Genomic DNA, 121,896 nt, shown 5'->3' on the forward strand with positions numbered 1-121,896 from the left:
ATGTTATAAACTTATCAATGCCCCTCGCGATGTTATAAACTTATCCATGGCCCCTGGCGATGTTATGAACTTACCCACGTCCCTCATGATGTTATAAACTTACCCACGCCCTTCGTGATGTTATAAACTTATCCACACCACTCGAAGTGTTATAAACTTATCCACGCCCCTCGCAAGGTTATAAACTTATCCACGTCCCTCGCGATGTTATAAACTTATCCACAGCCTTCATGATGTTATAAACTTATCCACGTCCCTCATGATGTTATAAACTTATCCACGCCCCTCGCGATGTTATAAACTTACCCAAGCCCTTCGTGATATAATAAACTTATCCACAACACTCGCAATGTTATAAACTTTTCCACCTCCCTCGCGATGTTATAAACTTATCCACGTCCTCGCGATGTTATAAACTTACCCACGTCCCTCGCGATGTTATAAACTTATCCACGTCCTCGTGATGTTATAAACTTACCCACATCCTCGTGATGTAATAAACATATCCACGCCCCTCGCGATGTTATAAACTTATCCACGTCCCTCGCGATGTTATAAACTTATCCACGCTCCTCGTGATGTTATAAACTTAGCCACGTCCCTCACGATGTTATAAACTTATCCACGCCCCTCGCGATGTTATAAACTTATCCACACCCCTCGCGATGTTATAAACTTATCCACGCCCCTCGCGATGTTATAAACTTATCCATGCCCCTCACGATGTTATAAGCATCCACGCCCCTCGCGATGTTATAAACTTACCCACGCCCCTCACTTACCCATGCCAATGGTGATGTTATAAACTTAGCCACGTCCACGCGATGTTACAAACTTACCCACGCCCCTCGCGATGTTATAAACTTACCCACGCCCTTCGTGATGTTATAAACTTATCCACGTCAATCGCAATGTTATAAACTTATCCACAGCCCTCATGATGTTATAAACTTATCCACGTCCCTCGTGATGTTATAAACTTATCCACGCCCCTCGCGATGTTATAAACTTATCCACGCCCTTCGTGATATTATAAACTTATCCACACCACTCGAAATGTTATAAACTTATCCACGTGCCTCGCAACGTTATAAACTTATCCACGCCCCTTGCAATGTTATAAACTTATCCATGTCCCTCGCGATGTTATAAACTTATCCACAGCCCTCATGATGTTATAAACTTATCCACGTCCCTCACAATGTTAAAAACTTACTAACGCCCCTCGTGATGTTCTAAACTTACCCACGCCCCTCGTGATGTTATAAACTTACCCACGCCCCTCGTGATGTTATGCACTTATCAACGCCCCTCGTGATGTTATAAACTTATCCACGCCCCTCGCGATGTTATAAACTTACCCATGTCCCTCGCGATGTTATAAACTTATCCACGCTCCTCGTGATGTTATAAACTTACCCACGCCCCTCACTTACCCATGCCAATGGCGATGTTATAAACTTAGCCACGTCCACGCGATGTTACAAACTTACCCACGCCCCTCGCGATGTTATAAACTTACCCACGCCCTTCGTGATGTTATAAACTTATCCACGCCTCTTGCAATGTTATAAACTTACCCATGTCCCTCGCGACGTTATAAACTTATCCACGCCCCTCGCAATGTTATAAACTTATCCACGTCCCTCGCGATGTTATAAACTTATCCACAGCCCTCATGATGTTATAAACTTATCCACGTCCCTCGTGATGTTATAAACTTATCCACGCCCCTCGCGATGTTATAAACTTACCCAAGCCCTTCGTGATATAATAAACTTATCCACAACACTCGCAATGTTATAAACTTATCCACCTGCCTCGCGACGTTATAAACTTATCCACGCCCCTCGCAATGTTATAAACTTATCCACGTCCCTCGCAATGTTATAAACTTATCCACAGCCCTCATGATGTTATAAACTTATCCACATCCCTCATGATGTTATAAACATACCCACGTCCCTCGCGATGTTATAAACTTACACACGCCCCCACTTAACCACGCCCCTCGAGATGTCATAAACTTAGCCACGTCCTCGCGATGTTATAAACTTACCCACGCCCCTTGCGATGTTATAAATATCCATGCCCCTCGCGATATTATAAACTTTCCATGCCCCTCACGATGTTATAAACTTATCCACGCCCCTCGCGATATTATAAACTTTTCCACATCCCTCGTGATGTTATAAACTTACCATGCCCCTCACGATGTTATAAACATCCACGCCCCTCGCGATGTTATAAACTTATCCACGCCCCTCGCGATGTTATAAACTTACCCACGCCCCTCACTTACCCACGCCAATGGCGATGTTATAAACTTAGCCACATCCTCGCGATGTTACAAACTTACCCACGCCCCTCGCTATGTTATAAACTTACCCACGCCCTTCGTGATATTAAAACTTATCCACCCCCCCTCGCAATGTTATAAACTTATCCACGCCCCTCGTGATGTTATAAACTTATCCACGTCCCTCGCGATGTTATAAACTTATCCACAGCCCTCATGATGTTATAAACTTATCCACGCCCCTCGTGATGTTATAAACTTACCCACGTCCCTCACTTACCCACGCCAATGACGATGTTATAAACTTACCCACACCTCTCACGATGTTATAAACTTATCCACGGCCCTCGTGATGTTATAAACATACCCACTTTCCTTGCGATGTTATAAATTTACCAACACCCCTCGTGATGTTATAAACTTACCCACATCCCTCGCGATGTTATAAACTTATCAACGCCCCTCGCGATATTATACACTTATCCACGCCCCTCGCGATGGTATAAACTTACCCACGTCCCTCGCGATGTTATAAGCTTATCCACGTCCTCGTAATGTTATAAACTTACCAACGCCCCTCGCGATGTTATAAACTTATCCACGCCCCTCGCGATGTTATAAACTTATCCACGCCCCTCGTGATGTTATAAACTTACCCACGTCCCTCGCGATGTTATAAACTTACCCATGTCCCTCGCGATGTTATAAACTTCTCCACAGCCCTCATGATGTTATAAACTTATCCACGTCCCTCGTGATGTTATAAACTTACCCACGTCCCTCACGATGTTATAAACTTACCCACGCCCCTCGTGATGTTATAAACTTACCCACGCCCCTCGTGATGTTATAAACTTATCCACACCCCTCGCGATGTTATAAACTTACCCACATCCCTCACGATGTTATAAACTTATCCACGGCCCTCGTGATGTTATAAACTTACCCACGTCCCTCGCGATGTTATAAACTTATCCACGCCCCTCGTGATGTTATAAACTTACCCACATCCCTCGCGATGTTATAAACTTATCAACGCCCCTCGCAATGTTATACACTTATCCATGCCCCTCGCGATGTTATAAACTTATCCACACCCCTGGCGATGTTATGAACTTACCCACGCCCCTTGCGATGTTATAAAGTTATCCATGTCCTTCGTGATGTTATAAACTTACCCACGTCCCTCGTGATGTTATAAACTTATCCTCGTCCCTCGCGATGTTATAAACTTATCCACGTCCTCTTGATGTTATAAACTTACCCACGCCTCTCGCAATGTTATAAACTTATCCATGTCCCTCACGATGTTATAAACTTACCCACGCCCCTCGTGATGTTCTAAACTTACCCACGCCCCTCGTCATGATATAAACTTATCCACGGCCCTCTTGATGTTATAAACTTATCCACGTCCCTCACGATGTTATAAACTTACCCACGTCCCTCACGATGTTATAAACTTACCCACGCTCCCCGCGATGTTATAAACTTATCCACACCCCTCGCGATGTTTCAAACTTATCCACGTCCCTCACGATGTTATAAACTTACCCACGTCCTCGCGATGTTATAAACTTATCCACGCCCCTCATGATGTTATAAACTTATCCACGTCCCTCGCGATGTTATAAGCTTATCCACGCCCCTCGTGATGTTATAAACTTACCCACGCCCCTCGCGATGTTATAAACTTACCCACGCCCCTCGCGATGTTATAAACTTATCCACGTTCCTCATGATGTTATAAACTTACCATGCCCCTCTTATCCACGTCCTCGAGATGTAACGAACTAATCCTCGTCCCTCGCGATGTAATAAACTGTTTACACCCCTCACAATGTTATAAGCTTATTCACGTCCCACGCAATGTTATAAACTTACCCACGCCCCTCGCGATATTATAAACTTGTCCAAGTCCCTCACGATCTTATAAAATTATCCACGCACCTCACAATGTTATAAACTTATCCACGTCCTTCGCGATGTTATAAACTTATCCACGCCCCTCGCGATGTTATGAACTTACCCACGTCCCTCGTGATGTTATAAACTTACCCACGTCCCACGTCCCTCGCGATATTATAAACTTATCCACGTCCCATGTGATGATATACATCTATCCACGCCACTCGCGTTGTTATAAACTTATCCACGCCCCTCGCGATGTTATGAACTTACCCACGTCCCTCATGATGTTATAAACTTACCCAATCCACGTCCCTCACGATGTTATAAACTTACCCACGTCCTCATGATTTTATAAACTTATCCACACCACTCGCAATAATATAAACTTACCCACGCCCCTCGCGGTTATAATCTTATCCACGTCCTTGTGATGTTATAAACTTATCCTCGTCCCTCGCGATGTTATAAACTTATCCACGCCCCTCGCGATGTTATAAACTTATCCACGTCCCTCGCGATGTTATAAACTTATCCACGCCCCTCGCGATGTTATAAACTTATCCACGCCCCTCGCGATGTTATAAACTTATCCACGCCCCTCGCGATGTTATAAACTTACCCACGTCCCTCGCGATGTTATAAACTTATCCACGTCCTCATGATGTTATAATCTTACCCATGCCCTTCGCGATGTTATAACTTACCCACGTCCCTCGTGATATTATAAACTTTCCCACGTCCCACGTCCCTCGCGATATTATAAACTTATCCACGCCCCACGCGATGATATAAACTTATCCACGCCCCTCGCGATGTTATAAACTTATCCACGTCCCTCGCGATGTTATAAACTTATCCACGCCCCTCGCGATGTTATAAACTTACCCACGCCCCTCGCGATGTTATAAACTTTTCCATGCCCCTCACGATGTTATAAACTTACCCACGCCCCTCGCCATATTATAAACTTTTCCACATCCCTCGTGATGTTATAAACTTACCATGCCCCTCGCGATGTTATAAACTTACCCACGCCCCTGACTTACCCACGCCTATGGCGATGTTATAAACTTAGCCACGTCCTCACGATGTTACAAACTTACCCACGCCCCTCGCGATGTTATAAGCTTAACCACGCCCTTCGTGATGTTATAAACTTATCCACACCACTCGAAATCTTATAAACTTATCCACGCCCCTCGCAAGGTTATAAACTTATCCACGTCCCTCGTGATGTTATAAACTTATCCACATCCCTCGCGATGTTATAAACTTATCCACGTCCCTCGTGATGTTATAAACTTACCCACGTCCCTCGCGATGTTATAAACTTATCCACATCCCTCGTGATGTTATAAACTTACCCAAGCCCCTCGCGATGTTATAAACTTACCCACGCCCTTCGTGATATTATAAACTTATCCACAACACTCACAATGTTATAAACTTATCCACCTGCCTCGCGACATTATAAACTTATCCACGCCCCTCGCAATGTTATAAACTTGTCCACGTCCCTCGCGATGTTATAAACTTATCCACAGCCCTCATGATGTTATAAACTTATCCACATCCCTCGTGATGTTATAAACTTACCCATGTCCCTCACGATGTTATACACTTACCCACGCCCCTAGTGCTGTTATAAACTTACTCACGTCCCTCACAATGTTATAAACTTACCCACGCTCCCCGCGATGTTATAAACTTACCCACGTCCCTCACGATGTAATAAACTTACCGACGTCCCTCGCGATGTTATAAACTTATCCACGCCCCTCGCGATGTTATAAACTTACCCACGCCCCTCGCGATGTTATAAACTTACCCACGCCCCTCGCGATGTTATAAACTTATCCACGCCCCTCGCGATGTTATAAACTTATCCACGTCCTTCACGATCTTATAAACTTATCCACACCCCTTGTGATGTTATAAACTTATCCACGGCCCTCGTGATGTTATAAACATACCCACGTCCCTCGCGATGTTATAAACTTATCCACGTCCCTCGTGATGTTATAAACTTACCCACATCCCTCGTGATGTTATAAACTTATCAACGCCCCTCGCGATATTATACACTTATCCATGGCCCCTGGCGATGTTATAAACTTACCCACGTCCCTCGCAATGTTATAATCTTATCCACGTCCTCATAATGTTATGAACTTACCCACGCCCCTTGCGATGTTATAAAGTTATCCACGTCCTTCGCAATGTTATACACTTACCCACGTCCCTCGTGATGTTATAAACTTATCCACGTCCCTGGCGATGTTATAAACTTATCCATGTCCCTCGCGATGTTATAAACTTCTCCACAGCCCTCATGATGTTATAAACTTATCCACGTCCCTCGTGATGTTATAAACTTACCCACGTCCCTAGTGCTGTTATAAACTTATTCACGGCCCTCTTGATGTTATAAACTTACCCACGTCCCTCACAATGTTATAAACTTACCCACGCTCCCCGCAATGTTATAAACTTACCCACGTCCCTCGCAATGTTATAAACTTATCCACGTCCCTCGCGATGTTATAAACTTATCCACGCCCCTCGCGATGTTATAAACTTACCCACGCCCCTCGCGATGTTATAAACTTACCCACGCCCCTCGCGATGTTATAAACTTATCCACGCCCCTCGCGATGTTATAAACTTATCCACGCCCCTCGCGATGTTATAAACTTATCCACACCCCTCGCGATGTTATAAATTTATCCACGGCCCTCCTGATGTTATAAACATACCCACTTTCCTCGCGATGTTATAAACTTACCAATACCCCTCGTGATGTTATAAACTTACCCACATCCCTCGCGATGTTATAAACTTATCAACGCCCCTCGCGATGTTATACACTTATCCATGCCCCTCGCGATGTTATAAACTTATCCACGTCCTCGTAATGTTATAAACTTACCCACGCCCCTCGCGATGTTATAAACTTATCCACGTCCCTCGCGATGTTATAAACTTACCCACGCCCCTCGTGATGTTATAAACTTATCCACGTCCCTCGCGATGTTATAAACTTACCCACACCCCTCGTGATGTTATAAACTTACCCACATCCCTCGTGATGTTATAAACTTATCCACGTCCCTCGCGATGTTATAATGTTATCCACGTCCTTCGCGATGTTATAAACTTACCCACGACCCTCGTGATGTTATAAACTTATCCTCGTCCCTCGCGATGTTATAAACTTATCCACGCCCCTCGCGATGTTATGAACTTACCCACGTCCCTCGTGATATTATAAACTTACCCACGTCCCACGTCCCTCGCGATATTATAAACTTATCCACGTCCTCGTGATGTTATAAACTTACCCACATCCCTCGCGATGTTATAAACTTATCAACGCCCCTCGCGATGTTATAAACTTATCCACGCCCCTCGCGATGTTATAAACTTATCCACATCCCTCACGATGTTATAAACTTACCCACGTCCTCATGATGTTATAAACTTATCCACACCACTCGCAATGTTATAAACTTACCCACGCCCCTCGCGATGTTATAAACTTATCCACGTCCTCGCGATGTTATAAACTTATCCACGTCCCTCGCGATGTTATAAACTTATCCACGCCCCTCGCGATGTTATAAACTTATCCACGTCCCTCGCGATGTTATAAACTTATCCACGCCCCTCGCGATGTTATAAACTTATCCACGCCCCTCGCGATGTTATAAACTTATCCACGCCCCTCGCGATGTTATAAACTTACCCACGTCCCTCGCGATGTTATAAACTTATCCACGTCCCTCGTGATGTTATAAACTTACCCACGCCCCTCGCGATGTTATAAACTTATCCACGTCCCTCGCGATGTTATAAACTTACCCACGCCCCTCGCGATGTTATAAACTTACCCACGCCCCTCGCGATGTTATAAACTTACCCACGTCCCTCGCGATGTTATAAACTTATCCACGCCCCTCGCGATGTTACAAACTTATCCACGTCCTCGCGATGTTATAAACTTATCCACGTCCCTCGCAATGTTATAAACTTATCCATGCCCCTCATGATGTTATAAACTTACCCACGCCCCTTGTGATGTTATAAACTTTTTCATGCCCCTCACGATGTTATAAACTTACTCACGCCCTCGCGATATTATAAACTTTTCCACATCCCTCGTGATGTTATAAACTTACCATGCCCCTCACGATGTTATAAACTTATCCACGCCCCTCGTGATGTTATAAACTTATCCACGCCCCTCGCGATGTTATAAACTTATCCACGTCCTCGCGATGTTATAAACTTACCCACGCCCCTCGCGATGTTATAAACTTACCCACGCCCTTCGTGATATTATAAACTTATCCACACCACTCGAAATGTTATAAACTTATCCACGCCCCTCGCAAGGTTATAAACTTATCCACGTCCCTCGTGATGTTATAAACTTATCCACAGCCCTCACGATGTTATAAACTTATCCACGTCCCTCGTGAAGTTATAAACTTACCCACGTCCCTCACGATGTTATAAACTTAGCAACGTGCTCGCGATGTTATAAACTTAACTACGCCCCTCGCGATGTTATAAACTTACCCACGCCCTTCGTGATATTAAAACTTATCCACCCCCCTCGCAATGTTATAAACTTATCCACGCCCCTCGCGATGTTATAAACTTATCCACGCCCCTCGCGATGTTATAAACTTATCCACGTCCCTCGCGATGTTATAAACTTATCCACAGCCCTCATGATGTTATAAACTTATCCACGTCCCTCGTGAAGTTATAAACTTACCCACGTCCCTCACGATGTTATAAACTTTCCCACGCCCCTCGCGATGTTATAAACTTATCCACGCCCCTCGCGATGTTATAAACTTACCCACGCCCCTCGCGATGTTATAAACTTACCCACGTCCCTCGCGATGTTATAAACTTACCCACGTCCCTCGCGATGTTATAAACTTATCCACGCCCCTCGCGATGTTATAAACTTACCCACGCCCCTCGCGATGTTATAAACTTACCCACGCCCCTCGCGATATTATAAACTTATCCACGCCCCTCGCGATGTTATAAACTTATCCACGCCCCTCACGATGTTATAAACTTATCCACACCCCTCGCGATGTTATAAACTTATCCACGGCCCTCGTGATGTTATAAACATACCCACGTCCCTCGCGATGTTATAAACTTACCCACGCCCCTCGTGATATTATACACTTATCCACGCCCCTCGCGATGTTATAAACTTATCCACGCCCCTCGCGATGTTATAAACTTATCCACGCCCCTCGCGATGTTATAAACTTACCCACGTCCCTCGCGATGTTATAAACTTATCCACGTCCTCGCGATGTTATAAACTTACCCACGCCCCTCGCGATGTTATAAAGTTATCCACATCCTGCGCAATATAAACTTACCCACGTCCCTCGCGATGTTATAAACTTATCCACGTCCCTCGCGATGTTATAAACTTACCCACGTCCCTCGCGATGTTATAAACTTATCCACGCCCCTCGCGATGTTATAAACTTATCCACGTCCCTCGTGATGTTATAAACTTACCCACGTCCCTCGCGATGTTATAAACTTATCCACGCCCCTCGCGATGTTATAAACTTACCCACGTCCCTCGCGATGTTATAAACTTACCCACGCTCCCCGCGATGTTATAAACTTACCCACGTCCCTCGCGATGTTATAAACTTACCCACGTCCCTCGCAATGTTATAAACTTATCAATGCCCCTCGCGATGTTATAAACTTATCCACGCCCCTCGCGATGTTATAAACTTACCCATGCCCCTCGCGATGTTATAAACTTATCCACGCCCCTCGCGATGTTATAAACTTATCCACGTCCCTCACGATGTTATAAACTTATCCACACCCCTCGCGATGTTATAAACTTATCCATTCCCCTCAAGATGTTATAAACTTATCCACGTCCCTCGTGATGTTATAAACTTACCCACGCCCCTCGTGATGTTATAAACTTACCCACATCCCTCGTGATGTTATAAACTTATCCTCGTCCCTTGCGATGTTATAATGTTATCCACGTCCCTCGCGATGTTATAAACTTATCCACGTCCTCGTAATGTTATAAACTTATCCACGCCCCTCGCGATGTTATAAACTTATCCACGTCCCTCGCGATGTTATAAACTTACCCACGCCCCTCGTGATGTTATAAACTTACCCACGTCCCTCGCGATGTTATAAACTTATCCACGCCCCTCGCGATCTTATGAACTTACCCACGTCCCTCGTGATATTATAAACTTACCCACGTCCCACGTCCCTCGCGATATTATAAACTTATCCACGCCCCACGCGATAATATACACCTATCCACACCCCTCGCGATGTTATAAACTTATCCACGCCCTTCGCGATGTTATAAACTTATCCACGCCCCTCGCGATGTTATAAACTTATCCACGTCCCTCGCGATGTTATAAACTTACCCACGTCCTCATGATGTTATAAACTTATCCACACCCCTCGCGATGTTATAAACTTACCCACGCCCCTCGCGATGTTATAAACTTATCCACGTCCTCGTGATGTTATAAACTTATCCACGTCCCTCGCGATGTTATAAACTTATCCACGCCCCTCGCGATGTTATAAACTTATCCACGTCCCTCGCGATGTTATAAACTTATCCACGCCCCTCGCGATGTTATAAACTTATCCACGCCCCTCGCGATGTTATAAACTTATCCACGCCCCTCGCGATGTTATAAACTTACCCACGTCCCTCGCGATGTTATAAACTTATCCACGTCCTCGTGATGTTATAAACTTACACACGCTCCTCGCGATGTTATAAACTTATCCACGTCCTTCGCAATCTTATAATCTTACCCATGCCCTTCGCGATGTTATAAACTTACCCACGCCCTCGTGATGTTATAAACTTACCCACGTCCCACGTCCCTCGCGATGTTATAAACTTATCCACACCCCTCGCGATGTTATAAACTTATCCACGTCCCTCGCGATGTTATAAACTTACCCACGTCCCTCGCGATGTTATAAACTTATCCACGCCCCTCGCGATGTTATAAACTTACCCACGCCCCTCGCGATATTATAAACTTTTCCACGCCCCTCACGATGTTATAAACTTACCCACGCCCCTCGCGATGTTATAAACTTATCCACGCCCCTCGCGATGTTATAAACTTACCCACGCCCCTCGCGATGTTATAAACTTACCCACGCCCCTCACTTACCCACGCCAATGGCGATGTTATAAACTTAGCCACATCCTCGCGATGTTATAAACTTACCCACGCCCCTCGCGATGTTATAAACTTACCCACGCCCTTCGTGATATTATAAACTTATCCACACCACTCGAAATCTTATAAATTTATCCACAGCCCTCATGATGTTATAAACTTATCCACGTCCCTCGTGATGTTATAAACATACCCACGTCCCTCGCGATGTTATAAACTTACCCACGCCCCTCGCGATGTTATAAACTTATCCACGTCCCTCGCGATGTTATAAACTTACCATGCTCCCCGCGATGTTATAAAGGTACCTACGTCCCACACGATGTAATAAACATACCGACGTCCCTCGCGATGTTATAAACTTATCCACGCCCCTCGCGATGTTATAAACTTATCCACGCCCCTCGCGATATTATAAACTTACCCACGCCCCTCGCGATGTTATAAACTTATCCACGCCCCTCGCGATGTTATAAACTTATCCACGTCCTTCACGATCTTATAAATTTATCCACACCCCTTGTGATGTTATAAACTTATCCACGGACCTCATTATGTTATAAACATACCCACTTTCCTCGCGATGTTATAAACTTATCCACACCCCTCGCGATGTTATAAACTTACCCACATCCCTCGTGATGTTATAAACATATCCACGCCCCTCGCGATGTTATAAACTTATCCACGCCCCTCGCGATGTTATAAACTTATCCACGTCCCTCGCGATGTTATAAACTTATCCACGTCCCTCGTGATGTTATAAACTTACCCACATCCCTCGCGATGTTATAAACTTATCCACGCCCCTCGTGATATTATACACTTACCCACGCCCCTCGCGATGTTATAAACTTATCCACGCCCCTCGTGATGTTATAAACTTACCCACGTCCCTCACGATGTTATAAACTTATCAACGCCCCTCGTGATATTATACACTTATCCACGCCCCTCGCGATGTTATAAACTTACCCACGTCCCTCGCGATGTTATAAACTTATCCACGTCCCTCGCGATGTTATGAACTTACCCACGTCCCTCGTGATATTATAAACTTACCCACGTCCCACGTCCCTCGCGATGTTATAAACTTACCCACGCCCCTCGCGATGTTATAAACTTATCCACGCCCCTCGCGATGTTATAAACTTATCCACACCCCTCGCGATGTTATAAACTTATCCACGTCCCTCACGATGTTATAAACTTACCCACGTCCTCGTGATGTTATAAACTTATCCACACCCCTCGCGATGTTATAAACTTACCCACGCCCCTCGCGATGTTATAAACTTATCCACGTCCCTCGCGATGTTATAAACTTATCCACGCCCCTCGCGATGTTATAAACTTATCCACGTCCCTCGCGATGTTATAAACTTATCCACGCCCCTCGCGATGTTATAAACTTATCCACGCCCCTCGCGATGTTATAAACTTATCCACGCCCCTCGCGATGTTATAAACTTACCCACGTCCCTCGCGATGTTATAAACTTATCCACGTCCTCGTGATGTTATAAACTTACACACGCCCCTCGCGATGTTATAAACTTATCCACGTCCTTCGCGATCTTATAATCTTACCCATGCCCTTCGCGATGTTATAAACTTACCCACGTCCGCACGATGTTATAAACTTACCCACGTCACTCACGATGTTATAAACATTTCCATGCCCCTCACGATGTTATAAACTTACCCACGCCCCTTGTGATATTATAAACTTACCATGCCCCTCGCGATGTTATAAACTTACCCACACCCCTGACTTACCCACGCCTATGGCGATGTTATAAACTTAGCCACGTCCTCACGATGTTACAAACTTACCCACGCCCCTCGCGATGTTATAAGCTTAACCACGCCCTTCGTGATGTTATAAACTTATCCACACCACTCGAAATGTTATAAACTTATCCACGCCCCTCGCAATGTTATAAACTTATCCACGTCCCTCGCGATGTTATAAACTTATCCACACCCCTCGCGATGTTATAAACTTACCCACGCCTCTCGTGATGTTATAAACTTATCCACGTCCTCGCGATGTTATAAACTTACCCACACCCCTCGCGATGTTATAAACTTACCCACGCCCTTCGTGATATTATAAACTTATCCACACCACTCGCGATGTTATAAACTTATCCACGCCCCTCGCGATGTTATAAACTTATCCACGCCCCTCGCAATGTTATAAACTTATCCACGTCCCTCGCGATGTTATAAACTTATCCACACCCCTCGCGATGTTATAAACTTATCCATGTCCCTCGTGATGTTATAAACTTATCCACGTCCCTCGCGATGTTATAAACTTATCCACGCCCTTCGCGATGTTATAATCTTACCCACGCCCCTCGCGATGTTATAAACCTACCCATGACCCTCGTGATATTGTAAACTTATCCACGTCCTCGTCATGTTATAAACTTATCCTCGTCCTCGTGATGTTATAAACTTATCCACACACCTCGCGATGTTATAAACTTACCCATTCCCCTCACGATGTTATAAACTTATCCACGTCCTTGTGATGTTATAAACTTATCCACGCCCCTCGCGATATTATAAACTTATCCACGCCCCTGACAATTTTATAAACTTACCCACGCCACTCGCGATGTTATACACTTATCCACGTCCCTCGTGATATTATAAACTTATCCACGCCCCTGGCGATTTTATAAACTTACCCACGCCACTCGTGATGTTATAAACTTATCCACGCCCCTCGTTATGTTATAAACTTACCCACGTCCCACGTCCCTCATGATATTATAAACTTATCCACGCCCCACGTGATGATATACACCTATCCACGCCCCTCACGATGTTATGAACTTTTCCAAGCCCCTTGCGATGTTATAAACTTATCCACGCCCCTCGCGATGTTATAAACATATCCACGTCCCTCGAGATGTTATAAACTTACCCATGCCCCTCGCGATGTTACAAACTTATCCACACCCCTCGTGATGTTATAAACTGATCCACGTCCCTCGTAATGTTATAAACTTACCCACGTCCCTCACGATGTTATAAACTTATCCACGTCCTCGCGATGTTATAAACTTATCCACGTCCCTCTTGATGTTATAAACTTATCATGCCCCTCTTACTCACGTCTCGTGATGTTATAAACTTACCCATGCCCCTCGCGATGTTACAAACTTATCCACGCCCCTCTTGATGTTATAAACTTATCCACGCCCTTCGTGATGTTATAAACTTACCCATGCCCTTCGTGATGTTATAAACTTACCCATGCCCCTCGCGATGTTACAAACTTATCCACACCCCTCGTGATGTTATAAACTTACCCACGCCCTTCGTGATGTTATAAACTTACCCATGAACCTCGCGATGTTATAGACTTATCCACGCCCCTCACAATGTTATAACCTTATCCACGTCCCTCATGATATTATAAACTTTCCCACGTCCCATGTCCCTCGCGATATTATAAACTTATCACGCCCCACGCGATTTTATACACCCATCCACGCCCCTCGTGATGTTATAAACTTATCCACGTCCCTCGCGATGTTATAAACTTACTCACGCCCCTCTTGATGTTATAAACTTATCCACGCCCTTCGTGATGTTATAAACTTACCCACGCCCTTCGTGATGTTATAAACTTACCCATGCCCCTCGCGATGTTACAAACTTATCCACACCCCTCATGATGTTATAAACTTACCCACGCCCTTCGTGATGTTATAAACTTATCCACGTCCTTCGCGATGTTATAAACTTACGCACGTCCCTCGCGATGTTATAAACTTACCCACATCCCTCACGATGTAATAAACTTACTCACGCCCCTCTTGATGTTATAAACTTATCCACGCCCTCCGTGATGTTATAAACTTACCCATGCCCCTCGCGATGTTACAAACTTATCCACGTCCCTCGTGATGTTATAAACTTCTATGAGCTCACCTCTGATTCTTCTGCTCTCCAAGGAATGGAGATCGAACGTAGATTTAAGCTTCTTGAGTGCTGTTGGCCCTGCATTCAGACAGAGAAGTGAAGAGCGCACCATCGCACTGCTGGCTTCTGTCATGTTGACGGTGGAATGGGCTTGGGATTTCTGGAGCTGAGTCCCCCAGGATGTCCAGTCCCTGATGGTTCAATTAATACAGTTGAGATTCTGTTCAAAGCTGATCCCCTGCATAATAATGGTGGATCTTCATGTTGGTAATGCCATTGAATGTCAAGATGAGACGGTTAGATTCTCTCTTTTGCTGGAAATAGTCATTGTCTAGCACATTTGTGACAGAAGTGATAGTGATCACCTATTATCACTACCTGAGTGTTTCCTAGGTCCTGTTGCAGATGAACAAGAGGAGTTTCATTCTGAGGAAACGCAAAAGACATTGAATATTGTGGACTTTGAGCTAACATCTCCACTTCAGCCTTATGATGGAAGGAAAATCAACAATAGAAGGGACAAAGATGGCTGGGCCCTGAGGAACTCTTGCAGTGAATCTTAGGCCTGCAAAGTTGTGATCAAGACCACAGACATAATGGGTTTCCTGGAGATTTCAATGCACTGTGCGCCTCGCTTTTCTCTTGTGACTGCCACATAGGAATCATTCGTCACCGTGGGAGGTGCAGTCAGCTCAAAGGTGTGTTTCCAACAGTATCCTGTCACTGCACACGGCCTGATGTTATAAAGTTGACCCACAAGTGTGAGATCTGACCAAGCGTGTCTGGTTCAACATACAAAGGATTCACTTTTACCCAGAAATAATGGCGAACACAATTCATTCCCAGCAAAATCAATTATGGATCACACTACACTAATTCAAATAAGCAACATACAGTACAATCCAGTCCCTATAACTGTTAACAAAATTAAAGAGAAAATCCGTTTTAAGGAGAAAGGGTTGTTTTAGAAGAAGGTCCATCTTCTGAGTACTATAATATAGGTGGAGGTTCTTATATCATTGTTGAAAGATTATTTCAACAATAACAATAAAAGTTTAACTACCTAAATAATGATCTAGCTCACTGCTGTCAAAATCCTGCACTATTAGTCTTCATTATGCTCCACCGGCAAAGTAATAATACATATGTAAATGACAAAGATTGCAGTCAATAGGATAATAGATTCATGTTTAAAGATGAGCTGATGGTAGAGTACGTAGAGTAATTTATTTTGATTTACTGCTGGAGATGTCTGTAGATGGCAAAAATGGGCTCGGATTGAATAAATGAAAGAATATATTCTAATCACCAGGTTGTCAAAAAGTGAGTCATGATTTCACTATTTGAAAAGACAGTGCTTTCTGCATGAACAGACCTTCCCATCCAGGCATAATAACTATTAGTTTGAGCACCTGGCTACAGTCTCCAACTGTTTTTTCCATGTTCTCTGAAGATCACCAGATGATTTGGTAATTGAAGGGTTATGCCATTATGATGGAAGTGTGGCTTCCTCTGTGCTCTAAATGCAGAAAAGATCCCTAAAGCTAATTTGAATTATTCTTTGGGCCCCTGGCTCTTTATCTATGACCAATGATTAATGTGAGGTGCATGACTCTGCATTTAGAGGAGGTCAATGTCAGGTTCACTGAGAGGCCAAATATTGTCTTGTACCATTGAATTGCAGGCTAACCAGCCATTTTTTCCATCATTCCTGTATTGGTTCTGTGAAAGAATTGTTCAACTATCCTTGCTGTCTTACAGCACCTTGCAAAATATTGACCTTCTCACAGCAACCATTAGGCAGGAGGTACAGAATCCTGGAAGTTTCAGAACACCATCAGTTTCAAGTACAGCTAGTTCCCTTCAGCTGTTCAGTTCTTGAAACAGCCTGTACAGCCCTAATCATCACCCAGTATAGGAACACTATGACCATTTCACACTACAATGGACTGCTTATTTTCTTCTAATTGTGGTTTTTAAAGTAAAATGTTAGGTCTAATTTATATTTACTTGTGGATGCTGCTCATCTGGTGCTATGTACCATGATGCTGATGCAAGTGAGCTTTACATTGCACTTGTGCATATGACAATGGACTTGCCTTTGAGTTTGAGCGTCAGTCATCTATGAAACAGGCTGGTTTCTGTCTGCTTAGTAGTACAAGACTTAGCTTTGTAGACTACATTAGATCAGCTTTGAATAAAATGAGGATCACACAACTGCAGATGCACAAATTCTCACCACTGGAAGGAAGAAACCTTTGGGAAAGGGTCCAACTTTTGGAGAGGTAACAATGTTCAGTTCCTGCTTCTAAAGAAGACAGAACTAGGGGAAAAAGTTAAGAATCGAACATGCAGCCAGGGCCCAAGTACGAAACTGTTATATCCCAGTTGTACTGCATATGAGAAAGATTTCCACTTAAGCATCTTTCATAACGCCTCATATTGCTTCAGGGCTAATAATGTAATTTTGGAGTGCAGACCTTGTTTGTAGTATAATGTAGTCCCAGTGCATTGTTTCATCTAGACTATAATCAATCAGAACTGGATGGCTTTGACCACTGGTGCCTTCAATGACTACTTAAAGTCCTCTGGTACAATGTGCTCACATTAGTGGCCATAACAAATTGCAGACTGCAAATTTCCTTTTATGGATCTTCTCCAAAGCAATCCCATCCTTCATATCACTTCTTTCTTCTACCAAATACAGCAAGCTATGATTCTGATACCCAAGAATCTGGCCACACAGTGTCATAACTCAGGTACTAAGTGTCTAACCAAATCTTTAATTTGGCAGATAGGAAGCAGGTTCACATTTCCAACGAGAGTATTGCCCACACATTGGATAAGGCAATAAGAGTGTATTAAACTACTGGAGGCATAGGTAAGGTAGATAGTCAGAGACTTTTCCCCTAGGGAAGAAATGTCCTATACTAGAGGGCATAGGTTTAAGTCAAAGAGAAAATGTTTAAGGGAATGTGGCAGGTGTATTGTTGAAAAGACGGTAGAAGGAGATACAAGAGCAACATTTAAGAGGCACTTAGACAGACACTTGAATGGGCAGGGAGTGCAGGAATACTGATCAGGTGCAGGCAGATGAGAGTAAATTGTCATCACAATGGACTGAAGGACCTTTTCCTGTGCTGGGATGGGCTGCTCTGTGTCCTACAGACAATTATGAGTAAAGGTTAGCAACTTGCACTGGTGGCAATCGTTTATAACAGCACACAACCTCAGACACCTTGAACTGAGCTGACACCTCACTACCAACAGGAAGGACCATACATCCCTGAGCCTGGAGGCTAGAAGGAGCAATTATATTCCTCTCCTCCCCAAGCCCATACTGAAATAGCAGGGAATACTGTAGCATCCCACATCTGAACCTCCCCCCCCCATCCTTTCCAGCCATCTGTCTTCACTGACCCAGCTGTCCCTCTCTTCCACGTTGACCCAAAGCCCAATCACCACACCAGCCGATTTCCCCTGCACACCAACCAACCACAACTAATCACCTAGCACGACCGTCCCCTCTGATGACCGATCCTGGATGACATTGAGGTGTGAGCGGTGGCTGGGCTGCCTGTCCTGCTTCCCAAGAGCTGATCTTCAGGCATCATTTCTCACCCAGTTCAAAATTACTCTGAAATGCCTCGAGCCATACCATTTAGGGATGAGACCAAAGACCAGGGGCCTATATTTCTAAGCCTTGGTCCTTCAACTGCATTCGACATCTCCTCCACCCCATATCCTGTGAGTTGTGATGCCCTTCTTCATATAAAATTCTTTCTTCAATTTGAATGGCTGTGCTTGTAGTACATCTTCCAAATTCTCCCAGAAAGAAGACAAGAAGGATGATGAGAACCTTCCAGAACTCCAATTAGCAGCAGTATGTCAACCCCTCAGCCACATGTTTGAGCCACTGACATCTGAATATAACAGTGAGGGTGCATTGGCCAAGAAGAGGAAGGATCCTGAGAAGAGAAGCAACTAGAAAACTGAGAGATAAAAGCAGAGTCTGACATATCCTTAAATTGTCAAGAATAAAAGAAAATCAGAGCAGGGATTAGCAAAGAGACAAGGAGGGCATATTAACGGGAGAGGCTAAAAGATGGTTTTTTTGGGGGGATTATCCACAAAGTTTACAATGGAATTCACAATGAACAAGGAAAGGGAGGTGGGAAAATTGAAGCTTAGAAGATACAAGGAGACCATATCGGCAATTGGACAAAGCAGTGGGGGGGGGTGTGAAATTGATAAAAGATCAGTATGAACTGTCACACATTGGAAGCAAAGTAATTCCTGCAAGAGTGTTTATACCAGGGTAGATGATGCTTCTCTGGATTACCACAGATGAATCAAAAACTTTTATTATCCAGCATCCAGGCAGATATGTTTTACCTTGAGCACAAAGTGTCACCCACCTATCCAAAGTGCCTGGTGCTACATACTGTAACATTAGCACTGTAAGCTTCATACTATATCCAAATATCTTTCAGTGCCATCACTATAATGAACCTTCATTTTATATCCGGTGTCACTGAAGGGTGACCTCTAGCTCATCTCTGCAACGTGGGCAGCCCAACCAATGATCGATTCTGACATCTGGCGACCATAACGTCATCAACTTGAGTGAAGAATCCAGTAGTGTCACAGTCAGGAAAATGTGTCACTTAAAACATAACTTAGATCTTTTAAAGAGCATATGGTCAAGGTTAGAACATACGTAAAAGCTTAAGATAGAAGCTGAAATATTGTAGATCTTTTTTTACAAAAACACAATCTGTTTTAAAATTCATTACATCATGAAATCCATAAAGAGTATCTTTTAGTACCAGAATGTTTTGCTATGTGCAAATACTATTTGGTCACCATTAAAAACTCAATTATACCTCTTGCAAAATATATAACGTTTAAGATCTTAAGAGGATAAGAAAATGGGAGCAGGAGTTGGCTACTCAGCCTCTCGAACCATTCAGTATAACCAAAGTTGAGACACAAGAAATGTAGATACTGAAAAAAAACACACAATCTGCTGGAGGAACTCAGTGGGTCAGGCAGCTCCTGTGAAGGGAATTGGACAGATGTTGTTTTGGCTTGAGACTCTTTGTCTGGACTGAAAGAGCAGAGGGGAGAGAACCAGTATCCAGAGATAAGTTAGCAGGGTTAAGGCAGGACCTGGCAAGTGAGTGATGGATCCAGATAAGAGGGGAATGATTGGCAGATGGAGTCAGTTGGGAGAACTGGGAGGTGGAGGCAGCAAAGGACTGCAGATGGTAGAATCTGAGAGGCGGAGAAGGTGAAGAGTGGAATCAAATAAAGGAGGTGGTGACGGGCAGAAGGGTGCAGTTTGGGGAGGGGACCCAGCGGTAGGAGGACATGTGTAGTGAGCAGATCGAGAAGATGGGGAAGGGAAAGAATCAGAATGAGAATTGGGTTTATTATCACCGGCATGTGACGTGAAATTTGCTAAATTAACAGTAGCAGTTCAATGCAATTCATAATATAGAAGAACAATTAAATTAATTAATCAATCAATTACAGTATATGTATATTGAATAGATTAAAAATCACGTAAAAACAAATTATATATATTTTAAAAATGAGGTAGTATTCACGGGTTCAATGTCAATTTAGGAAATGGACTGCAGAGGGGAAGAAACTGTTCCTGAATCACTGAGTGTGTGCCTTCAGGCTTCTGTACCTCCTGCCTGATGGTAACAGTGAGAAAAGGGCATGCCCTGGGTGCTGGAGGTATTTAATAATTGACGCTGCCTTTCTGAGACACCACTCCCTAAAAATGTCCTGGGTACTTTGTAGGCTAGTACCCAAGATGGAGCTGACTAAACTTACAACTCTCTGCAGCTTCTTATGGTCCTGTGCAGTAGAACCCTCCCCCACATACCAGACAGTGATGCAGCCTGTCAGAATGCTCTCCATGGTACATCTATCGACGTTTTGAATGTTTTTGTTGACATACCAAATCTCTTCAAACTCCTAATGAAGTATAGTCACTGTCTTGACTTCTTTATAGCTGCATCGATATATTGGGACCAGGTTAGATCCTCTGAGATCTTGACACCCAGGAACTTGAAAATGCTCACTCTCTCCACTTCTGATCCCTCTGTGAGGATTGGTATGTGTTCCTTCGTCTTGCCCTTCCTGAAGTCCACAATCAGCTCTTTTGTTTCATTAACGTTGAGTGTCAGGTTGTTGCTGTGACGCCATTCCACTAATTGGTGTACTGTATCTCACTCCTGTACGCCCTCTCGTCACCACAGAGATTCTACCAACAATGGTTGTATCATCCGCAAATTTATAGATGGTATTTTAGCTATGCCTAACCACACAGTCATGGGTAAAGAGAGAGTAGAGCAGTGGGCTAAGCACACACCCCTGAGGTGTACCAGTGTTTATCGTCAGAGAGGAGGAGATATTATCACCAAACCGCAAAGATTGTGGTCTTCCGGTTAGGAAGTCGAGGATCCAATTGCAGAGGCCCAGGTTCTATAACTTACCAATCAGGATTGTGGGAATAATGGTGCTAAATGCTAAGCTATAGTTGATGAACAGCATCCTGACGTAGGTGTTGGTGTTGTCCAGGTGGTCTAAGGCCGTGTGACGAGCCAGTGAGATTGCACCTACAGTTGACCTGTTGTGGCAATAGGCAAAATGCATTGGGTCCAGGTCCTTGCTGAGGCAGGAGTTCAGTCTGGTCATGACTAACCTCTCAAAGCATTTCATCTCTGTCGATGTGAGTGCTACTGGGCGATAGTCATTAAGGCAGCTCACATTGTCCTTCTTAGGCACTGGTATAATTGTTGCCTTTTTGAAGCACTGACCAGTGAGAGGTTGAGAATATCCTTGAATACTCCTGCCAGTTGGTTGACACAAGTTTTCAGAGCCTTAACACGGTCGGGGCCTTCCGCCTTGTGAGGGTTCACCCTCTTTAAAGACAGCCTAACGTCGCCCTCTGAGACAGAGATCACAGGGTCATCAGGTGCAGCTGCAGTTATATTCTCCCTTTCAAAACGGGCATAGAAGGCATTGAGTTCATCTGACAGTGAAGCATCGCTGCCATTCATGCTATTGGGTTTTGCTTTGTAGGAAATAATGTCTTGCAAACCCTGCCGGGGTTGCTGTACATCCAATGTCACCTCCAACCTCATTCAAAATTGTCTCTTCACCCTTGAAGTAGCCCCCTGCAAGTCATACCTGGTTTTCTGGTAGAGACCTAGGTCACCAGACTTGAATGCCACAGATCTAGCCTTCAGGAGATGCCATAACTCCTGGTTCATCCACGGCTTTTGGTTTGGGAGTGCACAGCAAGCCTTTGTGGGCACACACTCATCCACACAGGTTTTAATGAAGTCAGTGACAACCGCAGCATTCTCATCCAGATTCAAAGATGAATCGCTGAATACGGTTCAGACCACCAATTCAAAGCAGTCCTGTAAATGCCCCTGTGCTTCCCCTGTCCATATCGTTTTGGTCCTCACTACTGGTGCTGCAGTCTTCAGTGTCTGCCTATATCCAGGGAATAGAAGTACAGCCAAGTGATCAGACTTCCTAAAATGAGGGCGTGGAATAGCACGGTAGGCATTCTTGATAGTGGTGTAACAATGGTCCAGTGTGTTGTTTCCTCTAGTATTGCAAGTGATCTGTTGATAGTGGTTGCTTCATGATTTTTTTCAGACTGGCCTGATGGGATGCAGGCGGTGGAGGGGGGGGGGTGTGGGATCTGGGTAAATCAGAAGGAGGAAGAAAGCGACAGAGAAGGAGCAGTTGATTTGAAATTGGACGATTCAATGTTCATGCTGGTGGGATGTGGACTACCTAGTTCCTCTAGTCTGTGTTTGGTCTCTCCCTGGCTGTGGAGGAGGCTGACGACAGACAAATCAGTGTGGGAACGGAAACTGAGCTGACATGGCAGACAGAATGCAGGTGGTCAGCGAATTGTTGCCCTGTCTACGCCCGGTCTCACTAATGTAGATGAGGCTTCATCATGAGCACCACATACAATAGATAAGGCTGGAGAAATTGCATGTGAATCTCTGCCTCTTCTGGAAGTGTTGCTTAGATTCATGGACGGAGGAGAGGGAGGGACAGAGTTACACCTTCTACAGTTACAGAGAAAGATGTCTGGGGATGCAAATAGACAGGCAAGGAGTGTTGACCAGACCAAGGAATCAATAGAGAGTGGTCCCTGCAAAGAGTAGAAAGGAGTGGGAGGTGAAGTTGCAACTAATGGAGGAATCGTGTTGTAGCTGGCAGGAGTGCTGAAGAGTGATATGCTGGTGAAATGGTAGGTGACAACTAAGGGAGCTCTGTAAGACCATGAGATATAAGAGTTAGGTCATCTGGTCCACTGTCTCACTCTGCAATTCCATCACCCCTCTCAATCACGTTCTCCTGCCTTCTCCCCACCCTTACTAATCAGAACCTGTCAACCTCCTCTTTAAATATACCCAGTGATATGACCGCCAGAGCTGTCTGTGGTAATGAATTCCACAGACTTACCAACGTCTGGCTAAAGAAACTCCTCCTCGCCTCTGTTCCAAATGGATATCCTTGTATACTGAGGCTGCGCTCATTGGTCCTAGACTCCCCCACTACAGGAAACATCCCCTCCACATTCACTCTGTCAAGGCCTTTCAATATTCAATAGGTTTCAATGAGATCCCCCGTCATTCCTCTAAACTCCAGCGAGTACAGGCCCAAAGTCATCAAACACTCCTCATATGTTAACCCTATCATTCCCAGAATCATTCTCATGAATCTCTTCTGACCCTCTCCAATGCGAACACATCCTTTCTTAGATAAGGAACCAAAACAACTCACAATATTCCAAGTTTGGTCTGAACAATACCTTAAAAAGCCTCAGTGTTATATCCTTGCTTTTATATTCTCGTCCTCTCAAAATAAATACTAACATTGCATTTGCCTTCTTTACCACTAACTCAACCTGGAAGTTAACCTTTGGAGAATCCCTGCATGAGCAGTCCCAAGTCTCTTGGCACCACCAGTTTCTGAATTTTCTCCCCATTTAGAAAATAGTCAACATCATTACTCTTTATTCTTTGTGCCAAGTTGCATAGCCATGCACTGCCCTACACTGTATTGTATCTGCCACTTCTTTGACCATTCTCCCAACCTGTCTAACTCCTTTTGTAGACTCCCTCCCTCCTCAGTACTACCTGCCCCCACTAACTATCTTAGCATCATTTGCATACTTTGCCACAAATCCATCAATTCCATCACCCAAATTATTGACATATAATGTGAAAAGGAGTGCTCCCAACACCAACCCCTGCATAGCACCTCTAGTCACCGACAGCCAACTAGAAAGGGCCCACTTTATTCCCACTCTTTGCATCCTGCCAATCAGCCAGTCTTCTATCCATAATACTATGGGCTCTTTTCTTGTTTAGCAGCCTCAGTGCGTCAAATGCCTTCAGAAAATCCAGGTAAACAACATTCACTGAAACAACAGGAATTCTGCAGATGCTGGAAATTCAAGCAACATACATCAAAGTTGCTGGTGAACGCAGCAGGCCAGGCAGCATCTCTAGGAAGAGGTGCAGTCGACGTTTCAGGACGAGACCCTTCGTCAGGACTAACTGAAGGAAGAGATAGTAAGAGATTTGAAAGTGGGAGGGGGAGGGATTCACTGACTTTACTTTGTCTATCCTGCCTGTTATTTCCCCAAAGAATACTAAAAGATTTGTCAGACAAGATTTCCCTTAGGCAAACTGAAGCACCTTCAATTACTCCAAAAGACTGAGGTTTGGTAAAATACTGAAAGGCTTTTATTCGCTGTACAATACGACCTCCACAGTGAGTGTCTGCCCCCGGACTGAGGGGGAGGGGCAAGGTGAACACCTTTATACAGGACTCTGTGGGAGGAGCCACAGGGGCAGTCAGAGGAGCCACAGGGGCAGTCAGCAGAGGTGTGTGTCCAGACAGGTAACCGAGTTACAACATATATACATGGTTTACCACAGAAACCATGCTGAATTTGACCTGTTTTGTCATGTACCTCTACGTTTACCAACAATTTATCTTTAATATTTGACTCTAGCATCTTACCAACCACCAAAGTCAAACTAACTGTCCTATGATTTCATGCCTTTTGCCTTCCTCCCTTCTTAAAGAGCAGAGAGACATTAGGAATTTTACAATCGTCAGGAAACATTCAGGACCTAGCAATTTTCGGAAGACGGCTGTATTCATAAGAGCATCATCAGTTACCTGCAGTCCCTAAATCACCAGCAGCCCAGAGTTCAGCTTCTCTCTCCAACTGCATCAGAAAATGCTTGCCACAGACAGAGTTCACCAGGCTGCTTCCAGCGATAGTGGCTTCCTTGTATGAGGAGAAATTAAGTAGAAATCTCCAGTTTAAAAGGACATGATCTCGCTGAAACTTTAAAGGGCTTGACAGGAGGGATCATTATTTCTCTCATTCGCGGAATCTAGAGCCCAGGTTCACAGATTCAGGGAATGGGATCGGACAACTGGGACTAGGATGAGAAGAAATTACTCTGAGGACTGTGAGTCTTTGGAATTCCACCCCACTGCGTTTTAGATAACTGAACACGAAGACGGTGAAGAAAATAGTGCAAAGGTATAATATCTGGCATGATCTTAATGACGGTGAGCCATTTCAAATGGGACCTACTCCCACTCCTTATGTTTTGAAGACTTCACATTTGACCCCTCACTTTTAGACCTGGGGCCCATTATTTTGAAATGGGTAAATGGAGGTGTGACTTAATTACTTTGCTTTGTTGAATATTTTAGATCATTCACTATAATTGAATTATTTTAATGTACATTTATCAGAGGCTCTCAAAATCATTCCAAGGCCTTTGACAAAAGAGCTGTTAATGGAATTAGAATGCACTGGGGTGGTGGGACCCAGAGGAATGGTATAGTAGGCTTGTTTGAAGCACAGAGCACCAACACCTCGGGAGGAACCTCCGAGGGCGATGAATGGATTCAGACAGGAAATGGACACAGACTGCGAACCAGATTCATCAGGGAACTGGATTCAGGCAGTGAAATGGATTCAAGCTGTAAACTGGATTCAGGCAGTGAAGAGAGTTCAGGATAATTGAGCCCGCACTTGAGAAGGTATAAAGCAGTTCATCCCATACAGGAGCAGACACTCACTGGCTACAACATCTGGATTTCTGAGCTTTAGTACAGATATGCAGACTGAACGTTGTCAGGGTCGCTGCGTACTGGCAACAACAAGTTCTAAGGGTTTTACAATCATTATATCATAAAATTGTAATTGATCAAGATGTTCAATTCCAATCTATGCTTTCTGTGTATTATAATGTCACTATTTAATAGCATTCTGAAAGTTAGTCATTTAGCATATTGCACATGGAGATAGATATATTTACTAGTGCCAAGAGGGTCAAGAGAAATGGGGAGAAGATGGGAACATGAAAGATGTTATTAAACTGGAAAGAACTCAGAAAAAAATTACAAGGATGTTGCTAATACTCAAAGGATTTGTTCATAGGGAGAGATTGAACTTTCTTCTTGGAACACTGGAGAATGAGAGATGATCTTAAAGAGGTATATACAATCATGAGGGGCAAAAATAGGGTGAATACACTCAGTCTTTTCACCAGTGTTGGGTTATCAATAGCTAGATGGCTATTTTAAGCTAAGAGGGGAAACATTAGTTAGGAACTTGAGAGGAGATAACTTTTTTACACAAATGGTGGTACATATATGGAATGAACTGCCAGAGGAAATGCTTGAAGCACATACAATAACAACTTTTAAATGACAGTTGGACAAGTACATGGATAGGAGAGGTTAGAAGGTTGTGAGCCAAATATTGGCAAATGGGACTAGCCTAGATGGGAATCTTGGTCAACATAAACCAGATGGGTAGAAGGGCCTGTATCTCTACTGTACAATTCTATGACTCCATGACTAGAGTAAGCAGATAACTACCCATAACAGTGGAACAGGGCTGATAGGCCGACTGGGTCACTCCTGCTCCCCTGAACCAGTTCCTCGATGTTTCTAAGCTTCACATAATTACACTGCAAAATGGCATTTTGTTACCACTGCTCTATGCACACATTTTTCCTGGGAGACCGCCACTGCAATTTAAAGGCAAATTTAGAACACATTCCTAAGCTAACATTGCTACCAGTGCAGTAGTTATCTTGTTCTTAATATTGGCTGTAGGAATCGCTAGTCTGAAACAGCAAATAGTTGTGCACACAGCCCAGTCCATCGTGCAAACCAACCTTCCGTTCACTGACCCTGTCTACACTTCCTACTGCCATGGGAAAGCAGCCAGCATCACCAAAGACTCCAGCTGCCTCCAACGTTCTTTCCTCTCCTCTTTCCCCTCTCCCATCAAGCAGAAGGTACAAAAGTCTGAAAACATGCCACACCAGAGGATAGCTTCTATCCTTATAAGACATTTGAGAGGACCTCTCATGTATTGAAGATGAACACTTGATCTCCCAAACTCCACTTGGCCATTGCACTTTATTTGTCTTCCTCCGTTGCACTTTCTTTACAACTACAGCACTAGATTCTCCATTCTGTTTTCTTTTTACTGCCTCACCGTACTCATTTATGGCATGATCTTTCTGGATGGAACATAAGCAAAACATTTTCACTGTATCTTGGTACAAGTAACAAAAATAAACTAACTCCAGTTCCAATTCCACACTTGTGGATTTGTGGACCTAATAGAAATCTATGTGGCTTATGTTTTCTCTGTTGTGGCTGAAGTCTGATTTAAAAACAAAAACTCAAGGAATAAAGAAAACAATTCCAGAGAGAAGCAGAGATAGAAGCAGATAATAACTAAAATAAAAAGAATAAAAAAGCTTAAAAGATCTACTTTGAGCTGCAGTGCTATGGTGTGCTGAGACAGCTCGGTCTGCTCAGACACATCCTCTGGTTTGGGGTCTCCGTGAGGGCTTCATGACTGGAACCCATTGTCTGGATTCCTCATCGTTCCAAACCTACCTGGCCACTGATGCAATGATAAACTTGCCAATTGAAACTTACCCAGAGTCAAACAGAATAGCCAGTGTTGTTCCTTTGTTTAAAAAAGGCAATAAGGACGAAGATTCAATATTCAATTTCATTTATCATGTGTACGTTGAAACATACAGTGAAATGCGTCATTTATGTTAACAACCAACATACCCAAGGATGTGCCGGGGGCAATCCGCAAGTGTCAACACACATTCCAGCACCAACATGGCGTGCCCACAATGCTCGGCAGAACAACAACTAAACAAGCCCCATTCCTCCTTCTACAGTGCTCTAACCCAAAAAATAATCTATTGTCTTCAGTCTTCAGCCTCAGATTCTGACGTGGACGCACAGACTCTGGTCCTTCAACTTCCCCAGTGGACTCACAGAGATTTGCAAACACAGGGTTATAGACAACAGGTCTTGACTTCCAATTTGACCCTTAGGCCTCAATCTTCAGAATCAACCCAGGAACTGCTAATTATCAAACTCCATATTCACCGATTCACGAACCTCATCAGACCTCATTCCTCCTGCCCGCATGGAACTCTCACTCCGGAATCTGCTGACACATCACTGACCCTTCATCGATGCTGGTCAGTCAGCCCCGCATCCTGCTGGACATCCCGTCCCAGTATGCAGATGTACCACGTCTACATCTTTGTCCTTAGAATGTGGGGCAGATACGTAAGACTCTGGATTGTCCTCTAATTCCTCTAATTCTCCCTAAAACCCTAACCTGGCCCCTAACTCCTCTCTCTGTCCACAGAACCATCCCCATGAACCAAAACAAACACTAAAATATACAAACAAAATTAAAACAGAATCATGACCTCAACAAAGGTCGCAGATCGGCACCATCTTGAGCAGACCAAGAAGTGGGCTAGTGAGCCTTACATGAGTGCAGAGAAATTATTGAAGAAGGCTCTTGGGCATAGGATTTACAGACATTTGGAAAACCATGGACTTCTAGGGATAATCAGCACGGGTTTGTGCAGATGAAGGTTCTGTCTCACAAATTTTTTGAGGAGGTGGTGAAGATGATTGATAAGGGTAGGACAATGGATGTTGTTTCAGTTGGGATCCTCAGCTCGTCATGGTGAAGAGGTTTGTAAGTTCCCGAGATCCTGAGACTGATACCAGCTAGAGTTTAACTCCTGGTAGGGTCACTCAAGGCAGTAATGTCAAGGGGGAGGTCCCACACAAAAAACGATCCAACTCGGACCTCAATGGCGATGCTGACGTAGTACATCAGTATTGAAGGGGGAAGATGGCTGCAGCAGTGAAGTGTCCCCAGTCATCTTGAATTCCGTGCCACTGGGCCCTGACCCCAATCTGTCAAGGATTGGGGCCTCCAGTGGGGCAGGAGCCTCCCCATATTAAACAAGTCATGCACATGCATTCTCCATTAAGGGAATCCACGCTAACATCCCAGATCAGACAATCCCTTTGAAGAATGTCTTACACAACTCGAGTGACCTAGCACTACTACATGGACTTTAGTAAAGCATTTGACATGATCCTTCATGGTAGGCTGATCCAGAAGATTAAGTTACGTAGGATCCATGGTGAGTTGGTAGACTGGACCCAGAAATGGCTTAGTCATAGAAGACAGAGGAGAGTGTAGAGGAGTGCTTATCTCACTGTCGGTCTTTGACCAGTGGGGTTCCATAAATCTCAGTATTGTGATCTCTGTTGTTTGTAATATACATTAATGATGCAGATGAAAATGTAGGTGGTCTGAATAGTGAGTTAGAACCTGGAATGAAAATTGATAGAACTGTGGATAGCAAAGAAGATGATGAGAGGATACAGCAACATATAGATCAGCTGGGGATTTGGTCTGGGATGTTGCAGATGAAATTTAATCTGGACAATGCGAGGTGATGTATTTTAGGAAATCAAACGGCAGAGAAATGTACACAGTTTAAATGGGAAGACCCTTAGCAGCACTGTTGTATAAAGGGGTTTGGGGGTGTATGTCCACAGCTCCCTGGTAGTTGCAATGCAAGTAGATAGAGTGGTGAAGAAGGCATATGGCATACTTGCCTCCAATGGCCAGAACTTTGAGTATAAAAGTTGACAAATATACTACAGCTATACTAAACTCCAGTTAAACCACATTTGGAGCATTGTGTGAAGTTCTGGTCACCACAAAGTAGGAAGAACATGGAGGCTTTGGAGAAGGCACAGAAGAGGTTCAACAGGATTTGCCTGATTAGTGTCCATTAGTTATAAAGGAAGATTGCACAAATTGAGATTGTTTTCTTTAGAGCATTGGAGGCTGAGGGAAAACACGATAGAAGTTTATGAAGTTATGAGTATGTACAGGAGATAGGGCTGATATGTCAGTGTCATTTTCCCAGAGCAGAAATGTCAAATTCCTGATGGCATACATAGGTTTAAGGTGAGAGATAAAGTTTAAAGTAGATTTGCAAGGCAAGTTTTGTTTTACACGGAGAGTGGCAAATCCCTGGAAGAAGTAGGGGAGGTGGTAGAAGCAGACATGATAACAATGATTAAAGTTCAAAGTCAAAGTAAATTTGATTATCAGAGTACATATATGTCATCACATACAACCCTGGGATTCTTTTTTCTGTGGGCATGCTTAGCAAATCTATAGAACAATGCCTGTAAATAGGATCAATGGACAAGAAACCATGCAAATTCAGATATAAGTAAATAGCAATAAATAATGAGCATGAGGATAAAAGTGCCCTTAAGGTGAGACCATCAGTTGTGGGAACACCAGAAGTAGAAGGAGTGTTGCTATCCCCTTTTGTTCAAGAGCCTGATGATTGAGGGGTAGTAACTGTTCTTGAACCTGGTGGTGTGAGTCCTGAGGCTCTTATACCTTCTACCCAATGGCAGCAGCGAGAAAAGAGCATGGCCTGGGTGGTGAGGATCTTTGATGATGGATGCTGCTTTTCACCGGCAACGTTTCATGTAGATGTGTTCAGTGGTTGGGAGGGCTTTACCCATGATATACTGGGCCGAATCCACTACCTTTTGTAGGATTTTCTGCTCAAAGGCATTGGTGTTCCCATACCAAGCTGTAATGCAGCCAGTCAACACATCTTCCACCACACACCTATTCAAGTTTGCCAAGGTTTTTGATGACATGCCAAACTTCCGCAGACTCCTAAGGAAGTAGAGCCTCTGTCATGCTTTCTTCGCATTTCTATTTATATGGAGGGTCCAGGACAGTTCCTCTGAGATAGTGACACCCAGGAATTTAAAACTAATCAACCCCTCCACTGCTGATCCTCTGACAATTACTGGCTCATGGACCTCTGGTTTCCCTCTCTCCAAGTCTACAATCAGTTCCTTAGTCTTGCTGACATTGAATGAGAAGTTGTTGTTATTACACCACTCAACCAAATTTACATTCTCCCTTCTGTATGCTGATTCGTCACCACCTTTGATACAGCCCACAACAGTGGTGTCATCTGCAAATTTGTATCTGGTGTTGGAGCTGTACTTAGCCACACAGTCAAAGGTGTAAAGCAAGTCGAGCAGGGGGCTAAACACACAGCCTTGTGGAGCACCTGTGCTAATGGAGATTGTGGAGGAGATGCTTTTGCCTATCTGAACTGACTGGGAACTACGAGTGAGGAAATCCAGAATCCAATTGTACAAGGGTTGTTGAGACCCAGGTCGTGAAGTTTAACATAGAACATAGAATAGTACAGCACAGCACAGGCCCCTCGGCCCACATTGTTGTGCCGACCCTCAAACCCTGCCTCCCATATAACCCCACACCTTAAATTCCTCCATATACCTGACTAGTTTTGAGGGGATGATGGTATTGAATGCTGAGCTGTAATCAACAAACAGCATCCTGCTGTATGCATCTTTGTTATCCAAATGTTCTAAAGTTGTGTGAAGAGCCAATAAGATGACATCTGCTGGGGACCTGTTGATCCAGTGGGCAAACTGGAGCAGATTCAAGTGGCCACTCAGACAGGAGGTGACATGTTTCATCACCAACTTATAATAACCATCTAACCTCCTAACTGGACCATGGGAGGAAACCAGAGCACCCAGAGGATCCCACATGGTCATGGGAAGTACATACAAACCCCTTACAGACAATGCTGGGATTGAACTTTGAACTCTAATTTCCTGAGCTGTAATAGCGTCACAGTAACCACCACACCACCTGTGTTCTGTGTTCTAAAATTTGAAGAAGACCACTAGGTTTCTGGCAACCTCCCACGTTTCCAGGTGATCAAATCTAAAAACACACAATCCGATCAGTAAAACAGATGTGATTGAAGCAGTAATGTGCCATCCTTTTTGGTTAAGACTGAACAAACACTCTCTGATCAAAGTGTTTAAATAAATCAGTGAATAGAAGTGATTAAGTAAGCCCACTATCTTGGCAAAGCAACTACTTCCAATTTAAAATTCTTTCATTTAGCTCATTTCATTTTTGAACCAACTACATTTCAGTTTCTCTCCCTGTGTGCCATCTGCTCTTTAAACCCTCAGGCCAGTACTGATGCTGTGACACTAACTGGATGTCAGGCGATTGTACCGAGAGAAAAATCAAGGTCTTGCATCTCGTTAACATGCTCCGTGTCCACTGCCAACACAACCTGCATCTGAACACTTGGGTCCAATGATTTATTCACTACAACCTTGAGTTACAATCTGATGTCCTGGAGTGAGAGTTATGACTGTTGCAGTGATGACACAGAAAGCTGTAAGGCTCTGGCTGGTTTGCCGGTTGGATTGATTCTCAGAGACCCTGCCTAGCAACCAAAGTGAAGCATATGCAATAATAGAGAAACAAAATATCGAGGATGCTGGAGATCTTGATTGAAAATCGAGGATGCTGGAGATCTTGATTAAAAATCGAAGATGCTGGAACCATTCAGCAAATCAGGCAGTAACTGTGGAGGAAGAAATAGTCTGAATGTTTCAGGTTGGGACTTTACAGCAAATGTCATAATGATGATTTCAAGTTATTCCTTCATCACAAAAACATATGAAATAAAAGTGGGACAAGACATTTGGTTCCACCAGTCTGCCTTGCTGTGTGATTGACTGGTTCTTTGCATCAGTTCCACTTTTCTGCCTGGTCCCTGTGTCCTTTGCCACACCTTTGCTCAACTAATATTTCTATTTCCACCTTGAATACATCCTTCACAGCTCTCTGGCCCATCGTTTGTTGAGCTTTGCACTGTCTCTGCCATATGTGGCTGAGCTGATCTCCCAGCCCAAGGTAGAGGTAACTCACCTGGATGGAGTCCTCTGTATCTACAAGAGCTCCTCTGCTGGAGACAACCTGATTGTTCTCATACAGCCAACTCCTTCTGCCAGTGCCCAACCTCAGAGAGAAACAATAAAACAGAGTCCAGAATGCTAACCATTACACTATAGAACCCCTGCTGAGAAAAAATAAAGCAAACCCTCTGTAGGAACAAGCACCAGCAACATTGGATCTTGATTGAAGTAACCCACCATACCAGAATCAATCTCCAAGCTCCATCAGTAACTTTGTCTGTAAGTTGAAGTGGGATTTTTTGCATGTTGAGGATAAAGCTGCTAATGTAACTCAGAAAGTTCACCGTGATCTGGGGAAATTGGGCAATGGAGGTTCTGGCCAAATTCCTGCCTTCCCTCACTAGGAACTAGCTTCTGAAAAAAATGAAGAAAATCCCAGCAAGATCATAGTCATTCCCACTTTCCAGTTGCAGGCAGCCAAACAACTATTCTCCCAGTGACCACCCATTTCAATTCCACTTTGCATTCCCATGTCAATATGTTTGTCTATGGTCTCCGGTACTGCCATGATGAGGCCAAACTCAGGTTGTAGGACCAGCACCTCATTTCCATCTGAGTAGTCTCCAACCTGATGGCACAAATATTGATTTTGTTGACTTCGAGTGATAACTCTCCCATTTATCCCTCTCCCCCCCTCACTTCTCTCTTTTTCCATTCCCCATTCCAGTTACCCTTTCACCTCATTTCTTTTCCTGCTCTACTCTAGACCTGCCCATCAGCTCCCTCTGCTTTTGCCACCCCCTCTCTTTATTCCATGGTCCACTGACCTCTCCAAATAAGTTATTTCTTCAGTCCTTTACCTCTTCTGCCTACCACATCCCGGCTTCCAACTTCATTCCCCTCTCCCACCCACCCAGGAAGGTAAGGAGAAGATAAAGGGTAAGAGGGAAGACAATATGGGGAATGGAGATAGGGAAAAAGAATGGTGGTGAGGGTTCCACTATCTTCAACAGGATCCTACCACTATGCAAATAATTACCTCTCCCCACCCTGTTTCCTGCAGGGATTGCTCTCTCCATGATTCAGGTCTACTAGTCCCTCTCCAGTAATGTCCTTCCTGGCACTTATCCCTGCAAAGCAGCAGAAATACTCCACCCGCCCATTCACCTCCTCCGTCACCACCATTCAGGGCCCCAGACAGTCCTTCCAGTGCAGCACCCCTTCACCTGTGAGTCTGTCGGGGTCATCTGCTGTCACCAGTGCTCCCAGTGCTACTTCCTTTACACCAGCGAGACCCGATGTAGATTGGGGAACTGCTTTGTCTTTCACCTTTGCTCCATCCACAACAGACAGGAGTTCTGGTGGCCAGCGATTTTAATTCCACTTTCTATTCCATCAGCCCAGGGCTGCCTCTACTGCCACAATGATGCAACTCTCTGGTTGGAGGAACCACACCTATTCCATCTGGGTAGCCTCCAACCTGATGGCAGAAACATCAATCCCTCTAACTTCCAGTAATTTCTCCCCCTAGATGAAGTGGTTGAGGCAGGTACGATAACTTTTAAATGATAGTTGGGCAGATACATGGATAGGAAAGTTCAGAAGGTTACGGACCAAACATTATCAAATGGAACTATCTTGGTTGGCAAGGACCATTTGGGCGGAAGGACCTGTTTCTGTACTGTCTATGACTCCACGACTGCCTCCTCATTGGGATCAGTGAACAAGTGACTGATGAACAAATTTAATAGACAATAGTCAAATTGTCCCTTTGTCAGGGAAAATGCACAGGAGTGATGAGGGAGGAAAATCTGCCAAACATGAAAGAACTGCAGAGATCTGGCCAGGATTCACAGGACTAAAATCAGATAAATAGAGCTCGTTCATCAAGGAAAGCAAAACTCATCTGATCCAGGTCGTCACAAATATGGTAAAGCAATTCCAACAGTAGGCTATTGTATCAAAACAATGGAACAAATAACTAAAATGTTTGTGGAGGATATTAAAGAGCTTTACTTCTTTGAGTTAGTTCCATTAAAAGTATACACTTGGCTTGTGGTCCTTTTCATTATGCAAAGGCTTTTAACAAGATACTGTAAAAAGATTTTAAAAGGAAACTGATATCGAGGAGATTCAAAGGAAAGAAAGAGGCTTGTTGGAAAACTGGCAATGGGAAAAAAAATTAAATCAGTTGAGCAGCTTCAGTATGTCAAAGTGACCATGGTTCATTTTCCACCCCAGCTTCCCCCTGAGAGGCATATCATGTTTGTCGGAAGATCAGTAGGCAAGTCTTTCTACCTTAAGACTGCACTTCTTACTAATTTTCAGGGAGAAGCGGTTTGGTATTGCCTCTTTGCTTCACTCAAGGGATATAAATCGTGAAATCTGAACGCAACGGATGGCAGGATGAAAAGGAGTGAGACACTGTGGAGGAGGAAGACTCACTTTCCCACTGCACACAGCTTGCCTCTGCCGGCCTACTCATACAAAGTAATTGTTGTTGCCGAAACAAAACAGTTTTACACTTATTTCAACAGATCAGTTTAAAACATAAAAGCAAACACTCTCAAAATCCACTGAAATAATTTTCTACCCAAAGTCCTGAAGGAATGTCACAAAGCATTGCTTTTAGGTAATTAATGATTATTAACAAAATAATTCTAATGGAGATAACTTTTGGTGGTGAATTTAATGGTCAATTAATATACAAATGCAGCAATTTTTCGATAATCATAGTGAATTTAAGCACTAGCTGGCATTTTTGTAAACCTGATGCCAGAAGGTTGCAAATATGGCAACTTGAAATTAATACAAGGGTATCTCTCCCTCACGATGAGTTGAGATCATTTACAAGGCTGTGTATCATTCAGACAGCTTATTTGTCAGCAACAGCTGGCCTGTAAAGCAGAGTGTATGTGCAGCTTGTGGATGTGCAGCCAAGCAGCTTGATTATTTATGCAAAGGAATGAAAAGTATAAGTTATTGCCTTTGTGAATCATTTCCATAGTAATTGGGTACAATATCCCTGCTCTATCCTTGAACAGTATATTCAAAAGAATCCACATTTCACCAAACAAAAATTTCATCTCAGCTAATATACCTTCTCAGTAACAACTGTAAATGAGCTTAATATTATCACATGTACCAAAGTACAGTGGAAAACTTGTCTTGCATACCATTCACACAGAGCGATACATTACCACAGCGCATTGAGGTAGTAGAACAAGACCATAAGACACAGGAGCAGAATTAGGCCACTCAACCCATTAAGTCTGCTCTGCCATTCGATCATGGCTGATTTATTTTCCCTCTCAACCCCATTCTCTTGTCTTCTCCCTGTAATCTTGGACACCCTTGCCAACCGAGACCCTATCAGCCTCTGTTTTAAATATATGTAACAGGGTGACCGTCGACTCTTATTCAGTATCGTCAAAAGTGTACTTAGGCATCCATCTGGATAATGCCGGAATAGTTGTCTGTGCCTTTAAGTGAAGATGGTGATGTCATTACGCACACGCGGGATAGTGGGGAGACCATTTTGTTTTCTGCTGAAGACGCTGGTGGGGCGTTGGAAACGGGTTCCTCCCAGAGATACAGGGTATGGTGAGGAAAGGTGAGCATTAATTGACGATATCCATGTGAATTCATTTATGCTTGTTGGTGAATTGAGAATATCGGTAATTTGACATGTTTTACATGTGGATGCTTTAGATTTTCACGAGTGAAAATCATCGACATTGGATCGCGTGGCTTGTGCAAATTTCCTTACCAGCCAAGTAGGTCAGTCTTTCTGTAATTTAACTACCAGGCAATATCTTGTAAAATTTGTGCCAAAGTGTACCTTTTGTCTAACTTTATTGTATCAGGACTGATTGTGCATGTAACCGTGTAACGTCAATGTTTAGTCTCTGTTCGGAAGTTCAGCACATGTGTACATCTTAGATGAGATGTATTCACTTACATTTTTCGCTGCTATGTATAAGATACAGGGTTGGGGGGATTCTAAAGTTGTTTGTATTGTGTTCCTTCAGGATTGCCACTACCGTATTAGTTCTGTATTAGTTTGGTGCGGTTTGCTTTATGTATTTTTATACTGCATACCCAATCTGCTGCTACACAAGGGTGTGGATCGAAAGCCAAACTGAGATTGTAACAGCAAGAACTGGTTGTAAATTCGTTCATTTTGCTTTGCGACCCTCTTCTGGCATTTAAACATCTAAAACAGATAAAGGAATTAAAACCCAAAAAAAGTCTTTGTTGTCCTGAGTGTGTACTTTTCCCCAGGCTACATATACCCAAATACTTAGCCTGCACAGTCACCTGTGGTAATGAATTCCATAGATTCGCCACCTTTAGTACAATGTAAAAAAGTAACAGACTGCAGGAGAAAAGTGTTACAGTTCAGAGAAAGTGAAGTGCAGATAGATAATAAGGTGCAATGTCATAACGAAGTAAATTATGGGTTAACACTCCATCTTATAATACTGGTGGACCATTCAATAGCTCTGTAACAGCAGGATAGAAGCTCTTTGAGCCTGTTTGTTTGTGATTTGAGGCTTCTATGTTTTCTCCCTGATGGGAGGAGGAAGAAAAGAGAATGTCTGGGAGGGTGGGCTCTTTGATTATGATGGCCGCTCTCTCAAGGTAGTGAACAGTGTAGACAGAGTCCATGAATTACCCCCCATGTCTTTTCCAAGTTCAAGATGATCTTCCAAGCATTCAGTACAGAGGAGATAAGGTGCATGTTTATCATGACCCTAAAGTGCATTGACAGCATGTTGGTGGAATGAAAATCAGCGACTGAAGCCAATACATTGAGGAGCAGTGTCCACTCCTTATACAGAGACCTTACATCTGCAAACAAGCTGGAATTAATTTATTTCCATCACAGGTACTGAGGTACAGTAAAAACCTTGTATTGCATACTGTTCCTACAGATCAACTGTGGTAGTACAAAACAGAACAGTAGCAGAATGCAGAATAAAGGGTAAAAGCTACAGTGAAAGTGTAGTGCAGGTAGGCAATAAGGTGCAGGTTCTTAAAAAGGTAGATGCTGAGGTTAAGAGTTAATCTTATTGTACTAGGGAATCATTCAATATCTTAAAATGGTGGGATGGAAGTTGTCTTGAGACAGGTGCTTCAGACTTCTGTATCTTCTCCAGTGGGAGGAGGGAGAAGAGAGAAAGTCCAGGGTCAGTGGTTCTTTAATTATGCTGGCTGCTTTCTGAAGCCAACACACAAAAAGTGCTGGAGGAACTTAATAGGTCAGGCAGGATCTATGGAAACAGTCGAAGTTTCCAGTGAGACCCTTCACCAGGACTAGAGAGTAAGGGGGAAGATGCCTGAATAAGAAGATGAGGGAGGGGAGGAAGACAAGCTAGAAGGTGTTAGGTGAAGGACAAGTTTCCCAGATGGTATGTTGCCTCCCAGGTTCCGGGGTCAGAGACATCTTGGGTCGAGTTCACAGCATTCTAAAGGGGAAGGGTGAGCAGCCAGAGGTGATGATCCACCTCAGTACCAATGACACTGGCAGGGAGGGTGACAAAGTCATGCAAAGCGAGCTCAGGCAGTTAGGTCCTAAGTTCAAGGACAGGACTTCCAAGGTGGTGATCGCAGGATTGCTACATGTGCCACATGCTACTGAGGCTAGAAATAGGAAGATAATGCTATTTAACACATGGTCAAGAAGATGGTGCAGGAGGGAGGGCTGCATATGTTTGGATCATTTTGAATCTCTTATAGGGAGGGTAGGATCGGTAAAAATGGGACAGTTTGCACCTGAACTGGAAGGTTACCAATATCCTTGTGGGAAGGTTTGCCAGCGCTGCTTGGGGATGTTTACACCAGACTTGTAGGAGGGTGGAAACAGGAGTGCCAGGACTGCTGGTGGAGTAGTTGTGGAGGAAGTAGATGTTAAGTCTACATAGATAGACAGGTTGATCATGATTGGACTAATGTTCTGAGCTGCATGTACTCCAATGCTGAGAGTATTATAGGCAAGACAGATGAGCTTAGGACCTGGATCAGCACATGAAATAATAATATTGAAGCCATTAGTAAGACTTGGTGGTTGCAAGAGAGGCAGGACTGGCAGCTCAAAGTTCAGGTGTTTCATGGTTAGAGCATGATCGATCGGGAGTGGTTCTTTAAGGTTGCTATAGCCGGGAGTGGTAGTGATGATAAGCTCCAACCATCCATTAGATGTTCCCAATGGTGTGTGTCTCAAATAGCTTCTGACAACCAAGTCCAGCTCCTGGCCTTCACATGTGGCTTAGCTACTAAGCCCAATGGAACATTTTCTACTGACAGGAGAAGCAGCAAAGGCGGTCTACTGGTGCCTTAAAACCAGTCATTTCAGGAAGATGAGGCCTTCCAGCCGTGGTTGGCAGTTCTAGGAGAAGAAAAACTGCTCTCAAACCTCTGCAGTCTCATGACTATTCCCACTCATGGGGAAGGCTTCGGGGGGAAACCCCACGGAAAATCCAGAGCTAGAGTCCCTAAGGCAGCCTACATTGAGCTCAACGCTGACTGGCAACTCCTCCAGTGCCGCTGGTGCCAAACTGTATTGGTCTCTGCCATTCCTTTGGATTCATCAGCTGCATGAGGAGGGAGAGCGTGCTGCATGAGAAGCAGCTTGCTCTCCAGATCGTACCGACCCGACTTGCGTATCACCTAGACAGCTGGGACGTAACACCCATTGTCGACCCTGACCAATGGAGGGCCTCAAGAATGGCAGGTACTAAAGGGGGAAGGTGGCTTACTCATCAGGTAAAATGTCACAGCAGTGTTCAGTCAGGACTGGCCGGGAGGGCTTATCTACTGAGGCTACAACTACTTGGCTGTAACTGAGTAATAAAAAAAGGGATAACCACATTAATGGGATTATATTATCAACCTCCCAATAGTCGGTGGGATTCAGTGGAGCAAATTTATAGAGAAATAGCAGAAATACATTTGCAAGAAAGATAAGATTGTGAAAATAGGTGACATTAGGAACACATACTAACTGGAACTCCCATACTGTAAAAGGGCTGGGTGGGATAGAATTTGCCAAGTGTGTTCAGAAACATTTCCATAATCAATATATAAAGGTCCCAACTAGACAGTGTGTGATATTGGATCTCCTATTAGGGAACCAGACTGGGCAGTTGTCAGACGTGTGTGTAGGGGAACACTTTGGATCTAATGATCATATTTCCATTAGATTCAAGATAATTATGAAGAAGGAAAGAACTAGTCCTCGCATTGAGATTCTGAATTAGAGAAAGGCTGATTTTGATGGCATCAGAAAGGATCTGGCAGCTGGGGGTTGGGATGGGCTATTATAAGGCAAAGCGATTCTTGGTAAGGGGGAGGTGTTCAAAAGTGAAATATTGAGCGTTTAGAGTTTGTCTGTTCCTGTCGGAATAAAAGGCAAGGCTAACAGGTTGTGGGAATAATGCAACACAAACACAAAATGCTGGAAGAACTCAGCAGGCCAGGCAGCATCTATGGAAAAGCATAAAGAGTCCTGATGAAGGGTCTCAGCCCAAAAAAGTTGACTGTTCACTCTTTTCCACATTTGCTGCCTGGCCTCCTGAGTTCCTCCAGCATTTTGTGTATTTTGCTTGGATTTCCAGCATCTGCAGATTTTCTTGTGTTAGGGAATGATGGTTTTCCATGGATATTGAGGCTCTGGTAAGGAAGGAGATGCATAACATGTAAAGAAAACAAGGAACAATGAGACAGTTGAGGAGCATAAGAAATGTAAGAGAACACCTACAAGGGAAGTCAAAAGGGCTAAAAGAAAGCATGAGGGTTGCTCAGGCAGACAAGGTGAAGGAGAATCCTAGGGACTTCTACACATAAAACAAGAAGATAGCAAGGGACAAAATCGGTCCTCTTAAAGAACATTGTAGTCATATTTTCATGAAGTTAAAAGAGATGAGGGAGATCTCAAATAGATGGACACAGACTTTGTAGAACTGAGGCAAAACAGTACTGAGGTTATGGACCATATCCAGATTAAAGGAGAGGAGGTGCTTTTTGTCTTGATGCAAATTAGGGTGGATAAGTCCCCAGGACTCAACAAGTTGCCCTTTGGACCTTGTCAGAGGCAAGTGCAGAAATTGCAGGGGTCCTGGCTGAGGTATTTAAGATGTTCTTCGCCACAGGTGGGGTGCCAGAGGATTGGCGGATAGCTAATGTTGTTCCATTGTTCAAGAAAGACGAGAAGAATAAGCCAGGAAATTATAGTCCGGTGAGCCTGGCATCAGTAGTGGGTAAGTTATTGGAAAGTATTCCAAGAAAGTATTCAAGAATTTGGACAGGCTTTGATTAGGAATGGTCAACATGGTTTTGTGTATGGTAAGTAACGTCTAGCTAATCTTTATAAAGTTTTTTGAGGAGATTACCAGGAAAGCTGATGAAGGCAAGGTCATGGATATTGTCTACATGGACCTTAGCAAAGTCTTTGACAAAGTCCCAAATGGGAAGCTGGTCCAGAAGGTTCAGTCACTTGGCACTCAGGAATAAGCAGTAGATTGGATTCAACATGGGCTTTGCGGGAGATGCCAGAAAATGGTGGTAGGCGGTTGCCTCTCAGACTGGAGGTCTGTGACCAGTGGCATACTACAGGGATCGGTGCTGGGTCCATTGTTGCTTGTTATCAATGTCATTGATCTGGATGATAATGTGGCAAACTGGATCAGCAAATTTCTTGATGACACCAAGACTGGGGATGTAATGGACAGTGAAGACGACTATCAAAATTTGCAGCAGGATCAAGACAAGTTGGAAAAATGGGCTGAAGAATGGCAGATGGAATTTAATGCAGACAGGTGTGACATGCTGAACTTTGGAAGGACAAACCAGGGTAGTTCTTACACAGTGGACAACACGGCACTGAGGAGTGTGGTAAAACAAAGGGATCTGTGATAGAGATCCATCATTCATTTGAAAGTACCATCACAGGTAGGTAAGGTTGTAAAGAGAGCTTTTGGCACATTGGCCTGCATTGCTTACTATAAGACCATAAGACATAAGGGCAGATTTAGGCCATTCAGCCCATCGAGTCTGTTCTGCTATTCAATTATGGCTAATATATTTCCTCTCTCAACCTCATTCTCCTGTCTTATGCCTGTAGCCCTTGACACCCTGACTAATGAAGAATATCTCTACCTATACTTTAAATATACTCAATGATTTGGCCTCCACAGCAGTCTGGTACATGGCAATGAATTCCACAGATTCACCACTCTCGGGCTAAAGGAATTCCTCCTGATCTCTGTTCCAAAGGGATGTCCTTCTATTCTGAGGCTGTGCCCACTGGGCTCTTCCACTATAGGAAACATTTTCTCCATATCCACATCATATAAGCCTTTCAATATTTGACAGGTTTCAATGAGATACCCCCTCATTCTCCTAAACTCCAGTGAGTACAGGGTCAGAGCCATCAAACACTCCTCATACATTAACCCTTTCATTCCCAGAATCATTCTCGTGACCCTCCTCTGTGCTCTCTCCAATCCCAGCACATCCTTTCTTAGATAAGGGCCCAAGACTGTTCTCAAAACTCCAAATGCAGTCAAGGACGTAAAGCCACAGCATTACACTCTTGCTCTTATATTCTAGTCCTCTCAAAACGAATGCTAACATTGCATTTTCCTTGCTCACCACTGACTCAACCTGCAAGTTAATCTTTAGGGAATCCTGCACAAATCCCTTTGCACTTCTGCTTTTTGAAATTTCTCCCTGTTTAGAAATTAGCCTGGCCTGTGCTCCTTCTACCAAAGTGCATGACCATATACTTCCCTACACTATATTCCATCTGCTACTTCTTAGCTCATTCTCCCAATCCATCAAAGTCCTTCTGCAGATTTTCTGCTTCCTCAACACTACCTACCCATCTACCTATCTTGGTGTCATCCGCAAACTTGGCCACAACGTCATAAATTCCATCATCCAAATTATTAACATATTTTATGAAAAGAGGTAGTCTCAATACCGAACCCTGTGGAACACCACTTATCAACCGCGGCCAACCAGAAAAGTTTCCACTATTCCCACTCTTTGCCTTCTGCCAGTCAACTAATCTTCTATACACGTTGTAATACCATGGCTATTCTTTCCTGTAATACCATGGCTACTAACTTTCCTGTCATACCTTGTTAAGCTGCCTCATGTGTGTCACCTTGTCAAAGGCCTGAAAATTCAAGTTAACAACATCTGCTGACTCTCTTTTGTCTATTTTGACTGTTATTTCCTCAAAGAATTCCAACAGACTTTTCAGACAAGTTTTTCACTTCTGGAAACCATGCTGATTTTGACTTAGTTTACCATGTGCCTCCAGGTACCTTGAAGCCTCATCCTTAATAATGGAGTCCAACATCTTCACGACCACTGAAGTCAGGCTAACTGGTCTATAATTTCCTTTCTTCTGCCTTCCTCCCTTCTTAAAGAGTGGAGTGACATTTGCAATTTTCCACTCCTTGGGAAGAATTCTAGAATTTAGTGATTCTTGAAAGTCATTACTAATGTCTTCATAATCTCTTCAGCCAGCTCTTTCAGAATCCTGAGGTGTAGACCATCTGGTCCAGGTGACTTATCTACCTTCAAACCTTTCAGCTTCCCAAGTACCTTCTTCTCAGTCATAGAAACTACACTCACTTCTGCTCCCTGACACCCCTGAATTTCTGGCATACTGCTGGTGTCTTGCACAGTGAAGATGGATGCAAAATGCTTATTAAATTTGTCTGCCATTTCTTTGTCCCATTACTATCTCTCCAGTGACATTTTCCTGCAGTCTGATATCCACTCATGCCTCTCTTTTACTCTTCATGTGTCTGAAAAAAACTTTTGTTATGCTCTTTTATATCATTGGCTAACTTAGTTTCATATTTCATCTTTTCTCTCCTTATGGCTTTTTAGTTGCCTTCTGGTGTCATGGTCTGGTCCATGAAGACCGCATTCCAGTTCACGGTCCAGTCCATTGATCCTTGTTCCGGGTTTTCCTGTTTTCTCCCTTGTTCTGTTGGGTGCCTTAATTGAGGCACCTGATTCTCGTTGTGGGCTGGCCCATAAATACCTCTCAAACCAAGGATTCCCTGCTGATCTTAATGGCAATATATATTTTGCAATGGAATGCAAGTAGTCTTATCGCAAATGGTTAAGAATTTAAGAAATATGTATCAGAACTTAAGGAAAAACCTCAGATTCTATGTATACAAGAAACATGGTTGAAAGCACAATTAGATTTTGTTTTACAAAGATATACAGCAATTATGAGGGATAGAAGCAATGGCAATGGTGGAGGAGTAGCAATATTTATAGCCAGTAGGATGAGATATAATATAGTCAACATAGGGCAGAAGTATGAATCAATAATAATAATCAAAATATGGATAGGGAGAGAAAGCTTGGTAATAATAAATTATTATAATCCATGTAGAAGACTAAGCAAAGATACATTAAACAAAGTGGGTGGGAGGATGCAAGGGAAAATAATATGGTGTGGGGATTTCAATGGACACAGTACACTATGGGGATGTAAAAATGTGGATGAAAACGGATTAGTGATAGAAGAATTTCTAGATGATGAAAAACTGGTATGTATAAATAATGGAGAAGGTACGAGATATAATATATCCCAAAACACAGAAACTGCAATAGATTTAACATTTGTAAGTAGAGAATTAGCAGGAATTAGTACTTGGAACGTATTAAAACAAACTACAGTAGGAAGTGATCACCATCCCTTACTCACAAGGATTCGGGTTAAAATAGAACAAAATGTAGAATCTAGAGTGTCAAGGTGGAAACTGAATAAGGCAGAGTGGGAGATATTTCAAAAAAGAAGTGAAGTAAGATGCACAAAGATTTTAGATGAAAATATATCAGATATAGAAGAAATGAATGATAAATTGGTCACAGCAATTATAAATTCGGCAGAAGAAACAATTCTGAAAAGTAATGGTACAGGAAAGAGGAAAGATGTTCCATGGTGGAATTGTGAATGTAGTAGAAGTATAAAAGCAAGTAAAGCATTTAAAATGTTAAAAAGACAACATTTGGTAGAAATATTGATACAATATAAAAGAGCACAAGCAGAAGTTCGGAAAACAATCAGACAAGCAAAGCGAGCATTTTGGAGACAGTATTGTAACAAAATTGGGAGAGAAACTCAACTGTCTGAAATATGGGGCAAGATAAGGAAAATGAATGGTATAAGAAGTAGTAAAGAGATTCCTGTGCTAAAAAGTAAGGACAAAATGGCAATTAACTATGTAGAAAAAGCAGCAATATTGGCAAAGACTTTTGTAAACATACATAGCCCAGAAAATTTGATGGTCGAGGCTAGACAGCAAAGGGAGGAGAGGCTTAAGCAAAATTCAGGAATTGCGGACAAAAGGGCAACCTCAGAAGAAGTGCTGGATACACCTATTAGCATAACAGAAATAGAAAGAGCTATTATGAATGCACGGCCAACTTCTCCTGGGAGGGATCAAGTATGGGGTATAATGCTGAAGCATTTATCAAGAAGTTCTACAAAGACTGTTTAATAAAATATGGGAAATAGGTAAACTACCAACTGCATGGAAACATTCTAGTATTGTTCCAGTATTAAAACCTAGTAAAGATTCATCAGACCCAACAAATTATAGACCAATTGCACTAACTTCACAGCTAGGTAAACTTATGGAATGAATAATAACTGATAGGCTTACATACTTTCTAGAAAAAAGAAATCTTATTTCTCCCTACCAAAGCGGTTTTCATAAAGGAAGAACTACAGTAGATTCAATACTTAGCTTGGAATCTGAAATTAGGAAGGCTCAAACAAATAAAGAAATGGTCCTGGCGAAATTTTTTGACATTGAAAAGGCATATGATATGCTCTAGAAACAGGGAGTGCTAATTAAATTGAAAGAACTAGGGGTGGAAGGAAAACTATATAACTGGGTTCTAGACTTTCTTTTCGGTCGAACAATTCAAGTCAAGGTGGAAACAGAGTACTCCAGGACATACTTGGTTGAAAGTGGGACACCACAAGGTAGTGTCTGCTGTCCATTATTATTTTCCATAGTGATAAATGACATATTTGCTCAAGTTGAACATAGTGTGGGGAAATCCTTATATGCAGATGACGGGGCTTTATGGGTGAGGGGAAGAAATTTAATTTATATACAAAGGAAAATGCAAGATGCAATAAATAAAGTGGAGGAGTGGGCAAATAAATGGGGTTTCAAATTGTCTACAAGTAAGTAGCAAGTGATATGTTTCTCAAGAAGTCACAAACCAGTTTCCATGAAATTATATGAACAAAAATTAGAGCAGGTAAAGGTAATTCGGTTCCTTGGTTTGTTATTTGATGAGAAACTTACATGGAAAAAGCAAAGCAAGAAAATTACAAACAAATATAAAAAAATAGATAACTTATTGAGGGGTCTTGCTGAACAGGACTGGGATGCGAGCAGGATATCGTTATTGAATAATTATCAAGCTTTAATGAGGGCTACATTGGATTATGGAAGTGTAGCTTACATGTCAGCTGCAGAAAGTAATTTAAAAATGCTGGATGATGAGTAAGCTCAGGCCCTCAGGATATGTACTGGTGCATTCAGAACATCACCTATATCAACTCCTCAAGTGGAAATGGGGGAAATGCCATTAAAACTTAGAAGAATAAAGCTAATACTAAATTACTGGGTTAACATCATAGGAACATAATAAGTCAAGTTATAAAAGCTTTGGATGGATCAGGGGTGCAGCAGCACAAAAATATGGTCTACACGAAATGGAATATAGCCCTACAGTTTCAATATCTGATGGCTCTTTACAATGCATACAGTAGATAAAAACCTGCAACAACTTTTAAAAAAGAAGTCTACTATGGAATCAAACAGATAGTACAAGAATATATAGAATTTCATTTTAGAAATGGACTGGTAATATTTACGGATGGATCAAAAGACCCTAGATCTGGCCATACAGGTATTGCAGTCTATATTCCTCAGTGCAAAACTAGTATCAGGAAAAGAAAATCAAACCATTTATCAGTGTATACAACAGAATTAATAGCAATATTGAGTGCATTATCTTGTATAGAAGAAAATAATATCAAAAAGGCTGTCACCTGTTCTGACAGTATATCTGCATTAACCTCGATCAAATCAGAAAGTAGACAAGATATTTTATTGGAGATTCTATGCAAGTTATATACTCTGACAAAAATGGGGTAGAAGTAAGCTTTCTTTGGGTTCCTGCTCATTGTGGAGTGGAGGGTAATGAAACGGCGGATAGTACAGCTGAACAATGGCTCAAGTTTTCTATAATAGAGGTCCAGATCCCTCTTAGCAAAGCAGAAGTCAAGAGCGTTATTAAAGCACATATTGAGGAGACATGGCAGGAGCATTGGGATGAGAGTGAAACAGGAAGACAACTGTACAAAATACAGAGGCAAGTCAGGTACAAAAGATTGTCAAGTAGATGTAGAAAGACAGAAGTGATCATCAGTCATTTGAGAATTGGACACACTCGTCTTAATTACACATTACACAAAATAGGGAAACATCCAACTGGGTTGTATGAATACTGTAATCAACCAGAAACAGTTAAACATGTCTTGATAAGATGTAAGAAGTATCAAAAAGAAAGAGTGAAGATGATAGTAGCGTTTAAGGTAAACAAAAAAACTGATGTGGGTATAGAAGACATTTTAAGTGGGAATTCAAGAGAAATACAGATCTGTATCATGAAGTATCTGAAAGACTCAGGTTTATTATATAGAACATAGGGAATGCAATTCTTTTCCCTTCTCCTGTTTATCCAACGATCCACAATCCAGTCTAGTAGGTGGCGGTAATGCACCTTAAAGCTGGTTTGCCAACCACCATAAAACAACACAAGAAGAAGAAGAAGATTCCCTGCTGGACTGTTCCCTTCCCTTCCACTTCCTTCTGAAACCTGCGCCTGCTATCTTGCCTGCTTCCTCGCCTGTATCCCCGTCAAGTTCAACCACCGGAGTGAGACCGGAGCCTTGCCACGCTAAGATAAGGAACTATCTATTATTGAGTTTGGAACTGTCTCTTTGTGTCCCTGTGTTTAGTGTCTGTGTCTCTGTATGAGTCCTAGCCCTAAGTCCTGTTCCCAAGGAGGGGTCCTGGCTCTGTGTTCCTGTGCTCTGGTCCAAGGCTCTGTGTTCTTGTGCCCCAGGACCAAGGCTCTGTGTTCCAGCCCTGTCCAAGTCTGAGCTTCATGTCCTCTTCCAGTCTAGCTTCACCCAGCCCAGGAGTACCTCGCCCAGCCTGGTGCTGGAGATTCCTCATCCTGTGCTGGATTGTCCCCATCCGAATCCTTGGCAGTCAACCCGGCCCTGCATCCTAGAAAGGGTCCTGGCCCTGCACTTCAAGAAGGAGTCCCGGCTCCATACCCAAGAGCCTAACCAAGCCGAGTCCAAGAGCCGAGCCAGACCTAGTCCAAGAACCTCGTCGTGCCCTGGAGTACCTTGTCCTGCCCTGGAGTACCTCATCCAGTCCATATCCAATGCTCTGTGTTCCTGTGTTTCAAGACCAAGTCCAGGTGCGTTGTTCCAGCCCTATCCAAATCTGAGCTTTGTGTCCTCATTCAGTTCTGATGCCTCACCCAGCCCAGGAGTACCTCGCCCAGCCTGGTGCTGGAGTTCCCTCATCCTGTCCTGTAGCCGCGTCCAAGCCTTGCCAAGATCCTTGTTCTGAGTCTCAGCCTAGACCCGGGTTCCAGTTCCAAGTCCCAACCAAGACCCAGGTTCCGAGTCCCAACCAAGACCCAGGTTCTGGGTCCTTGACCAGGCTCTGGTTCCAGAGTTCCGAGTTCCTAGTCCAGGCTCCTTGTTCCTAGTTCCACATCCGGGTCCCATGCATCTAGCCCAAGTCCTAGCCCAGGCCCTGAATCCTAGTCTCGTCCAGGGCCTGTGTCAACGTCCAGCATCATTTCTTCCCTTGCTTTCTTGACAAACCTAGTCCTGTTCCTAGTACTTCAGTGTCTGTGTCTTGCATTTGGGTCCGCTTCCAGTGCCCCCTTGTAACATCTGGTGGTTTTAAAAGCTTCCCAATCCTCTAATTTCTCATTAATTTTGCTCTATTCTGTGCTTCCTCTTTTGCTTTTGTACTGTCGTTGACTTCCCTTGTCAGCCACAGTTGCCTCTTCCTCCCTTTAGAATACTTCTTCATGTTTGAGATGTATCTGTCCTGCCCCTTCAAAAGTGCCTCCCAGAAACTCCAGCCTCAATCAACTTTGTCCAGCTCCTCTCTCTTGCCTCCGTAGTTCCCTTTATTCCATTGTAATACTGATACATCTGACATTACCTTCTTCCCCTCAAACTGCAAGGCTGAATTCTATCATATTAAGATCACTGCCTCCAAATGGTTCCTTTACCTTAAGTTTCCTAATCAAATCTTGTTCACAACACAACACTCATTCCAGAATTGCCTTTCCCCTAGTGGGCTCAACCGCAAGCTGCTCTAAAAAACCATCTCGTAGGCATTCTACAAATTCCTCCTCTTGGGATCCAGCATCAACCTGATTTTTCCAATCTACCTGCATATTGAAATCCCCATGACAATCGTAACATTGCCTTTTTTACATGCCTTTTCTTTCTGTTGTAGTAACTTGTATCCCACATCCTGGCTACTCTTCAGAGGCCTGCATGTAACTCCCATCAGAGTCTTTGTACTATTGCAGTTTATTAACTCTATCCACAAGGATTCTATATCCTCCGTCACCTCTTTCTAAGGATTTGATTTCATTTTTTACCAACAGAACCACCACACCCCCTGCCTGTCCTTTTAAAACAATGTTTTGGACATTAAGCTCCCAGCTAAAATCCTCGTGCAGCCACAACTCAGTGACACCCCAGAGTCATACCTACCAATCTCTAACAGTGCTACAAGATTGTCTACCTTTTTCTGTATACTGCGTGTATGCAAATATAACACTTTCAGTCCTGTATTCATCACCCTTTTCAATTTTGCCTGCATGTTACACCTCAACTCATCCCTCTGACTGCAATTTTGCCCTATCATCTGCCAATCCTTCCTCACAGTCTCACTACACAATGCATCTACTCGCATACCAACTTTATCACTGTAGTTCCCAACCACCACTAAACTGATTTAAACCCTTCCCAACAGGTCTAACAAATCTGTCCACAAGGATATTGGTCCCTTTTGGGTTCAGGTATAACCCATACATTTTATACTACCTTGGAGGACTTGGTCCTCCCTGAACTCACTGCACAAGACCACTTCCTCCTTTCTACCGACGTCATTGGTGTCAATGAGCAACATGACCTCCGACTGAAAATCTTCTCAGCTGCTTTGAGACATCCTGGACCACAGCACCTGGGAGGTACTGGTGTTGGGATGTTATGTTGAAGTTGTATAAAATGTCGGTGAGGCCAAATCTGGAGTATTGTGTGTAGTTCTGTTCACCTCCCTAAAGGAAATATATCAAAAAGATTGAAAGCATACAGAGAAAATTAACAAGGATGTTGCTGGGACGTAAGGACCTGAGTTAAAAGGAAAGGTTGAATAGACCATGATACCAAAAGACCATAAGACAAAGCATCAGAAATTAGGCCATTTGGCCCATCAAGTATGGTCTGCCATTCCATCATATGTGATTCTCCTCAACCTCATTCTCCTGTCGTAACCTTTGATAACCCCACTAATTAGGAACTGATCAATATACCCAATGACTTGACCTCTACAGCCGTCTATGTCAATGAATTCCACAGATTAACCACCCTTTGGCTCAAGAAATTTACCCTCATCTCTGTTCTAAAGGGACATCCTTCTATTCTGAGGCTGCATCCTCTGGTCCTAGACTCACCCAATATAGGAAGCATTCTCCCCATGACCACTCCATCTAGGCCTTTCAATATTCAATATGTTCAATGAGATTTCTCTCTCCCCTCCCCATTACTGTAAATCCAGTAAGTACAGCCCAGAGTCATCAAACATTAACCCTTTAATTCCTCAGATGATTTTCATGAACCTGCTCTGGTCCCACTACCAAGTCAGCACATCCTTTCTTTGATAAGGGGCCTAAAACGGTTCACAATATTCCAAGTGCAGTCTGACCAATGCTCCATAAAGCCTTAGCATTACATGTTTTCTTTTGTATTCTAGATTAGGTTAGGATTTTATTCCCCAGAGCGTAAGAAGATGAGTGGAGATTTGACAGAGGTACACAAAGTATGAGGGGTATAGAGAGAGTAAATGCAAACAGGTCTTTTCTACTGAGTTTGAGTGAGACTAGAACTAGAACTCATAGGTTAAGAATGAAGAGTGAGATATTTAATGGAAACCTGAGGGTGAACTTCTTGCCTCTGCCAGCAGAGGTGGTGCATGCGGATCTGATTGGAACATTTAAAAGAAGTTTGGATAAGTACGTGGATGGGAAGGATATGGAGGCGATGTTTCAGATGCAGGTTGATGGGACGAGCCAGCATCACGGTTCTACATGGACTAGAAGGGCCGAAGGGCCTGTTTCTGTGCTGGCGTGTCCTATGACCTTGTGATTTTGCAGTATCCTGCGGTAATGGGCAGAGCAGTTGCCATTGCCATACCAAGCCATACTTGAAGCAGAGTTTACTCTGTACTATTTACAGAATGGGATGTTTTCTATGGTGCATCGATCAAAATCATAAGGGAAGTAAAATTATAAAATGAGTGGCAGAATATGTTGTTCTAAAGCAGGCAGTATTTCTCTGTGTGTGTGGCCTATTCCTTAACAGAACCAAAGCCTTGTGTCTATAAATAAGGACTTCCAGAGATACACTAGGCTCATGTAATTCTTACGTAGATCCTGTGGTAACTTAATGTGTGCTCTTGCTGCTACAGAAATACCTCTAAAGCCACAAGGAAATGATTGTCCTTCCTGAGGGAGTAATTGCTTTAACTGAGAGGTAAGAAAACAACAGGATGAACTTTCTGTCAGTGTATATGTGTGTGTATGTATGTGTGTGTGTGTGTGTGTGTGTGTGTGTGCGTACGCACGCGCTTCTGTGTACGTTCGTGTCTGTATGTATTTCTGTCACTGTGTTTTTGTCTATTTTTGTGTTTATTTGTAAAATTATGTTTTGTTTGTGTGTGGATGTGTGTGTAATTGTGTCACTGTGTGTTTCTATGTGTTGTGTGCTTGTGTCAGAGAGAGAACTACCTTAATACACATGATTTTCTATTACTCTGCAAATAATTAGAAACTATTTCAGAACAAGCTGTAAAAGTGTGATTTTAAAATCCTCAGTTAGCTAATGCAGGGTAAACTTCAATTTTATATCTTTCAGGAAACTGTGGTAACTGTATTCAACCCACTTGCTGTCCAACACCACAGAGACAAAACATCAATACTTACAGGAAAAAAACTAAAGAACGTTGAATCTGAAATAAAATCCAGAAACACAGGAGACACCCACTGCTGAAAATGTCAGCAACTTGCTGTTTGGGTACAGAACCATGCTTTACAACCAGTGGGTTACACAGCTTTTCTTTCCACAGAAGCTAAATGTCCAGCTGAGATTTGAGCTACTGCTTCAGCCTGATGTATTAATGAAACAATAACAACAGGTGGATTGTAGCAGGATATTTCATCATTCTTAACCGATAATATGATTTCTTTTTACAGCCTCCTCATGTAATAATTTTTTTTAAGTCTAGTAAGCACAAAATGCTTGGCTCTAATCACAGCATTAATGCATCTAAGATTCTAGGCCAACAGTTAAAACTTCATATTTTAAAATAACTTAGAGTTCTGACAGAATTTTATCATGGAAAATTAATCAACTATCCTGCTTCTTACTGAGGAAATCAGTAAAACAAATTCCTTTGACAGGATCTTGAAAACTGATAACTATCTTCAGGAGCGGTGTCTCAGAAAGGCAGCGTCCATTGTTAAGGACCTCCAGCACCCAGGGCATGCCCTTTTCTCACTGATACCATCAGGTAGGAGATACAGAAGCCTGAAGGCACACACTCAGTGATTCAGGAACAACTTCTTCCCCTCTGCCATCCGATTCCTAAATGGACATTGAATCTTTGGACACTATCTCACTTTTTTTTAACATACAGTATTTCTGTTTTTGCACATTTTAAAAATCTATTCAATATACGTAATTGATTTATTTGTTTATTTATTATTATTATTATTATTATTATTATTAATTTGTTTATTTCTCTGGTCGATTATGCATTGCATTGAACTGCTGCTGATAAGTTAACAAATTTCACATCACATGCTGGTGATAATAAACCTGATTCTGATTCTGATTCTAAACTGTGAGGAATATTCAGGGGTTTAGAACTAGGGGAGGCGTTAGTGAAGAAAGGTGGAACAGAAACAGCCGACTAAACTTTCCACCACCAGTACTCCCACCCCCCAAAAATATTCTACCAGCCAGCATACTTTGGAGTTCTCCAATTGTAGCCGTTCAATCCACGCTGACAGAAACAACAACTGCAGTACCAGGGATCAGAATCAAGATCTGGTCACCACCGAAAATTTTGGTAAAATAACCTTGGACAGTACAAGGAGGAGAAAACTCATGAAGGTCAGATACATAGATCATTAAAATGTTTTGGATAAGAAGCAAATGAAATACAGGAACAAAGATGGAAATGTAGGGATAAATCATCCGGTCAAGCAGTGAAAAGAGAAATCAGTCAACATTCCTGGTCGAAAACCCTTCATCAGAACTCAGAGAGAGAGAGAGAGAAAGAGTGAAAAAGTTAGGCTGGTAGCAGAAAGGTTGGAGTGGATGATGACTGCAAGCTGAACAAAGGGACTGCCAGCAATAGGGTGAAATGATGGAGAGCTGCTGAACAAAAGATCGTAACTGATCAAAGTATCTATCTGCCCATTTGATGTTCGGTCGGCTTGGATAAGTTGGGCTGAAGACCCTGTCTCCGAGCTGTTTAACTCTGTGACTGCACTAACCAACGTAGAACTGAGATGACTGAATCAAATCTCAAGGTGTGTATATAGATGGGACAGCTGTTTCTTCCAGTGGGGGTGGAAAGGGTCATGGAAGAGTGCAGCGGGTGAACTTAGAAACATTTCTCTGTGCAGTGTAGTAGAAATTTGAGTACTGTCACTGATAGAATGACAATTGCCTAATTTAAATTGAGGCTGAAAGGTTTTGGTTTGTAGCGATTACAATGAGGGAAAAGCACGAGTGTGGAGCTAGATCACAGATATCGAAAGGGCCACTGCAGTGTTAGTTAGGCTTGGGGGTGGGGCAGGCAGGAGCTGCCAGAGGGAGATGAGATTTTTTTACAGTACGGTAGTTGAGATGGGAGGGTTCAGAATGAAGACTTTTCTTCCTATCGAGTCCTGAGTCTCAGGTATCCAGTGATTTTTATAAGGTACAGAAGACAGCTTGAAGCTGGAGGTTACCCAATTCTATGAAAAAGGTACAGAACCCACCACTGTACCATTCAAAACAATTTCTTTACATTTCTGAGCAGTTCATCCTGCTGTGAGATTTGAAGCCCTTTCAGATCAACTCTTTTTTCTGCAACAGCAAACAGGATTTTCATTGACTTACTTTGCTGAGAGCTGGGTCAAGCTTTGCTCTTGCTCTTGTAATAGATAACTTCTGCAAACCTTTCACAACATGTCCCAGGTCCCAGAGCCAATCAGAGGTGCCTGAGCAGTTTGTCAACGACCTTCAGGAACAAATATAAAACTCTTGGATAGTATCACTGGCATCTTTTAAGCCCAGGGACACAGACAGTGCAAAACATTAGTCCAAAGTTTTAACATAAAAGCCCCTTTGACGTAGTGGTCTTTGGTGATTAAAAAGTAAATGAAAGGCGTTGAGTCTGTGACTATTTTTCTTTGCAGTCAGTGAAAGATTAGGGCTGAAAATGAACAACTTGGCGAAAGTATTGCTCCTCCTCTTGATATATGCCACCATAAATGTCCAGGAGGCCAGGATCCAGGGAAAAGGTAAGACAGCAAACCAAGCCACCACTCACAGTCATCTAAACAGCTGCAAAGACTTTGCACATCTGAATTACAAGAATGACATTTCCAAGGATGATTGTTGGTTGTGGATGCTCTGTAGAATGCAGCCAGGTATTTGCCTTGGTAATTTCTGGATATATTTGCTGATTGTATCATTTGGCAATTTATGGAATGGATACTATGGAAAGTGGGCTGTGATTGAGTGATTGCTGAAACATTCTTTGCATTCTTTAACTGGGGGCCACAGTTTCTGATAACAGGTTGCTACCATAGGAGTTACAGTACTGATTCGACACTTCAAACTCGAACGGTTAAATTCTTCTGCCTTCATAAATGCACAAATTGCCTTATTTAGTGATACTAATTGATATCAGGGTGATATATCGAGATTTTGTTAAATATCTTTCCCTTTGAAATACTTTATTTGCTCTGCTTTATCCCTGTTATTGTAATCTCAGATTTCTCCTTCCATGTTATGCCATGGCAGTGTAGCGGTCAGCAGCTCGGGCCGATGCAGTTCGGAGTTCAATTCTGGTTTCATCCATCAGGAGTCTGCGCTTTCACCTCATGGAATGCGTGGGTTTTCCCTGGGTATACCGGCTTCCATCCACATTCCACGGGCGTACCAGTTAGTAGGTCGATTGGTCATTGTGAATTGTCCCAGCGTTGCTGGGTGGTGTGCTCAAAGGGTCAGAAGGACTTGTTCTGCACTCTATCTCAATAAGTAAAAATAAAAATCAATCTTTCTAATGGTGAAAGTAAATAAGCCACACTTCCCATTTTGTGAACTGGAACTGTTCATTTCTCACCTACAGCAGTGATACTAATATCATATTGTTCAACGTCTATTAATTCACTGCCTGTGTTCAACTAACCTGGTCAGAGCTTGACCATTGAATAGTTGGAAACGTTCATAGAGTCATCCATTGAACACAACAGCACAGAAGCAGTTCCTTTTAAAATGACTGGGCAAGTCACCATAACGTAGAGGATCTTATACAGCAGGAGGGTTTTTGTATTTTTCCCTCGAAGTTAAGAGTGTCAAAATTATCCAGTTTGTTCTTCAAATGTCATTGATAGCTTTTGTAAAAAGAAAGCATTTACTGAGGTTTGTTGTCGATATTGAATATTCAGACCTAACCCTAAACCAGCTCAGATTTCATCTGGAAGTAAAATTTCTATCCAACCATTGTAAAATAGAGGGATTGTCCTCAGCAACCAGTTGTGTAGGCTTTGATGCACATTGTTTCAATTCCAGTCGATGGCCAGGAGTCAAACAACAGTATTTCCACAAATAACCAGGGATGTGTAAAAGAGGCCATTTATCAATTAGCGCTCCATCAGCCAAAGTCCCGCTGTGTTGGCAGGTCCAAGGAGGCACACCCTTAAGTACTGACGCCCCTCAAAGACAGCACAACATACTAGGTGCAGGGGACCTCAGTGGGCCAGGCATCAGTAAAATGGATAGCAACCAGATACCTTTTTATTTTCAGGTTGAAGATGGTGGCAAGCAATGGCAGAAGGTGGAGGGAGGAGGTGAGGGACAGTGGGTGTATGTGTTAATGCCAAGTCTTTCCACAGTTCAGACTTCATGCTGGAAATGTTGTGATCATTTTTGCAAAGAAAGAACAGATGTAAAGCTGATTCTAGGTACACTGAAAAGGGAAATAAAATTACATACAGTACTCTTCTAAATGTTATTGCCCAAAGTCTACTAGAGGGTCTCCATGTCAGATGGCTCGTGGAATTCCCCTGGTTGTCAGTTTTCCCATCACTCTTTACTGAGTGAACCAATAGTAATGTGTCCAGTAGTGTGTTTTGATAGATAGACACAAGAAGGAAGAAGAGGAGGAGCAAATTTCTGAGACTTTCTGAAAGACGCTGGTGTGAATGCTTCAGAAGTTCTGAATGGTGAAGGAGGTGAAAGGTATCGCCGCTTTTTGTGATTTTTCCAAAGTTCACAAGGAGCAAACCCAGGAAGTGAATACCCCAAGATTCTGTGTGACAAAACCTCTTTAGTTCAGTTAAAATCATTTTCCATTGTAGGAGTATCAAAAACAAGAGGTCTTGGGATTATTTGAGGAGAACAAATTTTAAAGTGGATCTGGGGGTTTGTTTTTTATAGAGAGGACTGATATCTGAAACCCTTTTCCAGGGAAGGTGGTGGAGCTGTATGCATTCAGGATGTTTAAGACCGATACTTAAATAGACAAGGTATAGACAGATACCAACGTGATGCGGGCAGGTGGGATTAATGTAGATGGGTAAGATCAGCAGAGAGATTGTGGGCCGAAGGGCCTGTTTCTGTATTATATGACTACAACTCTGTGACAGGCTGACAAGGTGCCATCAGCTCCTTCACCCTGATCTGGAAGTCAGATAGATCAGGAACGATCTATTTCAAAACTGGTCACCTCACTACAGGAAGGATGTGGATACTATAGAAAGGGTGCAAAGGAGATTTACAAGGTTGTTGCCTGGATTGGATAGCGTGCCTTATGCGAATAGAGGTGTATGAGATAATGAGAGGCATTGATTGTGTGGATAGCCAGAGGCTTTTTCCCACGGCTGAAATGGCTAACACAAGGGGGCATAGTTTTAAGGAGCTTGAGAGTAGGTACAAAGGGGATGACAGAAATAAGTTTTTCACAGAGTGGTGGGTACATGGAATGCACTGCCAGCGATGGTGATGGAGGTGGATACAATAGAGTCTTTTAAGAGACTCTTAGACAGGTACATGGAGCTTAGAAAAAGCTCTTAGACTCTTAGACAGGTACATGGAGCTTAGAGGGCTATGCGGTAGGGAAACTCTAGGCGGTTTCTAGAGTGGATTACATGGTCGGCACAACATTGTGGGCCGAAGGGCCTGTAATGTGCTTTAGGTTTCTATGTTCTATGTTAATGTTGGGATATAATTTGATATCCAAAGACTAGATATAAAATCAGGAATCATAAAATTCTTCAGATGCTGGAAATCCACAGCAACCCACACAAAATGCTGGAGGAACTTGGTAGGTCAGGCAGCATCTAAGGAAATGGGTAAACAGTCGATGCTTCAGGCCAAGACTCTTTTCAGGACTGAAAAAGAAGGGGGAAGACGTGAGAAGAGAAAGGTGGGGAAACCAGGAATGTTCATTTTTCTCAGGGTCTTTGCCTGCTGAATGGAAGGGTCAGAAGGTTGAAGGTGGCTGTGAGGAAAGAGGGGTTTCAGTCGGCTAGGCCAGTGCAAAGTCATTCCACACCCTTTCCTCTTCCTGGAGGTCTGTAATTAGTGGAATTACACAGTGATCTGTGCTGGGACCTCTGCTCTTTGCAATGTATATACATGACCTGGAAGAAAATGTAGATGGGTCGGCTAGTAAGTTTGCAGATGATAGCAAGATTGGTGGAGTTGTGGACAGTGCAGAAGACTGACAAAGAATACAGCACAGTATAGGTCAGTTGCAGATATGGGCATAGAAATGGCAGATGGAGTTTAACCTAGATAAATGTGAGGTGTAACATCTCAGTAGAGCAAATCCAAGGAGACAGTAAACTGCTAAGAGCAATATCCTTAACAGTGCCGCTGAACAGAGACATCTTGGGATCCAAGTTCATAGCTCCATGAAAGTGGCTACATGAGTCAATACGGTGGTTAAGAAATTTTATGGAATGCTTGTTTTTATTAGTCCAGGCATTGGGTTCAAAAGTCAAGAGGTTATGTTGCAATTTTATAAAACTCTAGTTAAGCCATGTCCAGAGTACTGACAGTTCTGATCACTGCACCATAGGAAGGATGTTGAGGCTTTGGAGAGGCTGCAAAAGGGGCCTCATTTAGAGGGCAAGTACCATCGTGAAAGGCTGTGTAAACTTTGGCTGTTTTCTCTGGAGCACCAGAGGCTGAGGGGATATCTGTTAGAGGTTTACAAGATTATGAGAGGCAAAGATAAAGTGGACAGAGAGTATCTGTTTCCCAGGGTGGTAATGTCTAATATCAGAGGGCGTGCATTGATGTTGAGAAGGGGGTAGGTTCAAAGGGGGTGTGAGGGGTAAGTTCTATGGATGGTGTGCTATGGTGGTAGAGGAAAATACATTAGAGGCTTTTAAGAGACATTTGGATAGGCATGTGGATGTAAGGAAGATGGAGGGTATCGTCATGGTGTATGTAGGAAGGAGGGATTAGTGTTTGTGTGTTTTATGATTTGCTTTCTAGCTGGGTTGGCACAACATTGGGGGCCGAATGGCCTGATTCTGTGCTGCACTGTTCAATGTTCCTGCTAAAGTGAGTGAACAAAACCTGGAGACTGAACAACAGAAACCAGAGATGTCCGAGGACACCCAAGAGAAGTAGAGTTGCTTCTGTTAATAAACTTAACATAGCAACCTTCCCAGTTGGAATAATGTTCCAGAGGAAATCATTTCCCTGAAACTTTCTGTCTGAAAGCTCACAGAGCCTCAGCAGAGATTGCAGCACTTGTAGCCGCACCTACCATCACTTGTATTAACACCAGACCTATGGACAAATCAGGTTTCATTTGGTGCTGCTACTGTTTCAGATACAGACAGAACAAAGTTAGAGTCCATTGTTCTGAGACTAGATACGTAATTGTTCATAAAAATACAGCTCTGAGTGTTTATAAAAAAAGAATCTCCAGCACTATTTTTATACATTGGATGAAACCTTTGGATCAACACTAAAGAAAACCACTTTGTTCGTTACTCTCTGATTCCCATTGTTACTGAGAATTAGGGTCTACAATTAGTGCTGAGGCGGATCTTACTTCTTTGTTATTAACTCTGTTGGTATTGGCATGGATCACAGTGATACTCAAAAGGCTAATTCTAAGTTGGCTCTTGAATTGAGCATTCATCAGCTTTCAGTGCTGCATGTGTCTAGATTTAGAACATAGCTCAAAATTTCATTAGCAAAAGAGTGAACGTTCATGCAGCCAAAAATATGCTCCACTGGATTGTAATGTGAACAATGCAAGAACTGAGATTGCGTATAGTTTTGGTCATTCTGATGTAGGAAAGACTTTGTCAGGCTGGAGGTGGTGCAGAAGAAATTTACAAGATACTGTCTGAACTAAAGGGCTTGAGTCATAAAGAGAGGTTGGCTATGCTGGATCTTTATTCCTTGAATTGGGGTCACCTCAGTAAAGTTTTAAAAATCATGAGGGGTTTGAATAAGATGTGCAGTCATAGTCTTTTCCCCAGGGTGGGGGAGTGTAAAACTAGAGGGCACAGATACAAGATAATAGGGAAGAGATTTCAAAAAGACTGGGCAGGTAACCTCTTTATACAAAGGATAGTGAGTACTTGCAAGAGCTGCCAGAAGAAGTGGTTAAGGCAGGCAACTGGGACTAGCAGGGAGGAGGGTGTGGCTGGCAGTGCATTTGGGCTGAAGGGCCCATTTCATGCTGTATTACTCTACAGTCTATCAATGAATCACAACACGTTCTATGTTCTATTCTATTTATATGGGAGGTAGGGTTTAAGGGTTGGCACAACATTGTGGGCCAAAGGGCCTGTACTGTGCTGTACTATTCTATGTTCTAAAACATAGTTTTATCAGTATCCTTCTCACTTTTCAATAAAAGGTCCCAGACAGTGACTGAGAGATTGCTGCAGTGCTATTGATGAGGCCTTGACATTGGTTACTAGAGAGAATTCTTAGGGACAGGATTTGATTATTTGGATAACCGTGGACTAACTAGGGAAAGCCTGCATGGCTTTGTGCAGGGCAAGTCTTGGTTTACTAACTTGATTGTGTTTTTTGACAAGGTGACGAGGGTGATTGATGAAGGTAGAGCTGTGGATGTTGTCTACATGGATTTTAGTAAGGTGTTTGACAAGATCCCTCATGGGAGACTCATCCAGAAGATTAAGATTCATGGGATCAGTGACAAATTGGTCATATGGATTCAGAAATGGCCAACCCAATAGAAGATAAGGGGTGGTGGTCAAAGGGACTTATTCTAGCTGGAGCTTTGTGATTAGTGATGTTCTTCAGGGATCTGTTCTTGTGATGTATATAAATGACCTGGGTGAAAGTGTAGATGGATGGGTTAGTAAGTCTGCAGATGATACAAAGATTGGCAGTGTTGTGGATAGTGTAGATGACTGGCAAAGAATACAGTCGGATATGGATCAGTTGCAGATATGGGCAGAGAAATAGCAGATGGAGCTTAACCCAGCCAAATGTGAAGTGTTGCATTTTGTGCAGTGTTAAGGGCATGACCCTCAGCAGTGTTGATGAGCAGAGGGATCTTGGGGTCCAGGAACATTAGCTCCCTGAAAGTGGCTACACAGGTTGATAGGACGGTTACGAAAGCACATGGCATGCTTGCCTTGATTAGTTGAGGCATTGAGTTGAAAATTCAGGAAATTACTTTACAGCCTTATAAAACTCTAGTTAGACCACATCTGGAATATTGCATATATTTCTGATCATCCCATTATAGGAAGAATGTTGGGGCTTTGGAGAAGGTGCAGAACAGGTTCACCAGGATGCTGCCTGAATTAGAGAGCATGTGCTATAACAAGAGGTTTGAAACTGTAGGTTGTCTTCTTGGAGTGGTGGAAACTGAGAGGAGATTGATAGAAGTTTATAAGATTATGAGAGGTGTAGACAGGCAGTATTTTTTTCCCCAGGATTGAAAAGTCTAAAACCCAGGGCATTTGATTAAGGTGAGAAGGGGTGATATTAGAGGCAAGTTTTCTTTTTATACAGAGAGTGGTTATCAAATGTACACTTTTTTAGATATTTACAAATTAGGAATTTCTTTCGTGGTTTGCTGCCAAATTACCCTTCTGCTTATCCACCTAATATGACAGATGCTCTTTTTCAGCTTAAACCACTTCAAAAAGGTTTGATAGCTATAATTTATAAACGGTTATTGAATTTACGAATGATATCTAATGATAAAATTAAACGTGCTTGGGAATTGGAATTTCAAGAGTCACTTTCAGATAATCAATGGAATAAAATATTTCATTTGGTGAATAACGCATCTATTTGTGCCCGTCATTCCTTGATACAGTTCAAGGTAGTGCATCGGGCCCATATGTCAAATGATAAACTAGCACGTATTTTTTCCAACGTTAATCCTATTTGTGACGGGTGTAATATTGAGGTGGCCACTTTAACTCATGTTTTGGTCTTGTATAAAACTAGATAATTTTTGGAGAGATGTTTTTAAAACGCTATCAAAAGTCTTCGATCTGGATCTACAACCTAATTTACTTACGTCAATATTTGGTTTTTACCCCATCAAAACCAGGAAATATTCCTGTTTCTGCTCAACGTATGATAGCCTTTTCAACTTTATTGGCTAGGAGAGCCATTTTATTGAAGCGGAAGGATTCTAATCCACCTACTGTCTTTTATTGGCTTTCCTCCATCATGTCCTGTTTAAGTTTAGAGAAAATAAGAAGTCAGACATTTGACGCATCCTTTAAATTTGAACAAATCTGGCGACCTTTTATTCAATATTTTCATTTGATTTGATTCATTACTCTTCCAATTATTTCTTTTCGAAGTTTTAGATTTGATCAGAAAGTCGTATCCTCAGAATGGACTGCCCAGTCCCCTTTCTTTTTTCCTTTTTTTCTTATAGTGTAGTGGGTTTTTTTCCCTTCTCATTTAAAAAATTTAAAGTTTTTTTTCTCTCTCTACAAATTGATAAGAGGAGAATTAGTTGTCTTTCTTTTTTATTATATTTTACATATTTGCTTAATACTATGTAAGATTTTGATAATGTCTATTTCACTTTCTGCTTGTATTGTTATTGATATATACAAAGCTTGTTTGTATATATGCTCTTTCTAAACCAATAAAAAGATAAAGAAAGAAAGAGTGGCTGCTGCCTGGGCTGGTGGTAGAGGCAGGTACATTAGAGACTATTAAGAGTTGTTCGAATAACCACATCAATGTGAGGGAAATGGAAGGATAGGGACATTGTGTAGGCAAAAGGGATTCCTTTATTTGGCCATTTTATTTCTAATTCATTTGGATCGGCAACATTATGGGGGTCGAAGGGATGTCTCCTGGGCTGTTCTGATCTATGTTCTATGCTCTATCAAAGAACGCATGGCACTGTCTGAAGGAAGAGACAGGAGCTACCAGGCCACCCTCAGTAATATCAATGTAGATAATCTGATACTGTCTGTTCAATCTGGCTGAGGGCCAACTGACCGTTGTGTTTTTACAAGTGTGAGTGCACTTTAGAAGTTCTTCATTAACTGCAAATTACATTGGGATAGAAATGTTTTTCCTTCTGAACATCACCAGTAGCAGTTTATCTCTGTGTGAGTGATGGAATTGGAACAGGAAACAATGTGCTGGAGGAAGTCAGTGGGTCAAGCAGATTCTGTAGGAGGAAAGGAACTGTTGACATTTCACGTCAAGATCCTGTGTCACAACTCTCAGCCCAAAACGTCGCCAGCTCCTTTCCTCCAACAGACACTGCTCGAACCCCTGAGTTCTTCCAGCAGTGTTCGTTGCTCCAGATTCTAGTTATTGCAGTCTCTCGTGGCTCCATGGTAAAGTTGAATGTCTTCAGGAGTATAAACAATATGAAGTTCAGAATGGACCACAAGTCAGCATAACAAAATTATGAGGTTTTAGTGGTTTTCACTTCGATACTGAGAAAAATAATGGCCATTTACATTTCCTTTCCGATGCATGTCAATCATAAAATTATTCTACACTGGTGATAACCCACAAGAAAAAGTAGTTTAAAATCTGTGACGTGAGCAGTACTATTTGTAAAGGCCTGATTAGTGTGAGCTAATGTGCCCGTCAATCTATTTTTTTAATTGAACTAAACACTTATGTCAACATACCCAGTGGGATTTTACTGTGCCTGGTTAAAGTGAAGCATTAATATCAGTTGCAAAATCTTCTTTGCACATAATTACTTAACTGCCAACCACGACGTTGTCTTGCTGTTGCAGGCTAGATTAATATGACTATTTATCTTTCATTTAAAAACTTCATTTTTTCACTAACGATATAAGTTCAAGTACTTCTAGCCCTTCTTCTGATTCTTCTCATTATTAATGTCTTCTAGAAGTGGACAAATATTCTGCATTTTATTCTGCAACCTTATCTGGATGCAGCACAGCCTTGGTGTGGCAACAGTTCTGCCCAAGACCATGTGAAATTATGGAAGCAGCCCAGTCCATCACACACACAGCAGCCTTGTCTCCATTGAATCCGTCTACAACTCCCGCTGCCTTGGGAAAGCAGCCAAGGATCCTCCATCCCAGTCATTCTCTCGACACACCCACCGCCCCTCCACCTCCTTGCATCAGGCAGAAGATACAAAAGCTTGTGAATACATACACTAGGCTCAATGACAGCTTCTATCCCACTATTAGCAGACCCTCGTACCCTAAAAAACAGATCTCCTAGTCCATCTCACCATGGCCTTTACACTTTGTTTGTTGTTTGTCTGCCTGCACAGGGCATTCTCTGTAAGGGCAACATGATATTCTGCATTCTGTTTTCTTTTTAGTACTTTGATGTACTTAAGTATTGAAACATCTGTCTCAGTGGCACACGAGCAAATGCTTTTCTCTGTATCTTGGTGTACGTGACAACAATAAACCAATTCCTATTCCAAGACACAGGATATGACTCCTTCCCATAGGAGTGCCAAATGATAGTTTCCGAACAAAAAGCCTGATTAAAATTAAAGCAAAAATTCTTGAAATGAAGGACTCTAAGGATGTCCATGATTTATGTAAATCTAATTTGTCCTGACTAGATATTAAGGAAACAGTTCAGAAAATGTTGAACCAACCCTTATATCATCCATTTTCTAACCTCAGTGAGGCTGAAGTGTTTTAGACTAGCACAAAAGCAGTTGTGTGAATGTAGCCAAGGGGGAAAAATGGGTTGCTGAGGAGTACTACAGGGATATTGAGAAGACAACTAAAAGCATGTGTGAGCCTGCAAGTTTACACATTCCTGTAGAACATTAGACCTGCCCTAACCAGACACCAATGTCTAATGATAATTATAAATGATAGAAGATCCCACAGTGAAGTAATACTATTCATCTCCATGACATTAGATTTTCAGAAATACTTTAGGGTAATGATTAAGCTTCATTATTGACTGCTAGGACCTCAGAGAAAGGAGCATTCAGCTACGTTTCTCAGCAGGTTCTTCAATAATAGCCGAGCTCTTTATCTGAACTGACAGATACTAGAAGTCCTCATGCAATTTATTTAATCTAATAATGAATACGTAGGTCTGGGTAATGTGATATACTGTAAAAGAACTGGATGAAAACTTTTCCTGGTGAATTTGAGTTTGACATTGAAGAGATAATGGGAAGATTTCCACCTCTGTGCACTGTAGCGACATTTTAGCAGAGAGGTAAAGAGATTTGTGAGAGAGAACGACTGGAGAAAATCCACCAACTTTTTCTGTCTATGCTGTATGGATGTGCCTGATTATTAAAGAAGGCTCTGTCTAACAAGGATCAGGAACGAAATCTACCTCTGTACTGAGATATTTAAAGATAATGTACAAGTTTTCCCTGCTGCTACTGGAGTCATTCCTGATAGTCATTGTATCCAAAGTCCACAGTGAGGCCTGACCTCCTGTGGGGAAAGTGAACACGGATTTGACAGCTGTCCTGTGGATCATCCATTGCATCCCCACGCAGGTTCTGAGCCTCAGTACTAATCATCCTGCACTGTTCCACCAATACAGGAAATCAATGCAATAAAATGAGAAAATGCTGAAAGAGAAGCAGAGTTGACATTTCTGATCCAGGACAACCCCCCCCCCCCATTAGACATCTCACCCTCTGCCCCCGCCTATTACTGCCTGGCACAGGGGAAGAGTCAGAATGTTGGTGGAGCTTCTATCTCAGCTCCAGTGATTCAGGTTCAGTCGTGGCCCTGGGTGATGTCTGTGAGGAGTTTTCTAGTTCTCCCTGTGACCGTGTAGATTTCTCCCAGGTGCTCCAGTTTCAGTTTTTTGCCCAAAATCCCAAAAACATGCAGGTTGGTAGACAATTGGCCACTGAAAATTGTCCCTAGTGAGTATGTGAACGGTAGAATTTGGTGGTGGTGGAGAGGGGGAATTGGCTTATTGTCACATGTGAAAATCCTTTTCTGCATACAGGTTAATTCATTACAGTGTAGTGAGATAACACAAGATAAAACAATGACAGAATACAGAATAAAATGTGAAGTGCAGTGCAGGTGGACAATAAGGTGCAAGATCATAACAAGGTAGATTGAGAGGTCAAAGAATCCATGTTCAATAGAACATGTCCTGGTGGTGTGCGCTTTCAGGATTTTGTACCTTCTGCCTGATGGGTGATGTTAGAAGAGAGAATGCCTGGGGTAGGCGAGGTCTTTGATTACGCTGGCTGCTTTACTGAGGCAGCCAAAAGTATAGACAGAGTCCATGGTGGGCAGGCTAGTTTCTCTGAGGTGCTAAGCTGTATCCACAAGTCTCTGCAGTTCCTTGCACTCTCAGGCAGAGCAGTTGTCATGCCAGATAAAATGTAGGATTAGTGTAGAATGAGTGTAACTGGGTGGTCTGAATGCCCTGTCCCTGTACTGCGTCACCCTAAAAGGTAATCGACATTTTCTTTTCAGATGTTGTTGCGCTCCCTAAATCCCATTTACATTTCCCAATATTTGGATCTCTTCCTGTGCATGATTTAAATCTAATTTACATCTCTTATTTAATAGAGCATAGAACATAAAATACTGCAGCACAGTACAGGCCTTTCAGCCCACAATGTTGAGCCTATTCCATGATCAATCTAATCCTTTCCTCCTAAATAACCCGTCATTTTTCTATCATCCATGTGCCTATCTAGAACTTGCTAAATGCTCTAATATATATGCCTCTCCAACACCCCTGGCAAGGGGTGCATCTATCACCCTCTGTGGGGGAAAAAAATTACCTCTGATATCACCACCCCAATCATCTTAAAATTATAAACACAAGATATTCTGCAGATGCTGGAAAGCCAAAGTAAAACACAAAACGCAGGAGGAACTTGGCAGATCAGGCAGTATCTATGGAAACGAACAAACAGTTGATGCCTTGGGCGGAGACCCTTCTCCAGAACTAGTAAGGGGTCTTCCCAGGTCCCGAAGAAGCGTCTCGGCCCAAAATGCCGACTTTTTATTCATTTCCATGGATGCTGCCTGACCTGCTGAGTTACCCCTGTGTTTTGTGTGTGTTTACCTTAAAATTATACCCTCCTGAATTAGCTATTTTCTGAAATAAGAGCAGAAAATGCTCTGCAGGTCAGGCAGGATCTGTGGTCAGAGAAAAAGAACTAACCCTGCATTGGAACTGATTTGGACTCGGAACCTATGACTGAAGATTCTTCAAGCTGATCCATTTGAAGAGCCCCACTATTTCATGATCAGCATAGAGCCCATGTGTTAGATCAGACACCAGGTAACAGCAATAAGCATTGCAAAATCTTGGGCCATATTTCAGCAAGGTGACTGGCTGGGCTCAGAAGCTTTCCAACTTGGGCCAATGTTGCCGCTCAGTTTCTGAAGCATGTTAATGTGTTCTGTCTGGTAGATGTTTGATACTTAAAGCACATGTATTTGCAAAATGATGAAAGTATTATTTCAAAATTATATTTTCAACATGTAGAAAGATCAGGATATCTTTAGAACAGTGAAAGATGCTGAATGTCACCGAGTATGCATCTGGCAATAATTCTTTGTGCATTTTATGACTGATAGGTTGAACTTACAGCCTCACTTGGAGAGTTATTTATCACAACTCAAGTCTGTCTCAGAGCTTGTCTTCCCTTTTAACACATTTTTCTCAATAGTGTGTTTTGGAAGATGTGTGTGGGAGCCCATGAGTCCTGAGGGTGATAGAAAGCAATAAGTTTCGATTTATTAAAGCTATTACCAGTTCACATTGGGATCCTGTGAGACTGGCTGTTTATAGGATATTGTAATGATGGTATATGAGTTCTAAATACTGCACTCCGGGCTCAGGAATTAAGAATGAGCTTTCAATCGTATTTCCAAGCTCAATGCACCCTCACACCACCATTCCCTTTCCTGTTACTCTGTTGTATCTAATCATCTTTCGGAAGCCTCACCACTGAGAAGCCGAGTGCAAGATTTTATTACTCCTGAACACTTTCCTTTCTAAGTATCCTTGGTGTAAGTGGCAGGAGGAAGTTCAAGATTCCCCAACCAAAGGAACTAACCACCATTACTGAGGTTGCCTCCAAGTTGTCAAGGCTCTCACAGCTGGCTGTTCAGTGGTAAATGCACAGATAGGTTTGCCGTCCCAGGGTACTAAATTGAATCACTGAGAAGCAGAAGTGGGTGAAGGCTGTACCAGGTACACATAATGCTCCAGCAGGCAAGAGGTGGTAGAGTAAGCCATTGACTAGTTTCTTTCCTTCTGGAGAAGTTCTATATCTTCTTTTCTACCTGTAACACCAGACCACCTCTGCTGAGAACAGTAAGGCTCCTCCAGGTTTGGAGAGTGGCTGGTTCACTGGTGCTATGTTACCCCAGAGAGGGGCAGTTGTGAGGGAGATCTGCCCTTCAGTTTCAGTTTTCAATCGTGGTGTCAGCTCACTCACCTCAGCCCATCTCCCAGGTCAGCCTCCGATGACACCGTCAAATCTTTTCTCCTCCTCAGGTGCCAGTTCCCCTGCCCATCCTCCAGAGAATGCCCACTAACACCCTGCCTTTGAACTGCCCCAGGTTCATCCCGTTCCAGCAACTGCCCCCACGACTGATGGTTGAACATTTCATACTGACACCACGCTGTCCACAATTCAACTTCACTCTACTCCTTGAATCCACTGCTCTGTCATCCTTTTCTTAAATGCAAAGTCCTCTCCTCAATGGATTCCATTCTCAATGTGGTGCTCAATCTCTCCATCACCTTGCCCCCCCTTGTCCTTCCTCAGCACACACCCCTCTGCAAATTCTCTTCCACCAGTCTTTATCCCTTGCTGATCCCAATTTCCTTCATCCTTCCATGGGCAGACCTGCTGAGAGACACCCAGAACTAAATCTCTGGAATTTCTTCTCCGCCCTCCTCCCTTTAGAGCTGCCTTTCATTCACCTTTCTAACACCTTGCCTCACAGGCCATTGACAACTTCTTCCTGATAAAGATCCTGGAGGAACCTGGGCAAATTTTGCTGTATTGTTGCTGTTACTTGGACACTTCTGTCTATAGTTCTCGCTGCCTCTGTATCGCAGCCAATATTATCAAAGATGCCAACCACCTCAGGCATTTTCTCTTCTTCTGTCTCCCATTGGGCAGAAGATACAAAAGCCTGAAAGCACATACCATCAGGCTCAAGGGCAGATTCTATCCCACTGTTATAAGTTATTGAATGGTTCACTTTTATAATAAGGTGAACTCTTCACCTCACCATCTACCTCATTGTAATCTTAGCAACACACACAAAATGCTGGAGGAACTCAGCAGGTCAGGCAGCATCTATGGAAAAGAGTACAGTTGATGTTTCAGGGCATAACCCTTCAGCAAGACTGGAGAAAAAAAATGAGGAGTAGAGTTATAAAGTAGAGGGAAGGAGGGAGAAACACTGGTGATAGGTGAAACCAGGAGGGGGAGGGGTGAAGTAAAGAGATACAGGGCTGGAGAAGGGGGAATCAGATAGGAGAGGACAGAAGGCCTTGGAAGGAAGGAAAGCGGGGAGGAGCACCAGAGGGAGATGATGGGCAAGCAAGGAGATATGGTGAGAGAGGGAAAAGAGGATGGGGAGTGATGAAGGAGAGGAGAGGGGCATAACCAGCATTTTGAGAAATCCCTTTTTTCACTTGAAAGCCCATATGGAGCTGAGAAAAGATATGGCTTCCTGTATATTTGCATGTAGATTTATATCATCAACAAAAGGAGATAGATGGGACTGGAGCTGAGATTTGGTAGCACAAAACACAAGTTTGGCACAAAATCAGTAGGAAAAGTTTGGCACAAAATCAACATGCTCTTGTTGCCCTGACAGAAGTTGCAAGAAATTTACCGTCAAATTCCAGTTGAGCATGAACTGTGTTAAAAATGAATTTTTGTTAAGACCTTGGTGGTGCTCAGTAAATCCTTTAGCTATGGAAGGAGTTGTATTTGAGTGCCAATGGTGAGTGATGATGAAGTAGCCTAAAACAAGCCAACGCCTTTCAAAGAAACATGCTCAAAATAGAATCAGCAAGCTAAGGCAGGAAGTTCTTCTCTGCTGGTTTAGAATAAATTGAGAGAAGTTTTGCACAGGTTTTTCATGTAAAAATACTGGGAAGATTATCAGCATCAAACAAACAGCAGCCACATGATAGGGGCTGGCCAACAACAACGTGGCTTTGACTTCATCACTAAGCTTCTGGCTCTCTGATTGAAAGTCACCCATTGTTTCTGGTGGCCTCCATTCAAGAGCCAAGTTTAATGAACTATCAAAGAGCAAACACTTGGTCATGCCACTTGCTTTACAACACAGCTGCACACACCAACTACCAAAACTGATTCTCAGCCACCGATCAATATACGCTCATTACTTAGTCATAGTTAATTCCAGTTGGAACTCCATGGTAAAATGGGGATAAAATCTTCTGAGATCTGATTGCAAACAATGCAGGTTTGCTTAAGTTATATGATTAAAATTGTCTAACCCATACAGGGTTGCTTTCAAACAGGATGTATACTATTGTGGGGTTCTCCCAGTTTGAGCATGCTGTATTTATGCTAAGCAACTTCTACAAAAGAGGAAAATATCAACGCAACTGTTTCAGATTATACGATGACTATACACTGTGGAGGAAACAACCAGCAATGTCAGGGAGCTGGTCTGACTGCTTTCCTTCCTACACTCTGCCAGCGTTGGTGGTGGGATGCAGAGGTTTTTAGACTGCTGTGTAGCTCACATGGTGAGAAGTGGTGATTCAGCCAAGGGGATAGGGGTCAGGTTTATAATGCACGGTGGTGACCATCCAATGGCCATCGGAGGAAATTGGTTCTTTCACAGTGTCCAGTGGAAGGAAGGTTAGTACCACCTGCACCTTGGTTCATGCAGCCTTATGGATCCCTGGCCTCACTACCACAAAGGCAGATGCTGTAGCCACAAAAGATGAGCCAGGATGATGTATTGCCTCCCAGGTGCTAGGATCCAGGATGCCCGAGAGTAACTGCAGAAGGTTCTCAAGGGGGAGGATGAGCAGCCAGAGTATGGTGCACATGGGCACCAATGACTTGGGCAGAAAGAGAGCAGAGATTCTGCACGGAGAGCATAGGCAGTTAGAGAGGAAGCTGAAGAGCGGGGCCTCCAGGATAGTAATCTCTGGATTACTCCCAGTCAGCGCAGGAGTAGGATGATAGTAGAGATGAATGAGTGGCTGAGGAAGTGGTGCGGCTTTTCAGATTTCTGGATCATTGGCATCTCTTCAGGTGAAGGCATGATCTATAGAAGAGGATAGATTGCACCTGAACCAGAGGGGGACCAATATTCTTGTGGGCAGATTTGTTAGCCCTGTTGGGGTCAGTTTAAACTAGTTTGACAGAGAGATAGGAACCGAAATGATAGGACCGAGGATGGGGCAGTTGATGTACAAGTAGATACAGTATGTAGTAAGACTGTGAGGAAGGGCAGGCAGATGATAGGAGAAAATTGCAGTCAGAGGGATGAGGTGAAGTGCAATGTGGGGGCAAAATCATAAAGGGTGGTGAATACAGGACCGAAGGTGTTATATTTGAGAGCATGCTGTATACGGAATAAGGTAGATGATCTTGTAGTACTACCTCCTCCCTTGCTACCATTCAGGGCCCCAAACTGTCCTACCAGGTGAGGCGACACTTCACCTGTAGGTCTGTTGGGGTGATACGCTGTGTCTGGTGCTCCCGGTGTGGCATCAATGTCATTGAAACCCGACGTAGATTGGAAAACCACTTTACCAAGCACCGACTCTCCATCTGTCAATAAACGTGATGAGGCCATGGCTTCTTCTACTTGCAATGAGGCCACCCTCCAGTTGGAAGAGCAACACCTTCTGGGTAGCCTCCAAACTGATGGCATGAACATTGATTTCTTGAACTTCTGGTAATTACTCTCCCACTTCTTCTTCACCATTCCCCACTCCTGTTTCCCTCGCTCACCTTGACTCCTTACCTGCTCATCACCTCCCTCTGGTGCTCCTCCCCCTTCCCCTTCTTCCATGGCCTTCTGTCCTCCTATTAGATTCCCCCTTCTCCAGCCCTTTATCTCTTTCACCAATCAATTTCCCAGCTCTTTACTTCAAGCACTCCCCGTCTCACGGTTTCACCCATTGCCTAACACCGTGTACTTCTTCCTCCCCTCCCCCCACCTTATTTCTCTGACTTCTCCTCTTTCTTTCCAGTCCTGATGAAGGGTCTCGGCCCAAAGTATCAACTGTTTACCCTTTTCCATAGATGCTGCCTGTCCTGCTGAGTTCTTCCAGCATTTTGTGTGTGTTGCAGATGATCTTGTAGTGCAGTTAGAGATTGGCAGGTATGACATTGTGGCATCACTGGGTCACAGCTGAAAGAAGATCATAGCTCAGAGATTAACATCCAAAAACACACCTTGCATTGAAAGCACAGGCAAGTAGACAGAGGGGGTGGGGTGGCTGTTTTGGTAAAAAATGAAATCAAATCCTTAAAAAGGTGACATGGGATCAGAAGATGTAGAATGCTTGTGGGTAACTGCAAGGGTAAAAAGATCCTATGGGTGTTATATACAAGCCCCCAAACAGTAGCTAGGTTGTGGGATATAAACTTCAACAGAAAGTAGAAAAAGGATGTAATGATAGTCATGGGGGTTTTCAATATGCAGGTAGATTGGGATAATCAGATTGGTGCTGGAAGGGAATTTGTTGAATGCCTGTGAGATGCAGATTGTGGTTGAGCTGTCTAAGAGAAAGGCAATTCTGGATTGGGTGCTATGTAATGAACCAGATTTGATGAGGGAGCTTAAGGTAGAGGAACACTTGGGAGACAGTGATCATAATACAGGTTGAGTACCCCTTATCCAAAATGCTGGGGGATGCAAGGGGTGTTTTGAATTTTGAATTTGTTTTTGGACTTCAGAATATATAATGAGATAACTTGGATCACCATCATTTGTAACTGAATTTATGTAATACCATTAAGCAATCTTTATCTTACGCTTGTTCATCACATGTATGTACCGAACAGCAAAAATTATTCCATGCCATTAATATAATGAAAATATAATGTGCACAAGGTAACAAAAGCAGCACGGCGACGTTGGGAGAATAACTACTTGAATCAGATATTGAACAACAAACAGCTGGCTTAGAGTCTCCACCTACAATGCCATGTTGTGATTAAGAGGTTACAGTACACTGTATCTATATTTTACTTTTTTTAGGTTTTATGTAAGGTATAAAAACAATCAGTATTGTAGATTTGTTCTAATGTTACATTTTCATCAGACACTTTTAAAAATTACTGCTATTACGTAAGGTATAAAAACAATCAGCATCATAAAACTGTTCTGGTGCTAGATTTTTGTGATCAGCAAACACTTTAAAAATGTAATGCTGCGCCTTTTCCTAAATTTCTGCCAGCAGCCTGCTGAATATTCACAACTAACTTCCATTTTCAGTTTGTCATAATTGACCTTTGCCTGTTTCATGATCAGCATACCATTAAGCGGCAGATGTTTACTCCTATGCTGACGAATCCACTCTTTCAATACACATTCAAGATCTTCATCTTTTGATTTAGGCAGTGTTATTTTACTTTCAATAACTTCTGTTCATTACATATGTGAGGTCACTTTTCAGAACCATCTGTGGTGCTCAGAAACCATGCATTTCCTGGGAACCTTCCCAGCACCGTGTGAAATTTTCAATTTGTGACATCATGTCAGCACTCAAAAAAAAATTTGGATTTTGCAGGTTTTCAGATTTTGGTATTTCAGATAGGGAGTATTCAACCTGCATGATAGAATTCACATGCAGACTGAAAGGGAGAAGCTGAAGTTAGATATATCAGTATTACAGTGGAGTAAAGGGAATTACAGAGGTATGAGAGAGGAGCTGGCCAAATTTGATTGGAAGGGGATACTAGTAGGGATAATGAGGAGATGCGAAAGGATTTAGAAGGAGTGGATTGGGACAATTTGTTTTATGGGAAGAATGTAATAGAGAAATGGAGGTCATTGAAAGGTGAAATTGTAAAGGTACAAAATCTTTATGTTCCTGTTAGGTTGAAAGGAAAGGTTAAAAGTTTGAGAGAGCCATGGTTTTCAAGGGATATTGGAAACTTGGTTTGGAAAAAGAGAAATATCTACAATAAATATAGGCAGCATGGAGTAAATGAGGTGCTCGATGTCATGGTCCAGATCGGGGTCCCTTTAAATTTAGCTTGTTTATGTCACGATCTGGACCGTTGATTCCCGAATTTGTCCCGTGTCCCTCGACTTTGTTGATTAGAGGCAATTAACACTTGGCTGAACCAGTAGTTGAGCCGTTTGGGGCGGGAGCGTCTGCAAAGTCACGGCATGCCAATGTCATCTGGCTGGAGCAAGCCTAGTCTCTGCCGAAGTGAGTGCCGGTAATTCGCCTTTCCTCACCGGAGCAACCCAGTCCAGTTACCTCGCCGAAGTGAGTCTGCAAAGTTTCCTCATCAAGGTGGGTCCATCAGTTAACCCGCCGGAGGAAATCAAGAACTGCTGTCTTCTGTTCCCAGGCCTAGTCGAGAGCTCGCCACTACCCGGAGGTTCCAAGTCAAGTCCTGGCTCTGGGCGGCGTTCAAGTACCATGTCAAGTCCTGGCCCTGGCAGCGTTCAAGTACCATGTCAAGTCCTGTCCCTGGTGGCATTCAGGCACTAAGTCAAGTCCTGTCCCTGGCGGCATTCAAGTACCATGTCAAGTCCTGGCCCCGGCGGCTTCCCAGTTCTGAGTCATGTCCTGGCCCTGGCAGTCTGTGATTCCTGTCCTATCCCCTTGTCTGAAACCCTTCTCTGCCCCTCTCGCCTCTAGCCCTCGTCTGCAGCCCCCGCCTGCACTTCGGTCTAGTTCCATCACCGGAGCTAGATAGGTACTGTCTGGTGTTCATTCGTGTTGGTCTTGTCTTGTCTTGTCTGGTCCTCGCCTCCGTGGGGGTAAGTCTGGCCGTCTTGCCGTTGCCCCGCAGGGAGTCATGTCTTATCTTGTCTGGTCCTTGCCTCTGTGGGGTAAGTCAGGCCGTCTTGCCGTTGCCCCGCGGAGGATCATGAGTCCCGGCCCTACGTCCTGTACCCAAGGAGGGGTCCCGGCTCTCTGTTCTGCGTATGTGTCCAAGGTTCCATGTACCTGCTCTTCCAAGACCGAGGCTCTGTTTTCCATGTTCCTCCTCTCCCTAGCCCATGTCATGTCCATACCCTAGCCTCTTCATGTCTCCTCTAGTTCTGGGAGCCAATTTCGAGTCCAAGCTCAGACTCTTGGTCCCAGCCTAGTCGTAGTCCTGAGTCCTTATCCTGTTCACTATTCCTGCTTCTGTCTTGCTCTCCTGGTATCATACAATAAACTAAACCTAAGTAACCTCACAAGATGTGTCTTGCATTTGGGTCCACCCTTTCTCCCAAAGCCCCGCCATTTTGACACTCGAGGAATATAAAGAATGTAAAAAGAATCTTAAGAAAGAAATTAGAAAAGCTAAAAGAAGATATGAGGTTGCTTTGGCAAGTAAGGCGAAAATAAATCCCAAGGGTTTATACAGTTATATTAATAACAAAAGGATAGTGAGGGATAAAATTCGTCCCTTAGAGAATCAGAGTGGACAGCTAGGCGTGGAGCCAAAAGAGATGGGGGAGATTTTGCAATTTAATTTCTTCGGTATTCACTAAGGAGAAGGATAATGAATTGTGTAAGATAAGGAAAACAGGTAGGGAAGTTATGGAAACTATGATGATTAAAGAAGAGGAAGTACTGGCACTTTTAAGGAATATAAAAGTGGATAAGTCTCTGGGTCCTGACAGGATATTCCCTAGGACCTTGAGGGAAGTTAGTGTGGAAATAGCAGGGGCTCTGACAGAAATATTTCAAATGTCATTAAAAATGGGGATGGTGCCGGAGGATTGGCGTATTGCTCATGTTGTTCCATTGTTTAAAAAGGGTTCTAAGAGTAAACCTAGCAATTATCGGCCTGTGAGTTTGACGTCAGTGGTGGGTAAATTGATGGAAAGTATTCTTAGAGATGGTATATATAATTAGCTGGATAGACAGTGTCTGATTAGGAACAGTCAACATGGATTTGTGCGTGGAAGGTCATGTTTGACAAATCTTATTGAATTTTTTGAAGAGGTTACTAGGAAAGTTGACAAGGGTAAAGCAGTGGATGTTGTCTATATGGACTTCAGTAAGACCTTTGACAAGGTTCCACATGGAAGGTTAGTTACGAAGGTTCAATCATTAGGTATTAATATTGAAGTAGTAAAATGGATTCAGCAGTGGCTGGATGGGAGACACCAGAGAGTAGTGGTGGATAACTGTGTGTCAGATTGGAGGCCGGTGACTATTGGTGTGCCGCAGGGATCTGTACTGGGTCCAATGTTGTTTGTCATGTATATTAATGATCTGGATTATGGGGTGGTAAATTGGATTAGTAAATATGCAGATGATACTGAGATAGGTGGGGTTGTGGATAATGAAGTTGGTTTTCAAAGCTTGCAGAGAGATTTAGGCCAATTAGAAGAGTGGGCTGAAAGATAGCAGATGGAGTTTAATGCTGATAAATGTGAGGTGCTACATTTTGGTAGGACTAATCAAATAGGACATACATGGTAAATGGTAGGGCATTGAAGAATGCAGTAGAACAGAGGGATCTAGGAATAATGGTGCATAATTCCCTGAAGGTGGAATCTCATGTGGATAGGGTGGTGAAGAAAGCTTTTGGTATGCTGGCCATTATAAATCAGAACATTGAGTATAGGAGTTGGGATGTAATGTTGAAATTGTACAAGGCACTGGTGAGGCCAAATTTGGAGTATTGTGTACAGTTTTGTTCACCGAATTATAGGAAAGATGTCAACAAAATAGAGAGAGTACAGAGAAGATTTACTAGAATGTTACCTGGGTTTCATCACCTAAGTTACAGAGAAAGGTTGAACAAGTTGGGTCTTTATTCTTTGGAACGTAGAAGGTTGAGAGGGGACTTGATAGAGGTATTTAAAATTATGAGGGGGATAGATAGAGTTGACGTGGATAGGCTTTTTCCATTGAGAGTGGGGGAGATTCAAACAAGAGGACATGAGTTGAGAGTTAAAGGCCAAAAGTTTAGGGGTTACATGAGGGGGAACTTCTTTACTCAGAGAGTGGTAGCTGTGTGGAACGAGCTTCCAGCAGAAGTGGTTGAGGCAGGTTTGATGCTGTCATTTAAAGTTAAATTGAACAGCTATATGGACAGGAAGGGAATGGAGGGTTATGGGCTGAGTGCAGGTTGGTGGAACTAGATGAGAGTAAGAGTTCAGCATGGACTAGAAGGGCCGATATGGCCTGTTTCCGTGTTGTAGTTGTTATATGGTTATATAATGGCAGAACAGCAATGGCTGGAGTTTCTGGAGGTAATTCGGAAGGCACAGGATAGATACATCCCAATGATGAAAAAGTATTCTAAAGGGAGGATTAGGCAACTGTGGCTGTCAAGAGAAGTCAAAGACAGTATAAAAACAAAATAGAGGGCATGTAATACAGCAAAAATTAGTGGGTAGTTAGAGGATTGGAAGCTTTTAAAAACCAACAGAAGGCAACTAAAAAGTCACAAGGATAGAAAAGATGAAATATGAAGATAAGCTAGTCAATAATATAAATGAAGATATGAAAAGTTCTTTTCAGATCCATAAAGAGTAAAAGAGGCGAAAATGGATGTAGGACCACTAGAAAATGATGCTGGAGAAATAGTAATAGGGGGCAAAGAAATGCAGAGGAACTTTGCATCAGTCTTCACTGTGGGAGACACTAGCAGTATGTCAGAAATTCAAGAGTGTCAGGGGACAAAAGTGAGTATAGTTGCTATTAGTAAAGATACGGTGCTTGGAAGATGAAGTACTGAAAGTAGGTAAGTCACCTGGACCAGATGGACTACGGTCCAGGGTACTGAAGTGGGTAGCTGAAAAGATTGTGAAGGTATTAGTAAAGATCTTTCATGAATCACTAGATTATGGTATGGTTCCAGGGGACCTGAAAATTGCAAATGTCATTCCACTCGTTAAGAAGGAAGGGAGGCAAAAGAAAGGAGATTATAGGGCAGCTAGCCTGACTTCAATGGTTGGGAAGATGTTCGAGTCCATTATTAAGGCTGTGGCTTTGGGATACTTCAAGGTGCATGATACAGTAGGCCAAAGTCAGGATGGTTTCTTTAAGGGGAAATCTTGCCTGAGTGTTCTGTTGGAATTCCTTGAGGAAATAACACAGGATAGACAAAGGAGAGTCAGTGGACATTGTTTACTTAGATTTTCAAAAGGCATGTGACAAGATGACGTACATGGGCTCTTATCTTGCTTAACAAGATAAACATAGATGGGAGATTGGCTGACTGGCAGGATGTAAAGAGTGGGAAAAAAACAGGCCTATTCCGGTTGGCTGTCGGCGACAAATTGTGCTCCACAGGGGTCAGTATAGGGATTGCATCTTTTCACATTGTATGTCAACAATTTGGATCCTGGAATTGATGACTTTGGGTCAAGTTTGTAGATAATACAGTGATAGGTAGTGCGGCAAGTAGTGTTGAGGAAGCAGAGAGTCGGCATAAGGACTTCAACAGATTGGGAGAATAAGCAAAGAAATGCAATTTGGTAGAATGAATAAAAGGCGTAGACTATTTTCTAAGAGGAGAGAAAATTCAAAAATCAGAGGTGCAAAGGGACTTGGCATTCCTTCTGCAGGATTCCCTAAAGGTTAACTTGCAGTTTGAGTCGGAGGTAAGGAAGGCAAGTGTAGCGTTAGCATTAATTTCAAAAGGACTAGAATATAAGAGCAAGGATGTGATGCTGAGGCTTTATATTGTGAGCAGTTTTTGGCCCTGTATCTAAGAAAAGATGTGCTGGCATTGGAGAGGGTCCAGAGCAGGTTTGTGGGTATGATTCCTTCCTCCAAGAGTTAAGGTATGAGGAGAATAAGCAAAGAAATGCAATTTGGTAGAATGAATAAAAGGCGTAGACTATTTTCTAAGAGGAGAGAAAATTCATGATGGCTCTAGGCCAATATGCACTGGAGTTTAGAAGTATGAGGGGAGATCTCATTGAAATCTATCAAATACTGAAAGGCCTAGGCAGAATGGATGTGGAGAAGATGCTTCCTGTAGTGGATGCACCTCCGCTCCGTCCGCCACAACAGACAGGATCTCCTGGTTGCCACCCACTTCAACTCTGCTTCACATTCCCATTCAGATATGTCCATACATGGCCTCCTCTACTGCCAGGATGAGGCTAAACTCAGGTTGGAGGAGCAACACCTCATATACCGTCTAGGTAGTCTCCAGCCCCTTGATATGAACATTAAATTCTCCAACTTCCGGTAATTCCCTCCCCCTCCCTTCCCTATCCCTATTTCACTCTGCACCCTCCCCCAGCTGCCTACTACCTCCCTCATGGTTCCACCTCCTTCTACTACCCATTGTGCTTTCCCCTATTCCTTCTTCACTTTTCCTGCCTATCCCCCCCCCGCTTCCCCTCCCCCACCCCTTTATCTTTCCCCTTACTGGTTTTTCACCTGGAACCTACCAGTCTTCTCCTTCCCACCCTGCCCCCACCTTCTTTATAGGGCCTCTGCCCCTTCCCTCTACAGTCCTGACGAAGGGTTCCGGCCCAAAACGTTGACCGATCTTTTCCACGGATGCTGCCCGACCTGCTGAGTTCCTCCAGCGTGTTTGAGTCAAGGACCAGAAGGCCAGCCTCAGAATAGGGGGATGTCCATCTAGGACAGAGATAAGAAGGAATTTCTTTAGCCAGAAGGCGATGAATCTGTGGAATTCATTACCAAGGATAGTTGTGGAGGCTAATTCATTGAGTATATTTAAAGTGGAGGTTTAAATATACCTCCAACCTTCTATAGAAATGTGGTGGAAAGTGTACTGACGGGCTGCATTGCGGCCAGGAATGGGAACACCAATGCCTTGGAGCGGAAAATCCTACATAAGGGAATGGATTCAGCACAGTACATCAAGGGTAAAATCCTCCCAACCATTGAGCACATCTACGTGAAACTTTCTGGAGAAAAGCAACATCCATCATGAAAGATCCTCACCACCCAGACCATGCTCTCTCCTTGCTGCTGCCATCAAGTAGAAGGTACAGGCGCCTCAGGACTTGCACCAACAGGTTCAACAACAGTTACTAACCCTCAACCATCAGGCTCTTGAGCCAAAAGGGATAGCTACACTAATTTAAGGACTCTTTTATCTTGTTATTTCATGCTATTTATTTATATCTGAATTTGCACAATTTGTTTACAGCTTACAGTTTACAGTTTACTGGTTGATGTTTATAGTTTACAGATCATGCTTACAGTTACCCTTCTATAGATTTGCTACGTATGCCCGCAGAAATAGAAAAGAATCTCAGGGTTGACTGTGGTGACATATATGTGCTCTGATAATGAATTTTACTTTGAACTTTAATAGATTTTTAGTTGTCAGGGTGTAAAAAATTATAGGTTGAAGGCAGGAGAACGGGGTTCAAAGAGATAATAAATCAACCATGATGGAATGGTGGAGCAGAATCGATGGACCAAGTGGCCTAATTCTGCTCCTATGTCCAATGGTCTTTCTACATATAGAAAATTATTGAAAACTAACGATCACAGATGCAACTTGTATTTATTCAGTACCAACCCTCACAATAAGATTATTATCTAATGTACACTATCAGCTGTCAGGAAATTGTAGCAAATAAAAAAACTCAACCTCTCATGTTTGTTGGACTCTGAAACCATTTCAGATAAACTCCTGGCACATTTATATCTTTCTGGATGAGCTTGTGTCCCTTGCGACACTGGGTGTTGCAGAGGGAACGGGCTATCCCAGACTGTAAGCTGGTAGCTGTTCACCAGTTACCCACAGGAGTCATTAGCAGCTGTGTATCTCCAGTCTCACAAAAGAAGCCTCGTCTGGATTTTCTAGAGCAGATTGGACTCTGGGCTTTACAATAACTCAAAGGTCCCTTCACAATAGGAATAAATAGACGGTGTTGTGTCAAATTAATATCTGAAATTAATATTTTTATTTCACATGTATATTCATATACCACAAAATGCTGGAGGAACTCAGCAGGTCAGGCAGCATCTGTTTTCACTGGATAAACAGTCAATGTGTTGCGCTGCAATTGGAACGTTGACTATTTATTCATTTCCGAAGATGCCGCCTGGCCTGCTGAGTTCCTTCAGCATTTTGTGAGTGTTGTTCTGGATCTCCAGCATCTGCAGAACCTCGCGTGTTTATGTATCAGACTTGCCTTTATATCAACTACAGAATCCCACTTTCCCTCCAGTTTATAGCTGCTTCAACCCGACCACTGTGTAGGGCCAGCTGCAGGAATGGATTCCTCTTCCTTCTTGCAAGACGAACAGACCATTTCTGGATGATTTGTAATGCTCTGAGGCAGTATAGAAATAACAAACTCTGCCACAAAGAGACAAAGTGATTAACAGAAGTGTATTTGGGTCTGCAAGGTTTCAGCAATGAGGCCTGACCTGACCTTTTCAATAGATGGTAGATTTTCTTGAAAGTATTGAAGTACTTAATCAGTTCTCTCCAAAAACGCATTTTTATTCTTAAAATTTGAAGCTTAAATTTACTTTGAATTCCAAGAAATTGCTAAATTTCTCCCAACTGAGAACATTGAACAGTAGAGCAGAAAAACAGACCCCTTAATCCACGATGTCTGTACCCAATATGGTGGCAAATTAAACTAATCTCTTTGGTTTTCAGATGATTCCTATTACTCTATTCCACAACAGAGAGTTGTGGGTGCCTGTCTAAAAGCCTCTTTAATGTTACTATCATATATGTTTCCCCTTCCAGGCACCCACTACTCTCCGTGTAAAAGACTGCTAGGCACATCTCTTTTAAACCTTCCCTCTCTCACCTTAAATCTATCCCTTCTAGCATATGACTTTGCTATCCTGAAGCAAAGATTCTGACTGTCAGCCCTCTCTATGCTCCTCAAAATTTTAGAAGTATCTATTCGGATCTCTCCTTGGCCTCTGATATTCCAGAGAAAACAATGCAATTTTCTCCAAGCTCTCCTCATAGTATAAACACTCTAATTGAGGCAACATCCCAGTAAACTTCTTCAGTCTCCACATCCCTCCTGTAGCAGGAGTGACCAGAACTGCACGAAACACTCTAAATGCAGCCTGAACAGTTTATACAGATGACTCTTACGGTCAATGCCCCAACCAATGAAGACAAGGGACATAACCAATGAAGACAAGCTCTTACAGCCAATGTCCCAGCCAATGAAGACAAGGGACATAACCAATGAAGACAAGCTCTTACAGCCAATGTCCCAGCCAATGAAGACAAGCAAGCTATTGGCCTTCTTTACCACTGTACTTGTGTTGCTGTTTGCAGGAAGTGATGGACTTGTCACGAAGAAGTTGTTGTAGTGCTAATCAACAGTATGGATGGAAACAGCCAATTGCTATTTCAGTTTGAAACCCTTCATTTAGATTCCCTCTTTAGATGCTGTCTGCCTGGCTAGTTCCTCCAGCATTTTGTGTAATGCTCCAGATTCCAGCATTTGAAGTCGCTTGTGTCACTAAATGTACCTTCATCTTTAAGATCTGTGCAGTGTATTGAGGATCCATTGGTACAAAACACAGGGGTAACACTGATAAATTTAAAACCGCACTTCCAAATGTTACCTGATGTTGTAACTGTTCTAAAAACTAGAAAATGACTAAAGAGAACAAATGATGCTCCGCTATCATTGAAAGAGCATTCATAGAAAAATGGCATCCAAACTAATATTGCCGACTGCTGGCTCATCTCAGCACTGGAGTGGCTATTTGTTGAACTATCACTCTCTCTCAATGTGTGTAAGGAACATAGTTCAATCAACCAATGATACAGGAAATCTATATACCTACATGAGCTATAATTCCTCGTATAACCCTCCCTACATGAGTTGTGTTGTCTCCACTAACTCATAAGCCACCAGCAGGGGATTCTCCATTGGTTCCTTCTGATTTGGAAGGATGGATTTCAGCTGGTTTTCCTTGATCTTGGTCAATGGAATTCTTGGTCAGGAATGCTTCAGAAAATTGTGCGTAAGAAGTGCAGAAATAAGTTAGAAGTAACACGCTGAACTGGCAGTGAGTGTGGAGATGTGCTTGTCACTTCACCTCATGCAGCTCTGACTAAATTACGCAGATGAAGCAGTGTTCCAGAGCTTGATAAATTCACTCTGAGTCATCCTTAATGAAGGTACGAATGGGCTCACTCCTTGCAAGGATAGTAAGTGTTATGTTTTGGGCAACTAGATGGTGGAGGTGACCTCAAAGTTCAAAGTAAATTTATTATCATATACACCATATACAGCCCTGAGATTCATTTTCTTGCAGGCATACTCAATAAATGCATAACAAAATAATAACCATAACATAATCAATGAACTTGAGCTTTCAACCAGTGTGCTAAAGACAACAAACTGTGCAAATGCAGAAAGGAAGAAATAATAATAAATAAATAAGCAATAAATTTTGAAAACATTGGATGAAGAGTCATGAAAGTGAGTCCATAGGTTGTAGGAACATTTCAATCATGAGGCAAGTGAAGTTATCCCCTTTTGTTCAAGAGCCTGATGGTTGAGGTGTAATAACTGTTCCTGAACCTGCTGGCGTGAGTCCTGAGGCTCCTGTATCTTCTTCCTGATGGCAGCAGTGAGAAGGCATGTACTGGGTGGAGAAGGCTTTACCCATAATTGACCAGGATGTATATTTTGTAGGATTTTCCGTTCAAGGGCATTGGTGTTTCCATACCAGGCTGGGATGCAGCCAGTCAATATACTCTCCACCACACACCTATAGAAGTTTGTCAAAGTTTTAAATGTCATGCCGAATCTTTGCTATCTTGTAAGGAAGTAGAGGCACTTACATGCTGGGCCCAGCACGGGTCCTCCAGAACAGTAACACAGAGGAATTTAAAGTTCCTGATCCTCTCTACCTCTGATCCCCCGATGAGGACTCTGGCTTCCTTCTCCTGAAGTCAGTAATCGGTTCCTTGGTCTTGCTGAGACTGAGTAAGAGGTTGTTGTTGTGGCACCACTCAGACAGATTTTCAATCTCTCTCCTAGATGCTGATTCATCACCACATTTGATTGTGCAAAATTCAGTTTTAATTTAAAAAATCAGCTGAAAAGATAAACTGTAGACTTGTTACAAGTTCACTGCATCCATGAAGTGCCAACTGGACCACAGGCAACACCCATTAGACTGGTTTTGTCTTTACTCTGAGCTGATGCTGACTAAAGGTTGGAATGAAGCTTCGAATGGGTCACTTTCACCAAAACGTTTCATCCATTCAGGGACTTTCCTGTGGGATCCCAACCGTTGCCACTGCTGCCAACAAGCTATGTAGCTCAGGTAGATCTCTTCTTACACCCTCCACCATCTCCAGCCTGGCTCTCACTAATCAGTGTCCCGGCCAGTCACCAGGTCAAAGTAAAACATGACAGCACGCCCGACTTCAACACTCCTCCAATGGCCAATCACAACTCTCCTCCCATGAACCAACCTGACTCTCAGGGTTTAAACTCACCCCAACCGCTTTCTCTCGGCATCAATTTTCTGCTCCCTGGTCCCAGATCTTTGATCTATCTGCTTTCCCTAGAACACACAAAATGTGCGTGACCTGCTCTAAAGTCCACGTTGCCTGGAGCTCTTGGGCTTCATAATTTTTCACCCTGCACCAGTCAATTAACACCCCTCCCCACGTACCATAACATCTCTAGGCCTGCGGTATGTGTTTCATATTATTCCAGATTGTTTAATGTCACAAGTGTAAAGGAGAATGAAATAATCGTTACTCTGAAAAAACACAATAAGATAAAGGACACAATATTAAAAGAAAATACAATAAATATAAATACTTAAGACAGGTTATATACATGGACTGATTGTATGTACATGAAGTGATGCTAAGCACAGGAGTGTCTGTACATAAGGTGACTGACAGGAAATGATGAAGTAATGGTGGTAGGGGTTTGTGGAGGGGTGAATGAGTGAGTGGAGTTGATCAGCCTTTCTGCTTGAGGAAAGTAACTGTTTTTTGAATCTGGTAGTCCTGGTGTGGATGCTACATAGCCTCCTCCCTGATAGGAGTGGGGACAAACAGTCCATGAGCAGGGTGGGTGGGATCCTTCATGATGTTACCGGTCCTTTTCTGGCACCTTTCTGTATGTGTGTCCCTGATGGCAGACTGGATAGTGCCAGAGATGGCTTGGACAGTTTTAACTACTTGTTGTAGAGCTTTCCTGTCTGCCGCAGTGCAGTTTCTCTACTGTGCAATGATGTAGATTGTGAGGGTGCTTTCTACTGTGTGTCTGTAGAATGACCTGAAGATAGATGTCCATGGCCCAGCTCTCTTCAGCCTCCTCAGAAAGCAGAGGTGCTGGTGAGCTTTCCTGACTGTGTAGGATGTGTTCTGGGACCATGAGAGGTTGTGTGAGATGTGCAGTCCCAGGAGTTGGAAACTGCTCGCAGTTTTCACTAGTGTGCCAATAATGAAAAGGGGGGGAGGTGTGAGTCGTGAAAATTTTCCTGAAGTCCTTTGTCTTGCTGACATTGAGGAAGCAGTTATTTCCCTGGCATCAGGCCTCGAGCTCTTCCACCTCCTCTCTACAGGCACCTCATTGTTGTTGGTGATTAGCCCTGCCACTGTTGTGTTTTCAGTGAATCTGATGATGTGATTACATGGTTACTTGGCCATAGAGTCATGTGTGAACAGAGTGCATAGCAATGGGCTCGGCACATGGCCCTGGGGGGCACCTGTGTTGAGGATGATGAGAAGGAAGGAGCAGTGGTGCATCCTGACTATCTGAAGTCTGTTGGCTAGAAAGTCCAACACCTACTTGCACAGCGGTGTACTTAGACCGAGGAGTAGGAGCTTGTTCACAAAGGTCCATGGTTCAATAGCGTCAACAAAATGTCAAACTGAAATCAAGAAACGGCTTTCCGATGTAAGTGTTCTTGTTTTCTATGTGTGTCAGAGCCAGGTGCATCTGTCATAGAATGTTTCTGTCAGTAAGTATATTGGTGAATGTCTAGTGTGACAGGGATAGAGCTTTTGATGTGTGCCATCACCCTCTTCAAAGCACTTCATGATGATTGGTGTCAGTGCTACTGGGCGGTAGTCGTTTCGTTCTGAAGGTGTAAAGTTGTTTGGTACAGGGTTGGTGGTGGCTGATTTTGAAGCATGTTGGGACAGTTACCTGGATGAGTGGTATATGTTTTTATACCACTATATAGTGTAAATATTTTATATATTTTTTTGGGGGGTTTTTTGTGTTTTTTTTGTGTTTCGGGCAGAAATGTTGCAAGATGTTCTTTTTAAAAGCTGTTAAAGGTCAGAAATGAATTTTTAGACATATAATTGTGTAACTAGGTCAGTGGGACAATCCGTACTTTGAAACAGTATGTGACCAGGGAGGCATTGATTATGGCCATGCACTCAAAGGGACATAAGTGCATTTCCACAGTGTCTGAACATAGACATTATTGATCTATCTGGACTGCAATCCTCAGGTTAAATCGGCAGGCTTGCTGCTGCTTCTCCACTGCAGGAAAGTGATAGTGTTCTCTGTAAGGCTGACCATCTACTTTGTATTTTGTTTCCCTATCTTGTTTTGTTTCCTCTCTAGTAAGCCTTTAGTTCAGCCAGCAATGATTAGTATTGTACTTCAGAATAACCAGTCACTCAGTTCTCTCAGAATCCCTCAGACTCCAGTGTCCTCCCTGTCTATTGCCGACCCTCTTGCAACCTGATCTACGCCTAGCTCTCCTTATAATTCCTTTCTCACAGTCCATTTCTGTCCTCTGACTCCTGTTGTACCCTGAACCCCTCAATCAATTCTCCACTTGCCTATTTGATTTCATCTATTGCTAATATTATTTCTCTCTTCATTATTTTCCACCTAGCTTTGCATTCTCTTGTTGTCTGGCCATTAATTCGATCCTACCCCAATCTATCACCCTCCTCCCTAACCATTCTTCTCAATGTTCCCTTGTTGTTTTAGCTTTGGCATATCTCACACTCTAACCTCTTTCCACATTATGGGGCTTCAGCACCAACCCACAATTTTAAAACATTAGTCAATCAAGAGATATAGTGGTACAGTAATCATAAAAAAATCTTAAGACGCCAAATCAGACTCACTCCTCCCTCTATGCATATGTGATATCTTTTAATCCTCCAATTCTCCAAGCAAACTTGCAACTCCAAGCCCCTCTCCCCTCACTTCCTTTGCCTTGCTCCTACTGATTATCCAGGCTCTTGTTTTTTTTAATTCCTTTCTTAAATCAATCTTTTTTCTCCTTTACTAAGGTTCACTTTTCAATATGCCTTGTATTTATCAGTGCACGCAAGATCTCCTTTTGCTTTGTTTCAATGATGGGAAGTCTTTTCAGAAGCTCTGTCACAACCAAAGACTTTGCCGTGGGGTCTGGGAGCTCTTGCAGGTGGTCTGCAGAACATGATGGGTAATCGTGCTCAAAAGCATGCACCTTCCAGCTAGTTGGTGTTTAATTGTGGTGGTATTCAACTCCCTTTCTCTCATTTCAGTCTTGACCAAATGCACAGCAACCACAGCACTCCCTGCTTACAGTGGCATGCAAAAGTTTGGGCACCCCGGTCAAACGGTGAATAGTTAAGTGAGTAGAAGATGAACTGATCTCCAAAAGTCATATAGTTAAAGATGATACATTCTTTTCAACATTTTAAGCAAGATTAGTGTATTATTTTTGTTTTGTACAACTTTAGAGTGAAAAAAAGGAAAGGAGCACCATGCAAAAGTTTGGGTACCCCAAGAGATTTGAGCTCTCAGATAACTTTTACCAAGGTCTCAGACCTTAATGAGCTTGTTAGGGCTATGGCTTGTTCATAGTCATCGTTAGGAAAGGCCAGGTGATGCAAATTTCAAAGCTTTATAAATACCCTGACTCCTCAAACCTTGTCCCAACCATCAGCAGCCATGGGCTCCTCTAAGCAGCTGCCTAGCATTCTGAAAATTAAAATAAATGATGCCCACAAATCAGGAGAAGGCTATAAGAAGATAGCAAACCGCTTTCAGGTAGCCATTTCCTCAGTTCGTAACGTAATTAAGAAATGGCAGTTAACAGGAACGGTGGAGGTCAAGTTGAGGTTTGGAAGACCAAGAAAAATTTCTGAGAGAACTGCTCGTAGGATTGCCAGACAGGCAATTCAAAACCCCCATTTGACTGCAAAAGACCTTCTGGAAGATTTAGCAGACTCTGGAGTGGTGATGCACTGTTCTACTGTGCAGCGACACCTGCACAAATATGACCTTCATGGAAGATGAAGAAAACCTTTTTTACGTCCTCACCACAAAATTCAGCATCAGAAGTTTGCAAAGGAACATCTAAACAAGCCTGATGCAGTTTGGAAACAGGTCCTGTGGATTGATGAAGTTAAAATAGAACTTTTTGGCCGCAATGAGCAAAGATATGTTTGGAGAAAAAAGGGGGCAGAATTTCATGAAAAGAACACCTCTCCAACTGTTAAGCAGGGGGGTGGATCGACCATGCTTTGGGCTTGTGTTGCAGCCAGTGGCACGGGGAACATTTCGCTGGTACAGGGAAGAATGAATTCAGTTAAATACCAGTAAATTCTGGAAGCAAACATCACACTGTCTGTAAAAAAGCCGAAGATGAATAGAGGATGGCTTCTACAACAGGATAATGATCCTAAACACACCTCAAAATCCACAATGGACTACCTCAAGAGGTGCAAGCTGAAGGTTTTGCCATGGCCCTCACAGTCCCCCAACCTAAACACCATTGAAAATCTGTGGATAGACCTCAAAAGGGCAGTGCATGCAAGACGGCCCAAGAATCTCACAGAACTAGAAGCCTTTTGCAAGGAAGAATGGGTGAAAATCCCCCAAACAGGAATTGAAAGACTCTTAGCTGGCTACAGAAAGTGTTTACAAGCTGTGATACTTGTCAAAGGGGGTGTTACTAAGTACTGCCATGCAGGGTGCCCAAACTTTTGCTTTGGGCCCTTTTCCTTTTTTTGTTATTTTGAAACTGTAAAAGATGGAAATAAAAAAGTAATCTTGCTTGAAATATTAAAGAAATGTGTCATCTTTAACTTTATGCCTTTTGGAAGTCAGGTCATCTTTTACTCGCTTAGCTATTCACAGTAACAGAAATTTTGACCAGGGGTGCCCAAACTTTTGCATGCCACTGTGCCTTTGTCCTTGTTCCAGGAAAGAAAACTACTGTTTAGATTGATGCTATAAGGGAGCGGCATTTATTTAGTGTTAAGTTCCTGCTTCTGAGCTGCTGTCTTGGTGCTAGCTTTCAGTTTGAGAGTTTTAGTGTACAGCCCTGTTATCCTGACATTTATACTTTTTCCTTTAAATCTGCACAGTTGGTGACCTGTTCATCAGTTTCAGCGTCTCTCCCTCTGCACTTGGGCACTCACCACACTTCCTCGTCACACTCCTACAGCCATTTTATTCCACCAAGGACACGAAGGTCATCCTTGTTGTTGACAGCAAACTACTTGGCTTTAGGGTGACTATAGCATGAGAGAAAATCCACTTCTACCTAAAATGGACATTTAGGTTGCGATTGAGCTAGTCCTCCTCAAATGAGGCTGATACCAAATTTAGATTTAAGATTTACATAAGTGACACTGGTTGAACTGCCCATGTCAGACGGACACCCACCAGCCTAATACTGACATCCTGAAAGGCACATTAGAGAGATGAGCTGTCTGTCAAGTTCCTTCATGACACGCGTAGTATGAAATTTTATTTATTTTCAGCTTCAAGCGGTCTATCATAAACAAAAACATTTCTGAGGAAGCAACACTTCCAAAAAAATTTGTTGTACAGTGTTATTAATTTATAAAGCAAGATTTGAATCAATTATGAAGTTGTAATCTGATCAAAGCTGATAAGATGTGTTTGCAGTGACAGTTTCTGACAGCATTCGGCTATATAATGAGGGATTAAATAACAACCCAATGAGGTGATTCCCCCCAAGGATTGTACTATTGGGAACTATTTTCTTTTGTGGCATTATGTCATTGTGGTTCTAGTTATTCCTTGTTATTTTTGGAAAACATGGCAACATTTGTTCCCAATAAAGGGTTTGTTTATGTGCTTGGATTTCAGGCAGTGGAATTGCCTACAAATGATCAGTAAAGTAGGTGATTCATAATGCACTTAGTCCAAGATCAAGTCATGGCATCATCAGAAATGATAAATACTATTTTTTATCAGAATGTCAGTCAGCAAACAATTCCCCATCCAACCACAGGAACCAATGGGAAGAGCCGTTACCCGTTTAAGCTTGAAGACCTTGGTCTCAATACCTCCCTTTCTTCAAATTCCTCATTTGCAGACCCAGTCAGTTTGGATTGGCAACAACATTTCCTCCGCAATTGCCATCAACATTTAGCCCCCTTCTCTAATTGCTTTTCACTTATGGCTGTGAGGCTAAGCACAGCTCCAATGGCATGTTCCAGTTTGTTGATGACAGCACTGTCATTGTCCGAATCAAAGGTGGTGACGAATCAGCATATAGGAGGGAGACTGAAAATCTGGCCGAGTGGTCTCACAACAACAACCTCTTACTCAATGTCAGCAAGCCCAAGGAGCTGATTATTGACTTCAGGAGGAGGAAACCAGAATTCCATGAGTCAGTCCTCATCGGGGGTCAGAGGTGGGGAGGGTCAGGAACTTCGAATTCTTCAGTGTTGTCATTTCAGACTCGGACCTGTCCTGAGCTGAGCGTGTAAGCGCAATTATGAAGAAAGCATAGCAGCACCTCTACTTCCATACAAGTTTAGCAAGTTCGGCATGTCATCTAAAACTTTGACAAACTTCAATAGATGTATAGTGGAGAGCATATTGACTGGCTGCATCACAGCCTAGTATGGAAACACCAATGCCCTTGTACGGTAAATCCTACGAAATGTAATGGATATGGCCCAGTCCATCAAGGAGAAAGCAGGAAAGCAACACCCATCATCAAGGAACACACACAGCATGCAGGTACAGCAGACAGTGAAGAAAGCTAATGGCATGCTGGCCTTCATAACAAGGGGAGTTGAGTATAGGAGCAAAGAGGTCCTTCTGCAATTGTACAAGGCCCTGGTGAGACCACACCTGGAGTACTGTGTGCAGTTTTGGTCTCCAAATTTGAGGAAGGACATTCTTGCTATTGAGGGAATGCAGCGTAGGTTCATGAGGTTAATTCCCGGGATGGCAGGACTGTCATATGTTGAAAGATTGGAGCGACTGGGCTTGTATACACTGAAATTTAGAAGAATGAGAAGGGATCTGATTGAAATATCTAAGATTATTAAGGGATTCGACATGCTAGAGGCAGGAAACATGTTCCCGATGTTGGGGGAGTCCAGAGCCAGAGGCCACAGTTTAGGAATAAGGGGTAGACCATTTAGAACGGAGTTGAGGAAAAACTTTTTCACCCAGAGAGTTGTGGATCTGTGGAATGCTCTGCCTCAGAAGGCAGTGGAGGCCAATTCTCTGGATGCTTTCAAGGAAGAGTTAGATAGAGCCCTGAAAGATGGTGGAGTCAAGGGATATGGGGAGAAGGCAGGAACGGGGTACTGATTGTGGATGATCAGTCATGATCACAGTGAGTGGCGGTGCTGGCTCGAAGGGCCGAATGGCCTACTCCTGCACCTATTAACTATTGTCTATTGTCTAAAATGCTGGAGAAATCAGCAAGCCAGGCAGCATCTATGAAAAAGAGTAAATAGTCAACGTTTCGGGTCAAGCCCTTCAGCAGGACTGGTGAAAAAGATGAGAAATCGGAGCAAGGTGGGAGGAGAGGAGGAAGAAGTTCAAGATGGGAGGTGATAGGTGAAACCAGGAGAGGGGAGGAAATGAAGTAAAGAGCTGGAAAGTTGATTAGTGAAAGAGAAAAGAGCTGGAGAGGGGGGAATATGATAGGAGAGGACAGAAGACCATGGAAGAAAGGGAAGGGGAGAAGTACCAGAGGGAGGTGATGGGCAGGTAAGGCGAGAGAGTGAAGCGGGAGTGGGGGAATGGTGAAGGTGGGCAATTACCAGAAATTCGAGAAATCGGTGTTCGTGCCATCAGGTTGGAGTACAAATGCAGTATAAGGTGTTGCTTCTCCAAACTGAGTGTGGCCCCATCACGGCAGTAGAGGAGACCATGGACTGACACCATTTCTACCTGCTACCCAAGACACTGCAACCAAACTCACAGTTCCTCCACCTTCCATTTATACCTCCTACCCAAGATCCACAAATCTGCCTTTCCAGGTAGACCCATTGTTTCTGCTTGTTCCTGCTCCAACAAACTTAAATCTGCATATCTCGACTCTGATTTATCCCCCCGGTTCAGTCCCTTCCTACCTACATCCATGACACTTCACACGCTCTGTATCTTTTCAATGACTTCAAGTTCCCTGGCCCTGATCATCTCATTTTCACCAATAACGTCCAGTCCCAATACACCTCTATCCCCCATCAGGATGGCCTTAAAGCTCTCTGCTTCTTTCTAGACAACAGGCCGAACCTGTAACCTGTTCCTCTCCGCCACCACTCTCCTCAGTCTGCTGGAACTGGTCCTCGCTCTCAACAATTTTTCCTTCAGCTCCTCCCACTTCCTTCAAACCGAAGTTGTAGCCATGGGCTCTAGCATGAGTCCCAGCTATACCTGCCTTTTTGTTGGCTATATGGAAAGGTCTATGTTTCAAGCCTACACTGGCATCACTCTCCAACTTTTCCTACGCTACATCAACAACTGCATTGGTGCTGCTTCCTGCGCCCATCCTGAGCTCATTGACTTCATCAACTTTGCCTCCAATTTCCACCCTGCCCTCAAATTTACCTGGTCCATTTCCAACATCTTCCTCCCCTTTCTCGACCTGTCTGTCTCTATCTCTGGAGGCAGTTTATCTACTGATATCTTTTATAACCCGACTAATTCCCACAGCTACTAGGACTATACCTCTTCTCGTCCTGTCACTTATAAAAATGCCATCCCCTCCTCTCAGTTCCTCTGTCTCCGCTGCATCTGCTCTCAGGATGAGGCTTTTCATTCCAGAACTAAACAGAAGTCCTCCTTCTTCAAAGTAAGGGGCTTTCTTTCCTCCACCATCAATGCTGCCCTCACTCACATCTCTTCCATTCTGCTCTCCCAACAGGGACAGGGTTTCTGTTGTCCTCACCAACCATCCCACTAGCCTCCACATCCAGCACATAATTCTCCATAACTTCCGCTCTCTCCAACAGGATCCCACCACCAAGCATATCTTTCCTCCTTCTCCACTTTCTGCCCTCCACAAGAATCACTCCCTATGTTTTGTCCATTCATCCCTCCCCACTGATCTCCCTCCTGGTACTTATTCTTGCAAGCAGAACAAGTGCCATACCTGTCCCTACACATCCTCCCTCACTACCATTCAGGGCCCCAAACAGTCCTTCCAGGTGAAGCAACGTTTCACCTGTGAGTCTGTTGGGTTCATCTACTGTATCTGGTGCTCCTGTATATTGGTGAGACCCGACATAGATTGGGACACTGCTTTGCTGAGCTCTCCAGGAAAAGCAGGGCCTCCCAGTGGCTACCCATTTCAATTCTACTTCCCATTCTCATTCTGACATGTCAGTCCATGGCTTCCTCTTCTGCAGTGAGGAGGCCACACTCAGGTTGGAGAAGCAACATCTTACATTTCATCAGGGTAGCCTCTGACCTGATGGCATAAACATCGATTTCTCGAACTTCCCATAATTACACCCCCCCTTCACCATCCCCCATTTCCCTCTCTCACCTTATCTCCTTGCCTGCCCAACACGTTCCTCTGGTGCTCCTCCCCCTTCCCTTTCTTCCATGGTCTTCTACCCTTTCCTATCCCTATCAGATTCCCCCTTCTCCAGCCCTTTATCTCCTTCACCAATCAACTTCCCAGCCCTTTGCTTCACCCCTCCACCACACCCGGTTTCACCTACCACCTACTACCTTGTACTTCTTCCTTCCCAGCCCTACTACCTCATTCTGATCTCTCATCTTTTATCTCCAGTCCTGATGAAGAGTCTCGGCCTGAATCAGCAACTGTTTGCCCTTTTCCATAGATGCTGCCTGGCCTGTTGAGTTCTCCAGCATTTTGCTTGAATTTCGGGTATCTGCAGTGTTACGTACCCCGTAACTGGATTGCCAAACCAGCAGAAATGGAACAGTTATTGGAGTCTGGATTACTAGGAACCACCATTCATTTTGATCTGAATTTGCATAGCTTTGAATGGTCATGGTTACCTAAACAGTCAATGGAAGGACATGGCTTCCAGAACAACCCCATCTACATGAATAGCAATCACAGGCTCAGAATCAGATTTAATATCATTAGCATAGGTCGTGAAATTTGTTGTTTTCCAGCAGCCGGACAGTGCAATATGCAATTAAAAAATTAAGCAATTGGTGCAAAAAGATAGCAGAAAATAGTGGGGTAGTATACATTGGTCCGTTCAGAAGTCTGACAGTGAAATGGAAGAAGCTGTCCTTAACACATTGAGTATGTCTTCAGGCTACTGTACAACCTCTTTGATGGCAGCAATAAGAAGACACGTCCTAGGGAATGTTGGTCCTTAATGATGGATGCCATCTTTTTAAGGCATCACCATCTTGATTATTATCTCTCTCATTAGGTTTGCTTGGTGTCACAGCAGATTTTCTTGTGTTTGATATATCTTCAAGGTCCCACACAATCCAGGCCATGCTCTCCTTGCACTGTTGTCATCCGGAAGGTGGTACAGGAGCCTCAGGACCCACACCACCAGTTCAGGAAGAGTTATTACCCCTGAACCATCAGGCTCTTGAACCAGAGTTGATAACTTCACTTAACTTCAATCACCCCAACAATGAACTGTTCCCACAACCTATGGACTCACTTTCACTCCTCATCTAATGCTGTTGATATTTATTGTTTACTCATTTATTATTATAATTATTATTCAATTTTGCATTTGCACCATTTGTTGTCTTTTGCATGTTGGTTGTTTGCCTGTCCTGTTGGCTTGTGGTCTTTCTTTGATTCTATTATGCTTCTTCGACTTACTGCATATTCCCACAACAAAATCAACCTCAGAGTTGTACATGGTGACATATGTGTACTTTGATAATAAATTTGCTTGTGCTTTGTACTTTGATAGTGACAGCACGTGGAGGCTTCCTGGGGCATCGTCATCACTCTGGCTGCTGGGTCCCTCATTTAGTGCAGGAGCAGGAAGTGCATTCAGTCAAGCTGACAATCAGAGAGGAAGGAAGGATGTGGTTGCCTTAGCAATTGTCCGTGTGGCCTGGGAGATAACTACTTATATTCAATAGCATTACCATCATTGAGACAACCCTCAGCTCCCTGGAGATTACCAGTGACCAGCACATCAATACTCAGACTATAAGAGCAGTTCAGAGGCTGGTGATTCTGTGAGGAGTGTTTCCCCATCCACGTTTCCCTAATTGGAAAGGTATCAGGAGTGGCATGGCAGCATAGTGGTCAGCAGAACACTTTACAGTTTCCAACCATCCAGGTTCAATTCCTGCCGTTGTCTGTACGTTCTGCTCGTGACCACGTGGGTTTCCTCCAGGTGTTCTAGTTTCCCCCCACAGTCCAAAGGCATACCAGTTGGCAGGTTAGTAGGTCATTGTAAATTGTTTCATGATTAGGCTAGATTTAAATCAGGGGACTGCTGGTGGTGCGGCTGGAAGAGCTGGAAGGGCCTACTCCACATTGTATCTCTATAATTAAGTAATATTGATGTTCCTTCATTGCGGTTGGATTAAATCCTGGAGCTTCCCACCCAATAACACCATGAGTTCCTTAATCAAATGAACTACAGCACCTCAAGAGCTACCCCAAGGGAGTAAAGAGTGGACAATCTATGTCCAACATTTATGAAAATGACAAGGTGCTTTGCCAAGGGTGTTATATTCAACTCTATTCTATTGCTCTGCCCATATGGGTAATTTTACATCATTCAGTACAGTTCTAGTCCCAATGGAATAGGCCAACACAATCCCCAACAGAATAGGCCAACACAATCCCCAACGGAATAGGCCAACACAATCCCCAACGGAATAGGCCAACACAATCCCCAGTGGAATAGGCCAACACAATCCCCAACGGAATAGGCTAACACAATCCCCAATGGAATAGGCCAACACAATCCCCAACGGAATTGGCCAACGCAATACCATCCTTTCCTCAGCACAGAACTCATCTTGACCATCTTGAAGCATTTATACATTAAATGCATTGTTGCCTTGCTGAAGACAAAGACGGTGAATAATATATCAAGGCTGGTTCACCAAGTGGAAGCTGAATATTGGAACTCTTTACTTAGTTTCACCTCATCACGTGAGAAAAGCAGTCCAGTCTTGACTTGCTCTGCTCTGTCATCCCTTGTGTACTGGATAACCTTGCTGGCAAGTGCAGGACTGAGTAGCCAGGTTAGTATGTGTGGGCTTCATGAGGTTGCCACTAACATTTCCCTCACTAAACCAGCAAAGTTCAGAATTTTTCATGCTAAACCATCTTCACTGCCTGGTTCTTAATGTCATGAAATAGCTGATGATCAAGGACTTGATAGCTACTGAATATTATGTATTTAAGTGTACTCCTGTACCCCCTGCTCCTAATAGGGCTAATCATATTTCACTAGTGTTATTGGGCTGTTCCTCTAATACCCTTGTGTATCACAGACAGCACTTAATATTAAAGTACTGGGGAGCCCAGAAACACAACTTTAGCTGAATTATGGCTAGAGGAAATGTGGAAATCACATCCTCTGCTAGAGTTAAATATTTCTCATAAAGCACAATTGATTTGCATAATCCAGAAGTGGACATTACTGGGCAGGTTTAGAGAATAAAAACCTATTTTGTGTGGCTATACTGTGATATTGGACTCTCCTCCATATCCTCTATTCAACAACATGAGCTTAACTCTGATTAAAATGGTTGAACAAGTTCAGTCAGTGCATGGTGAACGATGGAATTGGCAAACAACACAGACACGTAAATGTTTGAAGTACGAGATGCTGCAGCTGGGTTTGAGTGTATAACGTCCAAGGTCATTTTTCCAAATTACGGTGTCCTGGATTATTTGACGTCTGAGTTAAGGACAGCATGTGGCAATAACACAAAGCACAGAACTAATAGTTTCCAGCAGCTCACAGCACTTGCTCACATTTCTGCAAACATTTGTCACTAAGTATCTCTGTACATTGGCTGTAAAGTTCACAGGGGTTGTGTGATGTTCATTCAGCAGAGTTTGACATCGAAGTTCAATATCATTGATACAATATAAGCCCAGTGTGGCGAGCAGCAATAAATGCTGCAAGACACCTCAGGGTTGGTCCTGGTGTATGTAAGGCTATGAACGACTGATTGGGTACATGAGCAGTAATGCACACGTCAGTGTTCTGGCTGTGAAAGGCCATTTACAAGAATATTAACAGACATTAAGTGAAGCAGAAAAGACAGTATCTGAACAAAAATGTCTGTTGCCCGATGATAACCACACTTCATGCCTCATTAGTCCCTGCAACAAAACTCATTCCTGGATAACTTCCCTAAACTCTGGAATTCACCTCCCCGAACATCTCCCGCTGCCACACATCTCTTTCCCCCCTTCTTTAGGGCATTCCATAAAACCTACCACCTCAACCACGATTTTATTCCTTCAGCATTAATCAAAACCAGAAAATGCTATAAACACTCAGCAGGTCAGGCAGTATCTGCGGAGAGAGGAACAGGCCTGAGACGTTGACTCTGTTTCTTTTCTATGGACATTTCCTAATCTGCCGGGTATTTATAGCATTTTCTGTTTCAAGTCAGATTTTCAGCATCTTCAGTTGTTTGGTGTTTGCACAAAATTTCCTACTGCAGCTTAACGTCATGTTATTAAATGTGCAGGTTCAAAGTTGAAAGTAAATTTATTATCAAACTACATATATGTCACCATATACAACCCTGAGATTCATTCCCTTGTGGGCATTCAGTGTAAATATAAAGAAACAAAAAATAATAATTTTTTAAATTTATTCATTTACAGGATGTGGGCGTCACCAGCTAAGCCAGTGTGTATTACCCATCCCTAGTTGCCCTTGAGAAGGTGGTGCAGTCCCTGAGGTGTAGGTACACCCACAGTGCTGCTAGTATTAATAACTAATAAATATTGACAACATGAGATTAGGAGTCCTTGAAAGTGAGTCCATAGATTGTGGGAACAGTTCAGTGTTGGGGTGATTGAAGTTAAGTGAAGTTATCAACCCTGGTTCATGAACCTGATGGTTCAGGGGCATTAACTGTTCCTGAAATTGGTGATATAGGTCCTGAGGTTCTTGTACCTCCTCCCTGATGGCAGCAATGAGAGGAGAGTATGGTCTGGATGGTGGGGGTTCCTTGATAATGGATGCTGTTTCCCTTCAATAGCGCTCCATGTAGATGTGCTCATTGTGGGGAAGGGCTTTATCTGTGATGAACTGGACCATATCAACTTCTCTTTGTAGACTTTTCCATTCAAGATCATTGATGTTTTCATAAAAGGCATTGATACAACCAGTCAATATACCCTTATCACATATCTATAAAAATTTTTCAGAGTTTTAGATGTCATGCTGAATCTTCACAAACTTCTAAGAAAGCTGAGGCACTGCCTTTCCTCCTTTATGAAGGCACTTACGTGCTGGAACTCTGAAACGATAAAGCTGAGGAATTTAAAGTTGCTGACCCTCTCCACCTCTGATCCCCCAATGAGGATCTTCTGTAGTCAATAATTGTTTCCTTGGCCTTGCTGACATTGAGTGAGAGGTTGTTGCTGTGGCACTGCTCAGCCAGATTTTCAGTCTCCCTCCCATATGCTGATTTGTCACCATCTTTGATTTTGCCAACGACAGTCAAGTGCAAAGTGAGCGGAGCAGGGCACTTAGATCATATCCCTGTGGTGCTCCTGTGCTGATGGAGATTGTGGAAGAGATGTTGTTGCCAATTTGAACTGACTGGAGTCTGCAAGTGAGGAAGTCAAGGATCCAGTTGAATAAGAAGGTATTAGGGACTAAGCTTATTGATTAGTTTTGAGGGGATTATAGCATTAAATGCTGAGCTGTAATCAATGAAGAGCATCCTGATATATGCATCTTCACTGCGCAGATCTTGCTGGGTTGAGTGAAGAGCCAATGAAATGGCATCTGCTGTTGACCTGTTGGGATGGTAGTCAAATTGAAGTGGATCCAATCACTCCTCAGGCAGTAGTTGATGTTTCATCACCAACCTCTCAAAGTACTTCATCACTAGATGACATTCTTCTCGGGCACCAAGCCTGCTTGAAGTAGCTGGGTAGCTCAGACTGCTGAAGTGAGAAGTTAAAGATGTTGGTGAACACCCAAGCTGGTTGATCAACATGGGTCTTCAGTACTCGGTCAGGTACCCCATCTGGGCCAGATGCTTGCTGTGGTTTCACCGTCCTGAAGGATGCTCTCACACCAACCTCTGAGACTGAAATCACAGGGTTGTCGGAGGCTGTGGGAGTTTGTGAAGGTTTTGACAGTCAAAGCGAGCATAGAAGGCAGTGAACTCATCTGAGTGAAACCAAGAGTACTGTGCAAAGTTTTAGGCTCATAGATATAGCTAGGGTGCCTAAGACATTTGCACAGTACTGTAGTAATTTTATGTATTGCACTGTACTGCTGCCACAAAAAAAAAACAAATTTCATGACATATGTGAGCGATAATAAAACCAATTCTGATATGGGTCTCTATTGTGGACTGAAAGTGGGAAGGGCGCAGGGAGAGGGGAAACATGGTTGGGAAAAAAGGAGAAGGGAGAGGGGAGGGAGCAGGAAGCACCAGAGAGACTTCAATCAACAATTGCTTGGAATCTAATTACGAGGCCTGGTATCTCAGAGCTGGGTGTGAGGTGGCTTTCTAGATGTCGTACCTCGACCTCTTGTACTTTCCTTGTTCGCCAGGCCTGAAGCCACCTCAGCGGACTGTGGATCTCTTGGTTCGTATGTTCAAGCATCATGGTCTGAAATATTCTGGTCCAATACAATCCTTTTGTTTATTTTATGTCACAATACATGACCTAGAGATGAACAGACTTCAACATACTTGAATAATTCTGTCAATATAATGTCAGAACAAATAAACAAACCTGACATGAACCCCCACTTTAGCAAAACACCTTGTGTGAATTTTCTGAATTTAGTAGAAGTTTGTCTTCAGCTAGAGCAACTTAACAACCTGAATGCAATCAGTGCTGTGTCCTTCCTCACCATCCTAGTGCTCTTCATCAAGCCTGAAGGCAGGTGATCCCCAGCACATGCAGTCAGTTCACTGTCAGCAGAAACCCTGCCAGAAGCTTCGTTGCTTACAATTTTAATCACACGTTACGCCAGAAACTGTATTAAACTTTTAAATCATACTCACATTGAATTTTTTTCCACAATGTTTTGGAGGATAATTGGACCAACATTTTAGAAAGAGAACTCATTAATCCCACAAAAGCCTCATGTTGAACTGTCCAGTTAAATTTTCTCAGCCTAAACAATATTCACATGAAAATTAAAAGATAAAATCTTCTTTTTGATCGCTTATTTTTAACCGATAGCTTAAGATCACCCACAAACACAGCAGATGCTGGAGGTCTTGAGCAACACGCACAAAATGCTGGAGGAACTCAGCAAGTCACGCAGCATCGATGGAGAGGTGTAAACAGTCAAAGTTTTAGGCCAAGGCCTAGTGAGGAGTCTCAGCCCGAAACATACAATATTTACTCCTCTCAATAGATGCTGCCTGACTTCCTGTGTTTCCCCAGCATTTTGTGCATGCTGCTTAAGATCAGCCATGTCTGTTAACCTTTGACACTATTCTATAATGATCCTAGTGTGCTTTTTGTACAACAGAAGATGCCTCTGTTCGTAGAAGACCAAGTACAGCCATCACCAAATTTTGCCTTTTCAAGGGGCAGTTATCGAACACAGAGACCTGCTGCATCACACCTAACCGGCCAGAGAGCCTGGACACCTGCGGCTTCAACACTTCACATCCTTTGGTGATGATCATCCATGGGTGGACGGTAACACCACTTCTTTCCTTCGTGGGTAGAGAAAAGGATGATGCGAAGTACAGGACTCACCTCCCCGTGCATGCTGGAATGAAATGTGATTCTTTAGTCTCAATTTAGTAATTAATGCATCTAAAGTGGGAGAGGGTGCACAGAGAGAAGGGTAGCAGAGACAATAGTGGGAGCGTGTGAACAGTGTGCAAGGCAGCAGAGACAATAGCAGGAGAGTGTGTGCAGTGTGCGAGGCAGCAGAGACAGTAGTGGGAGAGTGTGCAAGGCAGCAGAGACTATAGCAGGAGAGTGTGCACCGTGTTAAAGGCAGCAGAGACAATAGTGAGAGAGTGTGCACAGTGTGCACGGCAGCAGAGACAATAGTGAGAGAGTCTGTATGGACTCTGCCGATTGTCCCTGTGACCGTGTGGGTCCTGAACTCTGACACTGTCTGTATGGGCTCTGCCGGTTCTCCCTGTGACTGTGTGGGTTTCCTCTGGGTGTTCCTGTTTCCTCCCACATACACAAAAATGTTGGTTGGTAGGGTAATTGGCTGCTCAACCCTGCTCTTCGTATCTGGACGAGTGGTGGTTGATTGGGAGTGTGGGGAAAATATAAAATTGGATTAGTTTAGGATTAGTATAAATGGGTGGCTGACGGTCAGTGCAGACTTAGTGTGTCGAATGACATGTTTCCCTGCTGTATCATTCTATGATTCTATTTATTGTTTATATGTACATAGGATTCAAAAAGTAAATGCTATCAACCAAAATAATCTATCTTAATATGAGATTACTCTGCAATTGAGAAGAAATTAATAAATGTAACCTAAATATTAGCTTTGACAATTAAATTGTTTGAATTTTACAAGACAGAAAGACTAAACTTGCTATAGTTTCTACATTAGTGTGCATTTGATAACAGTTCATGAATATTTATAGTCATAGAATCATAGAAAAGTACAGCACAAAAGCAGGCCCTTTGGCCCATCTAGTCCAAGCCAAGCTCCCTCCCATGACCTGCACCAGGACCATCGGCCTCCATACCCCCACCACCCAGTACCTACCCAAACTTGGCTTAGCCTCCCTTTAGCCCTTTAATTAGTTTGATGAATGTAGTTTACCTCCTGTGTTTGGTTGTGTGTTGAGGAATGAAGCATGCTGGAGACATGCCTTTGATGATTACATGAGGGAGAACGGAATGGAAAGAGCAGTGCCCATGGGTTAGAAGAGGTGGGTTGAGAAGGTCATGTGATGTGTAAACACCGGCTGTCAGATTGTGATCGCTGAGCGATGTCATCATCCTGGTAGTCTCATCCTTCCTTCAGCCATGTCTCCGTGAGAACAACAATCCTCTATTCCCACGTGTTGATCATCTGCCTTCCTACTCAGGCACGTTTCTCACGGTATAAACAACAGAAGTGGTAGTGCAAAATGGATTCTCATTTACCTAAAACTCCTGGTCTCTCCAGGTTGATGGAGCCTTTGAAAGCTGGATCTGGAAGTTGTCAGCGGCACTCAAAATAAGACTGAAGGACGTTAATGTGATTGTAGTTGATTGGCTGACTCTGGCACATCGACATTATCCAGTCGCAGTGAAGAATACACGAATAGTTGGCCAGGAGATTGCAGATTTATTGGACTGGCTGGAGGTGAGTCTATAAAAAAAGGAGATCTCGTAATAGTTTCCTTTCTGTCACAGTTATTGCTTATTTTTGATTTGATCTTCTTTGCCCTGTAGTCTGATCAATACTTAAGGTTGTTACTGAGTGATTAGAAAACGCAGCAGTGGACAATAAATATTGTCCAATTAAAAACTAAAAAAAGCAGCTGCAAAATCCCAGAATCATTTCTACTGTCACAGGTTGTAGATGGAAAAGCACAGAATGAAATTGGTGCAACTTTGGTCAGGCCAATGAATACAATTACTACTGATTCAGGAGCTTTTCAATTTGATGCTCACCAATTTAAAACGCTGGACTGGCCAGACTAAAGCTCGGATCAGGAAGCCTGTCAGCCGATCAATACAAAATCGACTTTCTAGTGTTAGTGAATCTTCAGGCCAAGGGGTTCCTAGCGAGACACAAGCATCCAGCCAGTACAGATTATGGAGAGTTCACGGACTGCACAGTGAAAGTAGAAAAATCTCACGCAAAATAAAAAAGGAAGAACCTGATGGCTTCTGAGAGCTTATCTGCCTTTTCTCAACCACTTCCCTCGTTGTTTTTGGCTCTTTTATCCCTTGAAATGCCTTCTACTTGTTTGATTATCTCCCTTTTTCCTCTTAATTGTTCATTCCCTTTGGTCTTGTTAACTCTGTTCTGTTACATTTTCTTTTGTTTAATCTTTCAAAATATAATTGCTCAGTTGATTTGTTTGCTAGAGGTTCTGCCTTCATTTTTTGGTTCCATTCTATTCTTCATTTACATGCAGATCTTTTTTTCAACATAACTTTCAGATGGAAAGCATAATTTGCCAAATCTAATTTGCACACTTCTGTGACGCTGATTTCTATTGCCTTGTTTCACTCACTTACTCTGTGAACATCCAAGGAAAACCCCATATTCATCGAGGAACACAACAGATGGCAGAACTGAATGGGTCAAGCAGCATCTTTGGTGGGGAAGAAATGGTCAGTGTTTCAAGTGGAGACCCTGTGTCAGTTAACCATTCCTCTCCTCCCACAGATGCTGCCTGACCCATTGAGTTCCTCCAGCACGTTTTTGCCCCTCATTGATTGTCTTTAGTGCCCAGAGAAAGAGATAACCCACTGACACAAGTGGTTTGGACAGAACAACCCTCAGAGTTTTCAATGTTATTTTTAAGTGAAAATTTATTCAAAACATTTCCAATTAAACATGAGTTGGAGCAGGAGGTTCTTGGCATCCTAGGTTGCTCAACCAGTAGCAGTGGAGTAAGGTACAGAGTTAATGCTTCACACTGACGGCCTTGCCTGACACACTACATGTTCCCACTTCCATTGGCGTCAAGTTATTCTTGCCTAACTGGTAATGCAGAATCTGGCTTACAAGCATTCTGGGTTAAATAGCAGCAATGGATTCATGTTGCTTCTGAACCTGAAACCATTGAATACAGGCTTCAAATGGACCAGCACTGCTGCCCCAGGAGCATTGCAATCTCCTTCTCTTTACAGTACCACCACTGGTGTCGGGCTTACTGCCGACAGCACTTCTGATCTGGGTTTTCACATTAGGAGGCAGACTATGGTTTGCTTTGCATTGCATTTAGCTTAAACCATGAGCAAGGAATTCAAGGGCTTCCACAGTTAAAAAGCTTTTAGGGTGAGACTTGTTAAATCAAGAAAAAGCAAAGACAAATCTGGTTAAAGTGCAGAAATAAATCTCTTTAATAGCATGGGGGGGGTGGGGTGGTGGAGTCCATAAATAACATTAAAGCTAAATAGAATCACTTATCCACAGAATTGATTTCTGTGCGTAGGTGGAATCACTGCCTGCAGCTAGGATCATGCAGGGTTAGACCAAGCTACCCAGAGAGCAGGTCAATGGGAAACAACAGATCAAACACAATGATGACATGAGGCATAATAGACTGCTGACTCCTGTCCTGCCTGATGCCCACATACCTCTCTCTCTCTCTCTGTACCTGCAGTGTAACCAGCTCACTAACCATCCTGTCCACCACATTACATACCTCTCTCTCTCTCTCTGTACCTGCAGTGTAACCAGCTCACTAACCATCCTGTCCACCACATTACATACCTCTCTCTCTCTCTCTCTGTACCTGCAGTGTAACCAGCTCACTAACCATCCTGTCCACCACATTACATACCTCTCTCTCTCTCTCTGTACCTGCAGTGTAACCAGCTCACTAACCATCCTGTCCACCACATTACATACCTCTCTCTCTCTCTCTGAACCTGCAGTGTAACCAGCTCACTAACCATCCTGTCCACCACATTAATCACACCCCAGATGTTCCAAAGTGAACCCTTCCATTTTCATCTTTTGCTGTGTAACATGCTGCAAAATCTTTTGATTACAGCAGAAACTATTTCGTCTTCATTGATGTAATCCTCAAATACAACCAACCAAAAGGCTAATTAAGTAGTAACTTTAAGAGAGTGATTCCCCAAACAGAGGGTAAATGGTTGCAAATCCATTGAAGAAAGAGGAGCGATAACTGATGTGCTCAAGAAAATGTAACATTTAACATTTGAGAGGTTTTATAGATATCATTACAGAGCTAAAATGTAGATGATCAAAGACTTGGTGAATTGAGACAATACAAAGGACAGAGCCGGGACTATAGGACAGGTACAGGCTGCAGTGGCAGGAAAAGCAAGTTCATGGAGGAATTAGCAAAAGATAACTTGTGTTGGAAACAGAGGGCCAGTGAAACCAGACCATCAGAAAGAAGATGGGGAGAGTGCAGCAGAGTTCTGAGCAACTTGTGCCAATATACAGCATGGGAACAACAGGATGCTGGAGTGTTAGATGCAAAGATGCAATTGTCGATAATAGATTCTTGGGCTTGACAGTGGAAGGCAAGGGACCGATCAAGTAAGTGAGCCTGATATTTATCGCAGAGTACAATAGAACTTAAAGGGGATGAATATGATGCAAGATAGATGCAGAATTTTTGGCACAGATTGAATGGTCCATTATCAGATTAGTGCAGGATCCAAATTAACTAAGTTTAGCAGTTGTGTTTTCAAGTTCTCAGGACTGTATTGCTTATTTTACCAAAGCTGGTCCTCTAAAATCTTATACCTTCTCAAAATTCAGTTGGAATTTGCTCAAGTATATGATGTAAACTTCACAATGAAAAATCTCTGCTGGAACAGGTCAGTGTAGTTATGAGGTCATGCTGTTGTTTTACCCAAGTTCCAATTCGAGCAAAACCAGTGTACTGTGCATTTCCAAACACTTTCATAACATCTGGCACTTCTAGGTTTGGGAATATTAGGCAACAATCTATTGGAAAACCAAGGCAAAGAAAAATCCGCAAAACTGCTACCACGCTAATCATAAATTTTCTTGGATTTGCACGGAAGTCAATCAGCGTTTGATAGACAACAAAAATTTTAAAATGAAAATGAATTGTTCTCATCTCATCTAAAATGAATCTCAAAATTAATTGAGATGGCACAACAAAAAAGGATCCCATTTTTATTCCACTTTTCACGACCTCAGGACATCCTGAGGCAGTTTGTCACTAAAGTACCTTCAGAGCATAATTAAAAATTGGGAGGGGGAGACATTCGGCAACCTGTCCACAGCGATAATTCTGAGATCTGTACAGAGCAAAGGTTTAAATTATCATGGCGGTCATTTATAAGTTGGGCACTTTGTGGTTTTGATCAAGAGCAACTAATTTGAGCAGCTGTATTCTCGTTCCTCAAGTCTTTATTTATTGGCCATTAGTGGCAACAGAAGGCTGCCTACATATTCCTGCGTTAAGATGTTTTCCATTCAACATTTGAAGATTGCAAGGATGCCTCTACTGACAGTGTGAATCTTTCACATTCTCAGGAATACTTTAGGATTTCAAAAGCAAAGGTTCATCTGATTGGATACAGTCTTGGGGCTCATGTTTCAGGATTTGCTGGAAGTTATATCACTGGACCAACCAAACTTGGGAGAATTACAGGTAATACTGAAAATGCAAATAATGCCTGAGGGCTTATACAAATTCCTCATGGAGAAAAACACATGTTCAAAGTCAACATTTCTCGTGTTGTTTGTAATGAAACATTGCTGAGAATCCAATAAAACATTCTCAGGACAATGTAATATGAAATAAAATAAATTTAACTGATGACCATAACAAATCAGGTCATTTCACCAAGTAGAATATGTTCTTCCTGTGTATTTCTTGGATATAACTCAGGTCATAGAATCATTTGCCTGACGTATAATGTTCATGGGATTGTCTTAGTTCTATATAAGTCATAACCAAGTGTATTCAGTGGTTAAACTCTTCTTGTCACTGTTTCTTTACCTGTATGTTCGGAGAAGGTCTGCCCATTGATTTTATGAATGTACAGACAGTCTCCAGGCTAGATAAGGGTTCTGTTCCTGAGAATCTCAGAGAACTGATTATTTTCCATCAGTGCAAGTCAGCGATTACAGAAGTCATTGGCAAAAGGCACTTTGGTGCAGGTTGGGAGATGGACAATGGGTGGGATTTATCCCACCCCCACAGCAATGCTGTATTTTATACTATTTTCAATGACACAAGTCATCCCTGGGGATCTATATATTCAGTAGCAACTGACAATCTGTTCTTTCGTGTATTAAAAAAGGACTTGTTATTGATATGATGGATTTTTACAAGCCAGCCCAATGATTCACCCATGAAACCAGGTTTCTCAAATGTCAAATTAAAGTGTTTTAGGAACTGCAAAAAATTGTCAAAACAAAATTGCCTCGTTATGCATTGATTAGACTATATAGTCAACCCTAGCATATCATTCTGCACGTACTTCCTCTAGATCTAGATCCTGCATTTCATCATATCACTTCTATGTCCACAATGAAACTAAAGGGACATACAATATACTGTACCCAGCTGTGAGTGAATACATGTTTGCATTTCCACAACTAACTTTCCCATCTTGTAAAATTCTTTAAACACATGGGAGAATCTGGCTAAAGTCAGGTCTTCCATTACCTGAATTGGCCATTCAGGCATTCACTATGCTTCAGTAAGGTCCCAGCTGGTCTATACTGTACCTCAGCTTCATTTAATTGTATAACACTCCCATACCTGTCACCTTCTCAGGATTCAGAGCTCCAACTGTATTGGCAGTACCAAGCTCTTGAGGAGAGAATTCCAGATTTCTAATACCTGTTGTATGAAAAGATGTCCATCTCCATATGTTTCTGAAGGTTTCGGTATGTACAAAGATGTGTCATATCTATGGGGTATGTATGAGATTTACAAGGATGTTGCCAGGGCTAGAGAGCCTGAGCTTTGGGAGAAGTTGCCCGGACTTGGTCTTTATTCCCTGGAACATAGGAGAATGAGAGGCAAATGTACACTTAGCGGCCACTTTATTAGGTACAGGACGTACTTAATAAAGTGCCCAGTAAGTGTATATAAGTGTTCAAAATTTTGGGAGGCGTAGATAACTTTGGACCCCTAAGTTAAGGGGGTCCAAAACTAAAGGCACAGAATTAGAGTGAGATGGGACAGATTTTAAAGAGAAGTGAGGGTCAACTTTTTCATGTGAGTGTATGGAATGAGCCACTAGGGTAAGAGGTGGGGGCAGCTGCAATAGAGGAAACACCACGTGCAGAGGTGGGGCTGGGAGGGATGTGGGCCAAGTGCAGGAAATTGAGACCAGTTGGGTGGGCAACGTCATTGACATGGTCAGTCTGCTTGGGTCAAAGGGCTTTATCCATGCCGTACAAGAACATAGCTACCCACACCATTTCTGAAGCAGCGTTGCAGCTCGATAGCAGGACAGCTCAGTTTTTTAAAGGCAGAGGACATGGAGTATGTTATGATTAACTCATCATAGTGCACAGACGTGTTGGTTCTTTCTCAGTCCTGCTCACCTGACCTCAAACATCTAGAGGTCAAATGTCATTCATTTTACATGCCGAGGGAATTTTCCAACGTCGCTCCATTAGAGGTGTATATTCCATCTCAGGCCAACATCAGGCAGGCACTGGAAGAGTTAAACTTCGCAATCAGCAGTCACGAAACAGCACACCCTAATGCCTTCCCATTCATTGTGGGGGATTTTGACCAGGCCAACTTGAAGAAGTCTCTGAACAACTAGCACCAACATATCACCTGTGGAACCAGAACAGCCAACACACTTGACCACTGTTATACCACCATTTAGAATGCTTACCTTGCACTTTGGAAAGTCCAATCACCTGGCTTTACTTCTACTCCCACAGTATAGGCAAAGATTTAAGACCACAGCAACAATGGTCAAGACCAAGAAGGCATGGAAAATGGAAGTGGGGGGGGGGGGTACTTACAGAACTGCTTTGAGTTGGTGGACTGAATCTGAATAAATATGCTACAGTTGTCACTGATTGTGATGTCAAGAGTACATTTTATCATACTAGGGGACTGTTCAATAGTCTTATAACAGAGGGATAAAAGCCAACGTGGATGAGTGTGTGCCTTTGAGAGCATACTGGATATACCCAAACCAAAAGCCATGGATGAACCAGGAGGGTTGTGGTCTGCTGAAGGCTAGATCTGTGGCATTCAGGACTCTCTCTACACATTTACTGCTCTACTTTCTCTACGCCCATAAATGTGTGGCTAGGCACTGCTCAAACATTATCTATAAATTTGCCAATGACATAACTGGCAAATCTCAAATCACAACAAGGATATAAGAGTGAGATACATTGACTGGTTGAGTGATGTCATAACAATAACCTTGCACTCAATGTCAGTAAGACTTCAGGAAAAGGATGTGAAGGGCACACACACCAGTCCTCCATCGAGGAGCCAGAATTGAAAAGGATAAGCAGATTCAGGTTCCTGGGTGAAGATCTATCCTGGGCCCAACATATTGATTACAAAGAAGGCATGTCAGCGGCTATATTTAATTAGGAGTTTCAGGAGATTTGGTATGTCACCAAAGACCATAACAAATTTCTACAGATGTACTATGGAGGACATTCCAACTGGTTGCATCACCGTCTGATCTGGAGACACGACTGCACAGAATCGGCAAAAGCTGCAGAGGATGCAGACTCAGCCAGCACCCCAGCACCAAGAACATCTTCAAATGGCGACGCCTCATAAAGGTGGCATCCATCATTAGAGACCCCCATCACCCAGGATGTGCTCTCTTCTTATTACTACAATCAGAGAGGAGGTACAGGAGCCCGCAGACACACGGTCAACATTTTAGGAACAGCTTTTTCCCCACTGCCATTAGATTTCAGGATGGACGATGAACCGACTCATTATCACTACCTTACTATTTTTGTTCTCTTTTTACACTATTTATTTAATTTATATACATTTCTTACTGCAATTTATAGTATTTTATGTATTACACTCTACTGTTGCTGCAAAACAACAAAACAAGTTACAACATATGCCAGTGATATTAAAGCTGATTCTGATTGTGACTCTGGAACTGGAGTTGGTTCAGTCCTGATCAAGGGTCTTGGCCCAAAACCCTTCATTCCTTTCCACAGATGCTGCCTGGTCAGGTGAGTTCATCCAGCATTTTGTCTGTGTTACTCTGGAATTGGTTTATTATTGTCACATGTACTGAGGGACATCGAACAGCTTGTGTTGAAGACTGCTCATACAGATCAATTACTTACACAGGGCATCGAGGTAGGACAAGGAAAAAAAACAGATTGCAGCATAAAATGTTACAACTACAGGGGAAGTTTAGTGCAGGCAGACAGTAAGGTCCAAGACTATAATGAGGTAGATTGTGTCATCAAGATTCTATTTTATCATACTAGGGAACTGTGTAGAACAGTGGGATAAAAGCTGTCCTTGAACCTGGTACCTGCTTTCAGACTTTTGTACCTTCAACCTGATGGGAGAAGGGAGAAGAGAGAATGTTTAGCATGGGGGCGGGGGGGGGCCTTTGATTATGCTGGCTGTTTCACTGAAGCAGTGAGAAGTGTAGTCAGCCTCTTTTAGAGGGGAGGCTGGTTTCTGTGATGTGCTGAGCTGTGTCCACAACCCTTCTCCCAAATCTGGTGCCTTTGTTTCATTATTAAATGCAGTCAGTAAAATCGCATTGCCCCTTCACAAGGAATGCACTAGAAAGGGAATCGCTAATTCACTTACAGAATCATAGAACACAGAGGAGGACCCATGTTCGCTCTTTGAAAAATCTGTTCAACTAGTCCCAGTCCTTTGCTCCTTTATAGGATTTGCCTTTTTTTTAATCTCCTTTTGTTTTTTATGGAATTCTCTCTTAGAAAGTTATCATGAAAGTGATTTCTAATGTTACATTCCTGAAATTCAGGAAACTGTGGCTTTCAGTCCAAACAAATTGCAGCTCTGGGACAACATTCGGAGCAGGAGAGGCTATCGCTCTGTGCCTAAGGCCAGCGATGTGGACATGTGACGAAGGACATCTGTGGCTAGATGTTGGGCTAGTAGATCAGTGAGGAAGAGGATTGGTGCCTACCACCCAGGCTAGTGAGTTATCAGTTGGATTTGGCAGGAGGAATAAGGGTAAGTGACCCCCTATGTACATGAGTCAGCAAAGACCAGGGATAAAGGCCTAGGGTTTGTGGTTCCAGTCATTGGAAAGTCCAACATTCAAGGGTTAGAGTTCAGGGACCTCATTTGTCATCACCAATGAGCTTGGGTTGATACAGAAGATCGAAGCCCACAGGTGCTCGGAAATCTAGAAGTTGAGAAAGACTGGAGCCCTGGATCTCATACTCTCTGAGCCCAATGGGGAAGTTGAGGGTTCAATGTCTGCCTTTTGTGAGTCCACTGGAAGATGGCGGCCAGCGACAGGCTGTCCTGGGGCTTCAGAACTGCGTGGGAGTGAGTCTCATCGCTTGTTTAGTTGCTGTTCTTGCTTCTGGCATTCTGTGAATGCGGTGGTCATGCTAGATTGGCGTCAGAATGTGTGTCGACACTTGCAGGTTAACGCAAACAACGGATTTCACGTATGCTTCAATGAAGATGTGATACATAAATGAATCCTAATCTGAATGATGTTCACGAGGCATCGGCAAATAGCCATGGCAGTATCACTGCTGTTTGACGTGCACTGAACCTTTATTTGCTGCAAATTACATCAATCACGTTGTGACTGAAGACAGCTTCAAAGAAAAATGTTCCCATAGTAACTGCAGTGTTACCGATGAAAAGAAACCTTAAACTAATTAAAATTCACAGCCATGACAACAATGAAAAGCAATGATTTTGTTTGCTGCTGGTCTTACCTGATGTCATCGTGAGTGTGCGCATATATTACACATTCTGACCTGTTCAGGGCTTTCTTTCATTTCTGTAACCATTAATCAGACAGGGATCCAATCAGATGGGCTGAATTTCCTATCACTGGACTCAGTATTACAACCCACTTCTCATTCTATTCATTCATATTTTCAGTTCCAAAGCAAAGAGCCCTACAATCTGCACACTTTTTGCACAAAGCTATTGCAAATTTCTACAATCACAAATTTCTACAGATGTACTGTGGAGATCATTCCAACTGGCCGCATCACTGTTTGGTATGCGGGTAGGGGAGGAGCTCCTGCACAGGATTGAAATAAGCCATAGGGACTTGTAAACTTAGTCAGCTCAGTCCTGGGCAGCAGACTCCCAGCATCCAGGACATGTTCAAGGAGCGATGTCTCAAAAAGGCAGCATCCAACATTAAGCACCCTCATTATCCAGGGCATGCCCTCTTCTCATTGCTATCAGAGAGGAGGGACAGGAGCCTGAAGACACACACGCAATGATTCAGGAACAGCTTTTTCCCCTCTGCCATCTGATTTCTGAATGGACATTGAACCCGTGAACATTACCACATTACTTTTTTTATTTCTATTTTTGCACTACTTATTTAACTATTTTATAATATATTTATTGTAATTTTTTTTACCTCTATTATTATGTATTTCATTGTACTGCTGCTGCAAAGTTAACAAATTTCATGACATATGCTGGTGATATTAAACCTGGTTCTGATTGTGCAGTTAAATATACATTCAATGGCCAACCTGTACCTAATAAAGTGGCCACTGAGTGTCTGTTCATGGTCTCCTGCTGCTGTACTTCAAGGGTCGACGTGTTGTGCATTCAAAGATGCTCATCTGCACATCACTGTTATAACCTGTGGTTACTTGAGTTACTGTCTCCTCCCTGTCAGCTTGAACCAGTCTGGCCATTCTCGTCTGACCTCTCTCATTAACAAGGGGTCTTCACCCACAGAGCTGCTATTTACTGGAAGTTCTTTGGTTATCTGTAAACTATAGAGACAGTCATACATGAAAATCCCAGGAGATCAGCAGTTTCTGAAATACTCAAACCACCCCATCTGGCACCAACAAACATTCCATGGTCAAAGTCATTTAGATCAAATTTCTTCTCCATTCTGATGTTTAGTCTTAACTTATTGAGGTGTTGCCACACGATTGGCTGATTAGATATTTGCACTAACGAACAGGCGTACAGGTGTGCCTAATAAAGTGGCCTGAGTGTATTTTCTGAAGTAAATTTTGTAGGAGCTCCTTAAATCCACTGACTCTTCACCACTGAGCCCTTATCATTTTTTTTCCTGTGGCATATGAAGAACTATAACTTAAATGAAGACTTTGAATAATACCCAATAATGAGTTCCCCCCACAACCATCCCACAAGTATGAGTGAGTCTGGATTTCATAGATTCTAAATCCTTTAGTTGCCTGGTTTCCCCCTTAAATTTGGGAAGTAGATACGTGAATAGAAGGGAGATTAAAAGTTGGATCTCCATGAAGAATACAAGATCCAGGTTTCCAGGGTCCTGAGGCATTCTATGCATGCCCAGGGCATCAGTCTGGAAGTATTGTAACACAGCACTCACACCACTCAACCATCAATACTGCCTCAACAAGCATCTCAATTCAAAATCAAGAGAATGTTACAAAGGATAGTTCAGGAATTTGATCTTAAACAAGTGTCCTTTTTGTTTTATGTTTCTGTTGGGCTCAGTGGCTTTTATAAAATATTTCAGCCACTATCCTGCTTATAGAAAATAATACAGAAATAAAATATTCATAATGCTACCAGTAGTTAGTTCCCTGTGCTTTTAAAAATCCTTCTATTGTCATTTCTGCCACTGGCTTTTCCTTTGCTGCAACCCATTGCAATGTATTAATAGATGAGTAACTTCTGATTGCTTTATTGTATTGTAGATTAAGATGCATTATGACAGATTTCGGATCACTTTCAAACTAATTAATTGTGTCTTTGAAGTTTTTTTTAATGTTGAAATGCATCATTACTGTTTGGAATGCAGTATCTAAATAATGCTTAGAAGTGGGCTCTTGTAGTCAAGTACAAAGGTGCCATTATCCATGTTTGCACTATTTCTGCGCAGCTCAAGTCCTATGCTGGAAATTTGAGCACAAAATCAAGCCTAACCCCTCAGCGTACTACGGAGGACATGCTGCACTGTGGAAGGTATTACTCCTAAATCCCTGTCTGCGCTCCCAGCTGAACACAATATATCCTTTGCAATTAATTGAAAAACAAAGATCTCCTCCAGTGTACTGGCAAATATTTATTCCCAATGAGATACCTTGAATCTTCAAGCCTGTTTTAAACATCTTGCTGTGCTACATCTTCACATTTCAACACAATCAAGCTCCAATAAACTCTTAATTTGGCCATTAGTTAATTTATCCCTTTCTTAAGTCATGAAATGCAGGCATAGAAATATTTATTCTATTGTTTATTGCCCAGGTCTTGATCCTGCTGGACCCTTGTTTGAAGGCATGTCATCAACGGAACGTTTATCTCCTGATGATGCAAGCTTTGTAGATGCACTTCACACCTTCACGCAAGAGCACATGGGCCTGAGTGTTGGAATCAATCAACCCGTGGCCCACTACGATTTCTATCCAAATGGTGGCACTTTCCAACCTGGCTGTCATATCCAACACGTCTACAATCACATCGCACAGTATGGAATTCTAGGTAGGCCTCAAGACTTTGAAGAAACAGTTACACATTATTTTTTTGTCACACCAAAATACTTGTGTTTTTTTTTGTACAGAAGTAACAAAATGGCATTGATGTGATTATTGATTCATTTGACGTAGATGAACAGGTGTGGATTGAATTAAAGAGAACATCCAAGATATTTTGTGTACTCGGCCTTCATAGAGTTCTATTGTAGCAACAATATTGTATTTTCGCATAACTTCTGGAAGGCCATATTGAAACAATCACGAGAAGCATAGTCCATTGGTCGAGGCCACCGAGTGGAGTGTAGCCTCCAGAACAGAGTTGTGCAACATTATCAGTTCAAATCCCAAATCAATGTGCATAGGAATGTCCTCTATTTCTTTTATTGGGCGGGGTATGACATGGACCAGCCACGTTGACTTTTCCTCATCTCAGTTATCAATCACTTCCTGCCTCCCCTATAAACTATCTACTTTCTCTAATACTGGATACACGAGTAAAACATCTAGATGAATAAAAATATTATTGTTATACCTTCTAATTATCAAAATAACTGGCAATGGGTTTTACAGGTGCAAAATCTTTATAAATCCAGACATCTGGCCTGAACTACAAGAGATTTTGTGAATGCTGGAAATCTTGAGGCCCCCCACCACCCACTCAAAAAGATGCTGGAGGAACTCTACAGGTCAAGAGGAATATCTTCCTCTCCATACATGCTGCCTGACCTGCAGAGTCCCTCCATAATTTTGTGTATATTACCTCAGGCAGTTCAAGCTCATAGGGGAGTTGTAGATATTGGTATTATCAATTAAAACAGCCAATCCAAGAATTCAGACTCAAATCAGTTCCACAGCACTTAGGTTAAGTTAATAAATTCATTTCAGGATTAAAACCAATAGACAGGAAAACATTGATCGAATGTAATAGCAAGCATGTATTTCTATATAATTACTCTGCACACTTGCAAATTATGGGGACCATTTGCTGCTCAAATAGCATCACAAGCCAGTGGATGTTTGCCTGAGTTTCTGCACTGTGTGCATCGGCACCCATCATTGCATCATATATCATCCCAGCAAAAAGATGACAAATTGCAATTTTACTAACTCCACAATTCTCAGAAGGTTGTCATATCAATTGTTCATTTCTTCTGTGATCTCTTAGGTATTACAGAAACTGTGAAGTGTGCACATGAGAGATCAGTACACTTGTTCATTGATTCTTTGCTAAATGAAGACAAGCAAAGTGTTGCATATTGGTGCAATGACCTGAGCACATTTAACAAAGGAGTCTGTCTGAGCTGCAGGAAGAATCGATGCAATACACTGGGCTACAATATTAAAAAGGTCCGGACACAAAGGAGCAAAAAAATGTTTCTGAAAACCCGTGCTAACATGCCATATAAAGGTGAGCCGATTATTTCCATTGCTTTCCTTCAGGAAAAATAATTTTAAAAATATTTAAATGGACACTTTTCAGAATTTGAACCCCTAACCCAGATAGTTCCCTGATTGGTCAGAGCATCAAAGGAAATGGTGAGAAGGCAGGTGTTATGGGGTTGAGTGGGATCCGGGATCAGACTTGATGGGCTGAATGGCCTAATTCTGCTCCTATGTTTTATGGTGGTAAGTAGAGAGGTTGCTGCAATTATCTGTTCATTAAGGGTACAGAATAAAAATGTGCTGGGTTTCCTGAATCTAATGGGGCCAGCAGTGGAAACTGTTCTTGTGTACACACACAAAATGCTGGAGGAACTCAGCAGGCCAGGCAGCATTGATGGAAAAAGTACAGTCGACATTTTGGGCCAAAAACCTTCGGCAGGACAGTTCCAGTATATGCAAACTTTCTCTTGCTTGTTTACTATTCTTGTGTAGATGTGAAGCAAGGTGGGCTATCTCCAACGCTGAGTTGATAACCAGCTTACACAACTTTCCATTCAAAATAACCCTTGCAACACTTAGCCTCTATGGGGAAGTGGAGAAGAAAATCAGAGGAGATATAAAACACCAAGGTCACTAGTTATAAACTTGCATGTCACTTCATAACTGATTTTATTTCATTTTGCCTAGTCTATCATTACCAATTCAAGATTCGCTTCATCAACCAGACAGAGCACTATAAGCTGGAACCATCGCTGAAGGTGTCCTTATTTGGAACAGAGGGTGATGCTGAAAATCTACCAATACAGTTGTGAGTACTGTACTTTTATGACATAGAAGCCACAAATCCAATGTTCATTTTTGCATTTGTTCTACATCTCACAATAACATAGCAGCTGTACTATTTCTAAAGGCAGACGACTTCAAAGAATTACACCTCACAGGGGAATACTGAAGCAGAGACATGAAACTTTCAAAAATAAAATGTACAGCTGAGACTGGATGAGCACACACTTATCCTGTAATGTTGAGGTACGCACCTTGCCCTCCAAAATCTGGAAAACTTAAAAATATTCATTGGCCTGATTCCAGGAATAGTCGTACTTTTGTAAGAGGAGAGCTTAAAGATCAACTCATTGAGAAATACAAAATTCTGACAGGCCCAACAGGATAAATATAGGCAGGAAGCTCCTCTCGGCTGCAGTGGTTTAGAACCAAAGTAAAAGTGACCAGGGGTCGCATTGCCAGGATACAGGGCAAGACTGAGATGAGGAGAACACTCTTCACTCACAGGGAGGTGAACCTGTAGAACTCTCTCCCATAGCAGGCGGTGGAGGCCAAAACATTGAGTATATTCAAGAAAAACAACAGGAATTCTGCAGATGCTGGAAATTCAAGCAACATACATCAAAGTTGCTGGTGAACGCAGCAGGCCAAGCAGCATCTATAGGAAGAGGCGCCTCTTCCTATAGATGCTGCTTGGCCTGCTGCATTCACCAGCAACTTTGATGTATGTTGGTTGAGTATATTCAAGACATTGATTGATAGATTTGTAAATACAAAAGGCAAGATGGAGTATAAGAGAGCAGGTATATAGTAATGAAAGAGAATTAATCATGATGGGGCAGGAGAGGCAAGAAGGGACAAATGGTCCACTCCTGTTTCCATTTTCTGTTTGTGTGTGAACTCCTAATTTATTGTTACATTTAGTGTTTGTAATACTGAAAAAGGTTAACTTTGAAAAAGATGCTGGATATACCTGTATAATGGGTCTATTTGCATTTTTAGAGTCATTGTGATAGGAAAAAGGGCAAGAAAACATTTAGGATTAATGCAATCAATATTCTAATAATCTCTGACCTGCATTTTAGTTATTCTGTTCCCCTTACACAATGGAATTTATATAATCTGCTAATTGAAATACAGCTAGATGTATTTTCTGTATTCATTAGTATAACAGAATAAGGGCTGTACATTTTTTGCATAAAAATAAATGAAAGACTAAAACATTTCTAAATTGTGACTGAAGTATCACATCCAATCTCAATTTTCCTTTATGGAAAGGAAAACAGATCAACTGCTCCGGCCCCTAAGTGAATCACTATTTTTGAAGTTCAGTCACAAGTACAACGCAAGGAAATAATATCCAATCAACAAATACTCAATAAAGATAAATGCCTAGAAGTCTTTTCTGATACTACATTGAAATACATATCAACCATCACATCAAGCATGCTTTCTTTATCAAAAAGGTCCTTGGTTTTGTATCTCATCAATAATCTATTACCTCTGTCCTTAATGGTGTTTGCTGAGATTACTTTCTAATTTTTCTGGACAATGTCCACCTGCTGCATATTGGCTTGTGTCAGGGTACATCCATAATATCTTAGAATAACAACAGTTGCAAAGAGTTGGACAAACACATGTACTTAAAGATTCAGAGACGCTGATTTAATGAAATGTGACCGAGGATCTGCTCTTCCTGCTTGTAAAACCGCGGCTCATATCCCCTAAAAAAGACAGATTCCCACTTTCAGGAGAAGTTGTAGTATTCAACAAGGTACTTTTGACTGTTGTTTCGGTGAGGGCATCACACCTTAGTACAGAAGTTTCCTAATGACCAGTGTCGGGCAATAAAGAGGCAAGAATCCTACCTGAATTTCGTTGTGCAGACTCAGTGCGCTGAAACAGCTTATTAATGAAGATCAAAGTATTACTGTAAATCAAACCCTTGGGTTTTAACTGTTTATACAGGGACCTACATTCCTGGCCTTCTACATTTGGTTTGAGTCTTTTAATCCAGCATAAATTTCTACATATCCAGACAACTATGTAAGGAAATGTAATAATCAACTAGATATTTTAAGCTAAAAAAAATTCTGAGTTACTTATTTAACAGTAAATGGAATGGTTGAGCTACTTATATTTAAAGCTCTTACCTGAATGACGATTTTATTACAGTGGAAAAAAGCTGGAGAAACTCATAGGCTCAGGCAAGACCTATGGAGGGAGACGAATAGTTGGCATTTTGGGTCAAAACTCTTTATCTGGACTGATGGAAGGGAGATTTAAAATGATGAGCCGAAACATCAACAGTCCATTCCCTCCATAAATGCTGCCTGACCTGATGAGCTCCTTCAGCATCTTACCTGTTGCTCCAGATTTCAGCATCTACCATCTCTTGTGTCTCTTATAACGTAGACACTTTGATTTTATTTCAGAGTGGAGAGCATCACTACCAACAAAACCTACTCTTTTCTGATTCATACTGACGTTAACATTGGCGATTTAATGATGCTGAAGTTCAAATGGGAAAACTCTGTTGCCTGGACAAACCTCTGGAGGGCTGTTCAAACATATTTTCCATGGAGACAGAACAACTTTAACCCAGAGCTTACTGTCAGAAAAATCAGAGTTAAAGCTGGAGAAACACAACATAAGTAAGCTATGGATATAAAAAGGTTGCATCCATTCGTCAGATTAATTTTAACATCATGTAATCAAATCCATTCTCTCAAATTCATAAAATGACAAGAAATCACATCAGATTAAACTATTTGACGATGCAGGTCCTTCCCAGTTTATGAATAACTATACGTATGAATGAATATTCAAGAGATGGTGGGATAGATTAGCCGACTGCCGCAGGCATTTTCTGAATATTCGATTCACAGCCACATTTCTGACTTGTGAGCTTTTTGGGTTACATACAGTTCACAGAAATGGAACCCTGCTGTAACTTGGAGAAGACTACAGTTTAGAATAGAACCTTTTTTTTACATGAATTAAAGATTAGTCTTGCCATTCACATTCCTGCTTATTTACATTCTACACATTGAATTCTCTATCATGGACACAGGTTCATTGTCAAAAGGATTTCGTTTAATTTACACAGCACATTATTCACACACATCTTTCAACAGTGGCCCAAAAAATGTTTTAAATATTTACATTGAACACCAGGTAGAAATCAGGGGCATTCGTGATTTGAATGCGCATTGGTGTCTGTATGTTCCTTTAATGCGCCACATTGATAATTAACACTGTGGCATTAAATGGCACTTTACAAAATCCAAACACTCTAAAAATGAACCGCCTGTCGCTTGCTGAAAGCTTGTGAAAAATGGTGTCTGTGGGACTTAATGAACTATGATTTCAGAGTCTATTTTGGGCTAGTGAACATGCAGATTAGCACCTTATTAATAAATAAATTAGTGTTACACATATTTACAGACATTCTTCCAGTAGGCTTAAAGTATTTTTCATTTTTAAAATCATTTTTCTTTGTTATAACAGTATTTTCTGATTAACAACACCAAGTTATTAGCACTATGGAGAGGGATGTGTTTGTCAGGTAGCCAAACTCAACAGCCACGTAGTTGACAAAACTATTCAGTTAGGTTATGATCACGTGACAAATTTCACTGTGTTTTGTAGGCTGAGTATGACCACTAATTCATGTATTTTTAAAAATTCTTTCCAGAGTAATCTTCTGTTCACTTAACACCATCAACATGCATCTTCAACCAGCCCAAGATAAAACGTTTGTTAGATGTGGAGGTAATGCAAGACGGCGCCATAGAAGACCGAAGTAAATACAGACCAAATCAAGGGAAACGAATCCAAGATTGACAGTGCACAGAATTCATTCAAAACTCAGAAGCATGTTCTGGCTAACAACAATACACTTTCATCACCAAAAGGAAGTGCAAATATATTAACGACAACTACAATAAAGGAATTTAACCAAAGTCTCATTGTGTAAAAGAGGTTTATTATGAACAAATATACTTAAATCACTTAAACCACAATAATTAATATGGCATTTTGAACAATTTCATCTCCAAGAAGAGATGCAGAAGAGACAATGTATTTTTCTGTTTATTATACAAGAATGCAAGTCTGGATTATGAAAGTTTAAAATCTTAATTTAAAAAAGAGATAAAGGATGAGAATGTATACAAAGA

At 42.6% G+C, this 121,896-nt stretch overlaps 1 protein-coding gene across 1 annotated transcript; it reads left to right on the plus strand.

Moving 5' to 3' along the window:
• Positions 1-55,370: 55,370 nt before the first annotated feature.
• lipca (lipase, hepatic a) lies at positions 55,371-121,680 on the plus strand. Its single transcript, XM_063065743.1, has 9 exons — positions 55,371-55,622; positions 101,771-101,943; positions 103,394-103,573; positions 107,435-107,552; positions 115,323-115,556; positions 116,715-116,957; positions 117,620-117,740; positions 120,151-120,369; positions 121,413-121,680. The coding sequence occupies exons 1-9, from the start codon at positions 55,541-55,543 to the stop codon at positions 121,522-121,524; spliced, it is 1,482 nt and encodes a 493-aa protein (XP_062921813.1). The 5' UTR covers positions 55,371-55,540; the 3' UTR covers positions 121,525-121,680.
• Positions 121,681-121,896: the final 216 nt, after the last annotated feature.

Source organism: Mobula hypostoma, chromosome 13, assembly GCF_963921235.1.
Source record: "Mobula hypostoma chromosome 13, sMobHyp1.1, whole genome shotgun sequence".
Taxonomy (NCBI): domain Eukaryota; kingdom Metazoa; phylum Chordata; class Chondrichthyes; order Myliobatiformes; family Myliobatidae; genus Mobula; species Mobula hypostoma.

Coding starts and splice junctions, on each gene's coding strand:
- lipca (XM_063065743.1), top strand. CDS start 55,541: ATGAACAACTTGGCGAAAGTATTGCTCCTCCTCTTGATATATGCCACC. Junction 107,553..115,322: donor CAAACTTGGGAGAATTACAG/GTAATACTGAAA, acceptor TTTATTGCCCAG/GTCTTGATCCTGCTGGACCC. Junction 120,370..121,412: donor GCTGGAGAAACACAACATAA/GTAAGCTATGGA, acceptor AATTCTTTCCAG/AGTAATCTTCTGTTCACTTA.